The 144,179-nt window shown below is 40.8% G+C and overlaps 4 protein-coding genes across 6 annotated transcripts; 3 read left to right on the top strand and 1 right to left on the bottom strand.

The window, feature by feature from the left end:
• Positions 1-1,324: 1,324 nt before the first annotated feature.
• LOC119783376 (tetraspanin-1-like) lies at positions 1,325-4,420 on the top strand. The gene is made up of 8 exons (XM_038284867.1): positions 1,325-1,442; positions 2,343-2,411; positions 2,737-2,952; positions 3,056-3,130; positions 3,243-3,350; positions 3,454-3,585; positions 3,687-3,779; positions 3,915-4,420. The coding sequence occupies exons 2-8, from the start codon at positions 2,358-2,360 to the stop codon at positions 3,969-3,971; spliced, it is 735 nt and encodes a 244-aa protein (XP_038140795.1). The 5' UTR covers positions 1,325-1,442; positions 2,343-2,357; the 3' UTR covers positions 3,972-4,420.
• A 27,520-nt stretch (positions 4,421-31,940) lies between these two features.
• LOC119783355 lies at positions 31,941-93,433 on the top strand. 2 transcript variants are annotated; one of them, XM_038284834.1, is made up of 10 exons: positions 31,941-32,061; positions 73,589-73,686; positions 74,176-74,270; positions 85,340-85,556; positions 87,236-87,351; positions 87,564-87,675; positions 88,437-88,638; positions 91,207-91,533; positions 91,892-92,012; positions 92,597-93,433. In XM_038284834.1, the coding sequence occupies exons 1-10, from the start codon at positions 32,009-32,011 to the stop codon at positions 92,612-92,614; spliced, it is 1,359 nt and encodes a 452-aa protein (XP_038140762.1). In that variant the 5' UTR covers positions 31,941-32,008; the 3' UTR covers positions 92,615-93,433. The 2 variants fall into 2 exon arrangements, with proteins under 2 accessions (XP_038140762.1, XP_038140761.1); XM_038284833.1 differs by lacking the exon at positions 31,941-32,061 and adding an exon at positions 44,359-44,549.
• A 15,193-nt stretch (positions 93,434-108,626) lies between these two features.
• On the bottom strand, positions 108,627-121,559 carry LOC119783370 (sodium/potassium-transporting ATPase subunit beta-3-like). The gene is made up of 7 exons (XM_038284860.1): positions 121,093-121,559; positions 117,067-117,195; positions 116,876-116,974; positions 116,530-116,717; positions 114,608-114,658; positions 114,387-114,473; positions 108,627-110,522 (listed from the first exon to the last, which is right to left on the bottom strand). Exons 1-7 carry the CDS (start codon positions 121,394-121,396, stop codon positions 110,355-110,357), a joined length of 1,026 nt encoding a protein of 341 aa, XP_038140788.1. The 5' UTR covers positions 121,397-121,559; the 3' UTR covers positions 108,627-110,354.
• A 3,015-nt stretch (positions 121,560-124,574) lies between these two features.
• On the top strand, positions 124,575-142,958 carry nyap2a (neuronal tyrosine-phosphorylated phosphoinositide-3-kinase adaptor 2a). Of its 2 annotated transcripts, none has more exons than XM_038284882.1 (7): positions 124,575-124,878; positions 127,501-127,714; positions 128,212-128,525; positions 129,551-130,606; positions 133,055-133,174; positions 134,274-134,383; positions 134,471-135,547. In XM_038284882.1, exons 2-7 carry the CDS (start codon positions 127,512-127,514, stop codon positions 134,474-134,476), a joined length of 1,809 nt encoding a protein of 602 aa, XP_038140810.1. In that variant the 5' UTR covers positions 124,575-124,878; positions 127,501-127,511; the 3' UTR covers positions 134,477-135,547. The 2 variants fall into 2 exon arrangements, with proteins under 2 accessions (XP_038140810.1, XP_038140809.1); XM_038284881.1 differs by lacking the exon at positions 134,471-135,547 and adding an exon at positions 141,271-142,958 and having other exon boundaries at positions 124,576-124,878.
• The last annotated feature ends 1,221 nt before the right edge of the window (positions 142,959-144,179 follow it).

The raw sequence follows: 144,179 nt of genomic DNA on the forward strand, positions 1-144,179 counted from the left end.
CATTCATGTCCTCGAAACAAACGTTGCACATGCATTGAATTTTAAACTACACCAACATGATCACTCATTGTGTCTGTGCTTTAGCTTTATGGTCAGGTAATGTTCTTCTATGACTATTTATATACACTATAAACCGGATTTGTTTGTCGTGTGGCCTGTTGAAGCAACACATACTGTAAATTTGTGATGTATAAGTAAACTAAACTGAAGTGCATTGACCCAGAAGCTTTGATTAAATGTTCAGGGTTGTTTTCCCTGGTAACCCCACACTTTTCTTCCATGATCACCCTTTATCCTCTCATCAAGATTAACCAATTTCCCTGGTGAAGAAAAACATCCCTGTGTTTTGTGCAGGGGTAATATGCTGAGTTAATTGATCCACTCTAGAATGTACTTTGAATGAAGTTCAACTGGTCTAAAGAATCTAAACAGAGCTGCTCCTTCCACATCTTTGATGAGTTTCCTACCCGTCTCATGACAAACTAATTCTTATACGGCTTTCATTCAACAATATCTGTTTTCTTCCTATTATGCCGTAAACGCCAGGTCTCTCAAACATGTTTGCTGTAGCACTATCCTCTGCTATTGGACAAAGAAATAAACTAAAACTCTTCCAAGTGGTCGAAGCTTGGAATATTTTTATGTAATTGAAAGCAGGAACGTTGGTCTGCTGTTCATATATTATAGACAGGTAGACTCGAGTTTAGGGGACACCTGAAGAGTGAGACAACCGGAAGTTGGACTGGATTTTATTTGTGGGTATCAGAGCAAAGCAGTGTGAATACCAAGTTAGCTTGTCTTGGTCTATAACAAAAAAAAAAACAAAAAAAAAATCTGTAAATAAAAGTACATATTTGACTGCCGTAAAAAAAAAATTCATGTGTATATTGCAGGATGATGTAATTTCTCGAACATACTGTAGATATGAGATGGAGCAAATGAGTTTAAGCTTTATCCTATGTCTATGAGACAAACCATTTATCTTTGAAATCGTTACAATAAAGCAATAAAGGAATCCAACTCCTCATACATTACCACATGTTTCCGTGACGTTTTTACGTCAGTAATTAACCTCTGACACAAGTTGTCAAGTCATGTGATATTTTCTTAATTTTCTTTTTTTATTATTCATTAGAGTTATATGTTAAAATCCCAATTTGATTGTTGTAATTGTTGAATATGCTCAACCTGATGAGTTAGCTAAATTTGAATGAACAGTTTACATGGTTCCCATAAAAGTTGAATTCGGATGGACTTTGCTTATCAGGACTTTGCTCTCCTAGTCCTGCTATCAGATTACTGATGACGTATTGGTCACAAGCTTTAGATTGCGTGTGTCTGGGTGAAAGCTGTGGATGATAAAAGGGCGCCTCAAGCATCCCTGAACACACACTCCTGAAGTTTCAGACCTCAACGGACACTCAGTCATCTCTGCAGTAAAGGTATGACCATATGCTTTATTGTACCTTTTACCAGAATACTTATTTGTTAAAGTATTTTTGCCAACAGTCTTTTTGCCACAAGACTGTTGGTTTTCATCTTTCCTGAATACACACACAAAATAAAAAACACATAATTTTTTTTCCAGTTTTAACAAACTGAAAATCCAACTCTTTTCCATGAAACAGAACAAATTTTTTTTTTTTAATTTTAATGTGTACATTTCTGTCAAAAGAAAAAACACATACCGGTACACTGTAAAAGGAGCAGGATAAATTATCCTTCTGTGTCAGTAACTATAAAACCCAGCTCAACGGCAAAGGAGGAAAAGTATTAATGGTGCAACATTTGGTTCAAGGATGCTTTTTATGGTGCTTTTGTTTAGAGAAGATTACAGTGCTGGACCTTTAGAACAAGGTGTTGTTTGAAACCATAAACCCTTGGCTGTGAGGTCAGCCATCAGTTCCGACAATCTAAATTCTTTTGCTGAGTGAACGTGAGGTGTTATTTTGATATGTTTACATAGCTACAGTAGTCTAACAAGTTAACATATAACATTTATTTATACTAAAATTACTACTTCTGAAGTAATATGCCTTTTGAGTATTTAGTCTAAATGATACTTCAATAGAAACTATGCCCTCTGTGAGCATGAAAAATGTGCAATACTTAAAGAAGATTACAGATGCCCTCTGGGTTTGTTTTTTTTTCCCTGCAGATTGCCGGGGTTAATATTTCACCAAACCTAATCCTGTTTGTCCCATTCTGAGTCCACTTGTGTTTTTAGTCTGTGCAAATCTTCTTTTTTTTTTTCTTTAGAAAATGTGAAACAGGAAATCAAAAATAAAGTAGTTAAGAGACAGAATCTTTCTAAACTGATCTTTTTCTCCTCTGTCCATCAGCAAAAATCAGCCAAGATGTGCACAGGTCTCCTCAAAGTCATGATGTTCATCTTCAATGGTGCCATCTTTGTAAGTATGGGAACAACAATATCAGACATTTTGAATTCAACCAACTATATCTGGTTGAATTGTAAAGTCCCTTGAGATGACATGTTTTGTGAATTGGTGCTGTATAGTAAATAACCTGAATTGATATGTTACCATTTTGATTTATTATGTTGAAAATCTCTGCAAGAAGTTTTTTAATATCACACTATTTCTAGCTCTGGTAATACCACTGTTCATTGACAAATATTTGCATGTGCAGCAGCAGCAGGGTCATCATTAATGTGTTGAAATGTCATGCTGTTGCATTTTGTTTCAGATCTTCTCTAATGCTTTGTTATTCTTGCAGCTGTGTGGCATAGCCGGTCTGGGAGTTGGTATATGGGTGGTGCTGGACAGCGATACGCTTCTGGGTTTACTTGAATCTGTGGAAAATACCCCAACCAAGGTGTTCCAAGTGGTCACTGTAGGCTACGTGTTGGTCGGTGTGGGCACTTTTCTTTTGATTGTTGGCTTTTTGGGATGCTGCGGAGCTGTCAAGGAGAGCAGATGCATGCTGCTGACGGTGCGTTAATCACAATTTAAATATATATAATATGGCAAATTGTAACCATTTTGTTTTATTTACTGGGCACTAATTAAAAGTATGTTGTTTCCTGTCCCTTCAGTTCTTCAGCATTATGCTGATCATCTTCTTTGTCGGGGTTGCAGGAGCCATTGTGCTGTTTGTCTTCACTGATGTTGTAAGAGCTTCTGAAAAGTAAACCAGGCCCTTTTTGGGTCTTAAGGTTTACAGATCTCATTAAGAAAGTGATTTCATTGCATGACAGGTTACTGTTTGTTTCTCATTCTCAGGTGGATGAATTGTTTGAGGAATTGGAAGATGATGTGAAAACGGCCATTCAAAGCAAATATGGGAATCCAAATGACATGACCACGCTGTGGGATACAGCCATGAAGGAGGTGCTGAATTTATTCCTTGTTAATCAGCTTATTGCAAGCTGTGTTTCACAGAGGCATTTCTTTGTAAAGTAGCTCTTTAATTAATACTTTACTTTTTTTGCAGTTCAGGTGCTGTGGATACAAAAACTACACTGACTTTGATGGCTCGCCTTTTAACCAGCTGACAGGTGAATACCCCGGCCCATGCTGCGGAACACCGGATGAGAAATGTAGTTTGACGGAAGTGCAACAAGTGGTATGAGACCAACTCTATTTTGTTTAGCTTCATTCAAAAATATAAAGAAGCACTGGCTTCCTGTCCTTTACTCAACTAAAATCCATCCATTTCCATTTCAGGACATTCCAGGTTGCTTTACTAAACTGGTGACAGTGTTGGAGGATAACTCTTTCATCATTGCTGGCGTAGCTTTCGGAATAGCTGCTATTGAGGTACATTGTTACACCATTTGTTTTGTTTTTTTCTTCATGTTTTAACATTTTTTTTTGCTTCATATACTTAAAAGAAAGTTAAAAAAAATTTCTAATAAATCTGATCAACCATTAATGAGTTTTCTTCTCCCACAGATTGCAGCCATGGTGGTTTCTATGGTTCTTTACTGCAATGCTGGCAAAAAGTCATGATGATTCCCACTTAGAATGATGATAAGATCCTAGTTGTTGGTTCTAATAGAAAAGCACCTCTTTGTAAATAGTTTATAATATATTTAAATTCACACATGAACAGATAATGCTCTTCATGTGTTAATGACTGATACTGCGTTGTAAATTGAAACCTGTTTGTTTACTGTGTCTAAACTGTGATTTATTCATAGTTTTAGAAGGTGCTTACCTCAGCTGAGGCTGTTTCTGCTCATGTGTTCAACAGTGGGATGTGATGAAGCACAGAGGTGGCACCTGTTGAGCTTGTGTTAATTTTTATGTATTATTTCCATTTATGACGATGATAGAACATGTGTATTTTGTATATTATTTTATGTTATATTTGCCTGTTCCTAAAAGCATATTTAAGTTTTTTTTCTTCTTTTTAATGTGTTTGTACTGGGATGGTGCAATAAAAATTAAGGACAGAACTTGTCTGGTTATCAAGCTGTGTTTTTTTTTAGCTAAACATACCTAACTTTGCACAAGACAAGCAGATTAGTTAGTAATAGTTTAACCCAAAAAATTTATTTTCTTCATCATCAGCATGATTTTTATTTTCATTTTAAGATTTTTGAGAGGCAATGAGACCATTCTTGCTGAGTCACAATTATATCACTTACAATTTTGGGAAGTTAAAACAAGAATAAAACTCAAAAACTCAATCAGGAAGACTCTTATCAGCTTCACCTGAAACACCCTGCAATTTCCCTTTGTTTAGCTCCAGCCAATCAGCTCGGGGGCCACATCTTCTCAATCATCTTTCAAAATCCCCTTCATTAATCTCCTCGCCTAGCTTCTCTCTCCTCCATGCAAGCAAGCCTTCACCCACCTCTACCCCATCTCCTCCCTCATTCTCATACTATTCTGTCCCAATCATCCTCTGGCTTATTACACCATCAGTGTCTAGGCCCTGGGGAAAGACTACTCTAATACTTTTGCTAGGTTACTCATCCAAGTCTCCTGGAGCCCTGGTCGGCCTCGAAAGGTGGCCGCTCACACTCAGCCTGGTTCTGCTCAAGGTTTCTTCCTGTTATAATGGAGTTTTCCTCTCCACTATTGCTACATACAGGCTCAGTGCAAGGAATTGCAGAGAGTCAATATGTCCTTGTAATCAGCTGGTTTTCCTTAGGTAGAAATATTTTGAAGAATACAAATGCGTTACCTGTATTTATAAATTGAATACTATTCTAATTGCAGTTTTTCTCTGCGTATGTCTGTCCAGGTTGAATTGCCTTTAAACTAGAAGAAGATATAAACAGAAACATTGACTAAACATTATGCTGCTTGTGCAAAGATTTCGAGTTCTATAAATGGTTTCTCCTTTTTCATTTAAACACACTTCTTAAACAACCATTAGGTGTATCACCAGCACCAGCTGGTAAGCAGTGTAGCAGGTTCATCAGAGTTTGTAGGCTTGTATTTGTAGATTTTTGCTTTTTACAAAGTTTAAACCTAGAAATTAGCATTTATAAGTCCTAAACCTGTATTACCACAGATAAAACATTTGAAGTCTCATGTATGTCACAATCTCACCCTCCGTCAGAAATCTTACGAGACGCACCTGATCATGGGAGGTTTGGGATGGAATTTTTTGTCGCATGATCTCGCGTGCATTTATAAGTTGAATTTTCTTTCTCTTTTTTAATTGTATTGCTGAAGCACATTAGAGTTGCATCCTGTTAGTTCAGACTGACTGTCCACTCTACAATCATCACAAAGGGCATGTTAGTTCCAACGCAATGTGCTTAAAACTATGCTGGGAGTGCATCTTGTTGATCCCATGAAATACGCTGGTTCATCTTGTTGAACGCCTTTTGGACTTGAAAACGTCACTACCATACCCATAGCAACTGCAGTTGGATAACTAATAAAGGACATTAGTTAGGAGTAAATAATATTAGATAGAAGGTAAGCTGCATGTGTGTAGCCATTCTGTATGAAAATCTGTCTCTTAAGCCCCTATCACAACTCGACTATCTAGCCAGCCTTATGTACAAAAGATCTGACAAAAAACTGGCGTACGTTGGATAAATTATGGGTCAGTTTTGTATCAGGTATGAGGACGGTAAATCACGCTGGATCACACTGACACGCATCGACCTACTCATACATTAGCCTGACGTAGTCCTACTCAATTCTAGTCAGAATATGAGTCTGATACTGCTCCATAGAGCTGTGATTATGGGGCGTGTTTCGAACGAACCAGGAAAAAAAATGCCTCTGCACTCAATTGGATAGATCTACAACCAATAAGAGCAACGGAGTGCGTGACGTATGTTAAGCGAGGCATAGTTGTTGTCCACAAAAATCAAAGCGTGCAGTTTCACGCCTAGAATAAGAAGATGAGACTTGATCGCGTTTCTCTGTTCCTCTTTTAAAATTAATTTGCTGTCGATATCTTCTAGAACAGACCTAATAGCAGAATCTACTCACCCAAACTCTCCAGCGGCAGCCATTATTGTTGTCACCCAAGCGCGCTTTGGTCACGTGGCTGATTACGTTACTCTTGATCATCTGTCCATCATCGTATAAAGCCCGCCCTGACAATTTGATTGGATCGCCTGACAGTGGGCGATAATACTCGCGCTACTATGGAGCAGAGCCAGACTGAACTTCCCCGAACTCAAACCTTGTGGGCGGGACTAAGTTCGGACTGGCACCCAGGCTACTCATACATGGGTCATAAGTTATAGGTAAGTTATGTGATCGTTGACATACGTTAAGTGTAAGTTACTTATAAGTCGTGGCATCTAGCTTATCGAAAATCTATGAGTAACTTGTGCATAACCTAAGCGTAACTGATCAATGACTTGTCTCCAACACATATCAGCATATTTGATGTGTTTGAGACAACCGCTGAACTTGTTTTTAACTTACAACTACTGTATAGTGGCGTATTGGCAGCGTTTTGGTATGAAAGGGCTACACAGGAGGAAACCGTCTGTACTCCTACAGACTTCATCTCCATCATAGGGTGAGCGAGACGGTGAGTGTGATGGATCCTCCCTGCATTCACGCCCACAGCCATGACCAACAAGCTTCCTAGCAGACATGACTTTGAATGTGCAGCGACTGCAAACCTTCTTTCTTTCCTTTTTCTTTTTGAGCAGGTGGTAAACAGTAGTTAGGTTAAAACCGCGATCAAAGAAATCTTTTTATGCAGGCTGGGCGCCTCCTGGCGCAGTGCTGCCCTCCTCGGGACACTGGCTTGTGTATAATTTCCATGGCATTATGCTGCCGTGTGCTATGCATAAGTTAGGCTGCCGTTGGACATAAGTTCTAGACTTGTTATGAATACTCTATGTATATACCCAAAATTGGAAAAAAAATGCACAAAAAGTTCAGCGTATGCCTGCGTATTAGAAGATTCTGGGACTTCAGTCATACATCTGGCTTAATCATCAAGATGTGACAGGGGCTTCAGGTTTTCCAAGTGAAATACAGATCCATACTTGGATCATTATTTATGTATCAGGTGTGGTACAGGCGATTTGATTGACCTGAGTGCAATTGCTTTGCGGTGCCCCAACGAAGGTCCCACTCCCCATCCCCACCATAAAGCAACTGTTAATTTTGATAAGTTCTGTTCTAATTTGGTAAATTACATCATATTCAGTTGTGAGTAAGTTTATTAATAGCCCAAAGGTCCTTAGTTAACTCATGAATCACAAATTAAACTGCGGAATATTATCTATTTTTCTTAACTTAGCATTTTTTTTGTATTCAAATTATTTGTTTAAGCATCAGGATGTACAAATTCCTAGTTTATGTGTTCAGTACAATATGGTTAGTATGACTGTTGCATTATTAAACAGGCATGTCATTCAGAATATTGTACAGAAAAAGCTAAAAACGTGATATAACAAAAAAACTGCTAAAACTGCTAGTACGTAAAAACAGCGTAATGCCAATGCCTTCTAGACTAGACTTGAATTGGAATTACTTGCTCTCAGTAAATCCACAAAAGGTAGAGAAAAGCCTTCAGCTGATCAAAACTGCTGCAGTCAAAGTTCTGAGGAAAGCTCACAGAAAAAGCAATTTTCTCTTATTTTAGATCCTGTCACGGTCTTACTTTCTGTTTTTCCTTTGTGTTTCATTGGTTTATTTCCTACTTAGTGTTTCTAGAATTACTTAAGTTCTCAGGTTTTTCTGTTGTTGTCCTCTGTTGCCCTCTTGTGTTTTCTCCTTTCCCCTTGGCTTCCTTGTGGTCTCCACTCACACCTGCTCCTTATCAGCTCGTTAGCCCTGCCTTTGTCTCAGTCAGCTACATATACTCTCCCTCTGCTGTCATTCCTTGTTGGTTCCTTGTTGTTGCTGGTCCTGTCGTCGCTGTTGTCTTCTCACCACGTCACTCTCAGGCTCGTCGTGCTTGTTTTCCCCTGATGTCGCCATTGTTCTGGTCTGTGTAACATTTTAAGTTGGACTTTTGGATTTTGCCTCAATTATTTGTATTAACTATTAAAACTGCAAGAACTTACCTCAGCCTCTCTGCATCTGGGTCCTCCACATAACTCTGACAGTGACTGTTTTGCACTTTTTGGTTCTGTCAAAGTTTTTTTTTTTTTTTCATTGGTTTTATTTCCATTTTGTGTGGTTTTCTGGTTTTATTTCAGTACTTATGTATTTCCTGTTTACCCTTTGTTGCCCTCTTGTGTCAGTCTCCTTTCCCATCTCCCTTCTGGATTCTTTTGTCCACAAATGCTTCCAATATGTTTATCACCAAACCTTGTTCTGTTTGGCATATATACTCTGACGTCTTGTAATTTTTGGTTTAATGTATTTTGTATTTGGACTTGGCTTCTGATGTCACTTTGATCATCATTAAATTAGCAAGAATTCATCCGCCCATTCCCAAACCAGTCCCTAACCACTAACCATAAACTGTCAAGTGTCACTCCCAATGAAATTTCACTCGCAGCTGTGGAAGGAGCCTTGGTTGAAGCTGGTGGTGGTGGTTGGGGAGGTATAAACAAGAATGGGACAGCCCCTTCTCTCCAACGGAAAAGGAAAAATCAGTTGTTGCTATGGCAAGACAGTAATGCCCCATGTGCATGACTGTAGCTTTGTGACGCAGGTTATCATAACATTAAACATTTACTCATATCTTAAAACAAATTTATATGGTCAAATGAAACAAATTTGAAAGAGGACCTCTCATTTTAGAATTAATTACGTTTTTTATATACCAAACTTGTGACTTTCTGTCACTTTGAAGAAGATGCAGCAAAACAGTGGAATTTACTTTTGGCGGAACGTGTTCCACTAGTGGTTCCTAGAATTTCTTTAAGAAGAATAGGGGGCAGATCTTTTAGTTATCAGGCTCCTCTCCTGTGGAACCAACTACCAGTTTTAGATCATGAGGTAGACACCCTGTCTACTTCCAATGCTAGGCTTAAAACTTAACTTTTTTGGTAAAGCTTAGAGTTGGAGTGGTTCAGGTTAGCCTGAGCTATCTTAATAGTTATGCTGTCATAGGCTTAGACTGCTGGAGGACATAGTTTGTCCTGTTAAAATGGAGTGTTTCCTCTCTGCCGTTACTGCATGTATGCTTGATGTGAGGGATTGGCAAGCAAATATCTACTGTCACCATATGCTCATCCAGGATGACAGATGGAATAGTCCAGCCCTACACCCTAACAGGAAAAGTGTCAGTGACACAAACTGGGTCTCATAGCACTTCTAGGCAGTGGCAGCTGGTGGAGTTTTCTCAAGGGGGGGGGCTATAAATTCAAAATAGACGTACGTTTACCAAAACCAATCAAACCTATGTTATCACACCAGTATATTTATATGAATGCCAACATAAAAAAACATTATTAATAGCTTTATAAAAACAAAAAAATGTTTCATCTACAGGTTCACTTTTTGTATGTAAATCTTAACCTTCTAAGGCTGTTGGGATCTGAGGATGTACCACCTTCCTCCAGCAGAGTGCGCCGTGGGTCTCCTGGGCTGGAGCCTTCCAGCACACCTGAGACGCATCTACTCATCAGGAGACCTTCCCTTCATAAGCAGCTGCCAGACCTTCCTTCAACGCCGCAGTGTTGACCTTAGTTTGGAAACCTGTCTCAAGCCTGAAGCTCTGGGTGAGCTTAACCTGCCTTCAAGCCCCGGTGAGCCAAACCTGAAGATTCCTATTTTGATTTCCCCTGCTGCTCTCTGTGAAGAGCTGGAAACTCTGATCAAGGTCTGCCATTCAAAGTCAGAAGCTAGACGCTGCAGCTGCTTGTGTACTCTGCTGAACCAACAGTCTCTGGACCCAACGGTTCCCTCTCTCACAAGAGAAGCCTGGAACCCGTCCAGGTAGAATCAGAATTATCTAAAAGGACTCATTAATCATCTGCCTGCCCAGCTAATCAAACTATCATCTCTGCAGACTTCAGTGAACCCAACCCGGACCTGTTCCAGATCCAGTTCATGTTTTTGTGTGTCAATATCTTAAATAAACTCTGTTAAACTTTTACCCAGCCTCCGTTGTGTTCTGCATGTGGGTTTGATATAAAACCAATCATGAAAAAGGCTTTGTGAAAACATATTTGTATTTTGCATGGTCCAATATTGTGTCGCAAACCTAAAAAAATTATGTACCAGTTTATATCATAATAATGGAGAAGCTATTAATCAGCTTTATATCTTTTTAATATATAAAAACTACTTATTTCCTGAGAATTTGTTTATTATAACAGCAACTATGCAAATTAACAAACAGTTAGAAAAAGTACAGGTTGTTCATGCTTCTTTGCCTTTCGTAAAAAGTGCTTTAAATCAGCTTTACCTGACTTTTGAAAAAGGAGGTAGCAAAAGCAGAATAAAGTGTTATCCTGGCTGCATGCCGTTAGTCAAGCCTTAGTCGGTGCATTTAACTGGTTTTCCTTAGATAGAAAACTGAATCAATTTGACAGTATGATCTGATGAACTGTAAAGTGCCTTGAGATAAGATGTGTTATGAATTGGCACAATATAAATAAACTGAATTATAGCTAAACAATGTCCTGAAAAAAGACAAAGTTTACAATCTCCCTCTCTCTTTGATCGATTAATTTTGATGTTTGGCTGATCAGGTCCAAAAGCTTTCACCTTCAGCTTCTCTTGGTAAGTTTTCTTTGAGGAACTTAAAGCACCATTTCCCTCTCTTTCTCTCTCTCTCTCTCCCCCTCTCATCTATCCTCTCCAACTTCCTTGGCTCGACCTGTCAATCAGGCCCACTACGACGTTACGACTTCGACGTTAGTTCCTGTGAGCTCTGGGCGGAGGAGAACTGCGCCCCAAGATCTCCTATCCTTTTACATTGCGGAGGAGCTACTGCGCATGTACATCTTTTAATGAGAGTCAATGGGCAAACATTTTTGTGCCCCAGAAAGGAAATGCATTTCCTCCATCTGACCATACGGTCCCTAACCCCTAACCCTAAACTATCAAGTGTCACTCCCAATTAAGTCCAACTGACGAACGAAACACCTTTACTCATTATTAAAAATTAAAAATGCATCTTCCACGTATAAAAAATATATTACAATATTTTAATGTAATTACATTTTAATTATTTAATGAATATTACATTTTTTTGGTTTTTTTATGTCTTAATGAAGTTCATTGGGTGCCTTCAATGGGGCCAAAATTGTTCCTTTGTTATTTGCAAATGTGTGTGGAGAGTTGTGTATCTGTATTTCGATTTGTGTGTGTGCAGTGGGATTTGAAAATGTGTAAATGAGACCGTAAATGAGTGAGGAGATTTGTGTGTCTGTACAACAATCTGCAAATGTGTAAAAAAAAATCTGTGTGTTTAATCCGGTTTGCAAATGTGTAAAAAATCCACAAATCTGCATTCAGATTTACAAATCTGTAGTAAGATTTGCAAATGTGTAGATCAATCTGTAAGAAGAGACTCGGCCCTGCTGCAGTAATGTCACGTACAGTACAATGACGCTAACTGGTGGTATGTGGTTGTAGGTTCAGCAAGTTGTGCCGAACTCCCACAGCAGGAAGAGGCAGCCTGTGAGCCTGCGCCCAGGGCAGCAAATCCAGATATTACAGATACAAATCCTCTTTGCCAACCGAGAAACCAGATGACTTGTGATCAATGATTTGTCTGTATTTCTGGGTCTTGAACCGAAAATAGTTCAGACATAAGTGTCTCCGTGTGTGCTTACTGATTGATCTACACATTTGCAAATCTTACTACAGATTCATAAATCACAGTACACATTTGTAGATTTGAATACAGATTTGTGGATTTTTTACACATTTACAAATCTCAGTTCATATTTGTAAATCTCAATACAGATTTGTGGTTTTTTTACTCATTTGCAAACCGGATTACACACACAGTTGTTTTACACATTTGCAGATTGTTGTACAGATACACAAATCTCCTCACACATTTACAGTTTCATTTACACATTTGCAAATCCCACTGCACACACACAAATCGAGATACAGATACACAACTCTCCACACACATTTGCAAATAATAAAGCGACAATTTTTGCCCCATACCTCTATTGGCCATCCGACACTGATCATGACTTGAAATCAATGTGGCTGAAACTTTAAAACGTAGTTGTTTTATTAAATAGGTACTTGTAAATTAAGTAGATAAAATCTATAAAGTAGGAAATATTATATAAAACACAAAGTTTTAGAGGCAGCCAAAGCGGCTCTTATCAACGATAAATGGCATATTATCAGCTATAAGAAACCTACTAGAAGATAGAGGAGGCATAGCCTGCAGCCACTCTATGGGTCTGGTGCTGTCTGACTATGCAATTTTATTTTCTATCATGCTATTTTCACACAACAACAATGCTCTCTCGCTGAACTGTCAAGTTCTGTTAGATAAGTGTGTGCAATACTGAATAGGAAAACTATGCATTATTTCTGTGTGGATTAATACTGATCATTTTTTAATAAGATCCTTGTCAAAGGTACATGCAATGTTTGTTTTTAAAATCTGATGTGTCTAATGGACCCAATGAATGATTGTTTAAAATTGTGTGCACAGAACAATGACAAAAATCTATTTACTAAATTAAGAAATAAAACAACGTGATTGGATCTTAAGAGAGCAGAGGCAGAGGACACTGAGTTTAGTGAACAAAGCCTGCTCCCGACCAGGTTAGCTCTGGGGAGAATGTTACTATAGTTACTATACAGGTGCTGGTCATAAAATTAGAATATCATGAAAAAGTAGATTGATTTCAGTAATTCCATTTAAAAAGTGAAACTTGTATATTATATTCATACATTACATACAAACTCATATATTTCAGATGTTTATTTTGTTTAATTTTGATGATTACAAATGACAACAAATGAAAATCTCAAATTCATCATATCAGAAAATTAGAATATTGTGAAAAGGTTCAAAATTGATGGCCCCTGGTGCCACACTCTAATCAGCTAATTAACTCAAACCACCTGCAAAAGCCTTTAAATGGTCTTTCAGTCTAGTTCTATAGGCTACACAATCATGGGGAAGACTGCTGACTTGACAGTTGTCCAAAAGACGACCATCGACACCTTGCACAAGGAGGGCAAGACACAAAAGGTCATCGCTAAAGAGGCTGGCTGTTCACAGAGCTCAGTGTCCAAGCACATTAATAGAGAGGCGAAGGGAAGGAAAAGATGTGGTCGAAAAAAGTGTACAAGCAAGAGAGATAACCGCACCCTGGAGAGGATTGTGAAACAAAACCCATTCAAAAATGTGGGGGAGATTCACAAAGAGTGGACTGCAGCTGGAGAGAGTGCTTCAAGAACCACCACACACAGACGTATGAAAGACATGGGTTTCTGCTGTCGCATTCCTTGTGTCAAGCCACTCTTGAACCACAGACAGCGTCAGAAGCGTCTTGCCTGGGCTAAAGAGAAACAGGACTGGACTGCTGGTGAGTGGTCCAAAGTCATGTTCTCTGATGAAAGTAAATTTTGCATTTCCTTTGGAAATCAAGGTCCCAGAGTCTGGAGGAAAAGAAGAGAGGCACTTCATCCACGTTGCTTGAAGTCCAGTGTAAAGTTTCCACAGTCAGTGATGGTTTGGGGTGCCATGTCATCTGCTGGTGTTGGTCCATTGTGTTTTCTGAGGTCCAGGGTCAACGCAGCCACATACCAGGAAGTTTTAGAGCACTTCATGCTTCCTGCAGCTGACCAACTTTTTGGAGATGCAGATTTCATTTTCCAACAGGACTTGGCACCTGCACACAGTGCCAAAGCTACCAGTACCTGGTTGAAGGACCATGGTATCCCTGTTCTTAATTGGCCAGCAAACTCTCCTGACCTTAACCCCATAGAAAATCTATGGGGTATTGTGAAGAAGAAGATGCAATACAGCAGACCCAACAATTCAGAAGAGCTAAAAGCCACTATTAGAGCAACCTGGGCTATCATAACACCTGAGCAGTGCCACAGACTGATCGACTCCATGCCACGCCGCATTGCTGCAGTAATACAGGCCAAAGGAGGCCCAACTAAATACTGAGTGCTGTACATGCTCATACTTTTCATGTTCATACTTTTCAGTTGGCCAACATTTCTATAAATCCTTTGTTTTTATTGGTCTTCAGTAATATTCTAATTTTCTGATATGATGAATTTGAGATTTTCATTTGTTGTCATTTGTAATCATCAAAATTAAACAAAATAAACATCTGAAATATATGAGTTTGTATGTAATGTATGAATATAATATACAAGTTTCACTTTTTAAATGGAATTACTGAAATCAATCTACTTTTTCATGATATTCTAATTTTATGACCAGCACCTACCAGGAGTAGAAAACTGACATGGACCCCAGTTCACCCCAGTTCACAATCCATTTCAATTCAGTTTATTCATAAAGCAACACATGTCATCCAAAGGCACTTTAAAGAGACAATTCTACCAGATCATACAGTCAAATTGATTGAAAGTTTTCCATATAAGGAAAACAAGTTGATTGCATCGACTCATTGACTCGAAGGCAATCCCTCACACTAAGCATGCTTGTAACAACAGTGGAGAGGAAAAACTCCCTTTTAACAGAAGGAAACCTTCAGCAGAAACAGGCTCAGTGTGAGCAGCCATCAGCTGAGGCCGACCTGGGTTCAAGAAGACAGAAGCAGACATAGAAAAAGAAGCAGAGATACAAAAGGCAACTGTCAATCAGCTCAACAGTCCCCGTCCAGGAAAAACCCAGCCAGGAACACCAGCTCCCATGTCAGAGGATGAAAAGAGCACATCCAGACAAATATAGATTTTTATCATAAAAAAAAAACAGTAGTTATTTCTTTTAATCTAAAAAATGTGCCTGATAATAGAAAAATAAAAGAAGCAGAAAAGCACTTGGTGAGAACAGACCTCAGCCAAGCAGCAACTTTTGCCCTTTTGTTTTTATTTAAACCTCTAGCTAAAACATGATCTGGATCATTACCACATTTTCTGTAATTGTCCTTTAGCACGAGATGCACCTTTGATAACAATTTCCTTAAAGTCATTTCAAACGTCTATAAATAAGGCATACTGTGTGTCTACAACCCCTGGTGTTTATTCTGTTCTCACCTTCTTCATTCACTCTGGTTTCTTGTTTGATCAGCAGATAGAGACTTTGAGCAAGGCTTGGCTCACTTTCCTGTATTTTTGTCTTCAGGGTAATACTTCTGGACTTTTTAAGTCCAATGCTGAAGCTTTCAATATTCATTGCTCCCACTCTCTGGAACTCCTTTTTCCACCAAATAATCCTTTAAAAACGTCCTGCATCCAGATTATGATGTGGATCATAACCAAAGGGGGAAACTTGGGTAAAAAGTGTAACTAAAATCCATTCATAACTCTTTAAGTTATCCTATACACAGACAGACAAACACACAAACTCGCCTAAAAACATAATCTTCTTGGCAGAGGTAAATATGAGAGAAAACATAAATTATTTGTAAGATGGCACTATTTAATCATGTTCAACCCTGTATCAGCATACCATTTTAATGATTTATCAATAACTGGTACTATAAGTAGGCACCTGTACTGGATCAACCATATCTGCAATCTGGGTTACGTATTTCTGAATTAAATTTTCTTACCTTACACTGAATTGTGAAAGGCTTGTAAAATGATTACTACAAAAATGAGCTTATGGAGGAAATATAAGGATAGTAATATAAAGAGGTTTAAAAAAAATTGATTTTATAGTATGTGTACTCAGCAATTTAAACACAAGAAACAGGAAAACTGTGAAACTAATTTCAGCTTTTCAAGACACTGTCTATTTTATTTATTTTTAACTATTAATTCATTTATTTTCACAATAAAAAAGCATAGTTAAAAACACTATTACTTTTTTCATAAAAAAAATATGATGGACAATTGCCGAAAAACCCTCAAGGGCCTTTAAAAGTGGCAATCTTGAACTGTGTTTAAGTTGTATGAGAGTAAAGAGGCCTGATAAGAGATGGGTTGGACATACTATGGGTTGGATTCAGGTGAAATTCATTATCAAAAGTATAAATATTACAAAGTTGCTGCAGGAACAACCTTTTTATATATGAATAAAGCAATTTGAAGTTTATTCACTTGATAAACGCTAAAAAATACTTTTGTTAGTGGTTGGTAGGGGTCTATGCGACTAGCACGACTTACAAAAAATATTTTCATAGCTCACTTCTAAAGTTTGAAAATAGATTCCAGTATAATCTTTTCTTTTGTGGTCGATATAGGTGACGGCTTCTAAAAGGATTCAATGTCTCTGCCCCTTTGAAAAGGAGGACCTGTGCAGGTGCAGATCTGCTCAGGTTGGTCAAACGTGCTCGGGGCCCTGCCCTTGTTGATGATAATATGGCAATGCCACTCAGACAAATTATACTGCGTTCATTTCATAAGAATCAAATCTAGGGTCTGAACTTATGATGGTGTTTCCTTAGTGTAGTGGTAATCATGTTCGCCTCACACATAAAAGGTACCCTGTTTGAACAGGGCGGAAACACCACTTGTTAGAGGTAGACTCTGTGTCTACACGTTGAAGCCTTCTTTCTCTGGTTCGTTTTCCTGAAAAGAGATCACTTGGGACAAACTCCTTAACACTTCATATTTATTATGTATTAAATAACCCTGAGACATGACAACACCTTTTTTTGTTAGAAATTGTAATCTTACCCAGATCAGAGAAGTTGCTTAGGGTTATAGAAGCCAGTTGCTTACCAACCGGGCTCACTTCTGGGGAAGTGGCCATGATTGAGAGCAGGGACTATATATTGAGGTTCATGGTGAACTCAGTTCACTGACCGTTCGGACATATGATCCGTACTTTTCGCTCCCCATTGATCATGTAACTGTTGCTGCTGTTGGGTAATGAAAGCCATAGGTGACAGTGGGCAGCTGTGACAACAAATGCCATGATACTTTACGAGGAGGGATCTTCTCGCAAAGCATTCCAGGATATATCTGCTCGTCTAGTGACCATCACTGTTTTTCAAGGTGTACTGTGGGAAATTTTGCGTCCCCTACTTTTTCACACACTACATATTTAGACACTCATCTAAAATGGAGTAACCACTCTGTAGTGTCTATATAGTGGTTAGGGCAGATATTTGGACACAGCCTCAGTTCTTCTTTTTGTTCTTTTTATTAAGATCTGTGTGTAGGGGAGGACAGATGGAACATCTTTAAAAACACCTTTGTGGAGATTTTAAACAAAGAAACACTTTGTACTTGTAGAAAATTGGTTAAGATTTATGTAGCTTAATTTGGCTGACTGAAAGAGCTAAAAGAGGCTGGCCTGATGCAGTTATTTATTTCACTATAAACCAATCATTCCAGATGATGCAATGGTTTCCCAGTTAAGCATCGAGAATGCCGCAAGAGGATGCTGCTGAAGTATAACGTTCCCTTCCTGTTTTGACTGCTCCATCTCAACAATGTTCACTTTAACACTAGATGTCCCGGAGAATTCCAGTTTTCCTGCAAGCCCCCCACTCCTCTTCAAGTTTGTGTATTCACTCTACCTTGCTAAGTGTCCTTATTGTAATGCAAATAACCTGTGATAGGACCAGCCCTTCTACATGAAACTGGATAAGGCTGAAACAAACAGGCATCAGAACAAGAGCATGCTCCAAACACTTTTCATTACCTGCCCCTGCAACATCAGACCTTTTTTCAGGAATATCTTGATAAGTCATATCTAAATATTTTATTTAGGCAAACCTATTGAACAACCAGATATCATACGGGTCCTATTTCCTGAGCTGAGAACAGGCCATAACCATGCTTTTCCAACAAGGTAAGGCAGAGCCTATTTATATTGTCCATTCACCAACAGACTCATTTATATTGCAAAGCTTACTATGTAAAATAAACTTAGAGAAAAATTGTATTTTGTCTTGTCTCGCCTTTTCATGTCATTCAACATTTCAGCTTAGAGAATGACAAACAGTACTATTTCAGTATTTGATTAACAATTATTCCACCCAGGGAAAAGCACTACATATGTCCCATTTAGCAGTTTTTACAAACCCAAGGTGAGTCCTTCCTGCATTTGTGACAGGTAAACTTTGTGCAGTGCACACAATGCTCCGTGCTGTGGTTCCTGTTGCAGAGATTGCACGCCTGGCCTGCTTTAAATAACAATGAAAAAAAATCTTAAAAATAAAAATAAAAAATAGAGTTTTAGCACATATTCCAACAGTAAGAGTTGTAGTATGAACTAGATGGGGTTATCTATGTGTGCTACAAGTTTTGTGCCACTACAATTATCTATAGTGTAATTATTGGCTATTATATGCTCATAATAACAATGAATAAATCTCCAAAAATACAGTTTGGCCCATCTTCCCAAAGTAAGAAAGAAAAGAATGTTAGAACTGTAAATATACAGTCATATGTTTATTTAAAATAAATCTGTCTAAGTTGTAAGTAACTATTGGCTTTTATATTCTTACAACAATGAAAAATCTAAAAATACAGAGTTTAGCACATTTTCCCAGAGTAAGAGTTGTAGTGTGAACTAGATGAGGTTATCTATGTTTGGAGGCACTACAATGATCTATAGAGCAATTATTGGCTACCATATGCTTATAATAACAAATACAAAATCTCCAAAAGTTTGGCCTATCATCCCAAAGTAAGACTTGTAGTATGATCCAGAAGAGCTTATCTGTGTATCGTACAAGTTTGGAGGCACTACAATGATCTAAGTGTAGTCATTGCTCATTTTATTCTTATTCTAATGATAAAATAGGTGCCATTTGTCATTTAGGCTTTTGGAAATTTCTCAGAAAAGTATTATTTTCGAATCTAATACATGTCATAATAATCCACCTCTCCTTGGTGATGCTTTTGAATATTTCTCTCTGATAATTTTGCAACTTGCAGAGCTCGCTCCTCTTGTGCATTTTTGGAGCAGTGAGCTCCCCATAGAATCCAATGTAATTCTTCCAGCGCAATAGGAGACTCGCTTTTAGGACACCACGGTTGTAGCTCACCGTATGGCTTGCTCTGGTGTCTCTTTTGTAGAATAGATAATCCGCCAACAAGTTATTAATCCGGAAAAGCAGAATCTGTGAATTTATTGCCAACTTAACTGCAGTCTCACATGCCGTCTGAGTGTCTGCAGCGGAGAGAGAGACGAGAGATCACTTGAGTTACATTTCCCCCCAAATAAATAATGGTCATTACTGTATAAATATTGTTGCTTTCTACAGCGTTCCAGCTCATGCAACTATTTTCATTGTACAAATCAGTTATCGTCTGATCGCTGCGCTGAAATCATTGTGGTGTTGGCGAAACTGATGACGTAGACCTAGTTATATTTAATTACAAAAATCTTTTTTCCCCCCCTCCTGCTCTCAGGTAAAACAGTCTCAAAGATAGAGACTTGAGCTGAAACCGAAACTGAAGGGGGTGGAAGGTTTCTCCAGCCACAGCGCTAATGGTGCATTTACATCTGAAAAGGGACTCATGAGTTGATAAGTACTGCGGGGGGACTGCAGGCTGACGAAAATTCTCGTATTTCTGGGATTTCTAGTGTTAACACACAACTTCTACTGTTGCACTTTTCTACTAGCAACTCATAGTGTTCACACAGTTTTTATTTTTGGTAGTAAGGGGTAGCTAGCCTAGGCTAACGCTAGCTTAGCACTTCCATGGTCCTTTCTCATGCTCTCTGTGTCAGATGTCCAGTTATTCTTCTGCGTCCTTTAGTGATATTGCTATGTATAATAAGTGTAGTATTTTTGTAGATTTGTAGGCTAGGGTGTCAGAGTCCTTGCTTTAGGTTATTGAACAGCCAGGAATCAGAGTAGGGCCACAGCCCTGAGCCACCGAGACCAGGGACAGGGATTTATCCACGTAGTCGTCCTCCAAAATTGCCTAAAACGTCAGGCGATTGGGTGACAGAACGCAGAAAGTCTATTTGTAGAACTCTGCCCACTGGTCAACACCACCCCATTTATGATTCTAACCAAATTTCCCCACTCACTGGCCTACCCACTGGAAAGCCTGATCTGGTAATTGGTAGCTCCATAGTTACAAACCTGACATTAGAGACACCCGGGACCATAATCAAATGGTTGCCAGCCCTCCTTAACTTTTCAACATATCCTTTTTTCAGCCCGTCTCACCACAGCTCGTGCCCTTTGCGTGTTCATGAGAGCCCCTTGTCCTTAGAGGCACAGGAGCCCTTTTTGCACATGCTACACATGGTTAATGTTCTTGTTCTCTGAGGCCATTCGTGAGAGAGGTTTTTGGAGAAGTCCCCAGCTGTTATTCATCAAAGCTGCATGTTCTCCTCTGGTCACCCTGTCAAGATTAAATATGGACACTGGTTCCCAATGTCCAAAAACCATGATCATGGCGTATGGCACATCACTGGAAAAATGGAAGATTGCAGCCGATCACCTTCTCTGCTACAGGATGACACCCTGGAGTCTGCCCTTGTCATTGGCAAAGGCACCAGCGTACCAGATGGTGATGGAGGAGGTGAGGATGGACTCAATGATGGAGGAGTATAACTGCACCACAATGTCCTTCACATGTTGAATTTTTTTCAGCTGCCATATGAAATACATCTACTGCTGGGCTTTCTTGTTTAGGTAGTTGATGTTCAGCTCCTACTTTAGGTCCTGTTAGATCATAGGTCCCAGGAAGCTGAAAGACTCCACAGTCTTTCCGCTTAAGTGTGAAAGAGTGTAAAATGTGCAAAAATAACATTATTTCCTCACAAATACACTATATTGCCAAAAGTATTTGCTCACCCATCCAAATTATTGGAATCAGGTGTTCCAATCACTTCCATGGCCACAGGTGTATAAATTCAAGCACCTAGGCATGCAGACTGTTTTTACAAACATTTGTGAAAGAATGGGTCGCTCTCAGGAGCTCAGTGAATTCCAGCGTGGAACTGTGATAGGATGCCACCTGTGCAACAAATCCAGTCGTGAAATTTCCTCGCTCCTAAATATTCCACAGTCAACTGTCAGCTGTATTATAAGAAAATGGAAGTGTTTGGGAACGACAGCAACTCAGCCACGAAGTGGTAGGCCACGTAAACTGACGGAGCGGGGTCAGCGGATGCTGACGCGCATAGTGCGAAGAGGTCGCCAACTTTCTGCAGAGTCAATCACTACAGACCTCCAAACTTCATGTGGCCTTCAGATTAGCTCAAGAACAGTGCGCAGAGAGCTTCATGGAATGGGTTTCCATGGTCGAGCAGCTGCATCCAAGCCATACATCACCAAGTGCAATGCAAAGTGTCGGATGCGGTGGTGTAAAGCACGCCGCCACTGGACTCTAGAGCAGTGGAGACGCGTTCTCTGGAGTGACGAATCGCGCTTCTCCATCTGGCAATCTGATGGACGGGTCTGGGTTTGGCGGTTGCCAGGAGAACGGTACTTGTCTGACTGCATTGTGCCAAGTGTAAAGTTTGTTGGAGGGGGGATTATGGTGTGGGGTTGTTTTTCAGGAGCTGGGCTTGGCCCCTTAGTTCCAGTGAAAGGAACTCTGAATGCTTCAGCATACCAAGACATTTTGGACAATTCCATGCTCCCAACTTTGTGGGAACAGTTTGGAGCTGGCCCCTTCCTCTTCCAACATGACTGTGCACCAGTGCACAAAGCAAGGTCCATAAAGACATGGATGACAGAGTCTGGTGTGGATGAACTTGACTGGCCTGCACAGAGTCCTGACCTCAACCCGATAGAACACCTTTGGGATGAATTAGAGCGGAGACTGAGAGCCAGGCCTTCTCGTCCAACATCAGTGTGCAACCTCACAAATGCGCTTCTGGAAGAATGGTCAAAAATTCCCATAAACACACTCCTAAACCTTGTGGACAGCCTTCCCAGAAGAGTTGAAGCTGTTCTAGCTGCAAAGGGTGGACCGACGTCATATTGAACCCTATGGATTAGGAACGGGATGTCACTTAAGCTCATATGTGAGTCAAGGCAGGTGAGCAAATACTTTTGGCAATATAGTGTATGTCCTTTCTGGCCACCTTTTTAATAACCTTAAAAATTACTGTAACGGAGTCCTCCTTCTCCCCCTAAAGAAGATTTCCCTCTATCAGATCATTATCAGATAATGTAGCTATAAACTTTGAAAACTCTGTTCCACTCTCTTTCTCCTCTGTATCACTGAGCAATACTGGAGAGAGCAACCATTTAATATATTCCCAATCACAAATTGATGATATTGTTGATAGGGTTACTAGTCCCCTGTGTATCCTTGAAAAAGATAAATTTTAAAAATAGAAAGCCAGCTCTTACTTGGTCAAATACTTGATCAGTTGTAGACCTATAGCCAATCTTCTTTTCGATTCTAAAATTCTTGACAAAATTGTTGCTAAACAAGTGTCACGACTTACACCATAATTGACTTTTTATAGAGTTTCAGTCTGGTTTTAGAGCTCCTCATAGCATTGAAACAGCTCTGGTGAAAGCCACAAATTGTCATGATGGGTCTCTGTGATTAAACCCACATGCAGAACACCACACGAAGCAGGGTAAAAGTTTAACAGTTTATTAAAAGATGCAAACACAGAGTAATTAAGCACTGGTTCTGGTACTGGTCCGGGACTTGGTTTCACAGAGTAATCTGCAGAGAGGGATAGATTGCTTAGCCAGGTGGCAACGATGACTTGGCAGAGTTTAGATCTTGGTTTGTACCTGATGAGGTTCAGACTGTTCAGTGGAGAGAGGGAACCGGTTGGGTCCAGAGACTGTGGTTCCAGCAGAGAGTTCAGCAGCGACAGAGCTTAGCTTCAGGCTAGCGAGGTTCAGACCTTGAGTTGTTCTCCTAGTTCTCTCCTGAGAACTAGCTGGGAGATTCAAACTGAGGATCTTCAGGTTTGGCTTCTTTGGGCAGGCAGGCAGGTTTCCAAACATGAGCTCCTCCAGAGCTACTGAGTTCAGTCGGGTTTTCCTGTGAGCAGAGAGGACAGAGACTAGTTAGGATCAGGTTGCTCTCTAGAGCAGACAGATATACAAGTTCAAGCTGTGGCTCAGGTTCCGCTAACCAAAACTGGTCAACTCTCCGACACTGAAGACAGTTCTGGTCGCTGCTTAAGTAGGAGGTCTCCTGATGGGCTGATGATCCTCAGGTGTGCGGGAGGCTCCAGCTCAGGAGACCCATAGCGCTCTCTGCTGGAGACAGGTGGCAGATCTCCAGATCCCAACAGTACCCCCCCCCTCAAGGACCGCCTCCTGGCGGTCCAGAGGAAGTGGACGGGAGGGAGTTCTTATAGTCCCCTATGAGGGACGGATCCAGGACGAAAGAGCCAGGAACCCAGGTGCGGTCCTCCCAGTCGACGAGGTACTGCCAACCGTGACCTCGATGACGGGAGTCCACGATCCGGCGAACGGTGAATGCCGGGTGGCCGTCAATGTCCCCGGCGGTTGGAGGGGAGTCGGACGGAGGGCAAAGAGGACTGGTTAGGACTGGCTTGACCTGAGAGATGTGAAAGGTGGGGTGTATACGGAGGGATGATGGCAGGTGCAGACGGACAGCAGATGGGTTGATGACCTGAGCAATCTTGTAAGGACCTATGAACCTGGGGGAGAGTTTCTTGGACATGGATTTAAGTGGGATATCACGGGTAGAAAGCCATACCTCTTGTCCAGGGGTATACTCGGGTGCAGGTCGACGACTCTTGTCAGCGTATCTCTTGTTTTTGATGGTGGAATGGTTGAGAGCAGTGATGGTTTCATTCCAAACCCTATGGCAACAACGGATGTGGTGATGGACGGACCTGACCTCTTTCTCGTCTGCTGGGAAGAGTGGTGGTTGCTTACCGATGGAGATCTGAGAAGTAGATAAACCAGTTGCAGCGGATCTTTGGGTGTTATGCGCATATTCTACCCATGCCAGAAACTGACTCCAGTCAGTCGGATTATTGGAGGTGAGGCAACGGAGAGTGGATTCGAGCTCTTGATTCATCCTCTCCATTTGATCATTCGTTTGAGGATGATAGCCAGAAGTGAGAGAGATTTTAGAGTTTAGGGCGGAACAGAAAGCTTTCCAGACCTGAGAGATGAACTGGGGACCTCGATCTGAAAGGATCTCCTGAGGGATGCCATGCAGGCGGAAAACATGTTTGACCAGGAGCTGGGCTTGGAAAGCTGTGGGTAACTTCCTGAGGGGAACCAGATGACAGGCCTTGGAAAATCGATCGACAATGGTTAAAATGGTTGACATACCCCTGGAGACTGGAAGACCGGTAACGAAGTCCACAGCGATGTGGGACCATGGACGAGACGGAACAGGCAGAGGACACAGCAGCCCGGAAGGTGGTTGGTGGGTAGGTTTATTCCTGGCACAGATGGTACAGGCCAACACGTACTCCTTCACGTCCTTGTGAAGTGACGGCCACCAAAAGCGTCATGTCATGAGGGCGATGGTTCTACTCACACCAGGATGGGCAGAGAACTTGGCTGCATGCATCCACTGAATGATACGGGATCTGACGGAAGATGGGACGTAAGTTTTGTTAGGAGGTCCGTTACCTGGGTCAGGTTCAGAGGCCAAAGCGAGGTTGATGAGATCAGTGATCTCCCAGGAAACGGCTCCAACCGTTCAAGTGGCAGGGAGGACAGGCTCGGGTGTTTCAGGTTGGTCAGAAGAGTAAAGGCGAGAGAGAGAGTCTGGCTTGATTTTCTTGGAACCGGGTCTGTAAGAGATAATTAAATTGAATCGGGAGAAAAACAGAGACCATCGGGAATGGCGTGGATTGGACCTCTTAGCAGACTGAATATAGGATAGGTTCTTGTGATCCGTCCAAACCAGGTCCGGATGTTCAGCTCCCTCAAGCCAATGTCTCCATTCTTCCAGGGCTAGTTTGATGGCTAGTAACTCTCTGTCACCGACATCGTAATTCTGCTCAGCTGGAGAAAGTCTGCGTGAGAAAAAGGCACAGGGGAGAGTCTTTTGATCGGAATCAGATTGTTGAGACAGCACAGCTCCCACTCCAGAATCTGATGCGTCCACCTCTAAAATGAATTGTTTAGAGGGGTCAGGTTGGATCAACATGGGTGCGCTGGAAAAAAGAGTCTTCAGTTTGTTAAAAGCTGCTTCAGCCTCTGGGGACCATTTGAACGTTTTCTTGACAGAAGTTAGAGCTGTGAGGGGTAGAGCTGTTTGGCTGTATTTTCTGATGAAACATCTATAGAAGTTAGCAAACCCCAGAAATCTTTGAAGCTACTTACGGTTCTCGGGAGTAGGCCAGTCCAAAACTGCTTTTATTTTGTCTTCAGATGGCTTCACCTGCCCGCCCTCGAGCACAAACCCTAGAAAAGTGACAGATGGTTGGTGAAATTCACATTTTTCAGCCTTAACGAAGAGTTTATTCTCAAGCAGTCTTTGAAGGACCAGACGAACGTGTTTCTTATGATCAGACAGGTTTTTTGAGTAGATCAGGATGTCATCAATGTACACAAAAACAAAAACATTGAGGAAGTCTCTGAGAACGTCATTAACGAGAGCTTGGAAACAGCCAGGAGCGTTAGTCAGACCAAAAGGCATGACCAAATATTCAAATTGGCCTATGAGGGTCTTAAATGCCGTCTTCCATTCATCTCTTTCTCTTATCCTAAGGAGATGATATGCGTTTCTTAAGTCGAGTTAAGTGAACACTGTTGCCCCTTGGACAGGTTCAAAAGCGGATGCTAGCAATGGTAAGGGATATTTATTATTGACGGTTATTTTACTCAATCCCCTGTAATCAATACAGGGTCGGAGAGAACCGTCCTTTTCCACAAAGAAAAAAAACAGCACCATGAGGGGATGAAGATGGTCGGATGATTCCAGCAGCTAGAGACCCGTTGATGTATTTTTCCATGGTTTCTCGTTCAGGTTTGGAGATGTTAAACAGTCTACTGCTGGGAAGGGGAGCTCCTGGTAGTACATCAATGGCGCAGTCGTATGGTCTATGTGGCGGAAGAGACATCGCACTGACCTTGCTGAAGACTGGTGCCAGATCGTGATACTCGGAAGGGACGGAAGAAAGGTCAGGAGGGTCCAACTCCCCCCTACCTCTAGGGGACTGAATAGCAAGAGCCGCAGAACGGAGACATGAGACGTGACAAGCGGACCAAGACTCAATGTGGCGTTCAGCCCAGTTGATGTGGGGGTTATGAAGTTCCAACCACTCGAATCCTAGCACAAGAGATGAACATGCAGAGGGAAAAACAAAAAATGTTAGAGTCTCACGGTGATTTCCAGAGATTAGGAGCTCCAATGGTCATGTCTGATGAGTGACTTGATGGAGCTTCTTCCCATCGATAGCTGAAACTCTGAGAGGCTTCTTCAGAGGAACAGTCTCAATCTTCAATTGCTGAACCAGATTAGAGTCGATGAGGTTTCTCTCACAACCAGAGTCTATGAAGGCTGATAAAGTGAGAGTCTGATCAGGACAAAACAGAGTAGCAGGTAACAGTAGGTGAGGAGGTTTCTCAGATCTTAGATGGTCCGTCATACTCCTCACATCCTCTGACGGACCCCGGCTTTTGATTTAGCTGGGCACGTAGCAATAAAATGGCCAGGCTCACCACAATACAGACACAGGTTTCCATTGAATCTTCATTGTCTTTCTTCATTGGAAAGCCTTTTATGCCCAATCTGCAGGGGCGGGGCTTGTGGACAGGCAAGCCAGGCAGTTGCTTGGAGCCCCGGCCTTTAGGGGGCCCCCAATGGCTGACAAATTGTACTTCACAGCAACGACAAGACTGGGGATTTACTTTACAATGATATGACACCCCATGCCTTCAGCCTGCATCTGACGCTGCTGGCGCGACTCTGCAAAAGGTGAACTTTTATGGTAAAGCTTCCCAACCTTCCATGAGAGAGTCATGAAGAGGAGTTATCCCAGTGGGGCAGAAAAAAAGAGACAGAGAAAAGAAAAAGAGGAAAAACGAAAGAAAGACAGTGGTAAGAGCATTTTACCTACTGACTTACTGTATTGTCACAGACTCCAAAGGGACATACAGTAGCTAACAATTAATCATGATGAATGCTGCTTAACAAGAAACATCAATATTAGCAGCTAACCTGCTAATATTGAGCCTAATTTTTAATTATTTATTTAATTTAGTATAATTTATCTCCACTGCATGTGTTAAGGCTATTACATTTTTTATATGGCTTCCTACATTGTTTAATTATTTACTAGATTTTACTTTTTATATTTGAAGTTTAACAATTTACAGTGCACTTTTTGTAATAAATCAGTTGGTGTCAGATTATTTACAATGATTATTGATAGGCCTGGGCTGTCATGGACTTCTGTTGGACCTCACTTTGAGAACCACTAATCTATTCTAGTCTATTTTTTTCAGTACACATCTTAAATGCTCTAGAAATTGTGCATTTATTTCTCCCAAAACTTTTTTTTTTCTTTTGCGTGCAGAGGTGGGGTGGAGGCCCCAGAAATGTCTTGCTTGGAGCCCCATTAAACCCTAGCAACGCCACTGCCAATCTGCATGGGTTCGACCTCGGGTCCTTCTGTAGACGAGGAGGCAAAGTGACTAGCATGAACAGGAGCAGGAGACGATTGATTCTTAATCCTTGGTCTGGTACTGGGCTCTAGAGATCCAGAAAAAAGAGAAGTGCTGTTAGATGCAGGAGCAGCAACAGAAAAATTATGGCTTCTTTGCCTAGAACTGTTCCTAGTTCGGAGTCTGTTACCCAACCGGATGGTTAGTTTGATTAAATCCTCTAAATTACATGGTTCATCGATTGTGGCAAGTTTGTCCTTGATGTCTTCATTTAAAGCCTTAAAATAAACACTTTTAAGTGCACACTCATTCCAGCCAGAGGCTGCGGCTTTAACCCAGAAGTCAATAGAAAACTCTGCAACCGTCTGATTTCCTTGCTTTAAACTGAGCAAAGCTCGTGAGTCAATAGTCTTGTCTGAATCTTGATTAAAGACCTGGGAAAATTCAGTTATGAATTTAGAAAAAGTGCATGAAAAACTAGATTCTGAGGAAAATCTAGCCTCCGCCCATTCAAGAGCTCGACCAGTGAGTTGAGAAAGGATAAAGGCTATTTTCTTTTTTTCACTAGAAAAACTGGCGGGTGAATGTTCAAAGATTAGCCGTCACTGAAACAAAAATCCTTTGCATTTATTTTGAATACCAGAAAATCTTTCAGGGAGACACGGATGGAATTCCGGAAGTGACGTGACAGATTCTGACCTTAGAGGCGGATGTGGCTCCGGAACCGGAAGTTGAGCAGGCTCCGCTCCGGAGTTGGCATTACTGAATTTGCCAGCTAATTCCTGTAACAGAACACACTGTTGGTCCAAACGCACTTTAAACTCACGAATGGCCGGAGTGTTCTGTCATGATGGGTCTCTGTGATTAAATCCACATGCAGAACACCACACGAAGCAGGGTAAAAGTTTAACAGTTTATTAAAAGATGCAAACACAGACTAATTAAGCACTGGTTCTGGTACTGGTCCGGGACTTGGTTTCACAGAGTAATCTGCAGAGAGGGATAGATTGGTTAGCCAGGTGGCAACGATGACTTGGCAGAGTTTACATCTTGGTTTGTACCTGATGAGGTTCAGACTGTTCAGTGGAGAGAGGGAACCGGTTGGGTCCAGAGACTGTGGTTCCAGCAGAGAGTTCAGCAGCAACAGAGCTTAGCTTCAGGCTAGCGAGGTTCAGACCTTGAGTTGTTCTCCTAGTTCTCTCCTGAGAACTAGCTGGGAGATTCAAACTGAGGATCTTCAGGTTTGGCTTCTTTGGGCAGGCAGGCAGGTTTCCAAACATGAGCTCCTCCAGAGCTACTGAGTTCAGTTGGGTTTTCCTGTGAGCAGAGAGGACAGAGACTAGTTAGGATCAGGTTGCTCTCTAGAGCAGACAGATATACAAGTTCAAGCTGTGGCTCAGGTTCCGCTAACCAAAACTGGTCAACACTCCGGCGCTGAAGACAGGTCTGGTCGCTGCTTAAGTAGGAGATCTCCTGATGGGCTGATTATCCTCAGGTGTGCGGGAGGCTCCAGCTCAGGAGACCCATAGCGCTCTCTGCTGGAGACAGGTGGCAGATCTCCAGATCCCAACACAAATTATATTCTGTCTCAGATAATGGAATTGTATCTGTATTCTTCACGTCTTTAAGTCTACAAAACATTCTTTAAGTCTTAAAGACTTGAATATTTTGTAGGAACTAAAGCAATAGCACTAGACTGGTTTAAATCATATTTATCTGACCAATTTCAGCTTGTTCAGGTTAATTATAAATCTTCCTCATGCTCCATGTGAAGTACCAAAGGGATCAGTGCTAGGACCAATTCTCTTTACTATATATATATATATATATATATATATACTCCCAATCAGTAGAATTATTAGACAGCATGGGATTAATTTACACTGTTATGCCAATGTTACACAGCTATATCTGTCTATAAATCCAGATGAAACTAACCTATTACATAGACTACAGGCATTTCTTGGAGACAAAAAACTCTTAGCTTTCTGCTGCTGAATGCAGACAAAACTGAAATTATGGTCTTTGGAGAAGAATTTTTGAAAAAGAAGCTGAATAATCAGTCACTTCATTTGGAAGGGATTAAATTGATCTCAGATAGTAAAATAAAAAAATCTTGGGGTTATTTTTTAACAGGAACTGCAATTTAAATCCCTGTCTGTTAAATCCAGAATAGAATTTAAAATCTTCTTCTCACCTATATAGCCTTAAATTACAAAGCTCTATCTTATAGCTGAGATATGATTGTTCCTTATGTTCCTAACAGAGTAATTTGCTTACAGTCTACAGGTTTTCTAGTGTTTCCTGGGATTTCTTAAAGTAGAATGTGAAGCAGATATTTTAGTTATCAGTTTTAGTTATCAGCTCCTCTCCAATGGAACCAACTACCAGTTTTATTCCGTAAGGCAAACTTCTTGTCTACCTTCAAGGCTTAAAACTTTCCCTTTTTTAAAAAGGTTTTAGTAGGAGTGGCTAAGGTTATCCTAAGCTATCTCTTTGGTTATCTTGCTATAGGCTTAGACTGCTGGAGGAAATACAGTAGGGACCAGTTTTTCATCACCGTGCTTAATTCTATCTTTATTCTCCTATTATGTAGCATTGTTAGGTGCTATGAGTTTTCTGGCAACTAGGGACAACTGTTGGACTGTATACCTTGCTTTTTCGGTTGGGAGTTTGTGTTTTCCCTCCACTGCCAACTATTATCAATTATCATTTAAGTATAAAAAAATTACATTTCGTTATGTACAGTTTACCGACTGAATGAGCATTAGCTTAGAAGTTAAAATGAAACTTTCCATTTATGAAGTGCAGCAGTGATCAAACTGTAAACAGTGTAGGAGAGACATGAAGGTTATTTTGTTTAACTATTTCTGCATTGTTAGTGGGAATTTGCAGTTCTAGAGAGTTACATTCCAAGTTTTGAATTTGTAGAATAAAAAAATAATTCACAGGTACACATTTATTTTACACCTGTTCAAATTTTAAGTGCATGTACACAAATTCTGTTCTACAATTTTCACATCAAAAACCTTTTAAATTCTCAGCTTTGTTTTAAATAGTTTGTGTGCTGTAACTTTGGTGTTTAGTAACTGTATCTTTTGTTTAATCTTTCACAATTACAAAAAAAGTTATATACCACTTCAAACTCTTGAGTACAAGTACGCAAATTGTGTTCTGTGAGTTGCATATCAAAAATGTCTTCCATTCAGTTTTGCTACAGTTGATATAAAACAAATGGTGCAAAACAAATTCACTTGTATTAAAATCTTAAAATATATATATATTTTTTCCTTAACACAAAAGTAAATCAATGAATACAACTGCACAAATCTGCTGCTGTGAGTCACAAATTCAACTTTACAAGTTACGCCTGTCACAGTCTTGATTCTGTTATATTTTACTTTGCTCCATGTTTTCTAGTTTTGTTCGTTTGGTTACTATTTTGTTGTTTTTTCTGGATATATTTGAGTTCTAAGGTTTTTATTTGTTTTCCTCTGTTGCCCTCTTGTGTTAGTCTCCTTTTCCCAAGCTCCTTCCTTTGTGTCATGATGGGTCTAATATTTTTGGCCCAAATGCAGAAAGACTCACAGAGAGATAGTCAAAGTATGAAAGTTTATTTTTCTGATTCTTGAACAAGGAGACTGAAAAACAGGTTAACAGGTTATCTCAGCTTGGGGGGTCCAGCGACCAGGAAACCTGGAGCGTCCAGTGTTTTTCCACCCTATGTCCTCAAGGCACCCTGCTCTGCATGTTTTGGATGTTTGCATGTTTGGAGGTTCAGCAAACCTGATAATCTGCTATCAATTGATAACAGGTGTGTGAAAGCTGGGAAACATCTAAAACATGCAGGGCAGGGTGCCTTGAGGTTTAGGATTGAAAAACACTGGTCTACAGTACACAAAGGAGAGAGTGATTGGTGAGTTGAAGGGTGGTGGGAAGAAATGCAGATGACTGAAGCTCTGATAAGCAAGGACTCGCTGTTTGAGTTCGTAGGAGGCCTGGGGTTTCTGTTTGTGGAGGCCTTGGCTGGTTGTAAGTGGAGGTGTCGTTGGAGGGCGGACAGGTTGGGTTATGGTGGCACAGAGGAGCAGCGGAGCAGACTGTCAACTGGAAAACTTGAAGAGGTAGGTGTTCAGAAAAGGTGAGTAGTGTAACTCTCAGCACCTCTAGAGGATTTCTTCCAGAGCTGGAAGGACTTGAAAAATCCCAGTGGATCTGTAGATTTCCTGTCAAAGATTCACAAAACAAGTGTAAGAGCATGAATTCACTGGTTAAGCTCAAAGTTTCACAAGGCAAAGGCTCAGAGGGGCTAGAGTACCATAAAAAAGGCAAACACTCTGGCGAAGAGGTGGTGACAGTCAGCTGCTCAAAGACTCCTCAGAGTTGATGATAAATTCACTGCAGGTGTGGGTAATTGAGACGAGTAGGAAAGCCTTCCAGGACAGAAGTGAGCCAAGGACATCATCTGGTGGATGAACGATGGAACTGAAAAAGATACACAAAGTTGCCCCCACAAGCTGGAACGACAACACTTTGCTGCTCTCTTCACACCTGCTCCCAATCTGCTAGTTAGTTCTCTCTTTGTTCAGTCTACTATAAATACTCTGCTTGTGCAGTTCCTCAGTGCTGGTTGCTCGTCTTACTCTGTCCTATCTCGTCTTACACTGGCTCCTCGTGATTATTTCCTCCTGATGTCTCCATGGTTCTGGTTTGTGTTACATTTTAAGTTGGATATTTGTATTTTTGCCTCAATAGTTTGTGTCTATTAATTAAACTGCAAGAAATCATCTCAGCCTCTCTGCCTCTGCATTTGGGTCCTCTAAACTACAACCAAACTTTGACAGAAGGAACCAGCCAAAATGGACTCAGCAGAGCCCTGTCTGGACACCCTGAGGGATTTTTTTTCCTGAATCTAGGGAATACTCTGGATTAAATTGCCACTTTCAGCCTTCCTTGGAAGAGGGTGAGTGCGGCTGGCCAACTCAAGCAGATTCTCCTCTCTTACTCCACACTAATTTCTCCCTCAGTGTTATCTGAACTGTTTGAAGAGTTGGAGTGGAACCATCAAGCAGCCAGTGCCCAACTCTTCAATATACCTCCCCCCCCCCACCCAAACCATCACTCCATCCCCTTCCTACTCTGCTGTCTATTTCCTCTGATCCGGTTCCTCCACCATCACCAGCTGTTGATCCTCACCTGCTATCTACTTCCTCCAGGCGTAAGCACCGCCACAGGGAAAAATACCATTCCCTCTCTGGCGGGTCAGCCTGACGCCCCCACTGCCTCTCCGGTGGGTCAGCCTGATGCCCCCACTCCCTCTCCAGTGGGTCAGCCTGACGCCTCACTCCCTCTCCGGCGGGTCAGCCTGATTCCTGCTTCAGTTCCCCTCCTAAACAGGTCAGATTTTTCCATAGTCTCAGTCATCACCTCCATGAACAACAGCTAGTTCCTTTTATAAAAGAATCAAACCAGGTCCTCATATTACACCCCCCGCAGTATAAGCTCCTTATCTTGAGGAGTCTAAGTCATGGGACTTCTTTTATGAGCAAAGGGAAGATCTATTTCCCAAATCCCGAGCAATAGCCCTTTAGCGGGCCAGATCCCCTAGTGCCAGAGCTCATTTGTGGGCCAGATCCCTTAGTGCCAGAACCCATTAGTAAGCCAGTTCCCCTTGCGCCAGAGCCCATTAGCGGGCCAGTTCCCCTAGCACCAGAGCTTATTAGCAGGCCAGTTCCCCTAGTGCCAGAGCCCATTAGCGGACCAGTTCCCAGAGCACCAGAGCCCATTAGCGGGCCAGAGCCCTTTAGCTGACCAGATTTAGAGTCAGGGCCCATTAGCGGGCTAAATCCACAGCCCATTAGTGAGCTAGAGACCCCTGAGCGAGCTCTGTGCCGTCCAGAGACCCCTGAGCACACTAATGAAATGGTTTCAGATTTAAAGCTTGATGAGAGTTAATCTCCAAGGCCCCTCAGCGGGCGCTCCTCAACCCCCTCTAAGGTTCCTCAGCCGCAGTCTGCAGCCCCCTCCGAGGTTCCTGAATCTCAGTCCTCGGCAGAGACGCCATCCTCCAAGGCTGCTGCTGCAGAGACGCCGTCCTCCAAGGCTGCTGCTGGAGAGACGCGTCCTCCAAGGCTGCTGCTGTAGAGTCAACGTCCTCCAGAGGTGCTCCTTCGTCGCCTGCTCTATGTGTGTACAGATTGAAACTCAGAGATTACCTGTTAAAGAACATTCATGGCCTCTTTTGTATTTGCACTGGGGGAAATATACAGCAGTGATGCTAACCACAGTGAACTCTCTAGGCAGAAGATTCTGCAGTTAACAGCCAAAAATTCAATGTCTGGAGAGCAGCTGGTAATCTGGCATTTTTAAACTAGTTGTTCTTAATGTAAATACACAGCCCATCTTCTAGTCTTACTGCTGAGTTCACCGTTTGTCGGAGTGGTATAATGGGAGCCCCTTCAGGCTAATGGCAATTCCCGGTATGGACGAATTAAGCCATGACTCAGTCAGAATGATGGCGCAGCCTTTACCACTCTCCTTCTTTGAGGAGAGTTCAAGTTGGAGATGATCCATTTTGTTGTCCAGTGAGCGGATGTTGGAGAGCAGGAGTGATGGGATGGTGGTGCGTGAGGTTTCTTCTTAGCTTCTTTCTTAGCCTGCCTCTGCAGCCCCTTTTTCTAGGCAGAATGTTTTGTAAAGTTGTCGGGAGATGTCAGTAGTTGCTGCCTGTAGTAACCTCCATGTTGATGATTAATTTTAAACAGAACAAGCTTTGTTTTAGCAAGGGTTTAAACACTTATATAACATTAATGTTCATGAGTTCTCCCATATGCTCAAATTTGATTACCAAAGTATGACCAAAAATGATTAAATGGAATCCTCATGACTGCTTGCTGCTAGCTCATTCAAATATGGTAAAGAATCAATTAACTAAAAGGTACTGGTCAAGATTAAGCAAAAATTTCATATAACATTAATTGGCCAAATAGTATTTTAAAATTATGTTAATAAAACGTTGTTTGGCCAAACAATGTTTTATTAACCCCTCCCTAGGCTGTCACCTTATCTTGGTGGAGGGGTTTGAGTGTCCCAATGATCTTATTAGCTATGCTGTCTTGGGGCTTTATGCCTCTTAGTAGGGTCACCCAACGCAGACAGGTGACGCACCAGACAAAGAGCAGCCCAAAGACCCCTTATGATGAGTAACATAAATGGACCAAGTGTTCCCTCGCCCGGATGCGGGTCACCGGGGCCCCACTCTGGAGCCAGGCCTGGAGGTGGGGCACACTGATGAGCACCTGGTGGCCGGGCTTTTACCCATGGAGCCCGGCCGGGCACAGCCCGAAGAGGAAATATGGGTCCCCCTTACAATGGGCTCACCACCTGTAGGAGGGGCCAAAGGGGTTGGGTGCAGTGTGTGATGGGTGGCAGTGGAGGGCAGGGACCCTGGCGCTCTGTCCCTCCGCTGAAGAAATTGAATCTTGGGACATGGAATGTCATCTCTCTGGTTGGGAAGGAGCCTAGTAGTTAGAGTTAGTGCGCGAGGTTAAAAGGTTCCAAATAGAGATAGTTGGACTTACCTCGATGCATGGCCCTGGCTCTGGAACCAGTCTCCTTGAGAGGGGCTGGACATTCTTCCAGTCTGGAGTTGCCCCTGTTGAGAGGCGCCGAGCAGGAGTGGGCATTTTTGTTGCCCCTCATCTTGGTGCCTGTACGTTGGGGTTCACCCCGGTGAACGAGAGTGTTTCCTCCCTCCGTATACGTGTGGGGTGACGAGTTCTGACTGTTGTTTGCGCTTATGCTCCAAACAGCAGTTCAGATTACAGACCCTTTTTGGAGTCTTTACAGGGGGTACTGGAGAGTGCCCCTCCTGGGGACTCCCTTGTTCTTCTGGGGTACTTTAACGCTCACCTGGGCAATGACAGTGAGACCTGGCGAGGCATGGTTTGAAGGAATAGCCCACCTGAGCTGAACTTGAGCAGTGTTCTGCTGTTGGACTTCTGTGCTCGTCATGGATTGTCTATCACGAACACCATGTTCAAGCATAAGGGTGTCCATATGTCCTCTTGGCACCAGGACAACCTAGGCCGTAGTTCAATGATCGACTTTGTTGTTGTTTCATCTGACCTGCGACAGCATGTGTTGGACACTCTGGTGGAGAGAGGGGCGGAGCTCTCCACCGACCACTACCTGGTGATGAGTTGGCTCAGATGGTGGGGGAGGACACCAAATCCCCACCCCCCAAATATAGTGGGGGTGGTGTGCTTCTGACCTCGACTCTGGACGTCATATGTAGGTGGGCGGAGTACTTCGAACACCTCCTTAATCCCACCAACAAGTCTTCCATTGAGGAAGCAAAGCCTGGGGGCTCCGGCTTGGGTCCTCCCATCTCTGCTGCTGAAGTCACTGAAATGGTTAAAAAGCTCCTCTGTGGCAAGGCTTCAGGGGTGGGAGATTTGCCCTGAGTCCGTTAGGGCTCTAGATGTTGTGGCGCTGTGGTGGTTAACGTGGCTCTGCAACATTGCTTGGACATCAGGCGCAGTTCTCTTGGACTGGCAGACTGGGGTGGTGGTCCCTCCATTTAAAAAAGGGGACAGGAGGGTGTGTTTCAACTACAGAGGAATCACACTCTTAAGGCTCCCTGGTAAGGTCTATTCCGGGGTTCTGGAAAGGAGGGTCTGTCGGTTAGTTGAATCTCAGATTCAGGAGGAGCATTGTGGTTTTCATCCTGCCATGGAACACCAGATAGTCTCTACACCCTCAGCAGGATTCTGGAAGCTGAATTGGAGTTTGCCCAACCAGTCAACAAGTGTTTTGTGGATCTGGAGAAGGCATTCGACCATGTCCCTTGGAGGGTTCTGTGGGGGGGTACTCAGGGAGTATGGAGTACCAGGCCCTTTAATAGGGGCTGTTAGGTCTCTGTATGACAGGAGTCAGAGCCCGGTCCACAGTGCCGGCAGTAAGTCAGTGTTAGAATAATTTTAATGTATCTGTTTAGTGTTATAATGCATACAGCTGTGTGCTATGTGCATGTGCTCATAGCCACCTTTTCTAAAGTATACTGTGATTTGTTGGCTTGCTTTTGGGGAGTTTATGGTTGATTTACGAACAGCACTAAGGCAAGGCAAGGCAAGGCAAAGCACAATTCAGTACAAAGACAATGCAAAGTGCTTTACATGATTAAAATACAGGAAGATAAAACAGAATCAAAGCAAGTAGGAAAAAATAAAAAATAAATGAAATAAAATAAAAAATGCAGAAACAAAAAAAGAATATTAAAAACAGTTGGATTAAAGAAAATATGTTTTAGTTGAACTGTTTAACTAGAACAGTTGAAGGCAATCCTAAACAAATGTGTTTTTAGTCTTGATTTAAAGGAACTCAGACTTTCCACACTTTTACATTTTCCTGGAAGTTTTTTCCAGATAAGTGGAGCATAGGAACTAAATGCTGCTTCTCCATGTTTAGTTCTGGTTCTAGGTATGCAGAGCAGGCTGGAGCCAGAAGACCTGAGTGGTCTGGAGGGTTGATACACTGATAGCAAGTCTGTGATGTATTTAGGTGCTAAGCCATTCAGAGATTTATAGACTAACAGAAGTATTTTAAAGTCTATTCTCTGAGATACAGGGAGCCAGTGTAAGGACTTTAGAACCGGGGTGATGTGCTCTACTTTCTTAGTCTTAGTGAGGACACGGGCAGCAGCGTTCTGGATCAGCTGCAGCTGTCTGATCCACTTTTTAGGCAGACCTGTGAAAACACCATTGCAGTAATAGATTCGACTAAAAATAAACACATGGATTAGTTTTTCCAGATCATGCTGAGACATTAGTCCTTTAATCCTGGAAATGTTCTTCAGGTGATAAGAAGCTGACCTTGTAATTGTCTTTAAATGCTTTTGGAGGTTCAAGTCTGAATCCAGTACTACACCTAGATTTTGGGCCTGATCAGTGGTTACTAGCTGAAGCGACTGAGGCTGTGTACTAACTTAGTACTAAACCTGCTGTACTATGGTCAACAGCTACAACAACTTAAACTTTGACTGAACCCTGAGATTTAGGGGACATGTTTACTGAGACCGTGAGCCTTCCTACTCTCCTCGCGAGTAAAACTAAACTAATTGTCTCTGTGTGTTTTTTCTTTCCCTGTTAGTATGTATGATGTTTTAGGTGCTTAGACCTGACAGTCGGACTCTTTCCGGTGAGGGTTGGACTCTGCCAAGATTGCCCTTTGTCACCGATTCTGTTCATAACTTTTATGGACAGAATTTCTAGGTGCAGCCTAGAAATCTTTTATTTGCAGATGAAGTGGTTCTGTTGGCTTCATCAGAGCGTGATTAGGTATCTATAGTTCACTCCATTACTTTTTTTTCTTCCTACGTCTGACTTCTACACATTACATTTTCATACAAGTGTCTTTACTTTCTATTCGTTACATTTTTAAAACAAACGTTACTCATTACTCTTGACTTAAGTTTAATGCAGAGGTCACGGATTAGAGGACCGGATCCGGATCCACCTGCTGGCTACTCCAAACCCAACCTGATTTAAAACATTTATAAATTACCGCATGTTGTCTGATGACAGTGTCTAACTTGCGCCGCTTCTCCTGGTACCCCAAAATCCCACATCCTCCATCTTCGCTCCACCCCGCAGCGCTCGAGACCTCCTGCGCAAAGCAAAGCCTACAGCCTCCACTGTTCCTGTGGTATTGCTGCACTTCGACTTATCCTTAGAGCTCGAGGAGAGCATGCGCGATATTATCATTAAATTCATAGGAGAAAAACATGCAGAAATGGATGCTCAATTTAATATGACATATTGAAAAAATCCACATCAGCATCCAGCATATGTTAAGTTTCTGAATGAGATGAGAAATCTGCTTCCTGGTCTGTTGAAGTACCAATAGTTTGCATCCAATCTTTTAAATAAACTGTGTTAGTTTTTTGATATATATATATATATATATATATATATAAGAATTATATATTTGTAGTTACCGATCTGTTGTTACTATATTTTAATTTGACGAACCGGATCTTCTCGCCGTTCCTTTTCCTGTTTGGTGCGATTGCAATACCGGACCTGGCCGGACCAGACCAGAACCTGCACATTTTGACTAAGTCTGGCTCAACCTGCTGCTGTGAAGCAGGATTCTCCACTGTTATGTGCCCCAGGCACATTATGATTTTTGTCCATTTCTTTTCTTTGTTTTCTTATAAACTTTAGTTGAAGGATCTTTTGTTAATATATTTTAGGATTCTTTTAGTAAGTTAATTATGTTAATTTGTGGTGCTGTTGTCCGCCTATAAATAGGCTGGCCTTCAGCACGTTAGCGCGTTCCTTGCGCGTTCCTTTCCAACCTCGTTTGGACGCCACTTCCCACCTGCTTCATTTGCTCCATCGTGCGCGGTGCGCACTTGTCATGTCGCTGCGGCCTGCAGCGGACGTTCCAGCCTGCCATGTGGTATTTTTGTTACCTTTTTCTTACTTTTTTCTTGAGGTTTTTGGCCTGGCGGGACCGGTAGTCCTGTTTTCGATTTTTCTTTCGCTTAGGTTATCTTTTGCCTTTAGTCCGGTACCAGTAGGGGCTTCGACGGCCCTGTATAGGGTTGGCCCCCTGCTGTACCGTTTTATTCTGTTTGATCGGCCTGCCAGGTCCAACTTTCTGTTGTTACTTTGGGTTTCTTTTTTTATTTTTTTGGGGCACGGGATTTGAGGGCCGTTAACAATTTTTCTCTTCGCAGAACATCTGAAGAAGCCGAACCAAGAACAACTAAAACGGAGAGAATTTATTAATAAAATATCTTTTTTTGAACCCTCATTTTTGTCTCGTGTCCTCAAATATGTTGTGTCCTTGGTGGGCGTAACATATTTTTGGGGGCTTGTCTAAACAGCGTTTGCCTTTCGTGTCCCCGATTATGTTGTGTCCTTGGTGGGCGTAACATATTTTTGGGGGCTTGTCAAAACAATGTTTGCCTTTAGTGCCCTCCGATATGTTGTGTCCTTGGTGGACGTGACATATTTTTGGGGGCTTGTTTAAACAAAGTGTGCCTTTTAGAGACAGGTCGTGTCCTACGGTTGGTTCTTGTTTGTTGGCGGTTGTGCTGGGTTTGTGTGTATTTTTGCGCAGCTGACGCGCGTTGCGCTGATTAGTTAGAGCATTCGGTTCTGGTGGTGCTGTAGCTTTGTTAGTGCAGAGGTGTTCCTGATTTGGTGTGGCCTGATTCCAGGGGTAGACATGGAGTTTGACCTGGATGAGTTTGTTCGAGGGCCCACATTGGACACTTTGCATAAATGCACAAAGGATCTGTTGCTGGTAATGAACGTGCGCCCGCTCTGCATAAATCTATCGGTTGTTTCCAGTGAACGAGATGACGCAGGTGTCGGGGCAGCTGCAGATGCACGGGAAGCCGAGCATTTTGAGGTTATTGTGGATTGGACGATTTGACTCTGGGGTTTTTGTGGCTTTGTGTGTGTGCTTGACAGTTTGTGTGGCTAGATTCCAGGGGTGGACATGGAGTCTGACCTGGATGAGTTTGCTCGAGAGCCTACATTGGATGGAGTGTTCCTGTTTAGTGTGGCTAGATTCCAGGGGTGGACATGGAGTTTGACCTGGATGAGTTTGCTCGAGGAGCCACATTAGATGTCTTTAGTGAGTGCACGAAGGATATTTTTCCTGCTGCAGTTTTAACAGAGTCTTGATGAATCGCCGAAGGAAACCTCATGTGCAGCTGATCCATGTCGTTTAAAGGAACTTCAGGTCAATTTTGGACAGCTGGCTTTGATAGAGGGAAGAGCTGTTTTTTGAAATACGCAGACTGAAGTTGGTGAATTGGATGTATTTGCTGCGCTTGGTGGCATTGAGAGCGCATTGGATCATGTCTTGGATGTGAGAGCTATGTGACGCGTTTTTATTGTAGGAAGAGGGGACAACGTAGTGGCTGACGCACTTTCCTGACTCTAGTCCCGCTTTCCTTTTAGCGTGTTTTTATTGTAAGAGGAGCAGACAATGTCATGGCCGACGCACTCTCATGACTCTAGTTCCGCTTTCCTTTTTTTTCTCTGAATGGGTTGAGCTTTGCTTCGGACCCCATTCAGAGTCTTTGGGTGGGGGTGTTATGTGCCCCAGGCACATTATGATTTTTGTCCATTTCTTTTCTTTGTTTTCTTATAAACTTTAGTTGAAGGATCTTTTGTTAATATATTTTAGGATTCTTTTAGTAAGTTAATTATGTTAATTTGTGGTGCTGTTGTCCGCCTATAAATAGGCTGGCCTTCAGCACGTTAGCGCGTTCCTTGCGCGTTCCTTTCCAACCTCGTTTGGACGCCACTTCCCACCTGCTTCATTTGCTCCATCGTGCGCGGTGCGCACTTGTCATGTCGCTGCGGCCTGCAGCGGACGTTCCAGCCTGCCATGTGGTATTTTTGTTACCTTTTTCTTACTTTTTTCTTGAGGTTTTTGGCCTGGCGGGACCGGTAGTCCTGTTTTCGATTTTTCTTTCGCTTAGGTTATCTTTTGCCTTTAGTCCGGTACCAGTAGGGGCTTCGACGGCCCTGTATAGGGTTGGCCCCCTGCTGTACCGTTTTATTCTGTTTGATCGGCCTGCCAGGTCCAACTTTCTGTTGTTACTTTGGGTTTCTTTTTTTCTTTTTTTGGGGCACGGGATTTGAGGGCCGTTAACTATTTTTCTCTTCGCAGAACATCTGAAGAAGCCGAACCAAGAACAACTAAAACGGAGAGAATTTATTAATAAAATATCTTTTTTTGAACCCTCATTTTTGTCTCGTGTCCTCAAATATGTTGTGTCCTTGGTGGGCGTAACATCCACCATGACCAGAATAAAAAAATATATGGATCCAGGCTCAATGAGCACTTTGATATGTGCTTGAGAATGACTGTGTCTCCATTCAAATGCAGGTTTAAAGCCTTGCAGTACAGCCTAAAGCCCACTGCTCTCATTAAGCCAGAAAAAAGAAAAAAAAAAAAAAAACAATTGTTATTTTTTGCTTAAAATAAACTTCAGATTTTAAAATGAAAAAATCATCTTTTTGTTCTATTTTTTAATTTGAAAATTCATGCATAAACACCTCATTTTATGTCAGTGTTAAATTCTGTTTAAAGTAACATATAATTAAAAATGTCTACGGACCTTTACTGGAAGATGATTTTCTTTATTCGGACCCGGCTGATTTTTAATTGGTTACCCCTGGTGTAATGTTTATAAATATTTATTTTACGTCATGTGTGCCATACAATGCAGATCATTGGTGCCATTCACATCTAGTGAAAACTGGTGTAATCGGATGAGTCATATAAAGATAGAATATGGCTAATTTGTGCTGATGCCTAAGGAAATCATCAGAAGCAAGCAGGTGTTCTTCAAACTGCAAACGTGAATTGTCTATGCCATGCTACAATGTAGGATTCAGAAAAAGATGTTGATATTTCTGAAAGGTCGGACACAGGCGAGAGTATATCGGGAGATGGAGACCAACAAGACCTCCCTCATCCTTGGCCCTATCTCAAAGAATTTTTAGAAATAGTCGAAAAATTGAGCTTAAAATTAGACAGTGACATCTGGCTGTGTTTTTTAAAGGTTATTTTATACTTTTTTACTTTAAGTAGTTTTTGGAGCACATACTTTTTCACTTTTACTTGAGTAAAGAGGTCAAGTTGAAACCTCCACTTTTACCAGAGTGTTTTAAAACAGCAGTATCTATACTTATAGTTAAGTAACAAATGTGTTACTTAACTTTTGACACCACTGACTATAGTGCAAAGAGAGATGACACCTACCACCAGGAAATAAGAGCAGCATGCACCACACCGATTGATTTGTTTCCTCTTTACTGCCAGCCGTGCAATAGGGGCCCAAGGAAGACATGCGTCCAGCTTCTTATTCTTCTTGTTCTTATAGGTGCCTCAGCCACCTACTGTACATGAGTGTGTAGCTCTATAGTTTCACCTACTATATTCTATTTTCTATTTTTGTGTTATTTCAAAATAACAAAAATGCTTTACTAACAACCAAATTTTCCTTCCTATCTCAATCTGTGCCTAAAATTGTTTTAATACTCCAATCTCTCCCTTTTTCCATCATTATTTTCCTCATCATTATTTTCCTCATCTCCCACCTCTCTCTTTCAGTTCGATATTTAATGGAATCCATCAAAACATGATCCACATTTTCTTTTCTTTCACAACCCTCACATAAATCATTATTTCTCTTCCCTAGTACACACAAAAACTCATTCAAGTAGGTTCAATTCAATTTCAATTCAGTTTATTTATATAGTGCCAAATTCACAACACATGTCATCTCAAGGCACTTTACAGTTCAACCAGGTCATACAGTCAAATTGATACAAAGTTTTCTATCTAAGGAAATCCAGTTGATTGCATCGACTCAAATACAATCCCTCACACTAAGCATGCTTGTAGCGACAGTGGAGAGGAAAAACTCCCTTTGAACAGGAAGAAACCTCCAGCAGAACCAGGCTCAGTGTGAGCGGCCATCTGCCGAGGCCGACTGGGGTTCAAGGAAGCAGAAGCAGAGATACAAAAAGCAGCTGTAAAAGGCGGCCCCGTCCAGGAAACACACAGCCGGCAGACGAGCTCCAAGGCAACTCCCATGCCAGAGGACGAAGAGAGCACATCCACTCAGTCACGGTCAGGTATGTCCAGTTCTTAATCTAGTATTAATTATCTCTTCCCTTCTGTTTCTTTCTCCGTAATTTTTAACAATTACAGATTTTTGAATCTGTAATTTCTTTCTCATCTTCATCCTATATTTAGCCATAATTCTGTATCTTTCTTTTTAATTATTGATTAACCTTCCCTTTTCCCAAATGGAATCTGAACTACATTTTTCTTTCCTAAAGCTTTTTTAGCTATGTTGTCTGCTATATGTCCTCTCACCGCTTCGTGTGCTGGAACCCAACAGAACTGAACATCTATTCCATACCTGAATAACCTAAACAAACTCTGATGAATTTCTTGCAGCTTTAGAATCGGTGCAAATCACCACCCTGTCCGGTCTAACCTCCCCCACCCACTCTAAACTTCAAAATAACTGCTACCATTTCTGCTGTGTATATAGATAAAAGGTCTGTTAATCTTTAACATATACAAGTATTAAACTCAGGAATGCATGCGTCCAGCTGGACGCAGCTTATTCTCCACCGGATCCTGTCACCTGGAAACCATTTCTGTACAAATATGTATATATCTATACCACTGCATAATTCTTAGTGGGAAAGAAAATGGAGATTGTGGCTGCAATCAAACAAAAATTAATGTAAAATTACAGCAATGTTAGGCAGTATCAGATGTCCCACAGCTCACATAAGCTATGTCATTGGTTCCTTTTTAAAATCCCACCCACTTTGGTTAACTGCAACAGGGTACTGACAGATTTCCATTAAATAAACCTGTGAATAATAGCGCTACTCCATCTTCATGTCGGAACAATCCTAGAGCTTACGGTCAGCCATCAGTTAATTTTTACAATGAGTCACAATCTGGATCGGGTTACTTTGAAGAAATTGAGAACTTTGATGTACTGTCTGGTCGTCTCTGTCTTTTCGCTGATGGTTCTGATCTTTACCAGCAGGTGAGGTTAAACTTATAAACACATCCACAACACTGAGCATTTATTTGACTTTAAAACAACTAAGAACACATTACCAAAATCTTTGTTAGCATAAAAACTATTGAAAATGTATATCAAAATGTACAACTGTTCATAAAAATAACTATTTAAGTTCTATTTAATTTCAGTTTAAGGATTTTAAATGTCAAAATGTATCTGGTCTTTATTGTATTCTATTTTTTTCTCTTAATTGTCAAGTCTTAGGATTCAGCAATTGATTTTAAACAAGGAAGTAGGAAGACTGACCAGCACTAAAGAGGAGAAGCCCCTTCAGTGCCGAACAATGCCTCACATTTGATTTGGTTGTAGATTAATCTGAAACTCTATGGAGTCCAGGTCTGGTTTACAGCCACCAGACAATTCACAAGTTAGAAAACATGTTTTTTGGATTTATACTAATTCCTTTTTTTCAATCATACTGCCTTTTTCTTTAGCCAAGCATCTAAGCTTTACTCTAAATTGTTATAAGGAACATTTTACTCAAATATTGGGCTTTGTCATGTAGTGTTGCAAACCTTATTTTTACTGAACTCGTTTTAACTGAGTAGATAGCTTATTTTTTTCCTACTCTCTCAAACTAGCTGTACCAATTCAGTCCGGCTATGTATGTGTATAGATAAGGAAGAACAACAGCACAGAGACATTTTATAATGCCATTAAATAGTATACAAGCTTGAAAGTCTAAAGTAGTAAGGCCTAAGGCCGTAATTCAGATCGATTCAACATAACGCTTTTGTTTAAGACTAGCGCCTACACTTAGGATACATTTTATCATTATTTGAAGACAAAAAATATTTTTGAAAAAATGAATAACAGCCAGAAAATGCATGTTTACACTAGTTGATGTAGGCTGTGTCACTATGGTGACAAAGAAGGGCAGATACACTGCAAATTTATAAATGCGCAACAAATACAAAAAAGTACTGCTAACACAAAAAGAGACAAGCAAACATAAAATAAGACACACAAACAATGAAAAGTGAACATTCAGGAGGATGGTTTATATTAAAATAGCAGGCCAGGTATCACTATGGCCCAGAAAAGGCTGTTTAGAAAAGGCATCAGTAGAGTTGTATATGTTGCAGACTTTGTATGTTTAAATCCACCAGAAAATCTTTTTAGTTGTTTCGTTACTGTTCCATATCTTTTTTGCATAACCATAACTTTGAACAAGTGTTAACTGTCTCTCTTGTAGTAGTCATCTGTATAGCTCCATGTCTATATGTAGTACCAATAGGACTTATAAGTTAAAAAAAATAATTTAGGAAAACATTATTTTCTTCCTTCCCTCTGAATGATCCAGCCGACCTCAAGTAGTTTGGAGCACAAGCATGCAGAGGTTCTTTGTAGATTTTCCTAACTTCCAGTTATTTAGCCAGTTTCAGCTGTTTTTTTCTTACGTGTGTTTTGTGTTTGGTTGTCCTATTTCTGTCTTTGTAAGTCTAATTTGTTTGTGTTTGCAAGCCAAATATTTTCTTTGAAGTATTTTTTTGTGTTTGCTGCCGTATTATGTATTTGAGAAACTTGTGCCTCTAAGCAATCATGCCTTACAATATTATGTATGGATAAACAGGGAAAATGTTCTTTATCATCTGTTAATTTCTAAAAAAAAAAAAAAAGTTAATTCCTATAAACACCTTACTAAAAGAAAAAAATGCCAGTTACACCACTTCATGTCAAAGGTTTTTAACCTGCAACAGGGAGTTACAAAGAGTACAGCACGGACAGCTTACAACAGTTGACAAGCGAAACAGTTGAACTGATAAAATAAATTAATGAATAACTTAAATGATCCATCCTTCACCTTCAGAATTGCAAGTCGACATAAATTCAATTCAATTCATTTTTTTTCTATAGCGCCAATTCACAACACATGTCATCTTAAAGCACTTTACAGTCCACCAGGTCATACAGTCAAATTGATTAAAGTTTTATATCTAAATAAAACCAGTTGATTGCATCGACTCATTGACTCGAAGGCAATCCCTGACACTAAGCATGCTTGTAGCGACAGTGGAGAGGAAAAACTCCCTTTTAACAGGAGGAAACCTCCCAGCAGAAACAGGCTCAGTGTGAGCGGTCATCTGCCGAGGCCGACTGGGGTTCAAGGAAGCAGAGGCAGGATACAAAAATTTTAACAGCAGAAATGCGCAGCTTTTCAGCTTTAGCCACTTGGTCATTTATGAGAGCAACTAAAGGAGACATGATTATAAAACAGGTCCTTCTGTAGCTTCCTGGTTTGTTTCACAGCTAGTGGAGATGAGAGATTAATCTTTTCCATCCACAAAGGTAAAAATCATGTCCTTTTGCTTGTTTTTTTCAAAATAAAATATATTAGAGCTAAAGCAGAGTGAATAGCAAAGTCCATAGATTTGTCCACTGGTGCAGCCATGTTTGTTTGCTTTCAGCCAGTCATTATTGGTTGACTTCATAAACATCTTCGCATGTCATTGGTGGAAACAGATCTGTGTTTTAAATGCATCTTTTGAAAAGATGTACTTGGGAGTTTTTTTTTTATTCATAAATTTTTAACAAACTATCTTGCTTACAAGGTACAAGATACTGTATCCCAGCCAGTGTTTAACCCTATGCTATCTGTCTTCTTGGATGTCTTTTTTAATAGATTCATTCCATTGATCATTTTATTTGTCACACCAATACCGTGGAAACAAAACACACTTATCTGACTTCTAACCTCACTCACTGTCATGATGGGTCTCTAGTGTTTAAACCCACATGCAGAACACCACAGGAAACGGGGTAAAAGTTCAACAGTTTATTCAATGGAGAAACACACAAAATAATAAGAGCAGATTCAGGTACTGGTCTGGGACTGGAATCACTGAGAATCTGCAGGGATGGATTGTTTGGTTAGCCAAGCAGCTGTGATGAATTGTTTGGTGTTTGATTCAGATTTGTACCTTGATGAGGTTCAGACAGATCGCTGGAGAGGGGGAACCAATTGGGTCCAGAGTCAATGGGTTCAGCAGAGAGCACAGCAGCAGCAGCGTCTAGCTTCAGGCTAGAGATGTTCAGACCTTGAGAAGATGTCCTAGCTCTCCCTTGAGAGCTGGCTGGGGAGTCCAGACTGATTATCTTCAGGTTTGGCTTCCAAGGGCAGGCAGGCAGGTTTCCAAGCAAAGCTCCTCCAGAGCTATAGACTTCAGTCGGGCTTTCCTGTGAGCAGAGAAGACAGAGGCAGGTTAGAATCTTGTTACTCTCTTTGAGTAGACAGAGATTCTCAAAGTGAACTGAGGCTCAGGTTCCGCTAACCAAAACTGGTCAACACTCCGGCGAAGAAGACAGGTCTGACTGCTGCTTATGTAGGAGGTCTCCTGATGGGCTGATGATCCTCAGGTGTGCTGGAGGCTCCAGCCCAGGAGACCCACAGCGCTCTCTGCTGGAGACAGGTGGCAGATCTCCAGATCCCAACACTCACCAACGCATTACAAGTAGGGTCAGTATGGGGGCCGATACTGTTTATTCTCTACTTAAAATAGATATGTATTTGCAGTTTTTCTTTAGCATGTGTTTTGTGTTTGTTGGGCACATATTTGGATTTGTAAGCTTAATTTTTGGCAAAGCATTACTTTTTAAAATTTGCTGCAGAATTATGTATTTGCAGCACATTTGCACCCCTCAGCCACCATACTGTATTTTATTATAAAGAAGAGGAAACTTTCTACCTTACGGGAAGGAAAAGCATCAATCACTTATCCTGAGATCACAGGTCTTTTGTTGGTGGAAGGGAATTAAATAGAGTACAGCATAGGCGGTTTTAGACAGGGGCCAACAGGGGCCGGTGCCCCTGTAGAACCGGCCCTGGTCCCCGTTATGGCCCCTGCACCGAACCAAATGCGATGACACGGAAACTGGAACTAATATGCCGCAACGTTTCACACGGAATCTTTAGTGCGGTGCGCGCTAATATTTCTCAACGAGAAAAAGAAAGAAGAATAGCATCTACAGACGAGTCGGACGACTAACGGAAAATGGTGTAAAGAGACGGAGGTAAGCAAGAAATATGATTGTTTCTTGATGCGCCGTTTGGCTCATCTTTGAGTGCTGCTGTCGTTTTTACTGCAATGAAACCTGGCGTCATTGTTTTGCCTAATGCAGTCCATACGGGTTAGGAATTGATAATATTTTCTTTCTTACCAGTGAATTAAATATAAAGTTGCTAGTTTTAAACTTAAGGATTTTTAAGATTCTGTCACAGTTATGCCAATTAGATATTATCCATTACTTTCTTGCAGCACAGGAAACGTCAGTAATCATGAAAAGAAAAAGAGACATTGCCTCATTTTTCACCACTGTTGGCAAGGAAAAATGTAGAGAGGGAGGATGAAGATAACAGAGCCGAGGAGCAGGATGAAAGAGAGAAGGAGGAGATGGTTAGTGAGGAAGCTGACACGTCAGAAACAGAAGCATTCAATCCTGAGAGTGAGGAAGAAGATGTAGGCTGTGAGGGAGAGAGTGAGGAGCAGAAAGGACAACCAGTGAATCCTCCATCACATTTATCAAGTTCACAGCCATCAGGTTTGTGATGTTGAATAAACCTGTGTGACTATGTGTAAAGTGCCTGTAAAGTGTATCTGAAACTTTAGAGAGAGAGAGAGAGATTATTTTTTACTATTCTAAGAGCAAAAATCTTTCTCATTGGCAGATAATATTATTTACCTGTTCAAATCAAGGACAAATACAATGATTTCAAACAATTACTTAATTTTAGTTATCTTTTTTTCAGTATGATCTTAATGTATTATAATGAATAAATATATACAATTACAAGCGAATGAATCCACTAATGCTCTCGGTTACACCCTCATGTTTTCATTCATTTCTTTTAAGATATCAGTAAGTGCAAGGATGATCAACCAGTGCAGCCTAATTTAAAGATGTTTCCAACCACAGTTATGGCGGACAGAAGACGCAGCTTCCAGGCAAGCTGGTATGAAAGTCATCCTTGGGTGGAATATTCTGCAATTATGGATTCTGCATATTGCTATGCCTGCAGACATTTCAGCCCACCAAATATTTCTGGCAGTGTGTTTGACTCACCATCAGGCTTTAGGAATTGGAAAAAAGCAACTGAAAGAGAGGGAGGGTTTTCAGTACATGCAAAATCTGACAGACATAAGCAAGCAATGATAGCGTGGAAGGACTACCAAAGGGCTGTGAAAGCTAATACAACATTGGAAAATATCCTTAACCAGGAACACAGTAAACAAGTAAAAGAAAACCGTGAGTATATTAAAACAATCGGGGAAGTAATATTGCTCACAGCTAGACAAAACATAGCACAGAGAGGACATGATGAGTCTGAGGAATCAACTAACAGAGGAAATTTCAGGGAAATTCTTGAAACAGTTGCAAATCACGATGCAGCTGTTAAACACAGACTAACATCCATTCACAACGCAAAGTACACAAGCAAGACGATTCAGAATGAGGTTCTGAATTGTTTAGCAGAAATGGTCCGTTCTGAAATAATTGAAGAAGTAAAAAGCAGTCAGTTCTTCGGCATCATGGCAGATGAGACTAAGGATGTCTCAAAACAGGAGCAGATTTCATTTGTACTCAGGTACTATTATAATGGAACAGTCAAGGAGAGTTTTCTTCATTTTGAATCTGCTGAAAGACTAGATGCAGAGGGGCTCACTGAAAAGATAGTCCGCTTATTGGAACACCATGGCCTAGACTACAAAAACAACCTTATAGGCCAGGCATATGATGGAGCTGCTGTGATGAGTGGTAAGCATTCAGGGGTCCAGGCGAGAATCAGAGAGCAAGCCAAATTTGCATTTTACATCCACTGCAGTGCTCACTGCCTTAATTTAGTGCTAGTTGATTCTGTCAAAGCAGTACCAGAAGCAGAGGAATTCTTTGCATTGTTGCAGAGTATTTATGTTTTCACTTCTGGCTCATATGTGCATGCCAAATAGCTGGCTGTACAAACTGAAATGTATGGCAGCACAAGAGAGCTCCAAAAATTAGGTGACACACGATGGGCTTGTCGGTTCATCGCCCTACGTAACATAATGGACAGATTACCTGCCCTAAAACGTGTCCTACAAGAGATGGCACTAGAGCAAAGGGGAGAAAAGCCTTCTGAGGCCCAAGGTCTTCTGGCCGAGATTGACCTAGAGTTTGTTGTGCATCTAGTTACGCTTCGTAAGTTGTTTGGGGAAACCAAGCTTCTTTCAGATATGCTGCAGTCATCAACTGTTGACCTCTCAAGAGCAGCAGATTTAGTGGAAGGTTTGGTTCAGACTTTGACAGATTTCAGGCAACAGTCCTTCTTTGACAACCTGTGGGGTGAAGTATTAACCATCTGTGAGCAGTGTGATGCTGCCACCCAGTCGTTGGCAAAACGACAAAGAACAAAAAGTTCCAAACTCCGTGAGTACTACGTTCTAAGCTCTGTTGGTCAGAGGGAGCAAGTCTGTGATAAAGAAACTTATCGAGTCCGCGGCAGGGCCCGCGGACTCGTCCCCGCAGCTCCCCGGGGCGCCGGCATGGCGGTGGCTGGGGGGCTTCTTCGTGGCTGTCTCTCCTCCTGCCTTGGTGGGGTCTGGTTTCCGGGGCTGGCCCCGCCTTGGTGCCTTCGCTTCTGGGGTCCCCTTGGGCGCCTGGGGCTTTGGGTCTCCCGGCGCTGGACTCAGTGCTCTGGGGGGTGTGCCTCTCCGGCTCTCCACAACCACTATTGAGCATTTTTTCTATGGTTAAAACTTTACATGCACAAGTTCACCCTCACAAACAACTACAGGTGCTAGGCTTCAGGTACTTAGAGATTCACTTCCAAACAGAAACCCCACATTCATATCTTCAGGTAACACGGAGTACATGTCAGACTTAATAATATTACGTTAGCGATAGTTTCAAGGTGTTTGCTTTATTGTATATCTCGTACCATGTTTTTTGGTTGTGCTGTTCTTTTTTTTTTTTTTTTCCATCTCATTACAGGTGTTGAAGCAGACTGAAAATGTTTTGTCATTGTCTCCTTCCTATCTCCTCTTTCTTTCATCTTTTGTCCTGTTTTTTTCTTTTTCTTTTTCCTTCTTCTTCTTCTGTTTTTCTGCTCTACTTACATTGCAGTGTCCATATGAACTGTAAAACTCCTTGCATAATTATAATAAAGCAATTTATATACATGAAACAAGTGGAGCAGTATGGCAATTGCCATACCGCTACACTTGTGAAAGTAAAATCTGTTGGGCTCCTTTTGGCATCAAGACAATTATTCTTATTGCCACCTTGCCAGACAGGACACTGTAGGGAAAAAAAAAAAAAAAAAAAAGAAACTTATCGGTCCTCTTTCTTTTATCCTGTCATTGACTGCATGCTTAGTGAACTAAGCAGACGTTTTTCAAAGACCAACCGTGAGCTGATGAGTTGTATCCAATCTCTTAACCCCAAGAGTGATGCATTTTTAAAAGACACAACTCTGTTTGAATTTGGCTGTCTTTATGATGCCAATATTGAGGATCTGGGACCAGAACTCTATCAGTTCAGGAGACTTTTAGAAAGAAAACTAAAGAGTCATGAGATTGGAAACCCTTCTAATACAGTGGAGTTGATCCGTTTCATTGAGCCATACAAAGACGTATTCTGCGAGCTTTTTAGACTGTGCAAAATTGCTGTTGCACTCCCAGTGAGTTCTGCCACCTGTGAGAGGAGTTTTTCCAAACTAAAATTAGGGAAAACCTACATCAGGTCCACTATTACTGATGAACGTCTCAGCAGTTTAGGGATGCTAAGCATTGAATCCAGAAGGGCAAAGGCTTTGGATCTTGATGCATTTGTGGACTATTTTGCACGAAACCACAAACGCAGAATACTATTATTGTAATGTTTCAGGATTTGGTATTGCCAGTACACGTGCATGCGAGATTACTGAAATTAAAATTTGACTGTTAGTCTCCTAAATGTTAGTGTACAGTTTGTGAAGGTTTATTGTTCTCATGTGTTGTATGTGAAATATTTTGAATAGAAATTTTTGTTTCATTGGTGCTCTAAATAAACAATAAAGTTGTTTAAAAAAAGATAGTCATTTTTTTCCCATTCTTCTTTCTGTGCCCCTGTGAAAAAACAATGGCCCCACCTTGGCCCCCCTGGAAATGTTTTCCTAGAACCGCCCCTGGAGTACAGCATACAAAGATTGCAACTCAATGAACATGAATGAATAAATTGTCCATCCGTGGCAAACACTAAGTCAGAAACAAACTAGTCAGTTACCTTAAACAACTTCCTGCTCCTGATTGCAGACAAAACAGAAGTTATAGACTTTGGACCAGAGTCTTTGAAAAATAAGCTGATTAGCCAGTCTCTTCATTTGGATGGGATTAAACTGATTTCAGATAATAAAGTAAAAAATCTTAGTGTTGTTTTTAATCAGGACCTGTCATTTAAATCCCATGTCGAAGAGGTTTCTAGAATGTCCTTCTTTCTTCTATGGAATATTGCAAAACTTAGACATATCCTTTCCAGGGGTGATGCTGAGAAACTAATCCATGCATTTGTTACTTCAAGGCTGGACTATTGTAATTCTTTACTATCAGGAAGTCCACAAACTGTAATTAAAAGCCTTCAGCTGATCCAAAATGATACAGCCACAGTTCTGATAAAAAACAGAAAGAGAGATCATATCTCTCCTATACTAGGTTCTGTTCCTTGGATTCATGTTTAATCCAGAATAGAATTTAATATCCTCCCTCTCACATATTAAGCCTTAAATGGCCAAGCTCAACCTTATATCAGAGATCTGATTGTTCCTTATGTTCCTAACAGACCACTTTGTTCTCAATCTGCAGTTCTACTAGTGGTTCCTTGAATTTCTAAAAGTAGAATGGGAGGCAGATCTTTTAGTTATCAGGCTCCTCTCCTGTGGAACCAACTACCAGTTTTAGTACATGAGGTTGACATCCTTCCTATTTTTAAGGGTAGGCTTAAGCTGATAAAGCAATGTGAGCTCACAGAGTACATCTGTTATCAGAAAGTTTTAATTTGGGTTTTGAATTAAGTTAATTAGATCTTGAATCTTTTTTCTCACATAGACTGCGGTTAAAAATTGTTTAGGTTATCCAGCTTATCTGGAGAAAAGTTGATAAGCTTTGCAATAATTTGCTTCTGTTTCTGTATTCCTATGGAGTCAATGATGTGCCCAGAATTGTGGATGCTTGGATCCATTTTCAGCTGATGGTACAAAAACACAAGTTATGAAGAAATTTCAAAAGAACACAATCCAGTCAGTACCAACTATATTTGTATATTTACATATACATATTGTAAGGACTTATTTTTATGTGTGTAGAAATGGGTCACGGGTTATCTTTAAACCTGTGATATCAAAGAAAATTTTTTTTTTCGGTGTTAGAAATGCTACACCTTGTTTGGGATTTACTAGCCATTTTATCGCATGCTTTACCCGTCTCTGAGGATTTATTAGCATTTTGGCGCAAAGCTTAACCTTTAAGGATTTACTAGCAATTTAGCTTATGCTATGCTTATGATTTTAAGCAATTTAGTTTGAATCCACCCCCTTTCGGTCGGGTAGGACCTCAGATTAACTTATGTTATATCTGGCAACGAATCTTGTTCTACAAAATAACTGTTTAGGAGTCTTATCAGACTAATAGAAAAAGGGATTTAGGTTAAATTTCTAGGCATCTAACCTAGTTTGGACTGGAAGTGACTTTGAAATAGCATAACTTGGGAGTTATTTTTTTTTTGGATGTGGTCATAAAAACCACAAATGGCAGTGTAACCGTTTTAGTGATTATACCAATAGATTACAGTATAAAATCATGCAGGATGATAAACTAAAAGGGCTGGCATCAGAAGATCTAGATTCTGTAAGAGCCAAGAGGTTGAGCAACTTCAGTGCCATCTTTCTCCTCAATTCTCCTCTCATGTTCTATAGTTCCAGTGTCACTCTTGTTTTCCACAGAGTCCGACTCACCTGGGGGAACTGGAAGTTGATTCTCTTGGGTATCACGATTCTCGTCTGTAAGTAAATCGTTGTTAGTCAGATATATCTCATTTCCTCGTTCTGTTGCTGCAACTTTCACAGTGGGTGAGTACTCAGTGTCCTTGTGGTGAGAATTTGACTCGCTAAGCTCCACTGGACTATCTGAAATACTGTTGGACATATCAAGTAAGTTGTCTGTATCGGGTGTACTGTTGATGTTCTGAAAGTTTACAGGACTGTCAACAAAATGAGTGTTCAGTAGGTCAATGTCTTGGATTTCAGTCATTGGTAGACAAGGCTGCACAGGACCCTCAATTGTGGGGATCGGGGAGCCTAAATACACCGGGATGAGTGGTAGATCTCCTTCATCTGAGTAACTTTCCTCCTCCTCTTCCACAGGATGTGCTCGGGTTCTTGGCCGGGTTCTTGGATTTTGTTCAGGCTCAGTGGTTTCCTCCACAGGTAGGTACCCACATGGGAGCAACAGGTCCCTATGCAGTGTTCTTAGGGGACCATTCCCATTCTCAGGTTTTACTGTATAAACCGGGAGGGTGCCTGCTCTTCTCACGACCACATGAACAGTGGACTCCCACTTGTCAGCGATCTTATGCTTGCCCCGGACACGAACATTCCTGACCAACACTCGATCTCCATCTTCCAAGTCTGAAGCGACTACATGCCTATCGTACCTTGTTTTGTTCTTATGAGCCATCTTTCCAGCCTTATCCATAGCTACTTTATAGCTTTCTTTGAGACGCAACTTCAGGTTGTGCACATATTCAGAGTGAGATGAATGCTGGCTCTCTTGGACAGGCAACTTGAACGCAAGATCGACAGGCAGACGGGGCTGGCGCGCGAACATTAATTCATATGGAGTGAATCCAGTCACTTCATTTCTGGTGCAATTGTAGGCGTGCACCAAAGGTTTTACATAGTCACGCCAACAGGACTTGTCTTGGTTATTAAGGGTGCCTAACATGTCAAGGAGGGTGCGATTAAATCGCTCCACCGGGTTGCCCCTTGGGTGGTATGGAGTTGTCCTGACCTTGTGGATCCCAGCCACCTGACAAAGTTCCCTGATTGTGTGGGACTCAAAGTCTGGCCCCTGGTCACTATGTAACTTTTCTGGGATAGCATAGTACACCATAAAGTTTTCCCACAAACATTTTGCCACAGTGCGGGCCTTCTGGTTTGATGTTGGGATGGCAACCGCAAATTTAGTAAAGTGGTCTGTAATCACGAGCACATTCTTGATTCCACTTTTGTCAGCTTCCAAGGACAAAAAGTCTATACAGAGGAGCTCTAGTGGACGAGTAGTGCTGATGTTGATCAAAGGAGCAGCTTTTTCAGGTCGTGCCTTCCTTCGCACACACCGTCCACATGTTCTCACCTTCTTCTCTACATCCCTAACCATCCTCGGCCAATAAAATCGAGTCCTCACAAGGTCCAGAGTACGGTCAAACCCCATATGACCCATGTGATCGTGTAAACTAGTGAGGACTGTATTCCGAAGTTCAGTTGGAAGTAAAAGCTGGTAAACATTTCGGGATCCCACTTGGCGTCTCCTGTACAGGATGTTTTTACGGAGCTCAAGACGATTTATTTCCCGAAGGAGAAGTGGAAGATCAGGAAGGTAAGAACGTAACATGGGGGGTGGTGTGTCCCCTTGCTTGATCTGGGAGATAATGTGCTTGATACACTGATCAGCCCTCTGCATCTCTGCAAGCTCTGCCTCAGTTAGATGTGGAATGGTGGGCAGGCCGCCAAACTGTTCTTCATGCTCATAATTATCAGGCACTGCACTAGGGCATGTAGCAAGAGTCTCAACTAAAGCAAAACAATCTGCATCACCCTCTGTTTCCTCGTCAGGACTGGCACTGTATGTAAACAGTCTGTCACAAATCGCTTTTACAACAGACTGATCCACTGCATCAATGTTCTCTGGATCAGCAAGAAGGTCTTGTGTAAACAGTTGTATGCGCTCCATCTCCTTTTGGGACTTTAGATCATCCGCTAACACTCCATGTGGTCTGCGGGAAAGCCCGTCCGCATCTTCATTCTGTTTTCCTGGACGATAGAGAAGCTTAAATGAAAATGTGGACAGCGCTGCTAGCCACCTATAACTGGTCGCATCAAGTTTTGCTGAGGTCAATATGTATGTTAGCGGATTGCTATCAGTTACAACGGTGAACTGGTTTCCATACAGATAGTCACTGAACTTTTCTGACACTGACCACTTGAGCACGAGAAACTCCAATTTGTGTGCTGGATAACGGCTCTCACTCCGTGTCAGCCCTCTATTTGCATAGCCTATGACCCTAAGTTGACCATTTTGTTCCTGATATAGTACAGCACCAAGCCCGGTTGTACTAGCATCGGTGTGTAGTATATAAGGTTTCTGAGGATCAGCAAAGGCTAATATAGGGGCAGTAGTAAGTTGTTGAATTACTTCATTGAAAGCTTGCTGACAAGCTGGCGTCCAGCGACCTCCAAAAGGCTCTTTCAGGTCATGATATTGGTCCAGTTTCTGTTTCAGGTTTGCTGGTTTGGGTTTTGATTTCTTATGAAGAGGAGGGTAGCCAGAGGTTAGGTTGTGGAGAGGCTTCACAATTTTGGAATAACCCTTGACGAACCTTCTATAGTATCCAGCAAACCCTAAGAAGGACCTCAACTCACGTAGAGTCTGGGGAACAGGCCACGTCTTAAGAGCTGAAATTTTCTCAGGGTCAGTCTCTACACCATGTCTGGAGACTACATGACCCAGATACTTAACTGATGTTTGGAAAAGAACACACTTTTCTGGGTTTAACTTCAAGCCATACTCTTTGAGACGTGTGAGGACTTTCATGAGTCGTTCTTCATGCTCCTCAAGGGTTCTTGAGAATACTATCACGTCGTCAAGGAAGACCAGAGCATCTTTCAAATGCATGTCCCCCATACACTTTTCCATTAATCTTTGGAAAGTGCTGGGGGCATTTGTCACTCCCTGCGGCATTCTATTAAATTCCCAGAACCCGAGAGGGCACACAAAAGCAGTCTTTGGTTTATCTGCTTCTTCAACCTCAATCTGGTAGTACCCTGATTTAAGGTCAAGAACAGAAAACCATTGCGAGCCATTTAAGGCTGAGAAGGTGTCCTCCAGCTTTGGAAGATTGTATGCGTCTTTTATAGTTTGGAGATTTAGACGCCTATAATCGATGCATAGTCGAACTTGTCCATTCTTCTTACGAACTACCACTATGGGAGATGCAAATGGTGACTCTGACTCCCTAATAACTCCTGCATCAAGGAGCTCCCGAATGTGCTCACGTACAGCTTCAATATCTTGTGGGTGTATTGGCCTGGCACGTAGCTTGAAGGGAATGTCATCTGAAAGGTTTATGCGGTGTTTGACCTTATCTGTCCGGCCGAAGTCCAGATCATGATGCGCAAACACATCAGCCATGTTGTTAAGCTGCTGGGTGATGCGTTTCTTCCATTCATTTGAGAGTGGGGAGTCACCAAAGTTGAACTGTAAATTGAGTTCTGGGGATGACTCTGTCACTAAAGATGTCTCCGGTTGGTTGATACTCTGCTCTTTTAATAGGACGGTTTGATAAGCACTAATTTCTGCAATAATACTCTTTGCAGGAATTACAATGTCATGGTCAGAGTTGTTACATATGACGATTGGGAGCTTATGGGGCCGTAGTTGAGGGAAAGTAAATAGAACAGCTTTCACTAGTAGGCCACCTGGCAAAGGAGATGATGATGGATACTCAATGACCACAGTTTTTTCATTCTGCAATCCACTGACCAGAGCTACTCCCTCTACCACCACAGTTTTACCAGCTGGAACAATTTGGGGGGCCTTGTCTTGCATTCTCACAACTCCATGATAATCGTTGTTTGCCTGGCTCCGTCTCAGCTCAATAGCCTTGAAGACTGCCTTGTACCCATGTGGGAGAGCCTTGCTGTTGGTTGTATCTGTGTCTGCGTAAATGTCAAACAATACCTCAAGGGTGTTTGTGCCTATTAGCATTAAGGACTGTGATGTATCTGGAACAACCAAAACTAGTGTGTTTACATCTACTGGAACTCCTATGAAATCTTTTGGAAAGGTTATGGTCATTTCTACATAACCTAAGTAGGGCACTAACTGTCCATTTGCACATTCTACTTCAAGGAGATCGTGCAGGGGCTTAACTGATTGATCAGATAGATGTTGCTTATAAAATGACTTGGGTACTGTGGTGACTTGTGAACCCGAGTCAAGCAGGCAGTTCACTTCTTCACCCTTCACAATCACTTGAGCTGTACTCTTTCCACCAACCAAGCGTTTGGGGAGTTGGGAATGCTGATGTTCCTTGGGTCATCATAGTGGGAGATTTTAACATCCATGCTGACATTGAAGGCGATAGCTTAAGAGCAGCCTTTAATGCTATCTTAGACACTATTGGCTTTGTTCAAAATGTGAATAGTCCCACGCATTCTCATCTTCATACTTTGGATCTTGTGCTGACATACGGCATAGAATGTGAAGAAATAACAGTATTTCCTCACAACCCTGTCCTCTCTGACCACTTTCTAATAACCTTCAGGATTACTTTAACAGAGTTCTCCTCCCCCAAAAGAAGGTTCAATTTTAGTAGATCTTTATCAGATAGTGCAGTTATAAATTTTAAAGAATCTGCTTTACTTTCTCTCTGCTCTGTGTCACTGAGCAGTGCTGCAGAGTGCAAAAGCTTAGCTTATTCCCCTTCACAGGTTGACGATTTTGTTGAGGGGGTTGCTAGTTCTCTGCGTATTGCCTTAGACAACGCAGCTCCTTTGAAAATGAAAACCGTTAAAAATAGAAAGCTTGCTCCTTGGTTTAATGCAGAGCTGCGTACTTTGAAGCAAAATGCTAGGAAACTGGAGAGAAAATATCGCTCCACAGGCCTGCGAGAGTCCTTCCTAGTCTGGAAAAATGGTTTACTGCTGTATAAGAGGACCCTTTGTAAAGCAAGAGCAGCATACTTCTCCTCATTAATAGAGGAGAATAAGAATAATCCTAGATTTCTTTTTAATACAGTTGCCAAACTCACCCAGAGCCATAGCTCTGTTGAACCGTCCATTCCACCTGCTCTTAGCAGCAATGATTTTATGGGATTCTTTATAAATAAGATTGATCTTATTAAAAATAAGATCATAAGCACTCCTCTATCCGCGATTGTACCTGAGGTAGTCATGGAATCTGAACCGGGTTTAGACTGCTTTGATCCAGTTGAACTCTCTGAATTAGCAAAATTATTGTCTTCATCTAAGCCTTCAACTTGTATGTTAGATCCAGTTCCAACCAGGTTATTTAAGGAGGTATTCCCTTTGATCTCCTCCTCCATTTTAGATGTGATTAATCTATCTCTGTTACAGGGATATGTACCTAAAGCTTTTAAGATTGCTGTAATTAAACCTCTGCGAAAGCGGTGCAGCCGGCCGAGGAAACGCGGCTGTCGCGGAGGTTTAGCAGCCAAGCTAAAGGCTAACCCCCACAGACCATCGCTTCCATCCATCCTGCTCTCCAACGTACGTTCACTGGATAACAAAACTGACCATCTTCAACTCGAGCTCTCAGCAAAGAGGGAGTTTAGGGACTGTTGCGCTCTCATTCTGACAGAGACGTGGCTCACATCATCAACCCCGGACAACGCCATTAGCCTGGAGGGGCTAGCTACTTTCCGCGCCGACAGAAACAAAGAACTCAGCGGTAAGAGCCGAGGAGGCGGACTCTGTGTTTACATCAATAACAACTGGTGTAAAAATGCTAGAATAGTCTCAAGTTTTTGCTCTCCGGACATAGAGCTTCTGACTGTTAGCTGCAGACCCTTTTACCTGCCCAGAGAGTTCACTGTTGTTACCATCACAGCGGTGTATGTCCCCCCCAGCGCTGATACAAAGGAGGCCATGAGTGTTCTCTATCGGACTGTCTCTGAGCTGCAATCTACACACACAGAGGGCGTTTTCATCATTGCTGGAGATTTTAATCAGGCGAATATGAAAACTGTTCTCCCTCATTTTTATCAACACGTGGATTTTGCTACTCGTGGAGAGAACACTCTGGACTTAGTTTATACAAACATAAAAGACGCATTCAGAGCAGCCCCCCGCCCCCACATCGGCTCCTCAGACCACCTTTCTGTGATGCTAATTCCTGCATACAGACCCCTGCTGATCAGAGCAAAACCTACAGTGAAGCAGGTGAGGGTCTGGACGGAGGGGGCCATGGATGCACTCCAGGACTGCTTTGAATGCTCTGAATGGGACATGTTCAAATCAGCAGCAACATATGACAACAAGATCAATGTTGATGAGTACGCCATGACTGTTTCAGCCTACATCAACCACTGCATCGAGGACGTCAGCACAACAAAGACCATCACCACCCGAGCCAACCAACGGCCCTGGATGACTGAGGAGGTCCGCCACGCGCTAAAAGCACGGAACTCAGCCTTCAAGTCTGGTGACAAGGAGGCACTGAGGACAGCTAGAGCCACCCTGAACCGTGCCATCAGGTTAGCAAAGCGGAACCATAACCAGAAAATCCAGCATCTGTTCCACGACGCCAACAACACCAGGAGCATGTGGCAAGGCATACGGGCGATCACAGACTACAACACGCCCCCTGCCCCGGTGGATGAAGTTGATGCTGACTTCCTAAACGGACTAAATAACTTCTTTGGGAGGTTTGAGGCACTAAATCGCACTCCAGCAGTGAAGGCTGTCCCACATCAGGAAGAGGAGGTTCTCTGCCTTGACACAGCCGACGTGTGGAAGACTCTGAGGAGGGTCAACCCGCGGAAGGCCCCAGGTCCCGACAACATACCTGGGCGGGTGCTCAAGGAGTGTGCAGGTCAGCTAGCTGGTGTCCTCACGGACATTTTTAACACCTCGCTGGAGCAAGCCACAGTGCCAGCATGCTTCAAGTCTGCCTCCATCATCCCAGTGCCAAAGAAACCTCAAGTCACCTGCTACAACGACTACCGGCCCGTCGCACTGACTCCCATCATGATGAAGTGCTTTGAAAGGCTGGTAAAGGAACACATCGTCTCCAGTCTCCCCCCAACACTCGACCCGTTCCAGTTTGCCTACCGGCGAAACCGCTCCACTGAGGACGCCATCTCCTCTGCTCTTCACCTGAGCCTGGCCCACCTGGAGGAGAAGAACACCCACGTGCGGATGCTGTTCCTGGACTTCAGTTCAGCGTTTAACACCATCATCCCACAGCACCTGGTGGGAAAGCTGGAACATCTGGGCTTCAACACACCCCTTCGAAACTGGCTGCTGGACTTCCTCACCAACAGACCTCAGTCAGTCCGGGTCGGTCAGAACACCTCTGATGTCATCACCCTCAGCACGGGCTCCCCTCAGGGCTGCGTCCTGAGCCCCCTGCTGTTCACCCTGATGACATATGACTGCGTCCCCAGGTTCACCACCAATCACATCGTGAAGTTTGCGGACGACACCACGGTGGTGGGCCTCATCAGGGACGACAACGACCGGGACTACAGAGAGGAGGTGGAGCAGCTGGTGGACTGGTGCAGTGAAAACAGTCTGATCCTGAACGTGGAGAAGACGAAGGAGATCATCGTCGACTTCAGGAAAAACCGCCCCCACCATGCTCCACTGCTCATCAACAGCTCAGCTGTGGAGGTGGTCAGCAGCACAAAGTTCCTGGGGGTGCACATCACGGACAACCTCACCTGGACTGTAAACACTTCATCTCTAGTGAAGAGGGCACAGAAGCGCTTGTACTTTCTGCGGAGGATGAGGAGAGCCCGCCTGCCCCCGCCCATCCTCACAACCTTCTACAGAAGCACCATAGAGAGCGTTCTGACCAGCTGTCTCTCTCTGTGGTGTGGAGGCTGCAGAGCTTCTGACTGGAAGAATGTGAGGAGGGTGGTGAGGACAGCGGAAGGAATCATTGGGGCTCCTCTTCCCTCCATTAAGGACATTTCATCACAGCGCTGTGTGTCCCGAGCCCGTAATATCATCAAAGACCCCTCACACCCCCACCATGGACTGTTCTCCCTGCTGCCCTCTGGAAAGAGGTTCCGCAGCATCCGCTGCAGATCCACCAGGTTGTGCAACAGCTTCTTCCCCACTGCCATCAGACTGTTGAACCTTTGATCCACAATCCGAACTCTGCACCTATTGCACATTATCGGGCATCAAATGCTGCTGAACTTTTAACTTTTAGCCCTTTAAATTGTTCATCTCATTGTATTTTTCAATAACGCATTTTTTGCACAAATGCCATTTTGCACTGAACCACTGCAACTTGCACACTGTCTCTTATCCTCTGCACTGTTCACACTTTGACCACTGCTGCACTTTTTGTATTTTTCTATAACTCGTGCCATTGTGAAATATCAATGCAACGTTCATAAGCTGTATGTAACGCAATTTCGTTCTGTATGCACCCTGTGCATACAAAATGACAAATAAAGAAGTCTAAGTCTAAGTCTAAGTCTTAAGAAACCGTCTCTTGACCCAGATGACTTGGTCAATTATAGACCTATATCCAATCTTCCTTTCTTATCCAAAATTCTTGAGAAAGTAGTTGCCAAACAAGTTTGCGATCACTTCCACCATAATGAACTTTTTGAAGAGTTTCAGTCTGGCTTTAGAGCTCATCATAGCACTGAAACAGCTCTGGTGAAAGTCACTAATGATATTCTCATGGCCTCAGATAATGGACTTGTATCTGTGCTCGTCCTGTTGGATCTTAGTGCTGCATTTGATACAGTTGACCATAATATTCTTTTAGAAAGACTTGAATATTTTGTTGGAATTAAAGGAACAGCACTAGACTGGTTTAAATCTTATCTATCTGATCGAATTCAGTTTGTTCATGTTAATGATAGATCTTCAACACGCTCAAAGGTTACCTGTGGAGTACCACAGGGATCAGTGCTAGGACCAATTCTCTTTACTTTATACATGCTCCCAATTGGTAGAATTATTAGACAGCATGGGATTAATTTCCACTGTTATGCTGATGATACCCAGCTATATCTGTCTATAAATCCAGATGAAGCTAACCCATTACATAGATTACAGGCATGTCTTGAAGACATAAAAACCTGGATGACTCTTAATTTTCTGCTTCTGAATGCAGACAAAACAGAAGTTATAGTCTTTGGACCAGAGTCTCTGAAAAAGAAACTGATTAGCCAGTCACTTCATTTGGATGGGATTAAACTGATTTCAGATAATAAAGTAAAAAATCTTGGTGTTATTTTTGATCAGGACCTGTCATTTAAATCCCATATCAAAGAGGTTTCTAGAATTTCCTTCTTTCATCTGAGGAACATTGCAAAAATTAGAAATATCCTGTCCAGGGGTGATGCTGAGAAACTAGTCCATGCATTTGTTACTTCAAGGCTGGACTATTGTAATTCTTTACTATCAGGAAGTCCACAAACTGTAGTTAAAAGCCTTCAGCTGATCCAAAATGCTGCAGCCAGAGTTCTAATGAAAATTAAAAAGAGAGATCATATCTCTCCTATCCTGGCTTCTCTTCATTGGCTTCCTGTTAAATCAAGAATAGAATTTAAAATCCTCCTTCTCACATATAAAGCCTTAAATGGCCAAGCTCCATCTTATATCAGAGATCTGATTGTTCCTTATGTTCCTAACAGAGCACTTCGCTCTCAATCTGCAGGTTTACTAGTGGTTCCTAGAATTTCTAAAAGTAGAATGGGAGGCAGATCTTTTAGTTATCAGGCTCCTCTCCTGTGGAACCAACTACCAGTTTTAGTCCGTGAGGCAGACACCCTGTCTACTTTTAAGGCTAGGCTTAAAACTTTCATTTTTGATAAAGCTTATAGTTAGGGTGGCTCAGGTTATCCTGAGCTATCTCTATAGTTATGCTGCTATAGGCTTAGACTTTTGGAGGACATAGGGACCCCCATTTCATCATTCTGCTTCATTCTCTCTCTGTTCTCCTATTCTGCAGAATCTGTTAGTTCAATCTCTAACCTTCTGCTCTCTCTGCTTTTCCTCAGAGTAGCTTTGCCTCGTCTGTTCCTGTTTGGCTGTGACGTCATCCTGGAAAAAAACATCAGCTGTGCTGCTTCTATCAACACCCTTGTTAATAGATGTTGGAGATCGGCCTGTTTTCCAGTGTGGTCCTGTTTCTCTGACCGTGACTGAGTGGATGTGCTCTCTTCGTCCTCTGGCATGGGAGCTGCCTTGGAGCTCGTCTGCCTGGCTGTGTGTTTCCTGGACGGGGCCGCCTTTTACAGCTGCTTTTTGTATCTCTGCTTCTGTCTCCTTGAACCCCAGTCGGCCTCGGCAGATGGCCGCTCACACTGAGCCTGGTTCTGCTGGAGGTTTCTTCCTGTTAAAAGGGAGTTTTTCCTCTCCACTGTCGCTACAAGCATGCTTAGTGTGGGGGATTGTATTTGAGTCAATGAGTCAATGCAATCAACTGGTTTTCCTTAGATAGAAAACTTTGTATCAATTTGACTGTATGATCTGGTTGAACTGTAAAGTGCCTTGAGATGACATGTGTTGTGAATTTGGCGCTATATAAATAAACTGAATTGAATTGAATTGAATGTTGTTGGCCAGAACATGTCTGAACTTTGTTGTTTTCGGCAGATATACAAACTCTATTGATCTGACTGGAGGTCTTCTGTTCACCATTCACGTCTGAGGGACGTTGCAGATATGTTTCAGCCCCTGTTTGTCCCGCAACAGGAACTGTTAGTTGTTTAAAGGCAAGTTTTAACTATTTTGTGCTTCCCACTTTCGTTGTTTTTCCTCCAACTGCTTCCTCTTCTCTGCTACTAGGACAGGGTTTGCAGGTTCAGTGCATGATGGGGCAATGTGCCCATCTTCACCGCAACTAAAACAGTACCAGGGTTTTGGTTTGCCTGTTTGTTTCCTTTTAGATGATTTCTGGGAGTCTATGTCCGTACCACTTGATTTTGACATTTTGGTCAGAGGCTTTCCAGCAGATCCTTTGAAGTTGGCTCCTTTTGTTTTCTGTCGTGTGACAAATGTGGTTAGTTGGCTCTGCAGGCTAGCCACTTGTTTTCTTAGTTCTTCAATAGCACTAATACTGCCCTCTTGCTTCTCTCCTGGTTCACCTAAATATGCATGATGAGACTGTAATTGAGCCTTTTGCTTTATAGAGCCAATATGTATTTTCATAAAACTTGTTTTTGCTTGTTGTCGATCTTCTTCAGAGCGAACCATCAGTAAGAGGTCAGAGAGTCGGGGTGGATTGCTTTTCTTTTGTTCAAGTTGCAGAGAACTGAGCAAGTCATTATCCCAGCACCCTCTGCAGAACTGCTTAAGGAGATGCTTGTCCGCCTCTTCACTTGCAACTCCCCCTCTCTTCACGGCTCTGTTCAATGCTAGCTGGAGTCGATAAAGGTAAGTTGATGGTTTTTCACCTAGATTCTGGAAGATGTTTAGAAATTGTGCAAAGAGCTCTTCCCCATCTTCCACAGTTCCAAATGCTGAATCCAGCAGCTGCAAGTAGGCTTGAGGAGGCGATTCAGGCCGTAACCCCTTGACTACATCAGCTGCAGGAGAGATCAGGCTCTCGAGGATCTTCTTGGATATTTGCAGAGGGGACATGCTAGGGTCGGTTTGGAGGAGCTCAATATGTGAATGCCACGTGTCATAATCAGTGTCATTATTTGATCCAGAAGACTTCCCGGAGAAAGTGCGGAGCCTCACATGAGCCTGCAAGTGTGGGATGTTGTCCTGTCTTCGTACAATGTGCTCAACCACAACTTTTTGTATCTCAGGAGGGTTCACATCACTCAAAGGAAGGGACAGCTTCCTCTTTTCATTTCTGACGGGGACCTGTTCAGCTGAATCTTTATTACCTAGTGAACTGTCCAAAGGTAAAGGTTGAAGTTGTTGCTCTCCAGGAATGATTGGAGAAATAACTGTAGTTTCAACACGTGGGGGAAGACTCTTCAGGTCTTGGCTGCATGGCCTCAACATCCTCCCCAATGTGAAACATCATCTCTTTCAACACCTCCCCATAATCTTTCCCACTAAGCTTGGCCAACTTCTTAAGCTCAGCTAAGTATGTCTTTGTAGCATCACTCCCAATCTTAGTGGTATATACGCTACTAAGTGTCTTGATTTCATATACAACTGAAGGCTCACCTGGTGTTGTATACAGGTAAGGCAAACGGGGCTCTAATATTTCCAAGGTTGAGCCGCTAGAATATTCAACGATCAGGTTTTTATAAAACTCGGACAGCGAATCATCAACAAGAAGGAATTTCTCAATCTTACCACATGCTTTCAAAAAGTCAATGACCTCCTCACACTCAGTTTCTTCAGTTAGCCCAGTGACAATTACTGCATTTCTGATTTTAACACCCGACTTGTGTATGAAATCCATAATGATCTTTACTTCACTATTGCTGCTCAAATTATTTGGCTCCTGGCTGGCTCGCCAATTCTGTAACCGTTTTAGTGATTATACCAATAGATTACAGTATAAAATCATGCAGGATGATAAACTAAAAGGGCTGGCATCAGAAGATCTAGATTCAGTAAGAGACAAGAGGTTGAGCTACAATAATGAGGAGCACAGAGTCAAAGTTTGAACAGCCACTTGTGTATTTTTTTTTTCCACAGAACAAGTTAAATGATGAATCAATGCAAAATACATTTGAATAAACCCCCAAAACAAAAATGGTGCGCACAAAAAAAAATTGTCCGTTGGGGCCCTGAGTTATTGCAGGTGCACCTGTATCTAAGAGTTCTCAATAATGAAAAAGGTTGTGTAAGTGTGTGTATGGTACGCGTTTTCCTCCTAGATTCTTCGGCTCGCCATCTGGGATCTCGTTTGGGTCCTGGGAACTCACTGTCCACCAACTAAAAAACCTGACCTGTTGACAAGGTCAAATATATCCATTACAATTCGTCCTCAGATGTCTTATCTCAAAATCCCTTTGTAAAAATGCAAATAATGCATTAAATGTTATTTATAAATCTTAACTCAAATCAAATCTCTCTTTTCTTCTAGTTGTACAACATTCAAACAGATTCACACTTCTACTGTTTTTTATAAACAATCAGAATTTTATCACGGTAAGTGATTAATAACAATGAGCTGATAGGATGACTATCATAAATGGAATGAATGGAATAATAAAGTGCAATTGTAACAAAAGTGCAACATATTTAATAAGCCTATCCAGAGATATAAAAAAAACATGGGCTTAGTTACCCCTCCTGCACTATAGGCCTTCTAATGCAAAAGGAGACTTGCACCAAAAATTATCCTCTGGATTCCCTTTAAGGATGTACGCTTACAAAATAGAACAAAATGTTACATATACAATATATCCGATCATTTTCTCCCAATAAACTTACAATATATAAAACAACCTAAGTAAACTGCCCTTTTAAACACATTCATCAGAAAAAAATATTAAGAAACTCCTCTTTTCTGAAACACATTCATCAGAAAAAAAAATAAAGAAACTCCTCTTTTCTTAAACACATTCATCAGCAGCTTTAAATAGCATAGTATTCCTTTCACTTATATGCTCAAACACTGCACTATTTTCCATTTCAGTCTATTTTCACAGTCTCAGAAGACCATATAACTTTTTCTAGCATTTTTACCATACACAGAAAAATACCAGAACCTCTAGAGCGTCCCGCGTCATTTCTCACCGTTGTTCTGGGTTTAAAACCGGGCTCACGTTGCCTCCAGCAGTGCCACAGCTCACGAGATGAACGGTAAGAATATAGCCTGTGAGATACCAAGCTAGCGTTAGCATGAAGACCTCGCCAAGTCATAACATGTATCTCTCGGTTTTTTTCCAACAAGTATCCAACGCAGCTTACCGACGTAGCTTGGCTTCTGCTGTCGGGTTGTTTTCCTCCCAGCTCATGCAGTTTTTGAGATATTATGAGACTCTTTCGGTTCCTTGCTGAATAGCTCCCTCTCTTTTCCTTTCAAAACGCTTTTGCGGCTCGCGTGCCGAGCACGCTCCTGGTTCTTCCCGCAGATGCAGCTGCGCAGGATGTGATTGGCTACTGAGAAATAGCCCCCCCCCACGTGGGGTACCGTGCTAGGTGATGCCTTTGAATGCCATGGGATATTTTAGCATCTCTGATGTCATGAACTATAAATTAAAGAAAATGACTCTAGCCCTTTTCTCCGTTCCCTTTTGTCACTTTTTTCCACCTGGGCTACAGCAGCATCTAGTTATAGATGTGCATATATTTTGGTTGAACACTAAGATTAACTTGGAAGTTAAATCTTTCAGTTTTAGTTGGACCAAAGTGAGCAAATGTTTATTGCCCACCCCAGTAGGGTTGGGAAATATCTTATTTACTCAGATATTATTTTGGCTGTTATATACTGGTTATGAACACATGCCCTACTAGCTATTTGTTAGAAAAATAAATGAAAGAGTGATTCAAGCTCTAATCATGGTCATGCAGTTAATTCTGTGAATACATGGAATAAATTCACCACAACTTCTGTTCAAAATATAAGAGTTTATTAACAAAAATCATTCAGCTCCAAGTCAAACATATTTCAGTTTAAAATTCTCAACTAAGACTAGTGAAACTCAACTAAACTAAACTACTATGTAAAAGGAGGAAGGGGAAGCATGGTTGAAAACCATATTACAGTTTCAGATGGATTTTGTGTTTGAAACCAAAGTTTATCTGAAAGAATTTGAGATATGATCAAATTAGCTTTTCACTATTTTAACGAAATTTGAATGTTTTCAGACAAATTCACAATGCAAATCCATGAGGTGAATAAAACATTATTTAGCCAATTAATGTTTTATTAAATTATTTGCTTAATCAAGAACCAATAACCTTTAGTTAAATGATTCTTTACCCTCTTTGAAATAGCTAGCAGCGAATAGACATCAGGATTCCACTAAATGACTCTTGGTCATACTTGGTAATCGAATGTAACATGAACTCTAATGTTATACCAGTGTTTAAACCCTTTTGTGAAATAAAGCTTGTTCAAGCTTCAGCAACAGCTCAACACATATTCCTGTAGCATAGCGTAGCATGCAGTTCATTCAGTTAGTGTTGTCTTTACTCATCAGTAAACACATGTTGTTTGTTCTGTCCCTAATCATGCCAGACCTGCAAACTTTTTTTCCATGTCTAGTTGGAAAGCTTGAGTTACATCCAGCTGGAGCTCGGCAGTCAGGGGATCAACCACGGGTTGTTTGTCTCAGTCTCACAGCAGGAGTCTCCTTTTTCACAGGCTCACACCCAGGGAATGGTTATCATCTAGTCTGTCTCTATAAGTTCTGAAACTCAATAGAAATGTGTTGCAAAAGTTCTGTCTTGCAGTAGTTTGGTTCTGAAAGGTTCTGGGGTTGGTGGGGCTGCAGAAGACCCCCAGCTGTTATTCATCAAAGTTTACCTATGGACATTCGTTCCCAATGTCCAAAAGCCATGATCATGGCATATGCCTCAACATTGGCAACGGTATTATTCCGGTATTGGCTGTTATTCATCTTTTTTTCATGCATGAATGTTTTTATACATGAATGTTTTGAACCCTTTATAAATAATGCACTAAAAGGCATCTGTCTAACTACAGTACCTATAAATATCAGTGTATTTTGATACTTGTGTTCTCAAAAATAGGAAAACGTTCAATAAGTATATGTTTTAGTTAATTTTTGGAAAATACAAACCCTATTTAAAGCGTTTGGGTCGAGTACCTGTAGGTCCATCAGCAGCCACCCAAGTGCTCTCACTAACTTTTATCACTAAGTTACATCCTTGTTTTAATGTAATGTTTTGTCCATTCTATACACTTAGAGAGAAGAAAAATAAGCTTTGATATGAAGTATTTGTAATATATTTATATCTTAATAAAAAGTGTATCCATGCTAATATTTGTACACTTTAAAAAACTATGATTTTGCAAAACGCTAGTTACTAATCTAAATAAACATCATTGCTCATCTACAGGTTCTCTGAATCCAGTAAAGCAAAAAACATTGCCAAGTGGAGAGGGACAAAGCAGCAGAGTCCTTTCTAAAAAAAGGAGTGCAGTTACACAGCCAAGGACATCTCAGACACAAGGCTATTACTAAAGCGATAATACAGGACTTATTGATTTTATGCAACCTTCCACTATCTTTGTCAAGTAACCACAGTAACCAAATGTCTAAGTAAGCTTGCTGCAGAAAAAGTGTCTAAGATCACATCCAAGTTAATCTTTTCAGTGATGGAGATGGAAACACAAAGGGAAATAAGCAAGCATGCCTAAGTAAATTTTTGCACTTATTTTGATTAAACATTAAATTACAATTTGTTGGGCAAATACATTTTTTTTGCAACAGGCATACTCAATACTTGAGACTGGACTTGGACTCGAGCTCTCAAGAATTGAGACTTGACTTGGACTTGCAAAAAATGACTTGTGAACATGTCTGCTATACACACACCCTTGAATTGGATTCAGAATATTTGGGGCTTCATAATCTTCCCTAGGAATTGGGACACCCCTCGCACATTTGGTATGGAAGCGACTGCGTATTCATGTATGCACAAGATGTATGAATAAGAAACATCCCACCATAAGAGAGGAGAGAAACATAAATAATGTTGACAAAGGTTTGTGTCATGATGTTTTAAAGAGATCTGACTCACATGCAGGAAACCACTCAGAGAAACCAGAGTAAAAGTTTAACAGGTTTATTCAGGAGTCCATATGGGTTGGATTCAGGTGAACTCAGAGGGCTGGTGAACCGAAACTGGAAGTAAGAGGGAAAGTTCACAGAGGTTAGTTCAGGGTCCGTGGGAACTTCTTGCAAAAACCGAGGTAAACTGGACTAACGTTTGCAGAGAAAGGTTTCTTCCCAGTATCCAGTCAGTGTGGGTTTTTCCAGAGATAGAGTGGCTCGTTGGAGGGCGGACAGGTTTTGGTTTGGTTGGTTTCTGAGGAGCAATGGAGCGGACTGCCACTTAGATTTCCAGGAGTACTTGAACGGGACGTGTGGAGATAAATCCTCTGCTCAGTGTGAAGCTCAAACAAATCCTTCCAGGGGGGAAAAGGCCAATAATCCAGTATGCAGGATGACTTCCTGCCGAAAGGCAAAAGATAAAAACAATGTTAGAACTCTGAGAAACAAAGACTCAGTTAGACTCAGCTAAACTCAGCTCGGCTAGAGTACCCAAAACTGGCAAACACTCTGGCGTCAAGGTAGTTACAGTCCGCCGCTCAAATACTCCCCAGTGATGAGCCAACCAGCCGCAGGTGTGCAGGAAGACCAACGACGACAGGCACCACCTGGTGGTGGAGGGAGAGAAAAACACCAAAACACAACCCACACAGACTGGATTCCTAACAGTTTGAAAGTGGCTTCTACAAAGCCGTTAAAATTTATGACCATTTCACGCTACTGAAAAGCTTTCATACATACTACTAAAAAGCTTTCATACACATTACTAAAAAGCTTTCATACATACTACTAAAAAGCTTTCATACATACTACTAAAAAGCTTTCATAAATACTACTAGAAAGATTTCATACACACTACTAAAAAGCTTTTATACATACTACTAGAAAGCTTTTTAGTATTGTATATGAAAGGTAAAGCTTTTCATCAGTTTATATGAACAGTTCTCACTCAGAGAGAACTGTTTTGCAAATCTTTTTTAAGTTTTCTTTTGAGGTTATTTCTCTAGCTTGTTGATTTGCCCCTTTGCCAGTGTTAAACTTTGGTTTTTGCATTGTGGTAAGGTTTGTGACGTTTATCTGGGGGTTCTGGTTTTTGTTCTGTCGAGTCATTAATTTCTTTATCCTGGGGAACCACTGGGGAAATTAATGTGCATCTCTTTCTGGTCCTGTTCTTTGTTTGAAGGACTAAGACTCCAAGTTTACTTTTAAATCTGTCTGATTTGAGGTGTGTTTCAAAAACAAGCTGGGCATACATGTGAATCTCCTGCATAGAAATGTTCTCTGTCCTGCAATACATTGCTACATCACATCATACACTTTTATGTAGAGTTTGAACAATGACTTTAATGTAGAATCTTCATCGTCAAGATCTGGAGAACAGCAGCCCTCAAAATAAACCTCTCTCAAGCAAAAGTAATATTCTCTGTGTGTTTCCTGTTCCTCTTGGAGAACTAAATATACCCCAAGCATGGCTAAAGCCTGATCTCTGTAAACAGAATATTCCTTGTTAAGGTTTCATGGAGATCTGAATATTTTTTTTTTTCAGAATTGTGGACGAAGAGATTTTATGAAAACATAGATACTTCTAGTTGTTGTTTTCCAAATCAGCTTCAATTTGTCACGAGAAGACGGAAATGTCTTTTAAACAGAGCTCAACTTCTTGCAGGTAATCAGTTATGTTTGAGTATTGACTCTCTGGATCAAAGTTGGAGAGTAGTATCACTCTGGCCCTGGTTTCCTTTGATCTTTTCAATTTCTTCTGCCCTTATTTCAGCTTCTGATAATAAAAGTTTTGCAGCACAAATTTTTTCTAAAGTCTTTTGATATTTGGCTTGCAACTTAGAGTACTGCTTAGCTTTTAATTGGAATCCAAATCTTTTGAGTTGGATTTTGAATTAAATTAATTAATTCTTGAATCTTTTCTTCACATAGAATAAAGGTTAATGCTGTTTAGGTTTTCCAACTCATCCAGCTAAACTGTCATCTTTCCCAACAAATGTAATCTTGAGGCGATTTCGATATACCATTTCTACACTGTCAGAGTTATGTAAGGATAGACCTTAGAATTTAGATTTTTGTAACTCAGTGCTTTACACTGGGGGCATGGACCATGGCAATGGCTTACACCAGTACAGGGGAAAGAAAAAAAATCTAAGTATGATTTCCATACTATTTTAACCACATTGTATTCTCTAAAACCCTTTTTAAGTTTTTTACATTGTAAACTACATTACAAAAATGCTGGTTCTGTTGGCTTGATCATATTCTTAGTGCATTGTTTTGTAGCTTTTTTTTTTATCATGACTGTCGTGTGTTAAATGGCTATTTGTGTTGATCTATAGGTTCCAAGGGATGTTCAAAGTCCAGGCTGTAACACACCCTGTGTTACAATCATCAGTCATGCCAACTGTGCATCAGAACACAACCCCAGGAAACACCGGTCTGCTGGCACCAAAATAGTATTTTTTATATTGCTTCAGTACAGCTATCCCTGTTTCACTCACTAATGCATATCTCCTGAGTACCCATAAGTAATGGTCTGATATAGAAATCGTTTGGTACATAGGTCAATAATTCAATTTCCACATTGGCAGTGGCAGCAGCTTCTAATATTTGACACTACATGTTCTCACAACTCATGAGCAGCACGATGATACCAACCACGTACAAACCCATCGTGACCTCGAGGAAGCTTTGGGGCTGAAAACAGTTTCTGATTAATCTTTTAGACATCGTGTGTGTCTGGCAATTATCATTGTCTTCTCATTGTATCAAGCAGATGGACCAAATATTCCATGTTCAAACTATTACTTGTGGGTGTTTACAAGTTTTGACTTCCAGCTCTCTTTACTAACCTTGTTGTGTGAATTTACTGCCTTGAAGCTACTCTTAAATAAGGTGAAACGTTACCTTTTTTTTTCTCTTTCAGTCCTTAGGGGACAGTCAGCCCAGCTGATTAGAGTCAATGGCTCCAAAACACTCCTGTCATCTGCTTATTTGGAACATCGCACTAAAGCGAAAGAGGTCAGTTATTCTTCTGAGCGACAGAAATCAGGAACTTCGATGTGACAATCAACCAACAATAATGAAAACATACTGCCTAAAAAAGCAGCCTTCTTTTGATCAAGATTATTTCCAAATAAAACCCTGATATTCTGATATTCCCCTAAAATCCAGCACAACTAACTACCATAACAAGGCACCTACTTAACAAATAAAGTTTACACAAGATTTTAGACTTAGAAAAAACAAAATTCCAATGCATACAGCTTTTCAACAGTGAATGAGCAGCTTAGCAGTGAAATTATTTCCCTAAAATATTTTCATTTAAAACACTCAGAGGTGATCAAAATGTAAACAGTGTAGGAGAAAAGGAAGACAAGTTTAAAGACATGGTGGAAAAGGCATTGATATGGAAGGTTCAGAGCAGTGCAAAGTAAATAAATAAACACGGTGCAAAATGCAGTAGAACACTGAGTTGAGTTCTATTTAAAGAGATTTGAAAATTCACCATGTAGTGCAAATATGATGTTTACAGGTGTGATGCATGAGTCTCAATTTGTGACTTTACTTTAGTTTTAACAGCGCATCAGTCTGATGGTAGCAGGGAAAAAGCTGTTACAGAACCTGCAGGTCCTGCATCAAATGCTGCGAAGCCTCTTCCCAGAGGGCAGCAGGGAGAACAGTCCATGGTGGGAGTGTGAGGGGTCGCTGATGATGTTACCGGCTCGGGATAAAATGTATTTAATGGAGGGAAGAGGAGCCCCGATGATCCTCTCCTCTGTTCTCATCACTCTTCTCACTTTCTTCCAGTCTGAGGTACTGCAGCCTCCACACCACACAGTGGTGGTTGTGTAAGGTCGTGAGGATAGGTGGGGCAGGTGGGCTCTCTTCTTTCTCTGCAGGAAGTACATGCGCTTCTGTGCCCTTTTGACCAGTGAGGTAGTGATTATAGTCCAGGTGAGGTTTCTGTGATGTGCACACCCAGGATGAGGATGAGGAAAGCCCACCTTCCCCCACCCATCCTCCCCACCTTCTACAGAAGCACCATAGAGAGCATTCTGACCAGCTGTCTCACTGTGTGGTGTGGAGGCTGCAGCACCTCAGACTGGAAGAAGGTGAGAAGAGTGATAAGAACAGCAGAGAATATCATTGGGGCTCCCGAGCCCGTTACATCATCAATGACTCCTCACCCCCCACCATGGACTGTTCTCCCTGCTGCCCTCGGGGAAGAGACTTTGAAGCATTGGATGCAGGTCCAGCAGATTCCACAACAGTTTCTTCCCCACTGCCATTAGACTGCTGAATGTTTAGTAGAATGGGTTATTGTAATGTATTTTAAGATTATATTTATTATATTTTATCATTATATATATGTTTTAAAAAAATATTAGAACTGTAAATTTACAGTTATTTTTACTATTTTTCAATGCTGCACGTTTAAAAAGATTAAATTGTCCAGTGAGCTGTTTCCAAATGAAATTTATTTTTGTTTTACACCTGTGTAAACAAAACGACAAGTAAAATCTGTCTAAAGTCTAAAAGTCTAAAAGGTCTTGAAACTTTACTGCCAATCTCTCCTTCCACTTCTCTCTTGTCATTTATCTAGACTTTGTTTTTTTTGCAAGAAATAGCAGTTGCATAGATCCATCTATTGATCTCCCGCTCCATTCAAAAGGGAAACATGTTGAGATACCTATGATTATTTTTTAAAGCTTGTTTTATATAAATAACATTAGACAACATGGCATTATGAAGAAGAGTAATTGCTGAATAACTCTGATCTTGTATTGTTAGAGGCTCAGAATGTGGGACCTAGAATTCAAGCAAACAGATCATGGTGATTTCAAAACAAGCATTTAATAAAAACTAAACGTGCGGCTGCCCGTCAGCTTGGGCAGGATGGCTGGATACTCTATAGATGGAAACTCAGGTTAGTGAGATCAGATCTCAGACGGGAAATAATAATGAGCATGTGAGTCAATGACCTGGTTTATGTTTTGTCTGAGGCCAGAAAAGGGAGTTAAGTCAAGCCACTTCCAGAGTTCCAGGATAGACGCAGAGCAACGACGAACAGAAGCAGAGCAGGCAGAGAAACATAAGAATCCGGGGGGATAATCCAAAGGCAGAGTCGAAGCAAGAACAGGTTTTCAGGTCAGAAGATCGGAAGTCCTGACAGGCAACAAAGAGATTTTCAAGCCGGGGTCAGAAGAAAGGTCCAACATCCTTAGCACGCAGAATCCAGGTACAGGATTCATATCAAGTGAAATCAGCAGAAGGGGCAACCAAAACTCAGAAGTCCATGGACAGAAACTAGTCAGGATCAAGTAATCAGAAACTCCCAGGTATGCCAGAAAACTCTCACATCCGGCTCAAATAATCTGGCAACAATGGCTGGGAACAGGCAGCTTCAATAGAAAGTAGGAACAGGTGGATCTGATGAGTGACAATGAGCACTGGGCTGACCTAAGCAGATATAAGAAAGAGTCCAATCCAGCCATCAGTGCCAAGATCATGACATAAATACTAATTCTGCAAACAGAAAGTTTTTTATTTTAAGCTTCCCCAGTCAAACACTACTTTGTCGATGGCATGGCAATGAAAACCAAAATTACCTATGGATGTGTGTGTGTGTGTGTGTTATTCTGTGTGAGGGAGCAAAAATGTCTCTCTGAGTGATCAGCATAGCCAGAAAAGCACTATATAATTCCCATCCATTTACATGTGGAAAATATTTCTTAGGATAAAGCTTTAAATAAATATTATACCAAACTCATTTTACAAAAAAGGCTGTTAAAAACCACCAGACAAAACAACCACAAACCAGCCTTTTTATTTAAATAACCAGTGCAACTGCAGTGATGTCCTACTGTAGATTGTCATGATTTTATTAAAGTTCTGACCCAAAATGCAGAAGACCAAACAGAGAGACCGGGGAAAGGTTTAACAGGTTTATTAGTTGAATGAAATGTCCAGTACTGCTCAGAGTAGAATGAAATAAGTCCAGTGCTGCTCAGAACACTGCTCAACCAGAGCTAAAAGGTGAGGGGAAGACACTGTGGTTAGTTTAGGCTCAGTGGGAAATTTGAAGCTTTGGTTTGAATTGGAAGAATAGATTGCAGACTCACTTCTCCAGGAAAAAAGTGTCCTTTATGGAATCCAGTCTGTGAGGGAAGGTTCCAGTGATTGTCTTGTTTGGTGTTGGGTGGACGAGGTTTACTCAGACTGCGGTTGTTCCTAGATGAACGGAGAAGCTGACTGCCACTCAGATTTCCTGCGGTATTTGAACGGGCTGTGGTACAGATGAAACCCTTGCTCGGCGTGAAGCTCAAACTACCTCTTGGGGAAAGTGGATCCAAACTTCCTGTTTGGAGTGAACGGAGAAGCTGACTGCCACTCAGATTTCCTGCGGTACTTGAATGGGCGGCGGTGCAGATGAAAACTTTGCTCGGTGTGAAGCTCAAACAACCTCTTGGGGAAAATGGATCCAAACTTCCAGTTTGGGATCCCAGCTCAGTTAGAAGCTCAGTTGATCCTTCCAGAAAAAGAAGGTCCGAACAAATCCAGTTTGCAGGATGACTTCCAGCCGAAAGGCAAAGACAAGGACAAAGTTAAGACTCAGCTTGACAAAAACTCAGTTTGACTCAACGAAACTCAGCTTGGCTAGAGAACCCAAAACTGGCAAAACAAAAACTCAGATTAGACTCTGCTAAACTAAGCATGGCTTGAGTACCCTGTATTGGCAAACACTCTGGCCTCAAGGTAGTGGCAGTCAGCAGCTTAAGAATACTCCACAGGTAATGAGGCAATGAGCTGCAGGTGTACAGGGAGACCCACTGAGGACGGGGCACCACCTGGTGGAGGAGGAAAGGAAACACAAAAATAGACCACACAAACTGGATGTCATGATTGGCTTAAGAAACTTAACCCACATGCAGAACACTACTGGAAGCAGAGTAAAAGTTTAACAGAGTTTATTGAAAGGTTTTCACAAAATAGAACATGAACTGGTTCAGGCACTGGTCCGGGGCTGGATTCACTGATGTCTGCAGAGACGGATAGTTTGATTAGCCAGGCAGACGGATGGTTAGTTGAGTTTAGATTATTCTGAATATACCTTGAAGAGGTCCAGACTAATCTTTGTGAGAGAGGGAACCGGTTGGGTCCAGAGGCAGTTGGTTCAGCAGAGTGCTCAGCAGCAGCAGCGTCTAGCTTCTGACTTGTGAGTGGCAGACCTTGATTTGAATTTCCAGCTCTTCCTTGAGAGCAACAGGAGGAGTCCAGATTGAAATTTTCAGGTTTGGCTCCTTTGGCAGGCAGGCAGGTTTGCATGGGAAGCTCATCCAGAGCTTCTAGACTTAACGGGTTTCCTGAGAACAAGAAGACAGAGGCAGGTTAGAATCAGGTTTCTCTCTAGAGACAACTAAGATTATTTTTCAATAACAGAGGCTCAGGTTTGCTAACCAAACTTGGTCAACACTGCGGCGTTGAAGGAAGGTCTGGCTGCTGCTTATGTAGGAAGGTCTCCTGATGGGCTGACGAGCTTCAGGTGTGCTGGAGGCTCCAGCCCAGGAGACCCACGGCGCACTCTGCTGGAGAAAGGTGGTAAACCTCCAGATCCCAACAGTACCCCCCTCTCAACGACCGCCTCTTGGCGGTCCCGAGGATGTGGACGGGAGGGACTTCTCATAATAAATAAATGAGCCAGGAACCCAGGTGCGATCCTCCGGACCGTAGCCCTCCCAGTCGACGAGGTACTGCCAGCCGCGACCTCGCCGACGGGAGTCCATGATCCGGCGAACTGTGAAGGCCGGATGTCCATCGATGTCCAGGGCGGGTGGAGGGGAGTCGGAAGGTGGGCACAAAGAGCTTGTGACGACAGGTTTGATCTGAGATACATGAAAGGTTGGGTGGATGCGTAGAGACGGTGGCAGGTGCAGGCGGACAGCAGAGGGATTAATAATCTGGGCAATTTTGTAAGGACCGATGAATCGAGGTGAGAGCTTCTTAGACATGGCCTTGAGAGGAATGTCACGTGTCGACAACCATACCTCTTGCCCAGGGGTATAGTTAGGGGCAGGACGCCGTTTGGAATCAGCGAATCTCTTAGACGAGGCAGATGAGCGGTTGAGGGTGGTGATGGTGTCTTTCCAAATACGCTGACAGCGGCGGATGTGGTGGTGGACTGATCTAACCGTTATCTCTCTCTCGTCTGCAGGGAAGAGTGGAGGCTGATAACCTATGGAGACTTGGAAAGGGGATAAACCGGTGGAAGCAGATCTCTGAGAATTGTGTGCATACTCGATCCATGTCAGAAACTGACTGCAGTCAGTCGGATTGTTTTAGGTTAGGCAGCGGAGAGTGGACTCGAGTTGTTGGTTCATCCGTCTGCCCATTTGCCTGAGGGTGGTAACCAGAGGTGAGGGAGGACTTGCAATTTAGAGCTGTTCATAAGGCTTTCCAGACCTGTGAGATGAACTGGGGACCACGATCTGAGAGGATCTCTTGAGGTATTCCATGGAGACGGAAAACATGCTTCATGAGAAGTTGGGCAGTCTGGAATGCAGTGGGTAGTTTCCTGAGGGGAATTAAATGACAGGCCTTGGAAAAACGGTCAACAATGGTTAGGATAGTGGACATACCTCTGGAAATCGGGAGACCGGTAACAAAATCAATAGCGATATGGGACCATGGACGGGTTGGAACAGGTAGAAGAAGCAGCAGCCCAGAAGGTGGTTGGTGAGAGGTTTTGTTCCTGGCGCAGATGGGATAAGCCAGAACGTACTCCTTTCCGTCTTTGTGAAGGGACGGCCACCAGAAGCGTCTTGTGATGAGAGCAATAGTTCTGCTCACTCCAGGATGGGCAGAGAATTTTGCCGCGTGCATCCAATGGATGAGGCGGGATCTGACGGAAGATGGAACATAAATTTTGTTTGGAGGACCGTTACCTGGGTCAGGTTCAGAGGCCAGGGCTAAGTTGATGAGATCAGTGATCTCCCAGGAAACGGCTCCAACCGTGCATGAGGCAGGGAGAACAGGCTCGGGTGTCTCAGGTTGATCAGTGGAGTACAAACGAGAGAGAGAGTCGGGCTTGACATTCTTGGAACCAGGTCTGTAAGAGATGATGAGATTGAAGCGAGAAAAAAACAAAGACCATCTAGAATGACGTGGGTTGGATCTTTTAGCAGATTGGAGATAAGCCAGGTTTTTGTGGTCTGTCCAAACCAATACTGGATGCTCGGCACCCTCGAGCCAATGTCTCCATTCCTCCAGGGCGAGTTTAATGGCAAAAAGTTCTCGGTCTCCGACATCATAATTTTGTTCTGCCGGAGAGAGTTTGCGTGAAAAAAATGCACAGGGGTGAGTTTTCTGGTCTGAATCTGATTGTTGTGATAATACAGCTCCAACACTGGAGTCAGATGCATCCACCTCTAGGACGAACTGCTTAGAGGGATCGGGCTGGATAAGGATGGGTGCCCTGGAAAACAGATTCTTCAGTTTATTAAAAGCATTTTCGGCTTCAGATGTCCATTGGAATGTCTTCTTCACGGAAGTCAGAGCTGTGAGGGGTAGAGCTGTCTGACTATAATTTCTTATGAAGCGTCTGTAGAAGTTTGCAAACCCTAGGAACCTCTGGAGCTGCTTACGGTTTTCAGGTGTTGGCCAGTCCAGAACTGCCTTAATTTTGTCTTCGGATGGCTTCAACTGCCCGCCCTCGAGCACAAACCCTAGAAAAGTGACAGATGGTTGGTGAAATTCACATTTTTCAGCTTTCACAAAGAGTTTGTTTTCCAGTAGTCTCTGAAGAACTAGACGAACATGTTTCTTGTGGTCTGAGAGGTTCTTAGAGTAGATCAAAATATCATCGATGTATACAAAAACAAAAACATTAAAAAAATCTCTGAGGACGTCGTTGACTAGAGCTTGGAAGCAGGCAGGAGCATTTGTAAGACCAAAAGGCATGACCAAGTATTCAAATTGGCCTATGGGGGTCTTAAAGGCTGTTTTCCATTCATCTACTTCTCTTATTCTAAGGAGATGATAGGCGTTTCTTAAATCGAGTTTGGTGAACACTGTTGCACCTTGAACAGGTTCAAAAGCTGATGCCAGTAATGGTAGGGGATACTTATTTTTGACGGTTATCTGATTCAACCCTCTGTAGTCAATACAGGGTCGGAGGGAACCGTCCTTTTTTCCCACAAAAAAGAAACCAGCACCGAGAGGTGATGAAGATGGACGAATAATTCCAGCAGCTAGAGACTCATTGATATACTTCTCCATAGTTTCACGTTCTGGTTTGGAGATGTTAAAAAGTCTACTGCTTGGAAGGGGGGCTCCTGGTAGTAAATCAATGGCGCAGTCATATGGTCTGTGAGGTGGAAGAGACGTCGCACTGACCTTACTGAAGACTGGTGCCAGATCATGATACTCGGGAGGAACAGAAGTAAGGTCAGGAGAGTCCATCTCCCCCCTAACTCTAGGGGACTGAATAGTAGGAGCAACAGAACGAAGACATGACTCGTGACAGGAAGTGGACCAAGACTCAATGTGGCGTTCAGCCCAGATGATATGGGGGTTGTGACGTTCCAGCCACTCGAATCCAAGCACCAGGGGAGAGCATGCTGAGGGAAAAACAAAAAATGTTAGCGTCTCACGATGGTTGCCAGAGATAAGAAGTTCTAAAGGTTGTGTCTGATGAGTGACTTGATGAAGCTTCTTTCCATCGATAGCAGATACTCTGAGAGGCTTTGTTAATGGAACAGTCTCAGTCTTTAACTGCTGGACCAGATCTGAATCAATGAGATTTCTCTCACACCCAGAGTCGATGAATGCTGATAATGTGAGATTCTGGTTAGAAAAAAAAAGGGTTGCAGGCAACAATAAATGAGGAGTTTTCTCAGATCTTAGATGGCCCGTCAGACTCCTCAAATCCTCTGACGGGCCCTGGCTTTTGATTTAGCCGGGCATGACGCATTGAAATGGCCAGTCTCACCACAGTACAGACACAGATTTCCTCTAAATCTTCGTTGTCTTTCTTCAGGGGTTAGCCTTGTGTGTCCAATGTGCATGGGTTCGACCTCCGTTCCTTCTGAGGAAGAGAAGTGAGAGATTTGGACAGGGGCTGGAAGAGTCTGATTCTTAGTCTTTGGTTTGGTACTGGGTTCTGGGGATCCAGAAAAAACAGAAGCATTATTAAATGCAGGAGCAGAAACAGAAAAATTCAGGCTTTGCCTAGAGTTATTTCTAGTCCGAAGTCTATTATCCAATCTGATGGTTAATTGGATTAAATCCTCTAAACTAGCAGGTTCGTCGATTGTGGCGAGTTCATCTTTGAGGTTATCATTTAAAGCCTTAAAATAAGCACTCTTAAGTGCGCACTCGTTCCAGCCTGAGGCTGCGGCTTTAACCCAGAAGTCAATGGAGAACTCAGCCACTGTCGAATTTCCCTGCTTCAAACTTAGCAGGGCTCGGGAATCAATAGTTTTGTCTGAGTCATGGTTGAAAACTTGAGAAAACTCAGATATAAATTCAGAAAAAGTACATGAAAAGCTGGACTCAGAAGAGAACCTTGCCTCTGCCCATTCAAGGGCTCGTCCAGTAAGTTGAGAGATAATGAAGGAGATTTTCTTCCTATCATTCGGAAAACTGACGGGGGAGTGCTCGAAAAGCAAACGACACTGAAACAAAAATCCTTTACAATCCTTTTGGTTACCTGAAAATCTTTCAGGAGGACTCGGGCGGAATTCCGGAAATGACAAGGCGGAAGTGGCTCCAGTACAGGAAGTACTGCTGGTGTGGCATTAGCATTCCTCAGGTAGCCAACGTATTCCTGCAAAACTTGGTTCTGGTGTTCAATATGAGTGTTTAACTCAAGGAGGGTGTGCGCATGTCCTTGGATTTGGGCAGCTTGCTCCTCAAGCCTCCTCCGGAGGTGATCTGCTGGGTTTTGTGTTTGGCCCCAGTGTTCTGTCCTGATTGGCTTAAGAAACTTAACCCACATGAAGAACACCACTGGAAGCAGAGTAAAAGTTTAACAGAGTTTATTGAAAGGTTTTCACAAAATAGAACATGAACTGGTTCAGGCACTGGTCCGGGGCTGGATTCACTGATGTCTGCAGAGACGGATAGTTTGATTAGCCAGGCAGACGGATGGTTAGTTGAGTTTAGATTATTCTGAGTATACCTTGAAGAGGTCCAGACTAATCTTTGTGAGAGAGGGAACCGGTTGGGTCCAGAGGCAGTTGGTTCAGCAGAGTGCTCAGCAGCAGCAGCGTCTAGCTTCTGACTTGTGAGTGGCAGACCTTGATTTGAGTTTCCAGCTCTTCCTTGAGAGCAACAGGAGGAGTCCAGATTGAAATCTTCAGGTTTGGCTCCTTTGGCAGGCAGGCAGGTTTGCATGGGAAGCTCGTCCAGAGCTTCTAGACTTAACGGGTTTCCTGAGAACAAGAAGACAGAGGCAGGTTAGAATCAGGTTTCTCTCTAGAGACAACTAAGATTCTTTTTCAATAACAGAGGCTCAGGTTCGCTAACCAAACTTGGTCAACACTGCGGCGTTGAAGGAAGGTCTGGCTGCTGCTTATGTAGGAAGGTCTCCTGATGGGCTGACAAGCTTCAGGTATGGTGGAGGCTCCAGCCCAGGAGACCCACGGCGCACTCTGCTGGAGAAAGGTGGTAAATCTCCAGATCCCAACACTGGATTCCTGACATACACTATATTGCCAAAAGTATTTGCTCACCTGCCTTGACTCACATATGAGCTTAAGTGACATCCCGTTCCTAATCCATAGGGTTCAATATGACGTCGGTCCACCCTTTGCAGCTAGAACAGCTTCAACTCTTCTGGGAAGGCTGTCCACAAGGTTTAGGAGTGTGTTTATGGGAATTTTTGACCATTCTTCCAGAAGCGCATTTGTGAGGTCGCACACTGATGTTGGACGAGAAGGCCTGGCTCTCAGTCTCCGCTCTAATTCATCCCAAAGGTGTTCTATCGGGTTGAGGTCAGGACTCTGTGCAGGCCAGTCAAGTTCATCCACACCAGACTCTGTCATCCATGTCTTTATGGACCTTGCTTTGTGCACTGGTGCACAGTGATGTTGGAAGAGGAAGGGGCCAGCTCCAAACTGTTCCCACAAAGTTGGGAGCATGGAATTGTCCAAAATGTCTTGGTATGCTGAAGCATTCAGAGTTCCTTTCACTGGAACTAAGGGGCCAAGCCCAGCTCCTGAAAAACAACCCCACACCATAATCCCCCCTCCACCAAACTTTACACTTGGCACAATGCAGTCAGACAAGTACCGTTCTCCTGGCAACCGCCAAACCCAGACCCGTCCTTTAGTTTGCCAGATGGGAAGCGCGATTCGTCACTCCAGAGAACGCGTCTCCACTGCTCTAGAGTCCAGTGGCGGCGTGCTTTACACCACCGCATCCGACGCTTTGCATTGCACTTGGTGATGTATGGCTTGGATGCAGCTGCTCGACCATGGAAACCCATTCCATGAAGCTCTCTGCGCACTGTTCTTGAGCTAATCTGAAGGCCACATGAAGTTTGGAGGTCTGTAGTGATTGACTCTGCAGAAAGTTGGCGACCTCTTCGCACTATGCGCGTCAGCATCCGCTGACCCCGCTCCGTCAGTTTACGTGGCCTACCACTTCGTGGCTGAGTTGCTGTCGTTCCCAAACACTTCCATTTTCTTATAATACAGCTGACAGTTGACTGTGGAATATTTAGGAGCGAGGAAATTTCACGACTGGATTTGTTGCACAGGTGGCATCCTATCACAGTTCCACGCTGGAATTCACTGAGCTCCTGAGAGCGACCCATTCTTTCACAAATGTTTGTAAAAACAGTCTGCATGCCTAGGTGCTTGAATTTATACACCTGTGGCCATGGAAGTGATTGGAACACCTGATTCCAATAATTTGGATGGGTGAGCAAATACTTTTGGCAATATAGTGTAGATATAAATTGAAGAAGATACCCGTTATCAGCAAACCTTTTGATTCACTCTAAATTTTCATTGTATGCTGAAAATATTTGCAATTTATAAACAAAAAAGTAGATAATGTGTAAACCATCTTTTTCTTTATCACAGATTCGAGTTATTGCAATAGTGTTGCGCAGTGAGAAAATAGACCTTTGGTGCCACCTTCTCTGCCGGGATCAGCTGCAGATGTCTAAAGCCATCATCAGCATCCACAGTGACCACTTTCGCTTTCCCTACGGGACAGCCGACATCATGTGTCAAATCCCTTCAGGCTGTGAGATACCTTCTCATGTTGCCATCACCTCATCTGCCATCAAAAACAAAGGTAATGAACAAAATAAAATCTAAGCTATACTCATGACAAACATAATGATGCAATTAAGGGAAGATTCTGGGCTTTTTTTAGGACTTCTAAATTGTACAATAACACCACTGACAAGAAAATAATTATGTCCTAAAGAGATTTTCAGAAAGCCTTGGAGCATTAGATTTTGCAAATTTTTTTCATACCAGTTGAGTATCTTAAACCTGCCAACACCTCATCCTTTTGCTTAGGGAAGTCGGTTGTTATGGAAAGCATTAAAAAAAGCGTGAGCAGATACTTCTGACGTGCAGACTCTTATTTACAACGGCAAATGCAATTGAGAGAGAGAGTAGCTTTGCTTTATTTGCTGCAATGAGAGAGGGACAAAATTTGTTTTATGATTTTTAACATAGAAAGTACACCTCAAAAAGGCATCAGGGCAGTTAGTTCATCAGGCTTATGATCCTACTTTAAACTATTCTGTAGTTGTTCCAAGCAGAAGACCAGTCTGACTTGTCCAGTCAGAACAGTTGCCTTGTGCTGAACTGGTAACTGTGATTTCTTGAGTTTATTATTTCAGAGTTCTTCCCAATAGCTGTTTGCCCCATTATAATCATGTGTTTTATGTGTTTTCAACATGTTTTAATGCAATATGCTACAAATGGATTTAATTAACACCATTGAGCCTTCCTTGTATTAATAATAAACAGTTTCACCACAGTCAACTAAGAAAATATTTTAGAGGAGTGATTAAAGCTCTGTCACTTTTCCTTGTATACATTTTCTTTGGTTTCTTTGTTGAGCCAGTGGGGTGTAACACCCAGTGGTGTAGTGGTCCCTGGAGAAGTGTGTTGGGATTTTATATTATATGCCAATCCAGGTTTGATGCTATATTTATCTTGTGAATAACGGTAGGGATGGTAAATATCCAGTTTAATCAGATATTATTTTAGCTGTTATATATTGTTTATGAACACACGCCCTACCTAGCTGTGTGTAAATAATAAACAATAAATAAAAAAAGAGTGATTCGAGCTCAAATCATGGTCAAACAGTTAATTGTTCACATACATGGAATAAAATCACCACAACTTCTGTTCAAAATACAAGAGTTTATTAACAAAAACATTCAGTTCCAAGTCAAACATATTTCAGTTTAAAACTTTTAACTAAAACTTGTGAAATTCAAGTAAACCAAACTACTATGTACAAAGAGGAAGGGGAAACCTGGTTGAAAACCATATTACAGTTTAAGATGGATTTTGTGTTTGAAACCAAAGTTTATCTGGAGGAATTTGGGATATGATTAAATTAGCTTTTCACTAATTTAGAGAAATTGGAATGTTTTCAGACCAATTCACAATGCAAATCCATAAGGTGAATAAAACATTATTTGGCAAATAATGTTTTATTAAATGATTTGCTTAATCAGGAACCAATAACCTTTAGTTACCGTAATGACTCTTTACCCTCTTTGAAATAGCTAGCAGCGAATAGACATCAGGATTTAATCCCGAAAAGACACTTAATCCCAAATTGCCTGCAAATCTGTATATATCGTTGTCTGAATGAATCCACAATGGAAAGAGTGATTGGATGACTGTGGCTATAATGTAAAGTGCTACAAGTGTTTGGTATGAAAAAAAAAAAAAAAAAAAAAGAATTTTTAATTTTTTTTCTTTCTTGCTTTTGTAACTTAGAAAAAGATGATCTCGAGTTTCTGGAGATTAACAATCAAAAAGCCCAGAGCAACTCCTTTCCTTATAACTTCACCACCTGTTTTTCTGCCATGTATAACTTCACCAATGTCTTGCAGGTAACTTTGCATCACACAAACAATATGAATAATAATTAATGTTTTGTTGAATGAACTGATAAGAAGAAAGGCATACATTCTCTTTATTCTTAATTATTTTATTACATAGTAACATCCTTCAATACAGAATACATTTGAAAGCAAACTTTGTTATATCTCTAAGCTAAATCTTTTCAGAAAATGGGTCTTTCAAAATTTTCTCTGTGCTGCAGCTGGTGCAGACTTTGGAAATGCTTCAATTACTGGGAGTGAACAGAGTCGTGATATACAAAACAAACTGCAGTACCGAAGTTCAGCGTGTGCTGGAATATTATTCAGGCAAAGGTACATTGTTAATATTAATATTTGTGTATGTCCTTAAAAACACCTTATTATCACTCCACATTTTTATTAAATAGCAATTTAAATTAAAGTACAATAACATTGTGAACCTCAGCATTAAAAAGCTCAGCTTACTACTTTAAAGTTTAACCCACACATACATATAAACACAGCCCTGGCTCCAGACAATTGTCTAAAAATGCTATGAAATTTATACGTGCCAAGAGACCCTGGGGAGCAAGCAAATTTTTGTCACCAGCGATGGGTAATTATTAGTTAAGAGGGTGTGGTCAGGACATGGCAGTGAGCTTAGCTGAGTTATATTTAGGTAAGGACAGTTAATAAAAATAAATTATTCTTCAACAGGATGTAAGAAAGCACATACAGTTAGTCACAGTAAGAGAAAACATGCTACACTGAAAACAAAACTGGCAAAGCATCTATAAGCAAAGGTTTTGATGGCAGCAGAGCAGCTGATATTTAATTCACGGTGCAGACTGGACTCACATGGTTCAGAGGCTGGACAGAAAAAAAGCATTGCATGGAGGTGAACTGGTAACTCCACATCTCACACCTCTGCCTAAGATAGTCTTAGTAATTTTGGGGTGACTTACCATGGATAAAGAAAAAAAACATGTAAATTCAGCACTCATAGGATTAAAACCAAGAATTTCTTGTTACAGGGCGACAGTCCCAACAGCTGTACATATATACATGCATGACAGGGTAACAGCTTCAACCAAATCCTTTCTGTCTTTTTTCAGGTTTAGTTGAGGTGATTCCTTGGTCTATGTCCAAGTATCTCAAGGTGTCTAGAAGAGCGTTTTATGATAGAGACCCTGCTGACATCCACTACTTTGCTCAGATCCCTGCTCTCAATGACTGCCTTTACAGATACATGTACCAGTCCAAATACATGGCCCTACATGATCCCGATGAGCTCATACTGCCACAGTCAGTCAACAGGTAGGGTTTTTGTTTCACTTTGCTTGGACTTTATACGGTAAAATCTTTCATCCATTTAAAACTCAGAAGATAGTTGTTAAGTGGAATACTCCTGAATGTACAGTGTGTAATAATAACAGGGATCTACTGACAGAAATGTAATATATTATCCACGTGTATGTTATCATAACCTATGAACTGAACTTCTTAGTCTTTATATTTGCCTTGCCTTAGAAATTGCTATTTATACAGCGATTATATAGTAGACAGTTCTATTTTGTGGAGGCAGACGTCTACGGCAGAGCAGAGCAGACAATCTAGTGACTGTAGAGATTCAAATTATGCTTGAATGTGAGTGTGGCAAGTTAGGCCTATATATAATCCTACACAGACTAATGAAATACTATATATAAAATTATCTATGTAAACTATTCTTACACCGGCCACCGTCTCCAAGTGCCTTGTTCTTATGAAGATGACTAATTTGAAGCACTGGTTGTTGCGTTTTGATGAGGTTTCTTTTCTGAGCAGACTTGCATCTTTATGCTCTTCTTGGTCCTATCCAAGAACTTTTTTCAATACAAAATGTCAGGAATAGCGTTGAGTTCCAGGTTTTATACAGTAGCCCAATAAAGCCTTGCTTTTGTTTTGAAAACATGCTAATTGAAACAGACGAAGAGGTCCACCCCCTGGAATGGAAGTCGTTTGACTTTGTTTGTTAGCCTGCCATGCCACATACCCATCTTAGTGTCAGAAGTGTCCGTCATTGTTTTTAATTTTCTTTTTTTGGAATTACTATGACCTGGATGACTGAGAATCTTCACCAGCATAGCGACTTAGAGAGCCTCATAACCAGGACAAGTCGGCCAACTATGCTGATCTCTTGAGCTTAGGAACCACAGAGCTAGAGGCGCTCAGGAAAAGAGCTGAGGAGCACAGCAGTAATTCGGAGAGGTCTGCCAGCAAACAATAACCATGGCCTGGAAGAGGGCTAGCAAGAGGCCAACAGCTTGGATAGACATAGGACTGCTAGGAAACATTCAAGCCTGCAGGCAGACTGAGCAGCGTAGCAGAATGAGAGAAGGCATCCGCTGGCCCATGTATGGGCTGGGGGTAGGACATGAACCAGTCCTTCATGGGCTAAATTAAAATGTTTTTTAAGCCACTCACCTCCTGTGGAGTAAAAAATGTTTAGATATGTCTGTTCTCAGCCTCACAGGCTCCAAATGAAGGTCATGAGAGATAAGAATGAGTTACACAGCTTCCTTCATGGCATGAACCGGAGGACTTTTGTTTGGAGGAGATTCATCTGGCCAGTAAAAGATATATTAACCTAACTGCAAATGTTCAAGTGTGAGAAAGTTCTTTATGCAGCGGGTGGGTTGGTTCCCCTGGGAGCAGTGTGTGTTGGGATTTTTGTAAGGTATAAATGTATGTACTAAGGTTGTCTCAGTCAGAGCCTGTCTCTCTGTCTGAGGACATTAAATAAATTTCAACCTTATCTCTGGTAAAATGCCTCTGTCTCAGCTCCGTAACTCCCCACTACAAAGAGCATTCCCTGCTTTATCCTTTGTCAATATTATTTTCTCTATATTCCATTGTGATTTTAAAAAGCTTGTCTCCGTAGCCTACTTCACTAAAACAGCGGTCAAATCATAATACTGTCATGATGCTTTTAAGGGATCTGACCCACATGCAGAAAACCACTCAGACAACCAGGGGAATTTTAACAGGTTTATTGATGAGGACAACAGTAGGTGGAATCTTGAACTCAGAGAGAGCTGTTGAACCAGAACTAGAAATAGAAGGGAAGTTCACAGCGGTTAGTTCAATGGCCGTAGGAAACAGAATAGAGTTCTTGAGCATGGAGGAAAAAGGGACTCACGTAGGAGGGGATCTCATTTAAAGCCTTGAATCCAGAATGTGTGAGTTCTCCAGAGGGAGAGCAACTTGTTGGAGGGCGGACAGGTTGGTGGGGTTGGACCCTGAGGAGTATGAGAGCAGACTGCCACTTAGATTTCCAACAGTACTTGAACAGATCATGTGGAACTTTTCCCCAGCTCAGTGTGAACACAAGATATCCTTCCGGGGGGAGAAGGCCAAAACTTCCAGTCAGCTGGAAGGCTTCCTGCCAAAAGGCAAACACAAAAAACACGGTTAGACTCAGAGAAACAAAGCACAGGTTAGACTCAGCTAATCACGGCTTGGCTAGAGTACCCCAAACTGGCAAACACTGTAGTGGCAGTCAATGGCTCAAATACTCCCCGGTGATGAACCAATGAGCCGCAGGTGTGCAGGAGGACCAACGAGGACAGGGCGCCACCTGGTGGTGGAGGGAGAGACAAACACAAAAAACCCACACAAAACTGGATTCCTAACAGATACTTACTCATCTCCTTTTTTTTTTTTTTATCCCTGACAAGATTAATAACACAGTTACACAGTGTAGCTTTAAATATCTTATCATATAGTTTTATTTTTTGCCCTTGTTCCTGTTCATAAATTACAAAATGCTAACTTCATTTGTCTTTGCATTTTACACCCAAATAATTAAAGGAATATCATTTTTTTCGTCCTTCTTCTCTACAGCTGGTTGGAGTTGCTGCCAATGCTGGAAAAGAAACACGGTGCTGACAGTTGTTACAATTTTGAGACCCACGTGATCCCCAGTAATTTTGTGAAGCCTCCACCAGAACCGGTGACCCTGCCCCCACAGGACCTATGGCAGAAGATATCGGGAGAAAACATCCTGACTCACCTCTACAGAGAGCCCTTCCACCCTTTCTGGGGTCGTCAGAACTATAAGATCATTATCAACCCACGAGCTGTTTTTGAACTAACTGTCCATGGAGTGTTAAAGTCGAAGAAATCCTGTGCCTGGGTTGATAGCAACATAGCCCGGATTTATCATATTAAGTAAGCTACAACTTATACTGCATCACGTGGATCGCTGTTTTCATACCTAATAATTCTTACTGTGCTCTCCACAAGGGATACCAAAGGTCAATAAAATGTAAAAAATTTAAATGTAATAGAATAAAATAAAAATGCTATAACACTATATAATAAATAAATAAACAAATAAATACAGAAACAAATAAATAAATACAAAAATTAAACACTATTTAAATCAGCATGAATTGAATTTAGACCTAGCTTTTTTTTGGCACTGTTATATTGAGAGTATGGATATTGCTATGTTGATTAATGAAAGAAATCTAAAATCAGCCAAAATATCCCACCCTTAATCTGTACCTCTGCTTTCCATTTGAAGACCTCGAGATCTCACCGAACTGAAGCCTGATCAGATGATTTACGATGGCAGACTGCTGAGCTACAGCTCTCGTCTTTCATCTGCTGTCAATACTGTGCTCAGACAGACTGGAATTCTACCGGTAAGCAGCACATACCTTTCCTCAGGGATGCTTTAAGTCAAGCATGGTGACATAATTTACCTTCTGATGCCAGATCAAGTTAGCTTATTGAGCCTTTGCTGTCCTAGTCCATATATTGGCACTCCTTCCCTGTATCTCAGCAGAAGGAGATGAATAAAACATCAAATTGTATAGAAAAGAGGAAAAGAGGATTTTTTTAATTAATTAAAAAAAGACTGTTGGTGCTGGAAGCTTCATGCTACATTGTTAGCACATTGAAAATGCTACCTCTTCTATTGTATCATTGTCTAATCTCATTTTGTTTTATAAAACTAATTTTAACAAATGTTTTTGTTTTAAGTTTGTATACTTGTTTATGAACGGTTATTTGAAAAGTTAGTTTTAAAACTGCCCAACTAACAGGTGTGCATGCCTGTTAGGACATACATATAACATTGTTAATTGCCGTTGTATAAACAGCAGAGTTAACTGACCAACGCACCAGTTTCTTAACCCCCTTTTAAACCATTTTTTTCAGTACCACCCTTTACATATAAACAAGAGCAGTGTGGCTTTAACTGATGCCTCACTTTCTGTATCTGCAGGCTTCAAGCAGCAGTTGATCTAAAGCCAAAGCCATGGATAAATGAGGTCAGACTGCTATGCTCCACGCCCACCTTACATCCTGCTGTGCTCAAAGAGACTGGACATCTGGCTGCAGGGAGCATGAACTAGACTCTATGGACCATTGTTATATAAACCCACCTAGATTATCATATCCATTACATCTACAGTCAAAATGTGTATAGTTCCTTAGAATAATGGTTATTATTTTGTGATATTAAAAGGTCACATATATAAATTGCCAAGCAATGTGAAATTACTAGTAGGAAGGTTTATGTTGCTATAGGTTTAGACTGCTGGAGGATATAGGGTCCCCTTTTCTTCATTTTGCTTCATTCTATCTTTATTCTGTCATTCTGCAGTATTAATTAATTCAACCTCTTTATTTATGCTCTCTCTGCTATTTCTAATCATAGTACCTTCATCTGGTTTGTTCCTGTTTTGCTATGACACCATCCCTGAGAAAAATAGCAGATGTGCTGCTGCCATTAATGCCTTTGTCTATAGATGTTGGAGCTTGGCCTGCTTTTTTATTGCAGTCATGTTTCTCTAACTGTGACTACCTGGATGTGCTCTCTTTCATCCTCTGACATGGGAGCTGGCTCGGAGCTCGTCTGCCTGGCTGTATGTTCCCAGGGCCACCTATGGAGCTGGTGACAGTTACCTTTTGTATCCCTCTTCCTTACCGTATGTTTGCTTCTGCCTCCTTTAATCCCAGTCAGCCTCTGTAAATGGACGCTCACACTGAGCCTGGTTCTGCTGGAGGTTTCTTCCTGTTAAAATCCCTCACACAAGCATGCTTAGTGTGAGGGATTGCTTTTGAGTCAATGAGTCGATGCAATCAGCTGGTTTTCATTATATAGAAAACTTTGAACCAATCAGACTTTATTATCTGGTTAAATTGTCTCTGTAAAGTGCCTTGAGATGACATGTGTTGTTAATTGGTGCTAAATAAACTGAATTTAATTGAAAATTGTAACTAGTTTAAGAGTATAAAGATTAGGCAGAAGAAATGCAATACTTTTTCCTTTATGTGTTTGAAAGCAATCCTTGGTAAACCCATGTAGGTTATTGCTTTATTTAGTGGTTTAACAACATCTGGCACAAAAACTCTAAACTCTTATAAGTATACTGGAAGATGTTCTTTTTCTACGTGGATCATCAAAATGAGTGGTCCTCCTAACTGTCAATCATCCTGGTTATATTTTTAAGGAGGTCCTATGTGTTCGTCCCCATTTTCACTTACAGGTGGTGAGTCAGACGTCAGACAAATCTTCTTTTGTGTTAAAGTAACTGAATATGATTAAGTAAATGCCAAAAGCAGTTGCATTATATTTTTAAGTGTAGGCATCCCATCACAGGAGCAGGTACAGGGTTTCGCATGTGCACTTTTTTTTTAAGTGTAGAGGTTGGGTCTTTTCAAAAATTTGCGAAGATCCTCCACTTTATTTTTAAGTGTACATAATTACTCATTTGTAATTAAACTTTCCTGCTTCTTTATAGAATGGGAAAGAACTGCCATCTGATATCTGATATGTTTCTGACATTTAAATTCATGTTTATATGGTGACCTGGTTTAGCTACTGTTTGCTTAGTCTGTCCCAAAGTGTTATACAGTGAGAAAAATATGATTCTATGCTTAAATTGCTGGGCTTTAGGAGGTATATATGGTTTAAATAGTTGAAATGATTTTTTTGTTTTGAAGTCTTTTCTTTTGCAAAGGTTTAGGTTGGAATCTACTGCAGCTCCTACGAATAAATTGACCTCTTCTTTCTCTATTCAATCACATCTTACTTAAAAGCTTCTATCTTTTTTCTCTTTTATGAGAAACACATTGCGATAATCTTTTTATACTTCAAAGTTAGATTATTATTTTTAAGCCAATAGGCATTTATTTTCTTCCAGGGTTTGTCTCGATCCAACTCTGGAGTTCTCTCACAGACGAGATGAGATATTTCTCTTCTCAAAATGTAATGAGATGATTGATAGGAGTGTATTTTAAGACACTGTTCACTATTTTCAAGATATGATCTAAACTAAGTTATTGCACTATTGACAAATTACATTTTAAATGTTTATTTAGAGTATCTACTTCTTCCATAACTTTGCCTGCATGTGATGAAGTGACCTGAAGAGACCATTTTATCATCTTCAGCTTTTGCTTTGTTTGTGTCGCAAAATATTTTAGGTTTCAAAGTGATAAACTAGTTATTTAGCAACTGTTTTTCATTCACATCTGCTTTTCATTAAAACATGTTTAGGAGCACGGATAAAGAAAAAATAAGCATTTCACAATAGCAGATAAAACTTCTACTGTCCACTTATGAGGGAATTGATTTGTGCTGATTAACAAGTATGTCAAATGTGTTATTGTTTTTCAATTAAAGGCCTGTATTTTTTTTTTTAAATAAATGTACTTTATCTAAATGAATAAAACCTTGGCTTTAGATTTCCTAAGCAACATGATAATCTTACCAGTCTCCATAAAATCTATTTTTTTCCTGCAAAAAAACACAGATTTCATAATGCCTTTGTAAATGTATAGGTTAACAATCTGTAGCTAGTTCCTCAACAGAGTGGATATATAAATATATACATTTATTTTCTATGTTAGTTCTGCCATCACTACTACACTTATAATATTCATTAATACTAATCTTTTGGTTTTGTTTTCCTGTTTAGTTGGAGCAACAACATGCTTCCATAGTTAAGTTTTTTCTTCTGCAACAGTAATTATCAATAAGTATAATGTTTATGCTTTATTCAACAGTTTTACAACTTTATTAATCCTGTTAAAAAACATATCTGACACTATTTTTTTAAACAATTAATTTATGATAAACTTTCAATACAGGTTACTTTTTCATCAGATTACATCTCACAGTAACAATAACAAATTAAAAAATAAAATTTTGAAATTATCATCTGAAAATTCAGTAATTAAATTTGTCTCCATGAATAAATTCAAAATACACTTTGTCAGTTTGTGCATGCTCATAGAAATCCTCATATACTGGGTCCTACTAATACTGGAATATATAAAGGAGAAAAATACATGATTACTCTGAATGAACAGGAATAATCCATCACATTTTTGTCATTTCAACCTGTGTGGTTCATCAGGGCACAGCTTCTCTTTCCTCACTCTCACCTGCACCTCCTACTCCTTTCTACGGGAAAAGTAGAGAGTAGAAAGCAGCTACATTAGGGATGCAGAACATTCAGTATAAAGAGTAGCAGGGAAGTCAGTCTAGTCAAGCAGCCGCAGAGACCAACCCACTTCCTCTCAGCTGCAATCTTAACATTTAGGGGGAAAAAACGGCCAGTGAAAGAAATTCCAGGCTGTGTTACACTCACAGCACTGCAGAGATTTTAAGAAGTTTTCTGTTTTCTCTGCAGGTCACATTCGGTTCATGTTAAAAACAAACTGCTTAGTTATAATTGCTTCATTCCTGCATAAAAACTGCAAATATGGTTTTACTGACGTTACATATCAACTGCTGCCCAATTTCTAGTAACAAACTCTGGAGGTGAATGTCTCATCTGCAAAAAACAAAAATCTGAAAAAAGAAAAGATATTTAGACCATCACTGAACACCTTTAGACAAAACCAGTGACAGAAACTGCTCTGTATAAAGAGCACTTGACTACACGACATAATGATGATCAGTGAATTAAAACCCCAGACTTCTGCAGTCATACTGGCTTCAGTCATACTGATCTCAAAGCAATGAATAGACAAAACTGTCCAGTTGTTAACTGGCTGATAGTAAAACATGAGATCCAGGAGGAACAATGCGCTTTTGGTCCCGGCTGCCGGCTGGACCAGCTCTATACCCGCCATCGAGTGCTTGAGGGTTTGTGGGAGTTCACCAAACCAGTCCAAATGTGTTTTGTGGATCTGGAGAAAACGTTCAACCGTGTCCCTCATGGTGTCCTGTAGGGGATGCTTCGGCAGTATGGGGTCCAGGGCCCTCTGTTAAGGGCTGTCCGTTCACTGTATGACTGCAGCAGGAGCTTTGCTTTACCGGCAGTCAGACCTAAAAGTGTCCTGTCTGGCAATGTGGCAATAAGAATAACTGTCTTGATGCCAAAAAGTGAGCCCAACAGATTTTACTTTCACAAGTAGAGCAGTAGGGCTATCGCCATAGTGTTCTACTTGATTTATGCATATAGATTTTATTACAGTATTACAGATTATATGGACACTGCAATTTAAGTAGAACAGGAAAATAGAAACAGAAAAAAGGAGAAAAGATGAAAGAAGAGGAGATAAAAGGGAGACAATGATAACATGTCTTCAGTCTGCTTCATCACCTGCAAAGAGATGTAAAAAGAACAGCACAACCCACGGATATAGTATAAGAGATACAATAATGTAACTCCTTGATACAATCGGCGAAGTATAAGTAGTATTAATAGTACCTGAGGCCAAGCGCCTATAGTTGTTTGTGAGATTGCACTTGTGCATGTAAAGCTTATCCAAAGGAAAAATGCTCAATAGTTGTTGTAAAGAGCCAGGCATGTCCTAATGGGACCTCGTGAAAGGCCCAGGACATGCTGGAGGGACTAGGGCTGCGATGGAATTTATGAAGGCCACATTCGAAGGCTGATTACATCATAGTGTTGTGCCGAGATCTGGTCGGATTACAAGACTCCTCGTTATGCAGCCTACAAATGCGTCCTTCTTTTTGCAACAATTTGAAGGATGGGTCAATTGTATCCTATCTATCCTTGGTTCTCCCAGGAATCATTGCAAGACCAATCAAGGCGGCTGCTCCGTGGGAAATGTTTTAATTACATCCCCCAGTTATGTTCAACCCCATTAACTATCTTTTTTCAATTATCATTTTTAAAGTGAACATGCTACAGTTCACTTTGGAATACTTTTGGTAAAATTTTCTTTAAAAACCTATGGTAATTTATCTGCCTATAGCTTGTTACTATGATTTGGCATCAGTTTATGGCTGCATTAGATCCCATTTGTTGCTGTTTTTCATTCATCATTAATTTGGGTGTCTTCATTCATTTGGGTCTTTGTTCTTGCTAAATAGTAATTGAGTATTTTTGTCACCATGTTATCTAGGAGTATTAATACCTCCATTATTAATATAATGGAGGTATTAATATAATATATAATATATTAATATATAGAGATCGAGATGGAGAGAGATTAATGGACATCTACTGGGCTGGGCTGTAATTGCAGTATCCTATCTCTTAGGGAGAATCCTCACTTGCACTTACCTCATACTGAGTGGACTTCATTGTGGAGGGAACTCAATAGAGTGTTCTCAGAACCAAGTAAGAGAAATGGGACTGGGCCTAAGAGGCCAATGTTCCCGGTCCGGCCTTGATTTAATCGCTTGATGTTTAAGTTAATCAAACACGGTAAAAGGTGGTGCCGGTGAGATCCAGCTTACAGTATTTTTACCTTAGCTACTTTGAGCTGAAACATCACATATTCTTAGTCAATTACATCTACAGCAGCCAGAAATCTGAACTAAACAGCAAATCCCCAAAGCTGCTCTGGATCTGATTGGTCCAACAGCTAGGGTGTCAGATCATAGCAGATTGATCTGTTTGAGTCAACAAATGAACTATTTCAAAGATTTAGAATAACAAGAAGAATTAATTTTTACTTGACTTAGTTGTTTTCTTTGTTTGTCTTTTATTTCTCTATTTCCTTCCCTCCTTCCTTCCTTCCTTCCTTCCTTCCTTCCTTCCTTCCTTCCTTCCTTCCTTCCTTCCTTCCTTCCTTCCTTCCTTCCTTCCTTCCTTCCTTCCTTCCTTCCTAGTCCCTTGTGGGACTCAAACCCTTTAGAAAACCATGGTTCACATGTGTAGTTGTGTTTTTTCTAATGAACCATCAGACCTGCGTTGGTAATCTATGTGGCTAGGAAAGGAATTCATATTTATCTTATTTTAGGCCTATTTCATGGAGGATTTTTTTTATTTAATTGGGTGTTTATTAATAATCTATGACAGTATTTATTTAAATATAAATTAAATGCCTCTCAATAAGTATCAATCTACTGTTAAATCACTCTAATCATTATTGGGAACAAAAATAAATCCTAACTGAGACATTACTAGAAATTTCAGTGAAATAAAATACACAGCAGTATTAAAAACTCAAAGCTACTGGACTGTTGTAGAAGCAGTTTTATTGTCTTATATCAGAAATCAGAATCAGAATATATCCTACAACATGGCCCTATACTTACTTAGCAACAAAACTTAAAGGTCAGTTTTGAGTCTTAGTAACACCATGGTCTCCAAGGCTGCATGAGGGGGTTTGGCAAAAACAGAGAACGTCTGTGTAAACACCTCTTGAGGGTCGCAGTGACTTTGACGCAAATCAGCACACATGAATTCCAGTAAGATTCCCGTGCACGTGCATCCACACAGTGCGATGTGGAGCCTATAAATGCCGCCCACAATGGATTGAAGGTTGGGGGAAATTACAGATGTGAGGACATAGCGCTGAATGTATGAATTTTTTTAAGACAGCTGTATGAATTCGGTTTTGTAAATAAATGTTCCCCCCTCCGGATAACGATGGTGTGAATCGAGGCCTTCTTTCTGTCATAAGAGAATTCTACCAATGAGCTTCCATAAATTGGTGCATTGGCCAATGCGGATCCAGAGTGAGGGCAGTCCTTGTCCCAGTGCCTTTAAATCTCACTATCAGATGTGATCCTGAGAGGAAAGAAAAAAACTGACCAGTATCTTGAAACTAAATCTGGAGATGTAACACATCCTGTTTTTCATTTTCTGTAATTAATGTTCAAATTAAAATAAGAGAACTTTTGATTGTTGCAGTAATGTCCCATTGTCTCTTGGTGTATCTTCTCTCTTATCTGCAATTATTAATATTTCCAAATATCCTCCAATAGTCTGTAAAATTTAAATCTCAGAGAATTAACCTTTCTGATAATAATGAAATAAATCATGTAACACGATTGTAGGACTTCAGATTGGACCTCAGGCCAAAACAACAAATAAAATAGTCTATCTTTTGATGAATCATTTTACCTGTTTAAAGAAACATTAAATAAATTACAATCATCTTACCTTCCTAAGATAACAAAAACAGGAGAAAACTTTACTCAAAGAAAATGGCAGTCCAATCCTATTATGCAATCAGTGTTACAGCTTCAAAATGCTCCACAATTATTTCAGGAATCTTGTAATTTAAATACTTGTTAACACAGCTAAGTGTGAGATAAATACAATCAGACTTCATCACCTTTTCTATTCCTCTGTAAGGTCCTTCTCATCACAGAGATCCTGGGTCCTTTTCCTCGAAATGCATCAATCCCCAATTATATGTTAATGACACAAGGAAAGAAAAACATGAGTAAAATAATAATTTGACTTTACAATGCGACCCTTAAACAGGTGCCTCTTACATGGGAATTAGATTATGAAAGAAAAGACAAGAAATAATATAGTCAAACCACTCTCAGCTTTCAGGTGTTCTTCTCAGGCTCCATAGCGTACCTAGGCTCAGCCATTTTGTCAAGGGGTGGAGGCATCATCTGGGGGCAATTTGGTGATCTTTGCCCTAAAAATTTAAACACTTAAAATATTTTCTCTTATTATCTTAGTCTTTTCCCCAAATTTTGTTAACCAGGGTTTTCATGCACAAGAGTAGTAAGAAGTAGTAAAGACTTAAGCAGTATAGCAATAATGAGAATATAAGCAAAAATCCTTTATCCTCTGGAAGCAAGTTGAGTGCCATCCTACATTATTTGTAAAGACATTCTGCATTCTGACTTTCTGTGCTTTATAACAACATTTGTAAAGACATCTAGATCTAGAATTTCTTGGACAGTTTATGCACTTGGATCACATAATCTCACATTTACATAATATTCCTGAATTAAATCTTTAAGGTGCTTTTCCAGTTGTAAAGCCTGTTTTTATTCAGTTTTACTGTTAGAAATGTATTAAGAACATGTGTGACAATCTGCGTTACGTATTGGAGACAGAAATTATGATTAACTTTTCATCTTATTTGTGTAAAGTCTGATTTCTAAATTAAATTAATCCCTGATCTTGCAAACCCTGCATAGATACATTTGAGCTATTCCTTATTTGTAATGTTTATTCTGTTCGATATTAGTTGGCTCGGTACAGATAACCAGGAATGTAACCTTTTTAAGATTGAACGTTTCATCTTGGATATTCATAAACAAGTTAGTGTGTCCACTTTAACCTTAATCATTCCTGTACTTCTCTGCCAAGCTAGAAAAAATAAAAGGTTGTCTTCCTGTGGACTTTGAATGAGTGTGTGCGGCAGTGCACGGAAGTTGTTTAATCAGACTGGAATGCGGAGTGACTGTTTCCTGTCTCCATGGAACAAGCAAGAGAGAGACGGACAGAAAAGAAAATGTCTTTCGAAACACAAAGAAATTGGAGTATCAACATACTTTATTTAGCTTTGAGCTAGAACTGTATTTAGTCTGTTTTAGCCTATAATCTGTTTTAAGTCTTTTATCATCTGCATTTAGGATTCTGATCTGTCTCTATATTAATCTTTCGTGAAGTAAACAGTTTTCATTATACGCTTCACATAGAATCATCTAATATAGTCTAAGCATAACTAACCTCTTACATCTATTAATATCATCGGTTCTTCACTTCTTGAACCAGATCTCCTTCTTTGTTCTGTTTCAAGCATTATTTGTTAGTTTCCTCAAAAAGATAACTTCCTCATATATTGAAGTAAATACATGTTGATTTTTTTACCTTTAGGATGTAAGAGTTTTATTTAAAATCCAAGTAACATTTTTACAAAAACATTTCAAACATTATTCTCTATTTCTGTATCTTATTGAGTAAACAGCTAGTCCTGATGCTGGGGCAGAGAAAGTCTAACTTAAATAAACATCGTGGATTATTATTGTGAAACGAGTCTAAGTGTTGATTTCTTAGTTTTACTTAAAGTTTTTACAGAGTTACATCTAGTGCATTATTTAAGGATTCATAGAATCTCTAATTTATGGAAATTTATTGTCTTTAAATACTGCATAGGCTTTTGTTGATTTTCTTTTTATGTTGTAGACAGTCTTAATTTACGTTTTCCGGATTTATTTACTTTTAGCAGCTTCTTTTGCATTCTCTAATATTTATATTGCATATAGTTTTCAGGTAAGCATGTTAATTTTACACTGTACTTTGTGCCTAGATAATCACTAGGAGGTTCTTATTGAATGTTTCTATTTAATTAATTTGAATCATGACCTTTTCTAACATAGTCACATAATTTTCACATGTCTCTATCTTCTGATTTAGTTCTTAATACTATAGACTGTTTGTTTTAAATCACAGATTTGGGAACAATTCCAACGTATTAGCAGCTGAGCTCTATGTAATATCCATTAATAGTTTTTCCTACCTTACTATGACATTTGGCACAAACCGTGAGTCTTCCTTCAGAAAAGGTTTCAAGGCAGGTTTAGCAGCGTCTGTGAAGAGAAACTTAAAGCAAAATAATTAGTACGTTGTTAATGCAGAATGTGCAATTAAAACCTGGTCCACATTGTGTCCTGCAGTAGGGAGGCTGAGCCTTTGTACTGAAATAAAACTGGTCTGGAAATGTTTGATCTTTTCCATTCAAACCTTTGATCAATTAATACATCATGTTTATCAACCTTAACAGAGAATATAGTCATAATGAAGAAAACTGATTTCTAATATTTGAAATAACATCTGCAGATTCACTGTATGGCTGAATCTTTACAAATCATAGCTGGTGGTTTTTCAACTTAACTGTTTCAAAAACAAACTAAAAGTAAAACAAGGTTCAAACAACATCCCATAGGATTCAGGATGTAACCGTTGCAATGATTTACATAGTGGCAATTAGTAACATATTCTGAACATTTTGAAGCTTATTAATTACTGCTTATAATTTTCCCAATACTAATTCAGTCTTTGTAAAGTAAACATCAGCAAGTTTACACAGAATGTCAGTGTGAGTTCTGTCCCCCAAAGCTGGAAACAAGCTTTTCTAAGATGAACAGAAAAAAGAAAAGAAAAGACAAAATCTTACTCTAGTGTTATTAACTTATCTAAATCTCAGTGTTACTTAATTCTAATTGCATGAACTGATCAGCATGTTTTCTCTAAGTCCTAAACTGTCTCTGCTAATTGTGATATGAGATGTTCTTCCTCATGCTGGTTCTAAGTCTCATAATGTGCTCAGCAAACTTCACATCACTCTATATTAAATGCTTACCATATTTTGTTAAGCGTTTGTTTTGGAAAGTATCTGAACCAGAACGTAATGCATTATGATGTTGCAAAATAGTTTTGCTATAAGGAAATCATTACATTCAAAGGTTTGGAATGCAAGTTTATATAAAGATAATCACAACTGCTCTAAGGGATTGATTACAAATTTTGATTGTATTCAGTTTTGAATAGATGCTTTAGAATTAGAAGTACAGTTAAACCTATAGGTTGTTTTGTAAGACAGAATAGATGTTATTTTAGACACCATGTAAATGTAAATGTTTTGCTGATCTCTGCTGTTGTACAGAAAAATAAACCATAATTCACTTACTCTGACCATAAAGCTGTGTTAATTTGAGTATCTGATGTGTTTGGCTTTTTGCAGCTTCTTCACATTCAGCAACCAGCGACAGAAACCATCTCCGATTTTGGCCGAGCTTAATAATTAATTGAACTTTTATTGATCTCAGCAGTGGCTTCCATCGTTGGGCACCAGAGAGCAATCAGGGTTAAGGGTCTTGCTCAGAGAGCCAGAGTGGCAGTCTGTGGAAGTGGGTTTCGAACTTGCAACCTCAGGATTCCAAGCTCTATGCCCTAACCACAAGGCCAGCACTTCCCTCCAAGCTTTTCATGTCAGCTGCAGCACTTTCAAGTTCTGCCAGTGTTCTTTGCTCGAGCTGCTTCGGCTAGATGACCGTGATTCCTCCAGTCTCCGCCTCATTCGGTCTCGGCTGCACGGCTTCAGTTCACCAGGCTCACCTCGGCGTTTAGTAATCTGCTGGTCACAAGTCTGGACGACTCTCGTGCAGCTCCAAGCACCCCCTGGGCTCAGGGCACCGTATCCTAACCTTTCAGCCACACTCATCCAACTCCTATGTCTACATACCATTTTTAGATTATCTCATTACTCTGTAAATAATAATGCATGTTTTGTTTTTTAATGACATTTTATGTTTAAGACAACAACAATACTGTTTTAGGTTTAATTAAATTCTCCATGTAAATAATTTGCCTTGTTCATTGTTTTATGAAAGAACAATTTATAAATCATAATTTTCCCATAGCAAAACCACTTTCCAACTTTTGCTTCAAGGTGTTAATAGGACTTCATTTTATTTATCTCTTACCCCTAATAATTGTTGAGTTTTATTTTGTTCTATCAAATTTCATCAAAAGGTTAATTACTTTCAGAAATCCATAGCATAAATATAACTTGCTCTTTTTGAAAGTTGAATGATTACAAATCTTTTTAATTCACCTATAAGTATTTTTAATAATCAGTGTTTCATTTATTCACTTTGCTACAGTAAGACCAACTTAACTCAGGAGTGCTCTAATTCTGTCATCTATGTGCAAAGAAAGATTTTGTTTAATCATGTGGGGTTTATCATAATCAAATATAAGCTCCAAAATCAGGCACTTTACATGCTGTACACAATATCATTCTAGTGTAACAATCTGTACATTGTTTTCAGTTAAAAAATGCTTCTAAATCCTTGGGCCCTATATCTATGATGATCGCCCCTGGTAACTGTGCTATCCTCCTTCTGCCTCTCAGTGAACGGCTATTTTAAGCAGCTGTGTGTGAGTCAGGCATAATGTGTGTGTGTAGAAAATATGTGTGTGTTGCGTTTCCGTTTGCCTTGGGACAGAACTCAGAACCATTTTTGGACCTTACTGGGTGGGTGGGAGGTGGGAGGGGGGGGTTTACAGCACTTTTAGTACAAATTGATTTTCTAACCTTTAACATGTTAATTTCAAGACATAGTAAGATGCAAATGTATTAATCAATATATTTCTTATAAAATCGACCATAGTTTTTCCCTTTTTACAAACATTGGAACAAGAAGATCAACACTTTGCATATATTTACAGCTCCTGTCAAGGTTCACCTCCAAAAATCACAGCAACATCGATAGCATTTGCAAAACATAAACAAAATATAACTAAAACCAAACACTTTGTAATAGAAATTGTCTAGACCAGATCCTATTTCTTGTGCACATTATTTGTATTTTCTTTTTAGAAAGTTTTATTATTGTTTGTCTTGTAGTATTTTCTGATGACCTTGGTCCCACTCATTACTGAATTACTCAAAACGCATCCAAATAGTAATAATGTGCAGAAATTCGACTTTTTCAGCTACAGGTTTCCTGCATACCTTTCTTTCATTATGTCCGGACGTGGATGCATAGAAAGAATCCAGTTCTTCATGGGATTTTATGTTTATTGCCCTATTAATCTATGTTTTAACATAACTGTAATCTAATTATCTGCTGTTTAATTCTCCTATTGATCTGTTTATACTGAACCATAGTAGAACAAATATTTTATACCCCAGACAGACATGTTGACATTGAACAAACAACATAGAACAGACAGACAAAGAACATAAAGACAAACAGACAGACAGACAGACACATGCCGGCTTCTAACATAGTTTTGTTTATTATAATATATAGTCCTATTTAACAGATACAGAGCTTCATGGCATTTTTAAGCTTCCAGCGTGTGTGTGTGTGTGTCAGCGCACACACAGACAGGCTCATAGGACAAGGAGTGAAGAAGAGACGGGAGGGGGCTTTTCCTAAAAAAAAAATAGTTTTGAAGCTGTTAAATGTTGTCTTACAACTTTTCGACCAAACAGTTTAAACATTGGGCACAGTTAAGCCTTTTCTGTTAAAACAAACAACTGGACACCTATTTTTCATGCAGCTCAGCTATTTGAAAATGTGACGCAGTTACAATTAAAGTGAAAGCAAACGTCTTTTGCAGATATAAAGTGGTCACTTTCTTTCTTTTGTTTAGTCTTTTATGTTTTTAGACTTATGTAACATTCATTACCATTAAATATACCATACCATTAAATGCCATGGCCATTAAATACCATTAAATGCCATGGCAATTAATTATTTGTGCACATAACTCTTTAACTTCATAGACCCAAGCAGCCAATATAAACTAATTTGCATGCACTTTTAACTCTTTTTAACAACTTTTGGTCTAACATCATCAACACAGAGCCAAACTGCTCTCTGTTGCTTCTTTCTCCGGAGATAAACAACAACATACGAGATCTCAATACAGTCCCTCTGGACTCAGGCCTATTTTTCAACAACAACAGCCCTTCAGGCTCAGTCGACCTGCAACTCAGAGACATATTCTACGAAACTTAATTTGTCACTAGGGTTAGCTATTCATTCATTGCATCATTCATAATGATACATCAATTATAATCCGTGACCGCTAGTTTCCACCAAATTCTAAAGTTATGGTGCAATCTCGCTTAAGCAGATTACTGTTAATAATTCCATACTCTGAGCCAGGTCTGGACAGCTAAATTTATCTCAAGATGCCAATTTATGCTGCAGCACATCCGGTGACAGAAAGGTGAATCGCTTAAATTAATTCAGTGACCAGTAATAGCTTTTTGCCTAAACTAATTAATAAATAGGAGGGTAAATTTAACTCATCACTCCTTTTTTCTTAGTTTTTTCCTTGTTTTCACCCAGGAGGTCCTGATTCGATTCAATACGGCCCAATGCACCAATTTATGGAAGCTCATTGGTAGAATTCTCTTATGACAGAAAGAAGGCCTCGATTCACACCATCGTCATCCGGAGGGGGGAACATTTATTTACAAAACCGAATTCATACAGCTGTCTTAAACACTTCATACATTCAGCGCTATGTCCTCACATCTGTAATTTCCCCCAACCTTCAATCCATTGTGGGCGGCATTTATAGGCTCCACATCGCACTGTGTGGATGCACGTGCACGGGAATCTTACTGGAATTCACGTGTGCTGATTTGCGTCAAAGTCACTGCTACCCTCAAGAGCTGTTTACACAGACGTTCTCTGTTTTTGCCAAACCCCCTCATGCAGCCTTGGAGACCATGGTGTTACTAAGACTCAAAACTGACCTTTAAGTTTTGTTGCTAAGTAAGTATAGGGCCATGTTGTAGGATATATTCTGATTCTGATTTCTGATATAAGACAATAAAACTGCTTCTACACTGTCCAGCAAAGCAGCAGCCATCATACGGCCACCATAGAACACTAAGCGTTGCATTTAGATGTATTTTAAAATATAAAATTGAGCAGAGAAGAGTTTTTATTGCTATTTGAATTGTGAAATGAAGAAAACACAAGTTGTCTGCTTTCAGCTGCCACTAGTGCCATGATTTTGGTTCTGTTTAAGTTCTATCTTTAAGGTTTTATTGGTTTTATTTCCATTTTGTGTTATTCTAGTCATTTTTTATTGTATTTGAGTTCTAAGGTATGTCTTGTTTGCCCTCTGTTGCCCTCTTGTGTCAGTCTCCTTTTCCCTAGCTCCCTTCTAGACTCCCCTGTTCATACCTGCTCCCAATCAGATGATTAGCCTGGTCTTTGTTTCTCTCTCCCACATATGCAACTCCTGCTCATTCACTGTTGCTGGTTTGTCATCATCTCTTTGCCCCCATGTTGTAAGTATTCGGGGTTCTCAGTTTTTGTGCTTTTTCTGGTTTTATGTTTTTTGGATTTTTTCCTTCTGTTACCCATTTGTTATTAAATCTGCAAGTAACCACCTTCAGCTTCAGTCTCTGCATTTGGTTCCTCCTCTAACCACCACCCAGGCTCTGAGCCGTATCCCCCCAGTGCTTCCTTCACCCGGAATTGCTGCAAGTGAGATTTCTTTCTCCTTTTCCTTCTATCCTGTTTTTTCCTTATCTTTCTGCTTTAAGTTTAGTTTATAGAGAATTTGCTTACATTTAACTGTGTGTTGCAATCTGGTTAAGAATCCCCATCTATTGTTACACTCTGCCCCTCCTCCCTTTCATCATATGAAAAGGGGTTTTTTTTTACACACACACACACACACACACACACACACACACACACACACACACACACACACACACACACTGCCTGCCCCTACCTTTGGTTGAACAAACTTTTACTGTTGCTGTTTGAGATTGATTGTAACATGCTGGTGTTGTTAATGCATTTTTAACCATTTATCATTTAAGCCGAATATATTCACGCTGTTTTAATTGCACTGTTGTTATCATCATGTCTGCTGCTATTCCAAACGGACATTATTGAATGTAATAACATCTGGCTTATCTTGGACAATCTCAGAAGCCAGTTAAACAGACTCTTAGGGTTTTGTTCTTTTTTTTTCAAGACTAATCACTTGGTCTACCTGATTTTTTTTCTAATAGCGTGCAGTGTTCTGCATAGATGTTATATTTCAGTAATCCTAAATTATTAGAATAAAGACATCATTGTTCAACTTGCAGTTGTTTGTAATTCATTTACGAATGATTCATCACTCGGGCCAGATCCACCCTCTTTTGTAACAGTTTTAATAAATAGAGATAAGTAGTTCTTTGATTGATAATTAATAGCTCTGCTGATAACCTAGCCTAAGTCAGTAAATAGGTGTAGATACCTGGACTTTAACAGCTGGTCCAGGAACCATTCAGAGGTGAAAGGCACAAACCCTGGTAAGTGAGCAAATTAAAGCTCTAGTTACTCAACTAAGAACACTAATTTGATTTCAGCTCCGATTTTTAATAAGTTAAATAATTAACTACAACTCCAGTTCTAGTTAATAATTTATTCATTATCTGCAGGATATAATATTTCGTAACAACTTCATATTAGGGTTTTACTAATGGCCGCACCTTTGTTTAATTGTTCTGTAAAAGATGATGTGCTTTAATACATAAAAACAACTCATACAGCTTTAACACACAGCCTAAAAAATGGGGGCCCAACATTTAGAAGATGTATAATTTATTTAGAGCAGAGTTAAATAATCATTTGTCCAGGTATTTTCTGCTCCTCCAGCAGATACAGGAACATCATCATCATCATCATGTCAGTTATGTAATTCACAGCAATTTCTCTGTTATTGTGAAGAAAACAAAAAGATTTCACAGCACATTTAAACAGCAGTGATGTCGTAACAGCGTTTCACTAATTGTAACTCTGCTGATGTTTTTCATGGTGTTTAAATGGTCACACAGAACTCATTACAATCACACATAGTTCACATTTTAAAAACTGTACAGGCTGATGAACGGAAAGGAAATACACTTGATGAATATGATCTCACGAATCCGAGAGGAAATAAATAATTCAATCTGCTAAAATAATAACTGTATTAGGTTTAAATCTTTCTTTTGCTAAATCATCCACAGATGGGGGAGGGCAGCGCAGTGAGAGTCTCCTTTTATTTGGTCGCTAAATGCTTTTGGTAGCTTTTACTTGTAAACGATCACATCTAGTATTAGTCTGGATCAGCTGGTAGGAGACTGTGGTGCTTCAGCTCTGTTTTCCATTTAGTAAAAGCCTGGGGAGCTGGTTGGAGAAGAAAAGGTTCTTGTCATCATGAATCATTTAATTCTCTGTTTTTTCTTCAGAAATCTGCATATCTGTACTATCGACACTCTCAGTCCCCAAAATATGATGATTCTGAAAGATAAAAAAGCAGTCAACCTGACCTGATAATTGTGCAAATCCTCCTACTCGTGAATTGAGCTAAGTTGGTACTCTGCTGAAGGTACATTCAAGCTCAAATGTTTACACACCCCAACGACCTCCGTATGATGATCAACAATCCGTTCTGTCACTCTTGGTTAGAGGTTGGGTGAAGCCTTTAATCATCAATCAGGTTTAGATCAAAATTAATGCAGAAACTAACCAGATTTCAGCCACAACTATCAAAGCTACACTTGAGGAGATGTCAAAGCCATGGGCCATAAATTGTCTGGTTCCATTGGCAAGATTTCTGAACAAATTCACTTATTTTAAGAACAAATGACTTACCTAGATTTAGATTTTTCCAGTGCAGGTTTCTTACCCACTTCCTGAAAAACACATCTTTGATTATTTTTTATAAATCAGTCATGATTAATCTTAGACTTTAATTTTTGAAGGTCGGTAAGAAGCAGCCCTGTGGTTTAGTTTATCTGTTCCTTAGTATCAAGAAACCTTCTGCTGCACAGCCTGAACTCCTCAGTCAGAAAAATGGAAAACATTGCAGCTGATTCCTGTTTGGGTGACTGGATATCAGGTTGTTTGATTTTAAGACCATGTGAAAGCTAAAGAAACAGCAACCAGTGTTTATTAGATCAGGCTGACTCTGCTGCGCCGCCCTGCGACTCACAATAGGAATCAGATTATTTCTTATTATCTCACTAACATAGAAAAGTCTAAAAACAACACACTGGTGTGCTCTGGGGTCACATGCTTCCACATCAGACCTGATCTGTTCCCAGCGTCTGAACAGGATCCATGTAAACAGCTGGATGATCGGTCAAACTGGACTGACCCGCAAGGAGGTTGCAAAGGTTCTGGCAGTGTATGGTTAAACCTTAGAGGTCCAGATTTGATTAGATGACCCAGATTCATACGAGTAGGAGCAGATCAGGTCTGGGCTAAAGGTTTCCTGAATTTAAAATTGGTTTTTGTGTAAAATCAGGAAGTCCATGGCACCAAGTATTTACTGAAGGACCTTAACCCGGAAAGTGACCCGACCCATATTCTTGTCCCGCTCATCGTTGTTGCGTAGGTTGGTTCCCTCCACTTTACATTCCACCGTCTGCTCCACGTTGTAGTCTTCTTTAGTTAACAGCAGCTTGACGGCCACCAGAGGCTGGACGTAATCAGGCTGCAGGAACATTCAGAGGTTAAGGTTCTAATCTGCTTTGGGATCACAATGATCTGCAGAAATCATCAGAAGACAACTAGGAGAAGAACAAAAGGTTTAAAACTCGCACTAAATTTAGAAAATATCTTCTTTTATCTTTGTGTTAAAGCCATGACCAAAAGTGTCTGGAAATTTTCTCTTTGGCTCCAATGTGTTCTTCTTCTGAACAGTTTATCTTTTTATTTTATTTCATTATTTTCTTTCCTATGCGTTTTACATAGGAAAGAGTTCAAAGTATCTTCCTTGTTTTTACTCTACTTTAAAGGGGAACGTCGTTCTTTTTTACATTAGGCCCTTGATTTTACATTATGACATCATGTTCTACTCACCCATATGAGTTTTGTGTCATTTGGAGCCGTTCTGAAGATATTCTGTTAGGTAATATCCAAGTAACGTCCTCCTATGGGCAACGACTTGAAGGCAGAAACTAAACTGTTCATAATTTATTCTTTATGGTACGCCAGCATTCAGAACATTTAGGCGAATAACTGTCCCCCAGACATCCACAGTTATATTTTTTGCATTTATAACTTTTAAAAACAAAGCGGAGTGTGTATGACGTCATCCGTGTGCGCCGGCTACCATTCATTCATCCTGTTCGCTGAACTGCTGCTAGTTTTACTCACATGCCTGAAAGATGTCTAGTGCTACTACCACAGATGATCTCGCTCTCCAAATGGAATCGAAGGATTCAGATTAGCTAGCCGAATGAATAGAAGGAGTAGAGTGTAGCCGCCTGTGGCCCGCGCTGCCTGTTACGACTCCAGTCTGGCGCTCGGATGACGTCATACACACTCCGCTTTGTTTTTAAAAGATATAAATATAAAAAATATAACCAGTGATGTCTGGGGGACAGTGATTCTCCTACATGTTATGAATGCTGGCGTAACATAAATTATAAATTATGAACAGTTTAGTTTCTGCCTTCAAGTCGTTGCTCATAGGAAGACGTTACTTTGGTATAACCTAACGGCTCCAAATGAAACAAAACTCATATGGGTGAGTAGAACATGATGTAATAACGTAAATCAAGGTTAGAAACTGCAAATGTTTTGCTGTTTCTAGGTAAAACTTTATGTAAAATTTTACTGGGACATATTTCCTGTTCAGTTTCTGATAAGGGTCAATATTTCCAGAACTGATCAATCCTCCAGGCTTCTGGACATGCTTCTTCTGACAGGAACCCATTATTGAATTCTTCTGGCTTTAAGTGAATCATAGTTTGTTGCTATCTGCTTCTCAATCTGCAACTTTTTTCATACATTTAATACATTTGCAACTTTCTGTCTGTTTCCTGTTATTTTCATTAGAAGATCTGGACTCCTTGCAGTTTTTCTTTTTTTATTTCTTTTATCCCTTCTGTTTGTGGAATTATTGAAGTGTTTGGTTAGACTCAACACTACTCTGTTTCAAAGGTCACCTCAGATCAAAGACGGTGGTCCCTAAATAAATTAGTCTGCTCCTCACCTGCTTTTCCACCTCCAAATAACAATCATATAAAATGTAAATCAATTAGTCTGTATTTTGTGTTTCATATCAGTGACTAAAATAAAATAAAATGGAACATTTGGCTAGTACATCCTTAACTGAACACATTAGTGAGTGAATCCATCCTAACTGAGAAAAAAAAAATGGAAATCATTTAATTGACCAAAAGTTTTCAGTCTGAATACAAGAGGCTTGTTTCTGTTCCATAAGTAGAAGGTTTCATTCAGGTGAAGATGAATCCTCCAATGTAATCATCATCTAAGAACTGAATCTATGAAGATGCAAACATACTTTACAATATAATGGACTCTATAAAGCCCTATAGGGGGTTGGTAGTCATGTGAGAGTGATGGTGATGATCGACTTAAACAGAGATCAAAGAGGAAACATATATGAAGGATGCTATTTTTATATGTCCGCTGCCCTATGTGTCTACTGGTAAGGCACTAGCTTCATAAGTCAGAGATTATGGGTTTGAGGCCCATCTAGATTACACTTAATAAAAACTATTGACCTCTGGAATTCAATTTTCCCCACTGAGGAACAAGGGAAGGCTATTTCTTTTATTATAGCTATATATATTGACCCATTTTTTTTACATTACTACATCTCTACCTTTGCTTTATTTAATCCAGATGTCACAACCACTCCCTCGACAGGAATAAGCCCGTCACCTAGGTCATACTTTTTTGTCAAAAAATGGATCTCTGTCAGAAGCTCAGTACCATGGCATCATGATTAGATCCCACCCACACATTGAGTCCAATATGTTAGTGATGTTCTATAAAATGGAACAGTTGACACAACAGTTTGGACCAGTACATGTTGACATGCTTTAAAACATTAAGTGTTGTTAAATTAGCTCAGGAAGGGTGAGCCAAGCACATCATTATATGGTTTGACGTGATCAGGCAGCAACCTCTAGTCCTGAAAATTGCATGCATGCAGAGTTAGGACTCTAAAGCAGTGGAGATATGCTCTCTGGATTGTTAAATCGAGTCTCCCGGTGTTGCAACGCGATGGATGGATGTTTTTGGCCGGGGCAAACTTCCACGCAAAGACTTATTTATATGTTTTTTTTTTAACTGTTGAGGAAAATGTGTGGTCTCTCTCACCAACTCAAATCCATCTATATAAGTACTGACATTATGGAAAAGGGGAAATAACTGACTTAAACGGTGACAGAGGAACTGAGCTGATTGCATTATAATTTCTATCACATTTGATTTCACCTAGTATAATGTTTTAATCGTAGATAACTTTATCAGATCTGAAACCACTTTGTGATATATGCTAGCACTGCTGAGCATACCTGTCACACAAATAAATAAGGTTAAAAAACAGCTTACATTCAAAATAAAAGTCATCAGCAACAGCTCTAAGTGCTTTGTTGCTTTACGTGAACTATTTAGGGCTTAATGTTGGCATTAAGAGGGCAGAACAAGAGCTCTGCCTCATTGAGGTCCAGCTTTGATCTATAAAGGAAAATGGTTTTGTGCATGAGCATAGATTTTTACTGGTGTCACTTTTGCTGGGGTGTTTGGTGTGCATCCACTTTTATTATTGAGTTTCAAGCAATGGGTTTTAAATTAAGACTCTTGGTCATTTTTCAGAAGTTAAACTAGACCACTTGCTTTAAGTAAAAACATAGATTAAGGCTGGGGATATGAAAACTTTATTGGGAAAATGATCATTTTTAACATTTTAACAAGATTCTGGACCTGAGGAAGAAAATGAGTCCAGCTCAACCCAAAAGAGCAGCTTTAGGGTGAATTAGAGCAGAGACTGTGCGCCCAGCCATCCAGTCCAACCTCTGACTTAATAATCGCCCTTCTGGAAAAACGACCCAAACATCCTAAAAACCCAGCCTTTAGTTATGTGAAAAGCCTTTTCAAAAGAGTTAAAGCAAATGGTGGGCAGACATGACATTAAAACCAATGGATCAAGAATGTGAGAAGAATGAAATTCATGTGTTTGTTAAGATACACTCAATAATAAAGCCAGTGTAGTGAATATTCCTGTCAGAGTATTAAACTATAGCTTCAGCTTCTTAGGCTCAGTTTCATACATGACAGTGGCGCCATCATGTGGCCATGTAAGGAAATGTCAGGCTGAAGGCTGAAAATATGTTTGAGAATCAATATTATGAAGTAAAGTTGCATAAAACCAGTGCAAAATAAATTCACTGAACAGAAATGACCTGAAATCCTTCATGGGTTTAGATCTTTAGCTCATTCTATTTGCAGGTCCTCTCTGCATGGACAGCAGTATGAGGCGCCTCATCTTTAAACACATAATCATCAATATTGATGTGAGAAGCAAACAGAATTCACTTACATGAGCGTTCTTGCCATAGTACGGGAAAAACATCTTATCCAGACGGCCTTCAGGTGGGAAGTAAAGCATCTGCAGCGGCGTGTTTCTCTGTCAGGCAGTGAAACAGAAACTGTGAGTTATTGAAAGTCCGATCTGTCACTGCACTCATTCACAGCAGCTACGCCACACGCCTACACATGAAAACATTCACAGGAGCATGGTGGGATAGAAGGATTGGTTACCTTGGAGGTACAGTTGATGTATGGATCTCCTTGGGGCTTCAGTCCAATGACCTGCAGACAGAAACGTGCACCTCAGTCATCCTAAGCTGCAGATACAGAGTCAATCTGAACACTAAAGCACACGTTTATCTGTTTCTCTACAGATTTTCACCAATAGTTGGCAGAAGTTGCACATTTTTTTTTGCCAGGACTGTAAAGACGTCGATTATCTTTGCAAAAATAGGATTAAAAAACTTGAGTTCATTAACAGCAAGCTGCTAAAGGTCCTTCATGAGTCAAATGCTTTTGGGTTTATTGTTATTCTAGGTTATAGTCAGATTATCCATAAAGTTGCAGTTAAGGTTAGAGAGTGAAGTTCAAACTGCTGTGCCTAATCCAGACATCATGATGAGACACGGATGATCCTGGTCAATTTGGCACTACAGCCTTCTAGAAAAAGAAGTTTAAAAAAAAATGTATCTTAATTTTCATGAGGTATGTTGTGCTTATAAGTCCTGTCACCCAAAGCATGTGGGGTGTCATAGTGTTCACTGTGCTAAAGAACCTGTGAAGGAAACCATACAGGCTACGTTTCCAACTACAGCCTACACTTTTCTGTCAGCCTTATCATGGCAACACTTCTCTTTGGAGTCCTTAAGAGCCCTTACCAATTTTGTTCGGATAGAGCCACTGACTTTAACCAATGAGGAAACATACCCTTTACCTTGCTCATTTCGAATATACATAACGCCCCCAGGTGAGAAATTGCGGTGCAAGCTTTGCTTTTATTCCAATTCACGAACCAAAGCTGATTTTCATTCATTCCGTTTTTGCATTTTTATATAAATATTAAAGCACTAAGATCATTTAAGAATGGAGTGCCTTTTGGTTGCTTAGTCTTATAAGAACAAACGGGCTTTAATTTGAAGGCAACCAGACTTTGGCTTAGTATTTTTTTATGTTTTGACACCTATCCAATCCGTCTGTTGGGTCACATCAGAGCAATCTGTAGTTGAATCGCTGATGTATTTAAGCAGCATTGAGGTCCAGCGTCCTTCGCACTTTCTAAGATAGATGATACTCAAATAGCCACCTCTAGTTCTTCTAGATTGTTGTAGCCTTTTGTTGTGCATTGACTATGTGATTGGTCATTTGAATAATAAAGTGAGTTCTTATGTTACCTCTATGGAATGAGTTCCATGTCTGAATTTTAAGTGCTTGGAACCCCCCCCCCCCCCCCCCCCCCCCCCCTCCCCCTCCTCTTTAGTCATGGTTTTCCTCTTTTCACAATGGCTTCCTTGACCCCTCTTTCAAACCATCTGTCCTCCCTGTCCAAAATCTAAACACTTTGGTCTTCAAAGTTGTCTCCTTTATGCTTGGAGACAAGTACAGCTGAACTTTGCCCAGAGCTACTGGATCTCTTGTGCTGTACCATGCATTTATGTAACTGTTGTTGGTTTATCCAATGTAGTAGGCTGTACAGTCCTCACTGCACTGAATTGCATATACAATTTCTTTTTTCCAGCTTTTATTATCATTACACTGTCACAAGTACAGAGCGACGAAATTAAATCTCTGCATTTAACCCATCCCTTTGGGGAGAAGTGGGCTGCCATTGTGCGGCACCCGGGGAGCAGTGTGGGGATTTTTGCTCAGGGAGCCAGAACTGCAGTCTGTGGGAGTTGGGCTTGAACTCAGAACCTCTGGATTCCAAGAGCAATGCTCTAACCATTACTGTAGGTCACCACTCCCCCCTTTATTTTATTTTTTTATTTATACAATACTTCAAACAACTTAGTGGTTGTCACCAATTTAAGCCTGTTTGGGGTTGCCATGACCCGGATGACTGAGAATTTACACAGGCAAGTTATTCGTTTGTAAGCTGTGGCAAGTTAATAAATACTCTGTACAATCACACACATTCATTTTAGATGCTTACTGACCCGATTCATCTTGACGATGATGCAGGGTTGCCCTTCAGCGTACCCAAAGCTGGTGTCTGGCAGTCCGGAGCACAGACGCAGTGCACTGCGTTTAAACTGACAAACCTTCTTTTTAGGTTGCTCATCCTGATCAGTGTATTCCCCTACCATACACAAGTCATTCCCCTCCTGGATGCTGTCGTTGTACTCTGTAAAGAAGCACATATGCTTTTGTTTCAAATTATTCAAATGCAATGAATTCTTATCCTGAACCAAACAGACTTAATGCATGGTCTCTGCAGCACATAGAGGCTTCAGATCCGGTGCTCTAAAACATGCTACATTGGTGCACCCATGTTTGACTCACTCTGCAGAAAGTCATGCAGCTGTTGGACATACGGGTTGTACTTCGTTGGATCAGAACGGTTGTAGGAAATCTCAAAACCAAGAGGACGGACAACCAATCCTGAAATTAGCCAAAGTAGTGATTAAACAGTGGAAATATAAAGTAACGTATCTCTTAGCTAGCATTGATGGAGGGAGGGAGATCAGACTAACCTGGGTTGGCCAGTCGGTCCTGGTGCCTTGGAACATTATCATCTAGTGTCTGTAGCATCACCCACATGGTGAGGGTAAACATTCCCGCCAGGAAGCCATAAAAGATGAGGTAGAAGAGGAAGATCAGACCTGGAAGGAAAACCAGACATGTCTTGGTTTACATCTGCAGAAACAAGCATGATACCAGTCAGTCTTGTATCCTTGGTTTGGTCAAAGCGGCTCATTCCAATGGTCTTTAGGATAATTAAGGTGCAGACATTAAAGTATTCCGGCAATTGCCCGTAGATTAAAAAAAAAAAACATTGACGGTAAATAAATTTTAAAAAGACAATGGAAATCCCTCTTGCATTTGTCAGCCAATGGTAGCAAAGGAGCACTTTGAAACTAGCAATATTAGCCAATCAGGAAGAAGGGGACGGGGGCTGTTCGTGTGGTTGTGCACACTACACGTTTGAAACAGTTCATGTAGCAGCGTCAATAACTGACCGTTTTTGCGAGTTAAAAATTGGTGTTTGTGCTTTCCTCACCGAACACAACCTCTCATTGACACTAGATATAGATGCACTTTTGCCATCTTCTGGACGTTTTTGGTATTGGAATTTCAAAAATCAATCATTCATGCAATCTCTGATTCCATGCCCCCCCACTCTCCTATATATATATATATATATATATATATATATATATATATATATATATATATATATATATATATATATATATATATATATATATATATATATATATATATATATATATATATATATATATATAGTTTTGACACGAGTTTCTTGCCAGTGTCGAAAAAAGTTCAGGCTCAGGACTTTTTTTTGTTTTAATCCCTGAAGGTGGTTTATTTCTAATTTTTGGTCCTGGCTATTAAACGAGTCCCTTCACAAAGACATTCTTTCCCTTTTGCCCAGAGCCTGCTGGGATTCACTCCAGCTCCTCCACATTTTTAGTGGGTTAGGAACGGTTCTCCTGCTGGTCAACATTTCCCCTTTATTCTTTATGCTTTAAAGCTGCAGGTTAACACCTTTAAGATTACTGCTGGCTGGCTGGCTGGATAGATGGATGGATGGATGTTTTATAACTGAATTAGAACTCACCAATTAATCTCTTTGAAACGAAAAATCGAATATCTTAATGTTTTGTTGAAATACGTATTGATTTATTTTAAGCAATTCTTATGTCAGAATTTCCGTTGCTGCCCATGAGTAAGATTTACATCAATAAAATATAAATGTCTCTTATGTAGAGTTGATTTAATCAGAGCGTAGAATTTACAACTAACACATTAGTAAAGTATCTCCGTGTTAATGTCTGTCTTCTGAATTATGTATGAGGCTGCAGAAATCAGAGTGACTATAAATCTGCAGCGAGCAGCTACTCAGTAAAGACAGTTCTAACTGAGCTTTCAGCTGTAGTGTTGGTTGATCAGTTCTGGATGCTCTAAATAAACTTGGCAGTCAGATCAGTTCTGGATGGTTGGTGTGGTGGTGAAAAGACTGTTGCATATAAAAAAGCAACAGGCAGCAAGTGAACCTATGAATTTGGATCTGATTTGAAACATTTCTGCAAGAACAGACAGAACAGAGTCATGGTGGAAATAAGGCTTGTTTTGACTGACAGATGGCTGCTTAAAAAAAAGGTTTGATCATTAGAGTGAAGATGGTATGATAGCAACAAATTTCTGTCATTTTAGCTTAAAACAAGAAAAGTTGAACATTTATTCCAGATGAGCTGAGGGAAACCGAAACAGGAAGTGACCAATGTAAAGAAAAAAGGATGTGTCTAGTTATGACTCATACACCTAACTCTGTGTTAGAGTCATGCAGCTAATCAAACTTACCACTCAGTTCCAGTTTTCACTCCAAACAATCACATCAATGACATAAGGATGTTCAAAAATGAGACATTTCTTGACATGCTTTTATTTTATTAGTTGTGGGGTTACATGCTGAGAGGTTAGCATGACTGAAGAAGGCAGAAAAGTAAGAGGAGGGGCACCAGCAGCGTCCCCCTGCAGGGTATTTTTAGATGCATGACTGGTACCAGCATTTCATACCTGAAGAACACAAGAGGGAAAAGACCAGGCCCTAGAGCACGTTTAATAAACCCAACATTAGCTTCAGTTCATCTGTCTGGGGAGGCTTTAGGTTTAAAGGCATGGATGCTGATCAAAATGTGCAAGATGTGCTGCTGGGTGGAGTCTGCACCACTCAGCAGCACAACAAATCTGTGCAGCCGGCTTGATTCAAACAGAGTGATCAATAGGCTGCAGATACAGAGAGTGACTGGAGTTGATGTGGTCTGAATCTAAATTAATGTACAGTTACATGACTTTCACACATAAATTATTCAAAATTAATTTTAGTCTTAATTGGTTAACCTGGTTGTTTTGCAATGGCAGAAGAAAATGGATGAACTCAGGATCCAATGAATGAAGGTCTCTCTGTGAGGCCCAGTTACATCCTCTCCTTCACCGATTGGACCAGCCAAACCCCTTCGTAAAATACCCATTTGTTTTGTTAGACCTATACATTTCGTTATGTCAGTCGAATTCTAATATCACACAGAAATTACTGAGCATTACAAAAAGTTTTCAAAGGACCATTTATTATAATAACCAAAAAAAAAAAAAAAAAAAAGCATCTTAACCAAAAAAAACTCATATAATTCCTTCTTAAACTGAACTGATTGCAGTTAGCTACATTTCTGTTTCCGCTTCATTCATTCAAATCAGATAATTTATATTGTGCCAATTTACAACACATCATCTCAAGGCAGTTCACCAGATCATACATCCAAATTGATTCAAAGTGTTCTATCTAAGGAAAACCAGTTGATTGGATTCATTATTCAGACCCTAGCGTGAATCCAAGAATCACTGAGACATAACCTGTCTAACAACATGAAGTAGGTTGAAGGGTCTAGATTGCAGGACAATTTTTGGAACTGAAGGAAATTAAGAACAGGTGAGAAAATAAAATGACATCTACCAAACTGGACTGGGTCAAAAAGCTATTTCTGAGATTTTGGGGGCATTAAAGTACTAAATTGAGAATGATTATCCAATCATGAAGATCCTTCTCAGGTGTGGTAGACCTACTGAAATAACTCAAAGAGCTCATCAAGAACCAATGGCTTATGATTCACCAATGAGAAAGAGAGATGGATGAGAAAGGGATACAGGCTGGAACCATGCCGACCCACAAAGGTACAACTCATATCTGCCATTTTTGGACAGATGGAACCAAAGTGGACATTTTAGGAAGCCGAGTGTCCCATCAACTGTGCTGTAAAATCAACATAACTTCAAAAAGAACACCATTCTGGGAGACAAGTACGGAAGTGGGAGTGTGATGATGAGAAAATATCTGGAAATCCTGCAATAATCACACAATTGGCATATTTAAAAAAAAAACAATTAATCAATAGTTTATGTTTTTCTGTCTTGGGTTCATACAATGATTCATCCATCCACCCTTATATCTAAAAGGTCCATCTATTCAGGATTTTAGTCAAAAAGCTGCTTCTGGATGGTGTCTGCTGTTTTGGCATTCAGGCGAGACAGCTTTATGCTCTTCATGACTCTGGATCATTGTTGGAGGAAAGTCTAAGAAAAATGACTAAAGGTTCAGGTTGATTTGCTGTAACCAACGTTTAAACATTTAGATCTAATCTCAGTGAAACCCACAGAAAGAATCAGAACTGGGCTGGTTTAATGAACTGTGAACTCAACTAATGGTTCAATGAACTAGATTGATTTAATAAGCTGATCTAATTCCTTTTTAATCATCTAATTGGTTTAATAATTAGCTGGATATGATGAACACAGATTTTAGATGCTTCAACATTAGCTTTTAATCTTTTTAATATTGGCTCGGCTCAGTTCGGCTCGGCTTGGTTTGGCCCTCAGCTGCAGGAGAACGTGGGTTAAATCATCCGAACCGAACCAGGCCTGGGTTCGTTGGAAATGATCCCATAGAACCGTGCGTGTGCGCGCCTCAGGCCGCGTCTTACCCCAACTGCTGGCGGTTCGGCCCAGAAACTCTCCGGTCCGGGGATTGTAGATGAAATCCTTCCATGATTCTTTGTTCTGATCTTTCTTCTCCTCCTTCTTCTGAACCTTCTCCTCCTCCTTCTTCTCCTCCTTTTTCTCCTCTTTTTTCTCCTCCGTTTTCTCCTCCACCTTCACCTCCTCCTTCGCCGCATCCTTCTCCTCCCCCTGCGCCTCTTTCGCCTCCTCTTTCTGCTCCGCGTTCGTCGTCTCTTTAGGCGGCTCCTGGTTCGGTTCTTGGTTCTGGACTTCTGTGGTGGACGACATGCTGGTGTGGTGCCGGACTGATCCGAACCGGGCTAATTAATCTGTGCTTAAAGCGATCCGTCGGATCTGTCAGCGATGCTCGCTCTGGAGCCCAACACACACACACGCACGCACACACGGAGGCTCTCACTTGCGCACGTGAAGAATGCGCGCGCACGCCCACACACGGCAGCGCACGGAGTGCTGCAGAACGCGGCGCATGCGCTGTCCGTGGTCCTGATGCTCTCCAGTGATGGAGTCAGAGAGAAGCCCAGGAGATGATTTAATTTGATTAATTAAACAGCCAACTAAATCACGTGATCATTAATGGCAGAGATTCTTATCACATCAGAGAAACTACCTGATCCTCAGGATGACACACACCCCGATATTAGAATAGAATAGAATGGAATACAATAGAATAGAATATGATATGATATAATATTGTTTTTTAGGTGGCATATGTGCGGTGGGTGAAATCAGATTTTTCACACTAAACTATCTCAAGTTATATAATCACACCAGAAGTGACAGTCACATGATGACAGGAAGTCAGATTCATTGGGTCAAAGCATGATGATGTCATACTGATGTCACACACACGCCACAAGGTATGGAGTCACGTGAGCAGCAGTGGAAAGGGGACCAGCCAAAGAAGAGGGATGTGAAGAAGGAGATGTGAAGGAGCTGAGCGACTGCAGAAAACAGCCGAGTCCATCCTGCTGAGCATCTGCTTCCTCTGATCCATCATTGTGCCTGTTAGGCCACGCCAAGTAAAATATTTCATATAGGCTCACCTGTCTGTGTTGAATCTCCAAGTCAAATTAAACCCAGCTCCACAAACCATGTAGATCTGTGATGTGAAGCTGGTTAATTAATGTAGGATCAGAATTCAGCTGTTTAGATCACATCCATCTGGTTGGTTGCATGTTCAGTTAAATCTGATAATTAGGCCAGAGTCTGAGCCAGACATTAAGCTCTTTTCTTTTCTTTACCAGTCATCTGAAAATTTTATCCCAACCAAAACAGGCTTAACTTAAATTAATTAGCATACAATGCATTAATCAACAATCGTTATTAAAATAATCATAGTTTAATCAGTCTGATTATAGATTTTAAATGATTTCCGCTCAGATTCAAGAGTATTACAGTTATCTTTAACCCGTTGCTATTACATTCCTTTCACACAATCTGTTGTCCTGAAGAAGCACGTGGCAGCAGTCGAGAGAAACAAATGGGCGTTACTAAGAGAATTAGGTTTAGCGAGATCACCGTTTCCTGCAGCAGACTGGAAGTTAACAGGAAAGAGGACTTTCAGTTCACAGAGGTATTATTTTTTTTCTCTTTCTTCCTTCTTCCAGCTTTTTATACTCATTACACTGACATAAGTACAGAGCAACAAAATTAACTCTCTGCATTTAAAGGTGCAGTAGGAGATCTTTTCTGACGCATTTTTTTACCATGTGGCTTAAAGATCTCCCCACAGCCGCTTAGCAAGCAGTAAAATAGAAGGTATGGAAGTGAAACTGAAATAAATGGTCCCCACTCTAGTGTGAAATCAATGAATAACCCAAACCAATCAGAAATGACGGTCCGTTGTACACCATTGGTTCCTGACACGTCAATCATGGTCTTCCGCTTGTCCCTCCCCACCGTACCCTGACACATGAACGAATCGACCGAAGTTTAGTTCTTTAGTTGTACAATTTTAGTTCTGATGCGCGGCTGAAGCATCTTTGCTGCTCTGGCTGTTTGGTGGAAAAAGTGATGCGCGTTGGGCGGAGCTACCCTATCCTTTCTTTGCCTGTAACAATGGCAGCTATATCTGCTCTGATCAGTGGGTAAAAGTAGCTTGAATCTATTTTGAAGTGAGACAGTCCACCTGAAAACATTGTCAGTGCAGTCAGTTCATCGGGTTTTCCATCCTGCCTTCAATTATTATTTCTGTCGGAGCCGCTCAGACCCAGGTACACCGGCGGTGCGCTGTCGTTGGAATCCCATTCAACAGCAGCCTCTGGCCTGGTTGCCTCCTTGCGGTTGGCCACGGCGGCTGGAAGGCAATTTTCATTTACGTAATCCAAACTGCAGGCACCAGGATAATAAAAACGAACATTTTGCCTGCTGATTACGGCATTTTAAGTTAATTTAGGCGTTAATAAACTGTTTCAGAGGAGTGATCATAGTGCTCTGCATCATCACTGCTCAGACGCTCCTGCTGCTCTAGACGCGCTGCAGACAGCATGCGTGTTCATGTGTTTTGAAGGCGTGGTTTCGAGGGATGGTCTGAAGGGAGAGGCATGGTTGTGTATGTTCAAAAATATAGCTTGCTAGAAGATCTCCTACAGCACCTTTAAAAGTTGTAGCATACAAGAGCAAAAAGGAGATAATAGCTCCGAAACTTACAACTAATTAATCAAACGTTATTTCTAAAGAGCTTAACATCAACCACAGCTGAATAATGCTCAATATCAACAATTCGAGTACATAGTTTATGTTTACGGTTTTGTTCTATTCTGTTAGGAACAGACAGTGATAAAAAGATATAGAATAACTTCCTTTGGATGAACATTTTAGTTTCGCTGAGGCTCTTTGAAGGGGTCATGATACAGAAAAATGATGGGTTGATATCAGTAAAAGGACAAAACTCTGTAAAAGCAATGATTGACCTTTTAAAGTCAATTTTATCTATAAACAAAGTGCTGAAAGAAAACATTCATGATCTGAACTCATCTGAATTCATTTCAGTAAATGGTTAATCACTGGTTCCAGCAGCAAATATGGTTCTGTTGGTTCTGATTGGAAGAGGCAGGTCAATGGTGGAAGATGTTACTGAGGATAGGAGGAATAATCATCATAAGGCGATCATTACTGAACCCTTTAGAATTCGTTTCAAACATTTCAAACCATCCTATGCTTCCATCCATAAGTTCTGGTTCAGGTGGAAAGCAACATATTAAATCCTTTCCCTAGAACTGTCGATTTATTGCAAACTGTATAGAGTTGAACTGAGTCCAGATCTGGGAGTTAAATCATTCATATATGATCAGGCGATCAGCGAGCTGTGACATCACAAGATGGTGAAGAAACATCATGTCCCATCATCACACAGAAGCTCTCTCTTACACACACACACACACTGAGCTGCCGTCAGCAGGGGGAGGAGTCAGCAGCCTGAGGATGCTGTCAGGTTGCCGTGGTTTCAGCCTCCTGCTTCTTGTGCCGATCGTTGTGTGCACGGCTGAAGGGTGTGAGGGTGAGGCGTAAGGATTTATGACAGGACGGAGGGAAGGAGGAAAGGAGGAAAGGAGGGGAGGAGGAGGAGGTTGTGACAGCAGGAGGTGTTGAAGGGTGGATTATCGCTGCTGCAGAAAAACATCAGAGTCATCGTTTCCTCTGAGTTCCGGCCATCAGGAAGCTCCATCACTCCATCTGGGAGCAGAGGGAGGACTGAGGGAAGGACTGAAGGAAGGATGGAGGGAGTGTGAGTCCTCGCTGGTCCTCAGGTAAGCCTCCAGCTTCATGTATTCAATATGTCTGCTGTTCTGAGGATCTCTTTTAGCTTAATAAGATTCCCCTTCGAAGTGTCAATAAAGTCTCTTCAAAACATGTCCGACTCCTTCTCACCCCAAACCCTTTTACCTTCCACATGTCCACCATTGTTTATAAGCAATCAGAATAGAATAATAAAAAACAGTAAAATATTTAGATTTAAATATGGACATTTAATTTTGAAAGACATGAAAGGAATATAAAGAGAAAATAAAAAGAATAAAACATCTGAAATAATTCAACTAGGAAGAGACCAAGGCATGATTCAATATGGCTGCCATATTAGCATTTCTAAACCCAACCATAACCACAGGCCTGCAGGAACGAAACACAAGAACAACAGGAGTAAAACCAATGGACCACCAAAATCAACCCAGTGAATGAGATGAATAAAATCAATGGACCAAAGTCTAAAACCACAGCAGCAAAGAAAGGAAATCTAAGCAATACAAAACAGAAACCAGAGAACCATGGGGCTGAGCCTTAACACAAGAACTGGAACCAGAGAGCAGCTAGTCAAAAGCCAAAACTGAACTGTTCTTCAGATTCATCCATCCACCTTTTTTTCTCATTTATATACAATTTATTACCTATGTTTCTCTAAGCACTTTAAATTGAAAATGTTCCAGTTGATTTCCAGTTACAAGGAAATTCTCACTCACTAAATGTATACCAATACAATCAATTTATGCAGACAGATTAGGTTAAGTGACTCCTGGTCCAGTCTGATCTCAACTGTAATACAAGATAGAATAATTGAAGTTATTCTGTCAGTGGTTCAAAGGATGCATAGGAACCCCAGCGGATTTATTGAGTTATTACCCTTGCAGCTATCCATCCTTCCTGGGAAGCATGTTGTGACAGTTGAAAGGAAAACTTTTTTTTTAACAAGAAGAAATGTTTGTATTGTTATTGATTTCTACAATTATTACAGTCCTTGCTTACTAACAGATCTTTCTGTTGTTTCTTCTTGACCTTGGTTTTAGTTCTTTCTACTTTCTCTCGATTTGGTTGTCAGTGGAATTCCATACATAACCTGGAGAAGCTGGCGTTCAGCAGGTGTTTTTCCAACCTGACCCAGCTCAGTTGCAGCAACTTTACTTCAATATGTTCCTACTTTAAAGTGTTTATGTTTTTGAAGCATCTGATTATGCAATTGCCAGTTCCCTAAAGAATTAGCAGAAAGTTGGAACGTAGATACAAACATGAGGAAACAGAACTCAAAGTAAAGTTGGGTTCAGGTCTTTGGGCTCAAGAATGTGTTTGACAGAGACATTACGTAAATAAATCAACTGAAAATAATAAAATCAGCTGCAGGTGAAGCGTGAAATGATTCTGGTAGGAGCAGCAGTAGGTTTTTTTTTATCTTCCAAATACTGACCTGCTGGTCAGACGGAGCTTCAGAGGAGTTTGCATCGTTAGAAGGAACATCTGTCCCTCACCTCCTCCTTTTTCCCTTTTCATCGTCTCTCCTTCACCAGCCATGTAAAAGGATGCATTACATCATGCTCCTCTGAGAGATGCTGCTGTTGCTAGGATACTGCTGGCCGACTCTCTCTTCCATTTTTAGAAGGATGCTGAGAGACAGGGGTTGGGGGAGGGGATGCCGACAGAGAGCAGATGGATTCAAAAAGACTTTATCAACAAGGTACTTTTCCAACAGAGACCATGAACCGATGGTTCTCGGTCCCTTAGCGGGTTCAGATATATTAATGACATGCAAGGCATTAAATGTTAGAGTTAAACCTTTCATAGGTGGGGTCCAGAAAAACAGCTTTCAGCGCTGATGAGAACATTTTTTTTTTTTTGCCAACAGAATTAAAAGACAAACTGCAACCAGCAGGAAGTTAAGCTGTTTTTTGGGAATAAACCATCTCTAGAAATGTTTGTTACAATGTTTGTTTCTCCTCTTTGCACATTTATTCTTATTTGTTTTAACATATTCATAAAGGAACAACCTGTATGGTAAATTTCAATACAGGAATTCAACAATACAGAGATGAGAGGATTTCAAGGATCTAACTTTATATTGTGTAGCACTGTCCTTCCTTCTCACACAGTTTTACATCTTGAATCATCAAACTTTAAATTTGATATGATTTGATCCTGTAGACAGAAGCGGGTTAAAATTAAGAAATCTTAATTTTAACCCAAAAACTGGTGCCGTTTGTCTTATGCAGTGCATTATGGCCAAAATCTATACTTAAGAGTCATGTGACTAAAATGTATTCTTACAAAGTCTTTCTAAGAAGAATATGTGTCAAATTTTCCAAAAAAAAGCATTTTTTTTATTTTTTGCAATTGTTATATTTTTGTGATTTATTATTATCATTATTATTTATGTTCGTTCCACTTCCTAATACCCCAAATTCCCTATCCTCTGATTAAAATGGAGACAGGTCTCAGGTCAACAAATGTTCTTCACGTATATTGCTAGAAGTCAGAGCTGTGGTTGAGGCTAATTTAATCTGACATATAACCTCAGCTGTGTACCACAGAACCTGATTAACTGAAACTCAAACCCAAGGAGAACATAGCATGAGCTCAGACAGCATCTGATCTTATCCTCTCTTCAGATCTGTGAGTCATGACCTCTCAGGAAGAGGCTTCTTCCTTTAGAAGATTCTTTCAGTACGTCGAGGACAGCGGTCTTCGAACATACGATGGTCTGGTGATCCAAAACGCTTCTGACATCGCCAGGGAGAGCGACCGCATACGGAACCAAACCAATTGGAACTATCTTCAGGAAAAACACCAGAAGAAAAGGAGGCAGGAAGAGGCAATAAAGAGGTAAATGCAGTCTTGTAACTAAGATCATCATGTTTAATGCCGATACATTTCACTTAAAACAGATCAACTTTTCCTAACAACAAAAACATGAACAAGACGAGGTTTTTGTTCTAATGCAGAACACCAGGGCATGGAAATTTAAACTGGTAGAATTAGATTGCAACTCCTAAGTCTTAGTGCACTGGTGCCCTGCAGTTTTTGGTGTGTCTGTGCTTCAATCTATTTAAATCAAATAAGTAGGTCGTGAGCAGAGTGCTAAATAAACCATTTAAACAACAAGTAAAAGCTCCACGGCCCCACGAATCAAGAGTTTTACATTGAAGCCCTTGTTTTAAACTTTTCATTATCATTATTTTACTGTCCACACTATTGTATGCTAAACGTTCTACACATTTTATGGACATCTTTGACATTTCTGATTATGACTATTGACACTATACTTGAATAAATCTCAGATCAGAAGGGAACTCGCCAAATTTTCTGTGGGTCTTTTTCAGGATTGGGGAAGATGTCACCATGGCTGCAGATGGGGCATACTCTGGGAAACATTTCAGAATGGGCTTCATGACAATGCCGGCACCACAGGATCGACTGCCTACAACTACGCAAGGCTTCACTGTTCGATCCCAGTCTCTTCACTCAGTGGGCGGGGGAGAGGAAGATTCCAACCACAGTCGCAAACAACCCCCCCCTAAACCCAGGCGAGACCCTACGACCAAACTGAGCAGCAGCTCTGAGGCTGTAGATGGAGTCTCTGGTTTCATAAAGAGAGATTATCAAGAAACAAAGGATGGTGCAGAACCGTCAGAAGGTGAGAACAGCATCATAGCATATAGAAAGTCTCTATGTCCTTTAGAACAGGGGTCTGCAACATTTTCCAGGCCAAGGAGCCCCATGCTGATGGCGTGTTGGAGCAGGGACCCCCTAATTACATATATATATTGTATGAAATAGCGTTATATCAAACTGGTCCTATAGTCACTCTATTACAGATGGAGGAAACTAACAAAAGCAATTTCACCCTGGGATTATTAAAGTATTTCTCATTCTGATTCCTGGTTGATTGGACAGGTGTTGTGAATGAAATGGTGCCCAGTTTGAAAGAGCTTCTCCATGTCGCTGAATGTGTGCATTGATGAATGAAAGACATCTTCTGCCTCCATTTATCTGTTTACTGCAGTGTGTTGAATTTATGTTATGTGTGTTTAATGACATTTCAATTAGTGGAAAAAATTGCAGGTGGGAATATAAAATAAAAGTCTAATCAACCAAAACTTTCGCAACCCCCAATGCAGTACCTCCATGGACCCCCTACGGGTCGCAGACTCCCTGTTTAAGACCTCAGCTTTAGGACAATGTTTCAGACCTCTGTCCAGGGGCAGGCTTCATGTAAGTAGTGTCCAGATTTAGGGCTGGTGTCCTGTATGTTTTAAAACCTTTAATGGAAATGGATGAGTCATTAGCAGGCTGCTCCAGATGATGGAATGCTGAAGAGTCAATTCAGCCACTTGAATCAGTTTAATTGGAGTAAAGACCTATGGGACATCAGTCCCTCAGGACTGAATATAAACTACCGTGCTTCTTGCTGTTGCCAAGAGCTTATTTCTATAAACTGTTATTTCCAGGCTTCTGTAGAGCTGGACGACAGATGCATAGGTAATGGAGCTATTTGAATCTGGGGTGTCTGATGATCTTGTGATACCAGCTTAAGATTGAACAATAAGAACTCAAACATGTTTGAGACTGATTTTAGTCATAACATGAAAGGTTGATTAACATGAGAAGTAGAATTTGCAGAAGGTTCACGGGTTATTAGTTTTCTCTGTTTTTCTGCAGCTCGATACTATCAACACACTGAAGAATGCAAAAAGATGCCTCCCCCCAAACCCAAAAGAGATCCCAACACTCAGCTGAGCTCGTCTTTTGATGAATCCTACATCCGTAACCATTGCAGCAAGAAGTCTTCCCTACAAGGTGACAAATCCTCATCTCAGAGTCAGAGTCCCGCATCCAGAGACACAGACGATGAGGAGCCAGTTTATATTGAAATGGTTGGAAACATCCTGCGTGAGCTGAAAAGTCAGGAAGCTCTTGACGATGAGCAGAGTGAGTCTGTGTATGAGGAGATGAAGTACCCGATGCTGGAAGACTTTCTGCAGGATGTGCAGTCCACCATCCTGGACAGTGAGGCGTGGGCCTCCCGGGGCTCATTCTGTGACATTCCCCCACCCTTCCCCAACCTCCTAACTCACCGTCCACCTCTGCTTGTCTTTCCACCTGCCCCGGCTCAATGCTCCCCTAACTCTGACGAGTCCCCTCTCACGCCCCTTGACGTAACTCGTCTACCTATGTTAGAAAATGTTAACGTGAGTAAATCAGGGGGTGCAGAGCAGCCAGGGAGCTCCAGTCACCACCGCAAAGACCGGGACAGGGATAGGGACAAGGATAGGGACCGGGAAGTGCCCCACACACACACAATCACATCCTCTGGTCGGTCATCAGCCCCTCCTCTTCCCTCCAGCTTTTACAAGTCATCTAGCTCTGCCCACAGTGGTCATGGTTACCCCCGCAGCCAATCAGCGTGTCCCTCTCCGGTCAGCATGGGACGCTCTTTGACTCCTCTCAGTTTGAAGAGGCCACCACCTTACGATACTCTGATAGCAGGAGGAAGCATGCCCCGCTCCTCTTCGTCATCATCATCATCCTCACAGAGGGCAGGAGAGGGCGGGGCTAAACTCAGTAACTCCTCCTCCGCCCATGGCTCCATGCATAACGTCTCCGGGAGGTCACAGACTCCAACGAGTCCACTGGATGAACTAAACAACCTGTTTGCATCAGGCAGACAAGTGAAGAAGAGAGGCTCAGGAGGAAGGAAGAGCCGAGAGGGTGAAGGTAAGAATATCACAGAATATTAGAAAACATACTAATAAAGAAACCAAAGTACCGTACATGAACAGCATGAGTCAGACATGCAGCAGAACTCTGCTTCATCTAAGCTGTTATCTCCTGCAATAAAGGAAGGTATGGCCCAAGGTTGTATGGGGCCTTAACATGAGTAGTGTTTTGGCCCTTCTTCCTGATATGATCATCATCACTTATAACAACTGTTCTATACAGATTTGGTGGAATTATGTAGAGGAATAAATTAAAGGGCCCTTTAAAACCTTAAGTTAAGATATTAAACCATTTAAATACTTTTGCTTAAATTGTCAAATCAATTTTAACAGTATTTTCTTTCTCATTTTAGATCGATTTTCAAATTAAAGCATTAATGGGAGGCTGCTGACGGTTTGCAGGCCCTTAGCATTGGCTTAATTACCTTCTGCCTTGGGGACAGCTCTTTATATTTATATCTTTCTTTCTTTTTTTATGTCCTGTTTATCAAATATAGCTCTGATAATTTATGTCTCAGTGCTAGATGATAGGCCAACAGCTTTGCTTTCACAAGCAGACCAGGATGAGTGTTGCCATAAGCTTCTGCTTGATACTTGTATATGAAACTCTATTGAACATTATTTGGGGAGTAAACCTATATATAACGGACATGGACAGGGATGTGAAAAAGAAAGAAGGAATAAGAACTAATGGGAGAGAGAGAGAGAAAAGAAAGAGTGTACAAAAAGAGAGAAAATAAAGGAAAAACAACTCAATTTAACTGTATGAGATGAGAGGAACAGAGAAGAGCAGCGGGTATCCATGTGAGTCGGACTCAGAACTATATATATCTGTAGCTGCATCTTAATGTTTAGTATTAGCATCTATATATAGAACTGCTGTTACTACTACACCATCACACATTGAGCAAGGCACAGACAATGGCACAGCACTTATGTGTCTGTGGCACAGACACATAAGTGCCTGCCTTACATGTCAAACACCCTGCCTCATATGGTTCACGACACTGGCGAAAGCGCGAGAATTTTTTCTTTAGCTCTTCCGTATACGCACACTTTCCTTTAGGCATTGCTGTAAAACCGGTGGACACATGTGCTATTGCCTGTCGCACTCAGGAGTAGACTAGCAGCAAGCAAACTCTCTTTACTTTTCCCACACATGATCACACATAGATGATGCAAAGTGATTGGATTTGGGGAAAAGGTATGGGCGTGACTAATTTGCCATAGAGAGAAACCTGCAATGGAGTAGTGGAATGGAGTGGCAATCTAATCACAATGCCCTATGGTGTAATGATCTTGGTTCTGTTGGTTTTCTTTAAGTTTTTCTGTCACAATGTGGTTGAGGTTTTTGTGAGGACCCAAATGCAGAGGCTGAGAGGCAGGGGTGAGTGAAGATTTAATGGGATAACACAGGTAGCAAAAACAGGAATCCAAAAATCCAACTTATAAATGTATAAATACATAAAAATTAAACATAAATCAGAACCATGGAGACATCAGGGGAAAACAATCACAAGGAGCCAGGGTGAGACAAAGTAAGACGAGGAAGCTGCACTGAGGGACTGCAGAGGGGGTGTACGTATTTATTGCTGACTGAACAAAGGCAGGACTAAGGAGCAGGTGTGAGTAGAGCTGATGAGGAAACCAAGGGAGAAGAAAACACAAGGGGGCAACAGAGGACAAGCAATAAGTAACCTAAGAAACTTAAATAAATCCAGAACACACCAATAAAGCTAGAAAACAAAGAAAAACCTGGATAAACTTGAAACTGAAAACTTAGAGAAAACCAACAGAGCGAAGATCGTTACATATAGCTTCTGTAATGTGTTCGAGGCAGTCAACCAAAATCCCGTACGATTTTGAAATCCCCCCATGGCATTTATTTAGGTCTGAAAAGCAAGAAATAGCTGGGAAAAAGAGGCATCTGGTCACCCTGTTTATGTTTCCATATATCTACAGCTTTCACTACATGGAGCAATATCAGATACTAAAATATGCTAGTTTTTCTCCTTTTTATCCAGTGTTCCTGCTTTTGCAAAAAATGTTGTTGCATTTTTCCCTGTGAACATGTAGAATTGAACTTTAGGTTCAAGATTAACTAGAGTGTGGCCATAACTTCCATTTTGAGCACTGCTGATGCAGATGAAAGATCAGCAGAATAGAGCGGGGAAGGCAGGTGAAAACATTTCAGAAATAACTTTCAATTTAGAAAACCATTTGAGCGTTTACGTAGAAGCTCTGATAATTTCCAGAAAACCTTTTCAGTTGAAAAGGATTAATACTGCACCACATACTCTCAGATTTTCTTCTTTAAGTTTTATTGTTTCATCTACCGACATTTTTTCTTCTTTGTGCTTTTTTAAAATGTTCTATTAAAAACAGACAAAATTATCAGTTTTTTTCTTTAGGTATGCACTGACATGTCTTTTCTTATTTAACGCAGGAGACTCCAAGTCTCTGCCAAGACATGACAGCAAAGACAGAGATGGACAATCAAGTCCTGTGTCCAGCAGGTTGGGGAGGTCATCCGTGAGCCCCACCATGATGCTTTCAGGGGGAGGAGGTGAGTAGCTGTAACGCTTTGAACTCATATGTCAACAGGAGGTCAGATGGACGGTGAGTCAAACTCAACCCTCGACAGGCTGAGCTTCCAACCATACAGAAGGCTTGGTTAAGTTAAATAATTTTCAGACAATAATAATAATAATAATAACTGAACTTTATTGATCTCACATTGGAGAAATTTACCTCAATGGGTTGCCATCGTGGTTGCCAGTGGGTTGCCATTGAGGGGCGACCAAGGATTCACTCAGGCAATTAGGGGTTAAGGGTCTTGCTTAGTGGCAAGCTGTGGGAGAGAGTTTGAATCAAGAACCTCAGGTTTCCAAACTCTAAGCCCTAACCACTGGGCCACCACTCCCCCTAAACAAACAGATGCTTCAAGCTTTGCAACCTGTTTTAATTTTAGTAATGTTAAATCACATAGATAATATGTCCATTTAAGGTACATCTGAGGAAACGGGGATTTCACGGAAACAGCAGATAAGTTGTATTGACAGCTGTTTTCACTGAATTATTTACAGTCTACAAACAGCAGAATATAAAGGAATAAACATTTCTAATATTCCTCTCAATAAAATCTTTGTCTGATTCTGTAGGACTTGCTAGTATAATTTATTTATGTTTTTTTGTGCTTTTTTAATCTATGTGTTCCATCATATTTACTATGTTGAATTATAATATCCGAACACAGTGTATTTCCCAGTAGTTATACATCTTCATATCCTTTAGCTCTCCCCAAGTTTATCCATCCATTTTTTTGCCTGATCTTACTCTCCTGTTTTCCATTGTACTTCCGGCTGTTGCTTTCCACGTTCAGCCGATCTCCAACATCTATAAACAAAGGTGCTGATGACAGCAGCACAGCTGATATTTCTCTCCAGGATGGTGTCACAGTCAAACAGGAACAGACAAGGTGAAGCTACTAAAGAAGAAAGCAGACAGAGCATAACATTAGAGATTGAACTAACAGATTCTGCAGAGTGGTAGAATAGAAATAGAATGAAGCAGAATGATGAATAGGGGGTCCCTATGTCCTCCACAAGTCTAAACCTATTGCAATATTACTATGTCGAATGATGTCCTGGTGTGTGGTTCTGCAGAATCAAAGACCGTAGGAAAACTGGGCCGATCTGCATCAACATCAGGGGTTCCTTCTCCAGGAACTCCACAACGCCACCTCCATGAGTCCCACCATCCTGCCCTCAGCCAGGTAAGACACCTGTCCAGCACCCTGTCACCTGTGTGCTTGTGTCTCTATCACTTGTCCTGACCATATGTGTTTGAAATGTTCACACAGGACTGAACTTTGGTGAACAAACAGAGAACAGGAGCTTCAGACCTTCTCCTGAACTTAGTTTTTGGTCTTAATCTAAATTATAATCACTAACAGCCTGCAGCCAAACATTCACTGGCTCAATAACACTTTATTACTAACATGCTAAAGTTTTAAACAGCAGCACCGTAACACCACACTGATGCTGAACTAACATTGAGTCATTCTCAAGCACTTTAACACATTAAACTATTTTTAAACATAAGTATCATAAAACAAGAACTCAAGCAAAATCCTCTTACCTCTGTCCCTACATTGACCATGCCGAGTCTAATATGTGCTGAATTCTCCCACTCTGATACTTTCTAATTAGGTCCTACTCTGATCCATACCTGCCAGCTCCAGTCATACACATACTGCCTGTGCCCTCATTATAAAGCATTTTGACTACACCCCATTATTATTATTATTTTTCTACCGCTCCTTATACCCCATTTACACTACTCCCTGAAAACCGAACCATGCCGAGCTTGGATCAGTTAACTGTGCCGAGCCTGGTTCCTTATGACCATTTACACACCACGCTAGCACAGTTCCTCACCTCCTAGTGACGATCTACAGTACTACTGCTACCTAGAGTTAAACAGGCAAATCAAGTTATGTTTTGTTATCATTGTGATATTTCGTTATTTGCGGGAGTCAGGTGAAGAAGGCTGCCTTTGGTGGATTTGACAGTCTGCTTTTTGGGAAGTGGATACGACAAACAATAGTCTAATCAGGGCTTACAGACACAGGAAACAACGGCAGATGTTTAGGTTCATCACACTGCTAAGAGGAATCATCACTGGAAATTGTATGGCACGGTAGGGAAGCTAGTATTTTTAAGACTCTAAAATTTCATGATTACGACGCTGATTGTAAGGAGATGACGCGGTCTGCTCGTACGCTCTTTGTTATCGGAGAACTGAAGGACTGGTTATACACCTGCAGCAGTGTGTAGCAGTGAGCTTGTTGCATATGATTTTGATTTATGCCCAAGTTTGAAGCGTGGTCTGCGCTACGTTATTCCACGCCACAAGGCAAGACAATCACGATCTAGCTGTGGGTCTAGATACAGCCGGGGATCCAGGTGGAAAAATGGTCCCAGCGTTCTCACGCAACTCACTCTTCCAGCTGGTCCAACTTCAAAAGTCGTTTCCACAATGGTGGTCATACAAACAAAACAAGACGGTAAGGTACCAAACAGGAAATACATAGTATAGAGCAGATGTAGATTTGACCAATCAGAGGCCTCCTGTCTGCGGCACTGTCTGCGGTCACCTACAATTTTGGAGAGTGTCTGCGGGAGGGCAAATTTGCATTCACTGCGACACATACCCAGATGACCTGGTTTCTGAGTATAAATCAGCCTTTAGCCAGAACTGAACCGCGCAAAGCCCTACCGATGAACTAGTACCAGTTTAGCGAGGTCCGGTTCGGTTGTGCGTGACATTTACTCTAAACAGTTATCTCGGTTACCGTGCTCAGACCAATCTCGGTACGGTTTCAAAAGGGTAGTGTAAATGGGGCTTTATTCTGACCCCCTGCTGACCTGATCCATACCCTCCTGATTCTAACCCTGTCTATTTTAATACACATGTTCTCCACCATGTTGTTAAACATTTTGCCCAGTTTCAGTCCGTTTAATACAGTTCTCCTACATTTGTCGTGTGAGGTATGCATATAATCACACAGTAGAGATTAAGCTTAACACAAGCAAAACAGTCTGTTATTTCTATACAGTTTCTTTTGATTGGAACTCATTCAAAGCATAACAGAACCTCCATAGTGCCAGTTGGTAGAATCGGACTAGAACTGAGCCAAACTTCACCCTGCCTCCATCACCTCCTTCCCGTGATTGTGTTTCTTTGTCAAACCTTTTTCAATAAAAACCTAAATGTTGTCTCTTATGCTGTTTGTTCTGTCTGAGTCTACAGTGTTATCATTTTCATGTATGTCTACTTCTGTGTTCAAATAATCCTTTTGGAGCAATTGTAGTTTGTGTTCTTAGTTCTGGTTTCTTTGTATTAATACTGGACTGGCTAAACATTAAAATGGATCTTCTGTCCAGTTTTTTGCTAGTTTCGCCCTATTATGCCCTGAAACAAATCATATAAGAGCCAACTAATTTGGAAAAAAAATACCTGTTTTGCAAGCCAACTTGTTTCGACAGCCAGCTTTAATTCCATTTACACAGGATAAAACTGCAAGAAAACCTATTTAAAATTCACTACCTTGACTTGGAACTCAAAATTAGGTTGAATAGGGACGCCAATGCAAACATAATAGAGACACAATAAGTTAACAATATTTTATCGAAAATTACGAATAAATTCACAATGAGATTAAAGTGTTTATGACACAATACTGATCCTATTTAATCATGCATCAGGACATACGAAGTGGTTCTGAATTATATGAATTTAAAAGGCTTATTTTAACAGAAGTATCCTAGATTTAGTCGCATCACGGCTTCCAGCGACATTAGCAATTATCAATAAGGGAACAAAAAAAAAATCCATGCCTCTCAAAAAGCACAGAACAGACAGTGTGGAGTTCTGCAACTTCTCCCAAGCTCACCTTGAACCTAAATAAGCTGACACCAGCTTTATAGGGTTAAATAGATGTATCTTAATCCATGAAAACTTCAGCGGCTGTCCATGACAAAACCACTGCTCCAAATCTAACTCATTCTCACGTCCCTTCCTCTTTCTCCCTTAGTCACTAAGTTACACTAATGTCCTCCGATTATCAGCATTTTTTTTACAAAAATATTTTATGCAGGAACATCGGTATTAATTTTATAGTCCACACGGTGGAGCAGTGGGTATCACTGTAGCCCTGCAGCAAGAGTGCTCTGGGTTCTATTTCTGGCCCTGATGCTTTCTTTGCATGTTCTCCCTGTTCATGCATGGGTTCTATCCGGGTACTCCGGTTTCCTCCTTCAGTCCAAAAACATGACTATTAGGTTAATTGGCTTCTCTACATTGTCCTTAGGTATAAGTGTGTGCGTGCATGGTTGTTTGTCTTTGTATGTCCAGGCTGTACCCAGCCTCTCACCCATAGACTGGATGGATGGACGTCAATGTCTGGGCATGGAGACAAAAGGAAAACAAACAGATCCTTTCCATGATGATACATCCAGCTGATGGAGTACTGGGAAAGTTAAGACAAAGAAGCCAAAGATAAATATTAAAACGACAACCTTTGTAGTTTAGACATTCATAATAGTGAATGTGTAAACTAAAAGGCTGCAACAGAGGGGCATAAATCATAAGGCAGAAATTAACTAGATTATTTTTATATATATTTAACCAACTATAAGTCTACATAGAAACCCTAAAAGGATAAAATTAACAGAATATGACACAATAAAATATACCACAAAGGAACTACTGAAGAAACTCCTGAGATAAGAAACAGACCCAAACACAAACTTCATTACAGAACTGTCTTTTTTGTCTGTTTTAATTACTAACATCATTTAGCATTTTAATTATACATGTCCCTGCTTTAGTTGTGGAGAGCAGAAGAAGTTTGGTATTCTGATTTTAACATTAACATTAAGTTTTCAGTGTGGGTTCTTTCAAAGAGGTCGGTGTTTTCTTTTAATGAAGCGTACATGTTATCCTCCCTCATGTAATGTAAATTAAAGACTGCTATTTATTGCATAAACCTAGCTGTACTATATCAGAGGACCGTGGCTACAGCTCCTTTGTTCAGCTCGCTCCCTGTCTGCAGCAGGCTGCCAAACAACAAACATACTTTGCATCAACAAGTTTTGCAAAAGTAGGTTACATAAGAAAGATGGTGGTTCCTTAAGTAGTTTCCTTAAGTGGCACTCAGACTGAATGCGGTGTCATTGGATTTGCACAGTATCCTTATGTAAACCACACAGGGATGCAGCCAGTGAGGAGGCAGGGTCAGTGCTCTGCTCTCAACTCTTCCTATTTGATAGAAATGAGGTGTTGTCAAACAGCAGCACCGCATGGAGAGAGTGGAGCGGTGAAAATTTGAACTTTTTAAGAATTCACCTTGCGTCAAGTGCCGCCAAGATTAAGCTTTTTTCAGTTAAAATGGAATTAAGAGGAAATAAAGCTGATAAAGGAGGAAATAAGAAAAGTTCAGAAGAGGTTTTTAGGTGGCTTTAAAAAGCCTAGAACTATTCGTCCTCCTCCCTTCTACAAGGAAATACACCAGATTCCGAGCATCAGCCAAATGCACCCCTGCTGAACCAAAGTGACCTACTTTTTCAGTGCTCTGGGCTTTTCAAAAAATGCAAGGACTCTTTAAGCAGATTCAAAGGTTTTCAATAGAGAACAATTTAGCAGCAGTCTAAAATTGTCACATTTCCACTGTGCTTCTATTGTGAAGTGCCAATACTGAGACCTTGACAAGAAGATGTTATAGGGTTGATAGGGGAATCATTAAAAACGATTCAGAAAATAAGTAGCACTGAAAAATTAGATCATTTTGATTTAGTTTGGAGCTCAATGAAGGGATAGGAATCTCTGGATGACCTAAAAAATAATCTTTAATATCTCTGAAAGAAAAATAGGACACATGGTCTTCATTCATTTATTTATTTTCCCACAAATGGATCCAATGACTAAAATGTATAACTAACATGTAGTCAAACTTTGCTAATAAGCAAATGTTTTAGTGAGATGCATTAAAATACAGATAAATATAAAAGTTAAATGACAGGACTCCTTTGGACTAGGATTTGAGAGCCCAGCACTGCAAAAACAATCTAGAAATGAGTAATAGAAAAGCAACTTGGGAGCGTTAATCATTCAAAATTACTAAAAAGTGCATCACAATGAACTCATCCAAGGTATCAGAGCAGATCCTTCATAAAATCTGATTTCAAGGGAGAGTTTATGAATCACTAATATAAGGTAGTTTGGGTGAATATGACAGATGGGTTTAAGTAGAACATATTGATTTTTTTTTTTTTTTTTTTTGTATCTCTGCTTCTGTCTCCTTGAACCCCAGTCGGCCTCGGCAGATGGCCGCTCACACTGAGCCTGGTTCTGCTGGAGGTTTCTTCCTGTTAAAAGGGAGTTTTTCCTCTCCACTGTCGCTACAAGCATGCTTAGTGTGGGGGATTGTATTTGAGTCAATGAGTCAATGCAATCAACTGGTTTTCCTTAGATAGAAAACTTTGTATCAATTTGATCTGGTTGAACTGTAAAGTGCCTTGAGATGACATGTGTTGTGAATTTGGCGCTATATAAATAAACTGAACTGAATTGAATTGATGCTGAAGAGGCTTTAATTTGTGAACTAAAGGGGAATAAATGGAACCCTTTAAAAAACGATTGCCTGCTTGTCATTTTTTAACTTCAAGCTCAACCAAACTTAGGTTACATAGCAGAAAAATGAGCCACATAGTACGAGCAAGTGTCGGAGGAGGGTCAGGTCCCCAAACATCGTACTGAAGTAATAGTAGCACTACTTCATGATATGTATACTCAAGTGTGACTAGAAATTTCATTTTAAAGAAAATGCTAGAGTAAAAAAAAAAAAAAGCATTTGGTAAAAAGGCTATTTAACTGCTGGGTAACTTGTAACATCTGCTGTTTAAAACTATTTAATAAAGACAGACCAAAATGTAAAGTAAATCCTGATATTTTAAAGATTATAACAATAATTACACAAATAAATTGCATATTGGGCTGTTCAGTGGCACAGTGGGTAGAACTGCTGCCGTGCAGCAAGAAGGTTCTCGGGTTCGATTCCCGGCCCGGGGTCTTTCTGCATGGAGTTTGCATGTTCTCCATGAGCATGCATGGGTTCTCTCTGGGTACTCCGGCTTCCTCACACAGTCTAAAAACTTGACTGTTAGGTTTATTGGCTTCTCTAAATTCTCCTTAGGTGTGAGTGTGTGTGTGAATGGTTGTTTGTCCTGTGTGTCTCTGTGTTGCCCTACGATGGAATGCCGACCTGTCCAGGGTGGACCCCACATCTCACCCTTAGACAGCTGGGATAGGCACCAGCACCGCTCACAACCCCATTAATGGATGAAATTGTATATTTTAAAAGAAACGATTCCAGACAGAAGAAACATTTTTCCTATCAAATTTATTTTTAACATAGGGGTTATAAAACCTCCACCTCTGCTGACAATATTTACTCCTTACTGTATGTCAGCTTGACCTCCAAATGTCGTCGTAGGTTCAAATACGCTTGAATATAACAAAACAAGAACAATCAGTTTAATATAAATATTAACTGCATGTCTTATTCTTTAAAGAGAGACAAAAAAAGCTTGTTCATTATTCGATAAATGTACTACTGATGGACTACCCAAACATTTTACTCAAGTAACAGCTGTGATTATTATATTTAGATTTTCCTCAGTAAAAGTATTTTGTAGTAAAACTGCCCCCAGACTGTATCTGTCAATCAGTACAATAAGGCTCTAAATACATGGCTGTAAACAGGAAACCATCTCACAAAGGAGAATGGGCCAAAAATCCTCTAGAGGGATATTAACCAGTAATTGCTGGTTTTCTCAAATGCTTGATCCCAGATGAAAACGCTCGTTAGGCTGTTAGGATAATGAAATTCATTAGAAATGAAATGCTGAATATTCTACTTCGATAATTCAACTCTGATTGCTTCCTGTCTGAGTGTTGGTGCCTGAATGTTGCCACAGTGACAGACTGATGTCACTACCCTCATGTCTGGAACTAACACTGACCCCATGCAGAGAGGCTCCGAGCTCAGTCTGGGGGTCAACGATGTGCTGATGATGATAAGCTGTTCTTCATCACCAGATGCCGTGGCTCTGTGGTGACGCCACTATGATGGAGATGATTGAGAAAAAGAGAGTTTTGTGTCGAGAGATCAAAGCTCGCCAACGGCCAGAGAAGAACCTGTGCAAACAGGACAGCATGCCCAACCTGCCCACCTGGAGGAGGAAGCAGCCGCCGCCATACTCAGCCCCGCCCAATGCAGCCGGACACACCACCACCGTGTTCTGGGACACCGCCATCTGAGACCAATGAGACACCAATAGGGTTATCCCGAACTACGTTTTCCACTGACTCGGAGAAATCAGGATGATCATGATCATGACAATGATAATCATGATCATCATCATCATCATCATCATCATCATTATGAAAGTTATGATAACGACTTTTATGTTGGTCATAATGGTGATAATGATAAAGATGATAATGATGCGATAATAACACTGTTGATAAAGGTGACAATGATGTTGACTGATGCAGATGATGATGGTGGATGTGATGAAGATGGTGTCATTACTGATGATGATGATGATGAAGAAGCTGTTCTGAGGGATTATGCAAATAAGGTGATGATGATCCTCATCATCATGAAGATGACAGTTAGGACAAGGACTTTTATGTTGGTCATAATGGTGATGAAAATTTTGATAATGATGCGATAATAACAATTATTAATGTGCTAGAGTTGATGAAGGTTACACTGATTATAATGTGGAGGAGGTGAGGAAGATGGTGATATTACTGATAATGACGCTGTCTTTGGGATTATGCAAATGATGAGGATGTAATGATGATGATGATAATGATGTACCATCGTCAGTTTCGACCAACCTCTGAGAGCTTTAAGGTGATCCAAACCCGATTATTTGTTGACGAGTCAAACTCTCCAGTCGCGTCGTTCCTTCAACACAGTCGTTGGATTCGGTTCTGTTTGCACCTGAAGATTCATCTGTTCAACGCTCCTCTTCCTCCCATGTGACAGTTTGAGTTGTTGATCAGAGCTTTTCAGCTAAACATCGTTATTGTTCCACAGGTTAGAATAAATGGTGTCTGTTAGTAAAGGAGCATCGATCCGCCCCAAACAAACACACCCAGCTTCATTTTGTCTGTATTAGTGAAAACCTTCACCACAAAGATGCAGTATGAGGAACGGCCCCTGGTTCAGATCAGGGGGCGGTCCACACGGTTCTCAGTCTTTAGACAGCCTTTCAGACAGGTTTAGCCTCCTTAATCAATGGTTCCCACCCGCATGTATGATGACATCATCCTACGCTCCAATCAGAGAGGAGGGCGTGGCTGTTCAGGTGTAGCAAAGTTTTCTGTCGTCTTTCTAGTTCATATTTTTTTATCTGTAAAAGATTCAGATGTTTTTTAAAGTCTGACGGTCGTGTAGCAGAAAATCTAAACCCCTCTATGTTTGAAAAGAATAATAAGCACATCGCTGTGATGTGTTTTTATATTTCTGAGAGAAAAGATGGTGACGTCTGTGTGTGGAGTGTAGTTGGAATGTGAACATGTTTTTATATTGGAATATTTTAAACTGAGAATATTTTTGCCAGGCTGTTTGTTGGTTTGTGCTTGTTTGCAGCTTGTGAATTTTTCATTCCAGCCTGACTCTAGTTTGTTTTCAGCTTCCCGGCGCTATGAGTCCAGCAAGACTCGGGTTTAAAACTCCAGCTTGATTAAAATTAAACATCAGCTTTTAAAAACACCTTGTGTGTATTTTTAATTTAGATATAGTTCCTGCATTCAGTTTTATTCCAGTTTGAGATTCATGCTAAACTTCAGCTGGTGCTAATTTTAAATCCACACCAGCTCCATTCTAAGACCAGTTTGATTCTGGTTTAAGTTTAGAACTAAACCGACGAACAGTCGCTGGTGTGACTCTAACTTGAATCCAGTCTAACTCTGGTTTAGGGAGTAGGCTCTGTGTTGCTGCTGGTTCTATGACGCCTCCGCTCATCTAACATAAATAGCTTTGTGGGTTTAAATTAACCTGAATAAACTGTTGATATTCTATTAACTTGACACAAATACCTGTTTGTTACAATGAAAGCAAAAAGAAATGTAGCCTTACTTCTGTGTCTTTTTACGCAATTTCTGAGTAGAATTTAGCAGGAAACACGTTGGACAAGCCTTTAAAACTAATGTTTTTTTAGTAATAAACAATTTTATGTTTTTAACGGGAGGCACATATCTTATATTTATCTTGATATTAATATTAATTCAGTTCGATTCAGCTTGTTTATATAGCGCCAATTCACAACACATGTCATCTCAAGGCACTCTACAGTTCACCAGATCATACAGTCAAATAGATTCAAAGTTTTCTATCTGAGGAAAAACAGTTGATTGCATCGACTCATTGACTCAAAGGCAATCCCTCACAATAAGCATGCTTGTAGTGACAGTGGAGAGGAAAAACTCCCTTTTAACAGGTAGAAACCTTAATCAGAACCAAACTCAGTGTGAGCAGCCATATTAAAGGCTCACTTAGTTAGGCTTGATCCGCAAAATAAAGTGTTTTGTTTTCTTTGTAGAACTAGGGGTCTGCTACTCCTAAATTACCTCCTTGGTGAGTCAGCAAGTTCTACCAAGACCTTGATTTTGATTAAATTTAGCAGTGTTGCTGAATAGTGATGCTACCTGAGGAGTTAGAGTTTGAGACTCCTGAGTTAGAAGATTATTATTGTTCTAAAATATAAAAAAGTAATACAAAAAAAGGCTTTTTGATTAATTTTCAGCAGCAGACTGGGCAGGAAAACTGTTGGAACTGGAAAGTGTTCCAACAGCTAGATTAACAGTTTGAAATCTGTGTTTCAATTCATTTTATTTCAAACATTTGGTAGCCCCATGCTGCCAACTTCCCTCAGATATAATATGTGGAAAGTTAAAAACAATCCACTGGACTTGGTTTCCAAGTTTGACAT

This window comes from Cyprinodon tularosa, unplaced genomic scaffold (assembly GCF_016077235.1).
Source record: "Cyprinodon tularosa strain WSP-4 unplaced genomic scaffold, ASM1607723v1 ctg203, whole genome shotgun sequence".
In the NCBI taxonomy this organism is placed as follows: domain Eukaryota; kingdom Metazoa; phylum Chordata; class Actinopteri; order Cyprinodontiformes; family Cyprinodontidae; genus Cyprinodon; species Cyprinodon tularosa.

Excerpts from the sequence above, each read along its gene's own strand:
- LOC119783376 (XM_038284867.1), top strand. The coding sequence starts at position 2,358 with ATGTGCACAGGTCTCCTCAAAGTCATGATGTTCATCTTCAATGGTGCC. Across the intron at positions 2,412-2,736 it reads TCTTCAATGGTGCCATCTTT|CTGTGTGGCATAGCCGGTCT; the intron begins GTAAGTATGGGA and ends TTATTCTTGCAG. Across the intron at positions 3,351-3,453 it reads GGGATACAGCCATGAAGGAG|TTCAGGTGCTGTGGATACAA; the intron begins GTGCTGAATTTA and ends CTTTTTTTGCAG.
- LOC119783355 (XM_038284833.1), top strand. The coding sequence starts at position 44,446 with ATGAGTCACAATCTGGATCGGGTTACTTTGAAGAAATTGAGAACTTTG. Across the intron at positions 74,271-85,339 it reads ATCGCACTAAAGCGAAAGAG|ATTCGAGTTATTGCAATAGT; the intron begins GTCAGTTATTCT and ends TCTTTATCACAG. Across the intron at positions 85,557-87,235 it reads ATCTGCCATCAAAAACAAAG|AAAAAGATGATCTCGAGTTT; the intron begins GTAATGAACAAA and ends TTTGTAACTTAG.
- LOC119783370 (XM_038284860.1), bottom strand. The coding sequence starts at position 121,396 with ATGTCGTCCACCACAGAAGTCCAGAACCAAGAACCGAACCAGGAGCCG. Across the intron at positions 116,975-117,066 it reads GGACCGACTGGCCAACCCAG|GATTGGTTGTCCGTCCTCTT; the intron begins GTTAGTCTGATC and ends GGCTAATTTCAG. Across the intron at positions 116,718-116,875 it reads GCTGCATGACTTTCTGCAGA|AGTACAACGACAGCATCCAG; the intron begins GTGAGTCAAACA and ends GCTTCTTTACAG.
- nyap2a (XM_038284881.1), top strand. The coding sequence starts at position 127,512 with ATGACCTCTCAGGAAGAGGCTTCTTCCTTTAGAAGATTCTTTCAGTAC. Across the intron at positions 128,526-129,550 it reads TGGTGCAGAACCGTCAGAAG|CTCGATACTATCAACACACT; the intron begins GTGAGAACAGCA and ends GTTTTTCTGCAG. Across the intron at positions 130,607-133,054 it reads GAAGAGCCGAGAGGGTGAAG|GAGACTCCAAGTCTCTGCCA; the intron begins GTAAGAATATCA and ends TATTTAACGCAG.